The sequence below is a fragment of the Abramis brama genome, assembly GCF_963993115.1.
Source record: "Abramis brama genome assembly, chromosome: 3".
Taxonomy (NCBI): Eukaryota; Metazoa; Chordata; class Actinopteri; order Cypriniformes; family Leuciscidae; genus Abramis; species Abramis brama.
The window spans coordinates 50,634,710-50,756,605 of record NC_139965.1 but is presented as its reverse complement, the minus strand read 5'-3'; the positions used below and the strand labels follow the sequence as shown (position 1 = coordinate 50,756,605).

At 38.9% G+C, this 121,896-nt stretch overlaps 2 protein-coding genes across 3 annotated transcripts; both read left to right on the top strand.

Moving 5' to 3' along the window:
* The first annotated feature begins 8,735 nt into the window (after positions 1-8,735).
* On the top strand, positions 8,736-61,798 carry arhgef40 (Rho guanine nucleotide exchange factor (GEF) 40). Its single transcript, XM_084109263.1, is given in 28 exon segments — positions 8,736-8,880; positions 15,075-15,164; positions 15,648-15,755; positions 19,140-19,179; positions 19,182-19,424; positions 19,628-20,894; positions 21,068-21,294; positions 22,683-22,832; positions 22,902-23,016; positions 23,264-23,357; positions 23,455-23,541; positions 24,156-24,272; positions 25,148-25,246; positions 25,402-25,553; positions 25,675-25,813; positions 29,327-29,446; positions 29,592-29,783; positions 32,070-32,510; positions 33,971-34,335; positions 37,307-37,556; positions 39,581-39,670; positions 40,460-40,663; positions 50,379-50,558; positions 53,585-53,765; positions 59,296-59,406; positions 60,357-60,466; positions 60,559-60,621; positions 61,478-61,798. Coding segments are annotated over 27 exon segments (5,202 nt in total). The 5' UTR covers positions 8,736-8,877; the 3' UTR covers positions 60,586-60,621; positions 61,478-61,798.
* A 7,109-nt stretch (positions 61,799-68,907) lies between these two features.
* znf219 (zinc finger protein 219) lies at positions 68,908-82,538 on the top strand. Of its 2 annotated transcripts, none has more exons than XM_084109212.1 (5): positions 68,908-69,127; positions 75,132-75,222; positions 75,356-77,387; positions 77,625-77,768; positions 78,442-82,538. In XM_084109212.1, exons 3-5 carry the CDS (start codon positions 75,359-75,361, stop codon positions 79,554-79,556), a joined length of 3,288 nt encoding a protein of 1,095 aa, XP_083965338.1. In that variant the 5' UTR covers positions 68,908-69,127; positions 75,132-75,222; positions 75,356-75,358; the 3' UTR covers positions 79,557-82,538. The 2 variants fall into 2 exon arrangements, with proteins under 2 accessions (XP_083965338.1, XP_083965339.1); XM_084109213.1 differs by lacking the exon at positions 68,908-69,127 and adding an exon at positions 70,196-70,848.
* The last annotated feature ends 39,358 nt before the right edge of the window (positions 82,539-121,896 follow it).

Here is a 121,896-nt window from a genome sequence, read left to right as displayed (position 1 = left end):
GCACTTTTATCACTTGATTTAAAAAACACATATCAGTGACATGATGGGTTTTAACTTCATTCAGGAGATTTTGGGTAACTGCACAACTGACAGATGACTTTCAGCGCACCGCCAACGGTGTGTGTGTGTGTGTGTGTGTGTAACCATAGCGACAAAACGACCAACTTTCGGATCCTGCACTTTAGCCTATAATTTCGTTTTTAAAAATTGAATTATGTATTTAAAAGTTACAGAATGGATTCATTTGGAGACTCCGAAATCGGCAGAGATAGGCAGATATTTGCTTAGATGAATTTGTGTCTTTGATATCTGTGTGTGTGTGTGTGTGTGTGTGTTGTTAGATTACAGTATTGTATTTAAGATGGTGTTAGACTAAATAAAAGGTCTTTTAAATATCATCTGCATATCTCCGTTGTGTTGACTAAACATTAGGCCTAATCCAAGTTTATAATTGTGTATCTTTAATTTGATGTTACGATTTCATCTACACATTAAGTATAATTTCAATTGGTTACATATTTCTCATTCTTTAGACAGTTGTTGGAGGAGCAAGATGGTGTTGGAGGTGTTTGATGTTTTGTCAGATGAACCAGTCAGTACCAGTCATGTCAGTCCTCAACAGTACACAAAAGTTAAGGGAGTCTCAATCCTCTAATAGTGCAGTAACAGCCGTCATGCAATTGCTACACATAGTTGATCTCACCCAGTCTGCAAAAACATTTACAGTGAGCTCACAGTCACACACATGACATGGTCTGTCTCTGTATTGTTCTGCCTGTGTAGTTGAAGTAATACCATCTAATATGTATTGAATGTAAACTGCGGATGAACCCTAGTATGCTGCTGTTCTTGAATTCATACAAGTTATAGCTTAGCTTCAACACTAGTCTGTTTTTTTTTTTCCCCCCTCCGGTCTCGACTTGGTCTCGGTCTTGGTCTCGACTTGGTCTTGGTCTTGACTTGGTCTGTTTTGGTCTTGGTCTTGGTCTTGTCTTGGTCTCGATACCCTCTGGTCTTGGTAGTGTCTTGGTCTCGGTTTAGGCGGTCTTGACTACAAGTCTAGTAAACAGTGAGAGATCTTGTGGCAGGTGCGCTATAGTGGCTGGCACGACGCTTATTCTACGAAACGGGTGACATTTCCACTTTGCAATTTTCCAAATTTTCATTAAGAACAAACTTATTTTTTAAAAACTTACACCTTTAAAGATATGTTAATCCTCCAAAAAAATATATTTTTCCACCTCAGGCACAAAATCCTTAATAATATTATCCTTTTTATTCAGGCATGGGAGTCTTTCTTGTACCACCCCGTCACGGACAATATTTATGCCATTAGAGTAGTAAAACAAGAAATATATATTTAAAATCTAATGTTTTCCTAATAGTAAATTGTCTCTTTTTTGTAAAGCATCAACCGGAAGTCTGTAATTTAATCCATTATTTTTTTTCTTAGTTTTTTTATCTTGAAATATGAATTCGACATTTCAATGGCCTCATTGTTTGTACTGAAAAAACAAATTCACTTAAAAAATACAAATAAAGTTACATTTATTTGATTAGTCCACACAACAAGAACATCATTCAACATTAATTTATGCAAAATTGTATTTCCTTTCCCTAAAATTTTAACAAAAATGACCCCGTGACGGGGTGGTAACTGATGTCATGGAGTGGTTCACTGTGACAGGGTGGTATGGACAAAGTGTTTCACTATATGATCTGTTGATTTTAAACTTTATAAAACTGGGGGAGGGGAAACATTATAATTATATAACATAATAATGAGAGATTTAATGGAAAACTTTGGTCATGCTCTGAAAAACTGAAAAGAGCATCATATTAGTATTAGTAGACTGTCTGCTTAATAACTGCTAACAATTTATTGGTCTTTTACTTTTACAACTACTTGTCACTTTTACTAACCCGCACCCAGATCTAACAGTCTACTAACACTGTACTACAGTCTACTAATACTCAGCTGAGAGTTAGTTGACATGTAGTTGAAAAATTACTTTTTACTTTGTAAAGTAAAGTGTACAGGTGTACAGTAGTGAAGTATTTTTACTTTATCAGAGTGTTTTTCTTTGGAAAACTCTCACTCACTCACTCACTCACTCACTCACTATATCGCTTTCACTCACTATATCGCTTTCACTCACTCACTCACTCACTCACTCACTCACTCAACATGTCACTCACTCACTCACTCACTCACTCACTATTTTTCGAGTGTCTGTACTTTATCAGTGTTTTTCTTTGGGAAACTTTAACTTCACTACATTCCAAAGCATAATGTCGTACTTTTTACTGCACTACATTTCATAAATAAAAGTCTATGGTCCATTTTTTTTTTTTTTTTACCTTTGATACTTAAGTACATTTAGAAATGTAGTATTAACTTGCACTTGAGTAAAACTTTGAATTACTATTACTTAGGGCTGGGCAATATATCGCATGACATTCTTATGCGCATCTCGTCAGTAAAGCTGGTTCCTTGATTAGTAGTAAATTGCCATCACCTGCTTTCAGATGGAGCGGCATTTACTACACAGAGCCGTAGTTCACTGACAAGCTGAGCCATATCGCAGTAATTATCGTCACCCAGCCCTACTATTACTCCAATGTAATTATATATTAAATGAAATTCAATATAAAACGTAGTGCAGTAAAAAGTACGACATTATGCTTTGGAATGTTGTGAAGTAAAAGTTTCCCAAAGAAAAACACTGAAAAAGTACAGACACTTGAAAAATAGTGAGTGAGTGAGTGAAAGCGATATAGTGAGTGAGTGAAAGCGATATAGTGAGTGAGTGACATGTTGAGTGAGTGAGTGAGTGAGTGAGTGAAAGCGATATAGTGAGTGAGTGACATGGTGAGTGAGTGAGTGAGTGAAAGCGATATAGTGAGTGAGTGAAAGCGATATAGTGAGTGAGTGAGTGAGTAAGTGCAATATAGTGAATGAGTGAGTGAGTGAGTGAGTGAGTGACATGTTGAGTGAGTGAGTGAGTGAGTGAGTGAGTGAGTGAAAGCGATATAGTGAGTGAGTGACATGGTGGGTGAGTGAGAGACATGATGGGTGAGTGAGTGAAAGCGATATAGTGAGTGACATGTTGAGTGAGTGAGTGAAAGCAATATAGTGAGTGAGTGACGTGAGTGAGTGAGTGAGTGAAAGCGATATAGTGAGTGAGTGAGTGAGTGAAAGCGATATAGTGAGTGAGTGTGTGAGTGAGTGAGAGAAAGCGATATAGTGAGTGAGTGACATGGTGAGTGAGTGAGTGAAAGCGATATAGTGAGTGAGTGACATGTTGAGTGAGTGAGTGAAAGCGATATAGTGAGTGAGTGAGTGAGTGAAAGCGATATAGTGAGTGAGTGACATGGTGAGTGAGTGAAAGCGATATAGTGAGTGTGTGACATGGTGAGTGAGTGAGAGAAAGCGATATAGTGAGTGAGTGACATGGTGAGTGAGTGAGTGAGTGAAAGCGATATAGTGAGTGAGTGAGTGAGTGAAAGCGATATAGTGGGTGAGTGAGTGACATGGTGAGTGAGTGAGTGAGTGAGTGAGTGAGTGCGTGAGTGAGTGAAAGCGGTATAGTGAGTGAGTGACATGGTGAGTGAGTGAGTGAAAGCGATATAGTGAGTGAGTGACATGTTGAGTGAGTGAGTGAGTGAGTGAAAGCGATATAGTGAGTGAGTGACTGAAAGAGATGGTGAGTAATAGGTGTGTGAATGATATAGTGAGTGAGTGAATGGAAAAAAAACAGGATTAAGTTAACAGTAAAACAAAATTTTGATTAGCCTATCTTAGAATCCTTGATTTCACACATCCTCACATTCAAATGGAAAGCAGAACCACCCCATCACATCCCTTACCACCATGTCATAATAAAACATGTTACGGGGTGGTATGTGACGGGGTGGTAAATTTCATCCCAAAATGGCCACAGATCTTCCTTGTGGTCAAGTTCCTCACCTAGCATACATGCATTCAATCTGAAATACAATTTTCTTTGCATTAATAATGTAAAAAAAAAAAAAATCAGTTTTCCCTCTTTATTTTGCGTGACGGGGTGGTTGATTTGAGCTTGACGGAACCTGCCTAATATGAAAAAGGAACAAATAACAAATGTAAAAGAATGTCAGTACTTGCCTGCTTTTGTTCTTGGTGGCTACAAGGCTCAAATTATGTCACTTCCGCTTTGTGATGTCATTTAAATCAACAGTCCATGATTTATAGATAAAACAAGTTAGTGTGACGGGGTGGTAAGTCAAACTGAGGGACGCACACAAATCATATTTAAAAAAAAAAAAAAAAGGTTTATTTTGAATAAATATATATCTTATGTAAAAAGGGACACACATATAATCCTGAAAATAATAAATGTTTTATAAAAAACAACAACTTATTTGGTGATATTTTAGATGCAAATGTCATGTTGGTCAACACGGACATGTGAAATTGGCTATGTATGTACTAATGAAAAATGATTAAAAATAGTATGTTAATCTTTAAGAATAGTATTTTATCATATATCATGTTAACAAGAACACTTGAATTAATAACTTTAAGCTTTGGAAACACATTTTGGGAAATTTTTGTGCCTTATGCATCTCATCAAATGTTGCGGACCCAAATGGCACCCGTTTCGTAGAATGACTCAAGAGCCACGAGATGTGCTCCAATTCGGGCAAAAAGAGCGAATAAAATATAGGATAAGATGACAAAAAGGTAAATATGAGCAGGATTGCATGGTCTATGTGCTCGTGTATCAATCGGAGTGTCTGGTAGATGAAAACAGTGAGAGATCTTGTGGCAGGTGCGACTCTTAGGTGCCGAGACTGGTTATATCCGTGACTGGTGGAGTGGCAGGCGCAGTGACAGGCGCATATAACGGTGGCAGGTGCATATATCCATGACTGGTCGAGTGGCAGGCGCATATAACGGTGACTGGTCGAGTGGCAGGCTCGGTGACAGGCGCATATAACGGTGACTGGTCGAGTGGCAGGCGCATATAACGGTGACGGGTCGAGTGGCAGCTGCCCCTAGCGGTGACGGGTTGAGTGACAGGTCTAGTGGCAGCTCCCCCTGCCACGCAGAGCTTTTCACCTACTGTGAATGCGTGAGAGTTGGCAGCCCTGCATCAATAATGTAATGTTAGCTAGCAGGCTAGCGGAGGCAAAACTTTGCCCTTTGTTTACATCATAGCTAAAGCAACTACATAAAGCTTATAATTGGAACTGTTAATAGAAAACACAATGACAAATAATAAGACATACTTACATGTGATCCATAAACAACAAATTGTCCCAACAAAATGGGAATGGCTACGTATTTCAGGAGAAGCTTTTATGTGTATAGCCTGCATTGTACTCGGTCTGTCTGCTGTTCTCCATAAAATGTGGAAAACAGAAAACAGTTGAGGATATAGGCTAATGTTCAGGAACAGTGTTAAAAATAAATTTTAATCTCTCTAATTAATCGTCAGCCTTAGGACAAACTTTTTCCGGGGTGTAAAAAAACAGTGACAACAACTCTTCATATTCTCTAAAGTATATGGCCTCAACCCCTTTGTTGCGTGTTTCCGGGGGCAGGGTTTATGTAAATTTTAGGGTTTGTGATGTCAACAACCTGGGAAGAAGCTCATTGTTGTCCCTGCCAGCCATTTGTTGTAGTATTTAAAAAGCCATTTCTGTAAAAGAAAATATATCTCTTTGCATTGAACTTTGAGAGTCGTAACTTTACAGACTGTAGGGGAGAGTGGGGTGATTTGTGCCAGGGGGGAAGTAGTTCCACCCCTTGTTCTGGAAAACCATAGAATAATTTGGTCATGTGACCACATCATTTTGAAAAGCAATCAATTTTACTCATCCTCCAAAGAAGAGAGATACATGGCATGAGAGTTAAGCACATTTTAGTGCAAAAAACTGTTTTTTCCCTTTCAAAGTAAATTTTCTATGATTAAGGTTTTTTGATTGTAGTGTCTGGACAATTATAGACAAGTTTGAAAACATTTCACACATGTTTTAGTGCTTTAGTAGGCTACACAATGAGTCTATACAGTTAGCATGATGTTAGCTCTTAACTGCTGGATCATGCTAATTATTCAAACTTGTGGGTCTGGGGTGATTTGTGCCAAAGGGCATGGGGTAAGTTGTGCCAGATCCAGACCACCTAGAGACCTACATACTCACAGGGGATAATCTTGAGAAGTGAGGAGATGGGCATGCCTCATCAGTGTTTGACTTAGGCCTACCTGCTATTTGTTTAATTTAGCTAACACTGATTTCAGTTTTGAGTTTGCACTATGTTAATAAAGATAAGTTTTATTCAGTTTTTAAGTGGCCTAAGTCACAATAGGATGTTTAGAAATTAGCCTAGTAACTTTATTCTTATGTTACATAATTGACAGACAGCGTTCTGTCAACAGGCATATTGCCAAAGCCTTTTTTGCCTGAAATGATTCACAAATATCATATATTGTGTTGCTATGGTGCTCTAAATGGTTGCTAGGGCGTAGCTTGATAGCTTCACAATGATCCTGAGAGACTGATTGGTCGTCTGAGTAAAATGAGCCCGCCCCCTTGTCTCTGTGACACTGTGATCCAGAGTTGTGTTCAATACAAAATCCCTATGCAATTGACCATAGTAGGAAAAACGCATGCTATGGTATTCCAGGGTGACAATATCTAAATAAACCTTAAATTAGTCATTTTGTATTGAATTTGTCTTGCTTTCATATAGCATACGGTTCATAACAGTAAAATGTTCTGTTTTACTTCAGAAAGCACTGGCACAATTTACCCCAACATATTTCCCCAAAAGGCACAACTTACCCCGCACCAGGGGCAAGTTGTGCCATGAGACCACTTTTTTCCCAAAAGCTATATTTCTGAAACTATTTATTTCAGATCCAAAGTTATTATCCTCAGGGATGCACAACATCCTGAAATACATGTACATCCTTAAGTTGAAGGCATTACTGTCATGGCCTCACTTTAAAGTCACTTTGAGTAAAAACTGGCACAACTCACCCCACTCTCCCTATATCCTCCATCAGCAACATTACACACCAGGGGCGGTTTCTTCATTATGACGATAGGGCGACGCACCACCACCAAAGTGCGAAAGGGACTTTTCAATCACATTCACATTCAGCCCATGATTCAACCACAGAGTAACTAGCCGTCTCTGCCTCCAATCTGCGTCAAGTCACATTCTGTGGAGTACCGCCTCTTTTTGGGCGATTTCACTCTGGCTGAGAATCGCCCAGAGTGTTCCCATAGACTTCCATACAAAGATATTTTTTTCGAACTGCAGGCACTGCAATGCATTTTCTCTGGGTTCCGGGAGGGCTAGCACTAACATGCATTCGTTATCATACGCAACCTTAACTTGTGCAGCGATTGGTGGGGACAAATATACCTCTATTGATAATCTTTAAGCTGAAGTGACATCCAATAATTTCCTCAGTGCATAACTTACATTTCATGGACATATTCTCCATCTGTAAATGTTCGAAAGTAAAGCAAATATTTCCATTTTGCTGTCAGAAGTGGACGAGCCAGCAAGCTCTGTGAACGAGCGCCGCAGACAGAGCACAATAGAATATGAGCGCAATAATTCTGACAAAAATATACATTAACACTAAAATATAAATATATTTTGCTAAAATATTTGTTGTTGAATATTTGTTGTTGTTGGAACATGTGCTAGGCCTATAGAATTTCAAACCTATAGTGTATTTTTATGTTTTAAAAATAAAAGTTTTGTTTTTATTTCTTTTCTTTTTTGTTTAGTGAATTTAACGTCTTCTTTTAAAAGCATTATTTTGTTTTTAGATTGTAATGATACAATGTTAGAATGTAATGTGATTTGACTTTTTTGCACATAATAGAGGTTACATTCACTTTGTTTTCATGGCCTTCAATATGAACATTGTAGGAGAATATTGATCAGGATATGAAAAAAAATGTTTGTTTTTAAAAAAAAATTAAATTCAGATCTTTTTTAATTCAAATAGAAACAAGAATAAATACTGAGATTATACCATACATCGCCATTTAGCCCAAAAATACAGCTTTTTCTGGCTATAGCCTATTGCCCAACCCTATACCTTATGGCATGCTTTAAATGCTGAATTTTCCATTTTTAGCTCAGCAGTAATAATACATTATTATCACTGTTAAATGATTATTTAACAATTAGCCTACATTCAGTCCTGCATTAATAATTCAGTTTGTTTGTGCTTTTTTTGCACCAGCCGCCACTGTTACACACTAACTAAAGGTAAAAAAGTTAAATCAGAATCAAGAACCCCTTTAAGGTTAAGCATATTTCTCTTCTCTATAATGTAATTTTTACTGTTGACCACCAGATGGAGACATTTCTCATGTTTTTATTAAATAACGGTATGTGTTTGTGCCATACAGCATTGATCTAAATCAGTGAATTTACAAGGAGATTCCACCGTGTCAAAAATTCACAAAATTATTAGTGGTCGCAATTATCTGACACGATAAAATCTGGCAGTTTTAAAATAGGCTAATAAATAATCATAACTAAATGTACAAAATGCATATTGATCAACTACAAAACTCGAGTAAATCAGAATGGTCAGTGTTTCTTTATGCAGATGATGGCAGTGGAGGACAGTGGAAAGAATGACTGCGACTCACTGTAGCTCTTGTTCAGCAGATGGGAGGGACTGACATATGCCTCTCTCCCTCCCTCCACCATCAGACTCCCGCATTTCACAAAACTTCAGACTGAGAAACACCGAAGCGAAGGTTTAATTCGAGCAAAGGGATCGTTTGTCTGATGTGGATGTTCAGAAACAGAATTAAGAGAGATGTAGTCAGTCCGGACGGTCGCGTGAAGTGATGGTGAGTCCAGTTGTCTTTCAGGAATGTTTACATTTGACATTTATTAGCAATGTTTTTTATCCAAACCGAATATAAAATAATAAAAAAACACGATTAATCTTAAAGAGGCTGTTACAGAAATGGTGCGATAGCTGATACAAAGTTACAAAATCGACCTTAATGTGGACTTTTTAGAGGAACTTTTACTTCGGGTATGCTGGAATCGATGATTCGTCCATAATTTCGTTCAATATGCTATAACATCTTCATTCATAGCCGTATTTAAAAGGAATCGGTCTCTTTTTGTTTGAAACGACAGTAGGAATACAGAAATGTACCACATTGCTGGTCAAAACGCCTCTGCTACTACAGTTTAATGTATGGGGTGGTCAAAATAAAATGACAAAAAGGTTCTGAAAGCTTCTCACACTGAAGAGACCCCATATTATTGTAGCCTACTACGGTTTTACAGTGCCGATAATATTGCAGTTAGGCTAGGTGGAAAGAAACCACGGATACTATGGTAAATAAGAATACAGTAGGAAAAACTGAAGGTGGGAATTCCCCCTCATCTCTTCTGAACTTATGAGGAAAAAAAATGCAGGACACACCGATGTTTATCAAACTCGGGACTTCATGGTTTCTGGACTTTCTTTATGACCGTGTTTCATGTGAATAGGATAGAATAGAATAGAATATGAGTGAAGTAAAACTAATATAATAGAGTAATTTAAACGAAACTGTTGAATACTGGTTTAGTTAAACCAATAAAATAGAATTATTGAAAAAATGAATTAGAAAAGTAAAGTTCAATTAATTAGTAGAGTAAAGTTTAATGAATAGATTAGAGTATCTGAATATAATTGAATAAGTCTGACTTGAAGCAAATATATTATAAGTGCATAGATGAATAAGAGAATGTGGAACTAATAGAATAGAACAGCTGGATAAAATACAATTAATGAATGTAACCAAATTGCATAGTGAAATAAAACAACTTTTATAGTTCAAAACAACATTAGTTTCCATGACTTTCAAATAGTTCCATATGAATAGACAAGATTATTAGTGAAATAAAACATAAAGAGTAGTAAAAATAAAATAGTTAAATATAATAGAATTAAGGGAAGTTGAACTAATAGAATAGAGTAATTTGATAGCAGAATAGTTGAGAAAACTTATTAAGAGTAAAGTTCAACGAATGGAAGAAGTCTGTAGTGAAACAAAAATAATAGAATTGCTAAGCCAATTTACATTTCTTTCTTTTAGAAAAGCCGTTAAAATGTGAGTTTCAAATACGATTCATCAGGCTTTTGAGGATTGTTTATTTGTACGTCTCTCAATCGTCATTGCATTATATGAACAGAATTGCATACTTTTAAAAAAAAGGATAGGAAGGAATAAACAGAACAAACAGAATGGTATATTTTAAATATTGGTTTCCATGACTTTCACACAGTGTGACTGAATGGCTCTGTGAGCTCATTACACAGATAATACGTGATAATAGTGTTAATCAGCTGTAATGAGGTTATTGCGGTGTTCTGGACGTCCTGCATCAGTCCCAAACACCCACAGACGCTTGTTACTGTCCATCTGTTGGCATGTTTACAAAAACAAACTGAGGCAGATGAGGGCCGAATGCTGATGTGACTTCAGCTGCTGCCAGTGTTTGGTGTGTGTGGGACAGGGTGGAGCAGTCTGGCTGGGATATATAGAGACAGAGAGAGGGAGACTGTTTTACTTTGAGAGAAATGAAAAGACGTGATGGTGGTTTGGGTGAAGTTGCATTTTCCACATAAGACCTCAAATAGAGGCAGATGATTCATTTTCAGTTGGGAGAGGTGAGAGTACACGGAAAAATACATCAATACACACTTACAAACTCACACACTAATATAGCAGATGGTTTTATCCAAATTGATTTACAAATGAAGAACGTCACAAGCAATTCATAGTGCACAGTGTCTAAGTTTAAAATATATAAATATAAATAATATTAGTACACAAGCTACTGTAGGGTAGAAGTGAAATGCACAACAAATAGGAGGACACACATGCACACAAATTGTATCTTATGCTTAAGCCACCCTTATAATAAAATGTCATTGCATTAGATACTGTAACAAAACTTCAAACCAAAGTGTCCTTTACTTTAAAGACGGCACAGGCAAATCCTTTCACAAAAAGAGAGTTTGTTGGCAATGGCAATGGTAACACATTTCCATGTAGAAAAAATTGTGCCTCTTTGTGGTGATTAGTGGAACACGTTGATAGTTAAAGTGATGAACTACACTTGCAGGGACACCTGTATGAACTTGAGGACAACTGACTTTACACATCTTCTAAAAATAAGCAAAACACCAGCTGATTCAAAGACATTGAAGAAAAAATTATGAAAAAGCAAAGTCAGTGTCAAGAGGAGCTCTAGCATTGTTTGTTTGCAGTTGAACCCTTACTTTGTTTTTATTATGCAATGACATTCAGACATTTTAGTGTCCAAGGCAGGATTGAGTTTCAAAACTTGGGGCCACTGACTGTAGATACACGCATACACAATTTTTATTGGACAGGTCAGTTGTGCACCACAAACACAATGTAAAGGCCAGTAATGGTTGAAATATATTCAGCTCAAGTACGTGTATGCAGTTATTTCTTAATTTACACATTGTTTTCAGATGGTAATATTGCAACTGTAATATTGCATATTGCAACAAAAGTACTCATTGCATTGCAAATACTGTGACTTTAGTCATCACAGACTTGAACTATGATTTGTCATTTGCTAATTGGTTGCTCATTGGACAGAAATTGGTGCGGTGCAGGATGAGTCATCAATATTTTGGTCTGTTTTTGTCGGATAGACTTGATTTTAAATGCATATATCTGTGTGAGTATGGAAATAAACACATATGAGCACATACACACTACGTTGAAAAGTTTAGGGTCAGTCAGATTTTTTTATTAATTAAATTAATACTTTTATTCAGCGAGGACATCAAAATGATCAAAATTGACTGTAAAGACATTTATAATCTAACAAAAGATTTCTATTTCAAATAAATGCTTGTATTTCAAACTTTATCTGTTCATCAGATAATCCTGATAAACGCGTCACAACAAAAATATGAAGCAGCACAACTGTTTTCAATATTGATAATAATCAAACATGTTGAGCGGATTTCTAAAGGATCATGTGACATTGAAGACTGAAAACTCAACTTGTATATAACATTTGACAATATATTCACATAGAAAAAAGTTATTTTAAATTGTAACAGTATTTCACAATATTCCTCTTTTTACTGTATTTTTGATCAAATAAATGCAGCGTTGGTGAGCATTAGAGAGAAAAAAAAAAGAAAATTCGTACCAATCCGAAACTTTTGAATATTAGTGTATTTGAATGCAACTTTTTGCACAGATGTCTATATAATATAACACACGAACATGGCCTAAATTAGAACTTCTTTCTGTATGAGATACGACTGCTAGTCACGTTTAAGTTCCTAATGTCTTCAAATAGAAACCGGTTGCAGACATCACTTACTTCATGATTTAAGACGAAAGAAACTGTTGGATCAGATGTGTCTGTGGGTGAAGTTCCTCTTAGAAAGAGGAAAGAGTTCTTACTGAATATTTTTTTCTAGCTCTTTTCCTCCATTCACCCTCTCTTTTGTTCCCTCATTTGCCTGCATCTGGATTTTATCATTCTGTTCTTCAGCAGTGTCTGTCTTTCACTATCTCTCTCTTTCTGCATCTCTCGCTCTCGACTGACTCTTCCAGTAGGATGTGCTGAGAAAGAGAGGAAATTGAGTATAACAATGACACACACATGCACGCATGATTTCAGAATTTTGATAAAACAGATCGCAAACTTTTCAGTTGTATTAATACTTCATTAAACTCCTCACAATCAATGAGAGATTCACACAACAGTTTTCAGAAACACTTGAACTAAGGATGTTTAAACAACAGATTTTCCAATATTGACTTGTGGGTTTGTCTGAAAAATTAGTCTTAAGGATGTCCTGAATTATCAGACACATTTCTTAGGGGGTGTCGCCCCAGGATGTGTTTAAAAACAGCTAGCAGAGCTTAAATGATGGATTTTTAGACCAAACATGTTGTTGTTTGCGACAATTGTATGTGGACTGCATAGAAAAGTGGAAAGATTCTGACCTATCTAGCTAACCGAAAGAGAATACTATTGAATACTATTAAGATGATTAGCTAGATTTTGAACATTTATACTGCCTGACTTAAGTATGTGCATTCATTTGTTGTTATCCTCTTGTGACATGTTCACCTTCCCCCATTTTCATCCAAAAAAATCATAGTTTCCCCCCGTTTTGTCTTTAATTATGTTTCTCTTGCATTCTTTTTCATTTTACTTTCCTGCCATTTTCCTTCTCGGTTTGTTTTTCTTTCCTCACCCTCCCCACCACCCCTAACATGCTGGCCTTCCTGGCTGACTTTCCCTCTCTCTTTTCCCTCATCTTTTGTTTATTTCACTCACTGCTCACTGAGTGGGAGACTTTTGAGAGTGTTTGTGTGTTTGTGAAGACGCTTCGGCATAATTATTGTCAGATGATAGTTAGAAGTAGTTCCTTAGAGAAGGAGAGAGTGAAGAAATAAACGAGAGGAAAGTGTACAGGGTTGCTATGACGACAGAACAGTAGTAAAATAAACATCAGTGTTCATGTGCATGTACTTGTGTGCTTATTGGTCATCCTGTGTTTCTCAGGATGGCTTCGAGCTTGTGTCAGTGCGCCTCATTCATAAAACACAAGCAGAACACATTTCTATGTAAGAACGGAATTATGGACGGTTCAAACCAAATTTTTTCATGAATGAGACCCAAATCTTTTTCGTGCGTACAGGCCACACAAATTGTAACATAAAATGTCTGTTACCATCTCTGAAAACAACCACAAGTAAAAAATACTATAAAATAGAATAAAATATAAAACAGAGTATTTAAGACAAAATATAATATAATAATTATAATTATAATTATAAAACCTATGACATTCCAGGCAATCCCTATATCCAGAGATCGCTGCAGCAGAATAAAACGCAGATAGAGATGGTTGTCTAATGAAACATGAATACAATAAACACACAATTGGGACAGCATATGGTTTATCTGTGTTCTTGACATATTAAGTATTTTCATAAGAATAAAGTATATTTGTAATGCAATGCTAATCGACATAGCCTTTATCACTGTATAGACCCTACTATAAAATACTATAATTTATGCCTCATTCTGTGATATAAAGCCACGTCAGATCACAAAAAGAAGTTATTTCAAACACTTCACTCGACTGATGTTATGAAGTGCGTTTGGAGTAAAAGCATGCCTTTAAATGTTCTCTTTTGTTTTGTAAACGCTTCTCATTACAGTTTTGAAAAAAGGTTTTACGCATGTTGCTTTTTCAAATGCACGTTATAAGTGAATCAAACTCACAGCGCTTGAAAAGATGGAGCAGCATTTACTGCAAACTGATCGATCTGCTCTGACCTCAGTGGTGTGCTCCACCATGAAATTCTGCGCATATATTTATTTATTCATTTGTGATTTCTTAATCGCACTAAGCCAAATCGCAATTTCGGTTTAATTTTGGTTTAACTTTGGTTAATTGTGCAGCCGTAGATTAACCACACAACAAACTCTCACTTCACACAAGCAAAACTGTATAGCATGCGTGCTACTATGGTACATTTATTCACCAAACAGATCGATTTTTTCATAGCACATGCATTATATATGTCGCACTGTACAGCCCTGGCGTATGTGTCAGTGCTGGGGAAACTACTGTAGGTATGCCCAATTTCAAATACTTCTGCACTATTTTATGCTATTTTGTTGTACGAGTAGACTATAAGACCTTAATTCTTTCACCTGAGATGACGCTATCTTTATAAAGTTCTATACTTTATGGCAGAGTACATAGTGTAAGTTCACAGTTTACAGTTGGCCAGCCTATATTATTTGGGACACAAGACATAGGCCTACAGTTTCTGAATTCATTTCTCATGTTGAAAAAGGGTCATGATGACCATTTGGTCCACAGGAACTTTTAGATGCTCTCTGGAACACGAAACAGGAAGTTGTGTTTTTGAGGAGGAAGAGCAGAACAAGCAGTCGGTTGTGATGACTAACATGTGAATCGCTTCGTCAGCTTCTGTTTATATAATCTCTGTTTCAGGGTTCAGAGGCGGTTGAGGACTGTGTGCAGGGGGCGCTATCCTCTCTCTATCCTCCTTTTGAAAGCACAGCTCCTCCTCTCCTCTCTCAGGTAAAACCATCAATCTCTACTTTCTCACTTTATTGGGCTGTTGGTTTTCCTGAAGCTGACAAACAAAAATCCCCAATATCATATCTTTCATTGACAATTTCTGACTATTTATTTTCAAGCAATGTCGACCAAACTCAGCACTGTCCTTTCTTATGGTTTACCATGTAGTGAATACCCAAACTGGATATTTATTGATATCCATTCAACATCATTAACACCCTAGCAACTGCCTAGCAACTGCCTAGCAACCACATTTACCAGTGCAACCAAACCTAAAATTTTGCAAAGTTTGCAAACTACCCAAGACACGTAACCAAGTTCAAACTCTGAATTTGTTCTCATTGCTTAATTGTTAAAACTACATATAAGTCTTCATAAAGACAACATTCATTCTGTCTTGACATTTTTTTTTTTTTACTAGTTTTAGTTTCCAGTCATACAATTGTTCTAAAATGACTGCGTATGTTTGTTTGTGTCATGTAGGTGTTCTCCGTACTTGAGTCCACCTATCAGCATGACAGCTTGAGATATCTGCTGGATTTCTTCATTCCTGCCAAGCATCTTCTGCATAGATTACAACAGCATGCATGTGTAAGTGTTCTGCTAAGGCAAGCATCACTATTACTCATATTGATCATACTTAGAGAATATTAAACTTCAGTTTGTTAAGGAAAGGCGTGCTATTTTATTTTTTAAGGGATCAAACCAAGATGGATATTATATATATATCCTGGTGGATATTAAAAATCCCATAGACTTAGAGGGATATGTGTTCAAACTGCAGGTAAATGTGGCTGGTAAATGCAGGTAAATGTAAACCACATGGAATCAGATCTTTTCAATTCTGATTTGGGCCACTTCCATATGTGGTTCTAAATCCGAAACAGGTCAGATGGTTTGCAATGCAGTCTGAACAGTCTGAACAGTCAAATCGGAATTCATGTGACTTTTATGTCACTATAGAGCAACATTCGTCACATTTCTGCGCTCATGGGAATCACTTCAAAGATTTTACATGCCTGAAGAAATCAAGATATTTGCAAAAGGTAATCAGTGGAAGGATAGTGATGTTTCAGAACTTATAAGTATTACAGTGATAGCTCTATAGACAAGCAAAACATGAGGGCTTGTATCATAAATGTTTAAAAACTCGCATCCTCGTCTTTGTTTTTTATATTGCCTGCGGGTAAATTGGTAAATTCACATTCAAAACAACAATTTGAACAGCTATACAAAAAAATGTATCGGAACTGAGCACTCACAGTGTGAACGTAGCCTAAGATTGAATGAGGGACCTGAACCATATCAAGAAACCAGAATATCAGATGTGCTTTTTTTGGCTTGAGACAGTAAGCAAATTCCTACAAACCCCCCCACAAAACTCTAGCAAACACCCAGAACACCTTAGAAACCACTTCAAAAAATGTAAAAATCTACTGATCAATTGCAATACCACACTTACTAATATCACTTACGCACACATGATAATTATTTATATGCAAACAAACAGAAACAAGCTAAATGTTCACTATGAAACTCTCACACTTGCATAAATACAAGACACACATGCATTCTCAGCCGACTCTGTTTTCATTGTCGCTATGAGAAGCTGCCAGGGACAAGAGCCTCAGTCTGAGTCATGATGGTAATTCTTACCATATGTGTGTGTGAGAAAGAGAGAGACTAGAGCCTGAGAAAGGCTGGAGGAGTGTTTGGTTGAGAAATGGGGGAGGGATAAACAGACCGAACACTGGGGCACATTGAGAAAAAGGGTAGGAAGGGAATATCAGAGTGAGAAAATTGTGGGCTGTTCACTGAAAGAAAAAGGAATACAACTTCACAATCATTCTTTAGATGGGATGAAGATATGACTATATAATGACTGTACATGTCAGACAATAAAGCAGAGGGTGGGGTTTAATAGGAAAGGGAGGATGATATAGGAGGTGAGGGGCATGGATTCCTCAACATAATTTAATCATGATCCTGTGAGTGATCACGGATCAGGAGGGATTCATGTCATGGGATAATCGGCTCTATAGCCTGAAGAGAAAGCATTTGAATCTGTGTTTAGATTTTCAGTTGTGTGGTAATATATAACAGAATTTAATATTTAAAGATGCAGACAAAATTGAGGTAATGAGCAATGTTGCACTAGCCAAGAAGATCCATGTGCAGTTATCAGCAGCAGCCTCTTGGCAATTAAGGGTTAGATGCCCTAGATAGCAATGTCTATAATAACATTTCATTGGTCTAAAATCCTGCTCCACATGACTATACATTAAACATCAAGTGCCAGATTTACTAACAGCTTGCACCAGTGCAAACTCTCATTTGGCGTTAAAAAAACTACTTTCAGGATTTACTAAAGACACGCAGTGAAAAATTAGTGCTGAAAAGGCCAGGTCAAGTCAAGTCACCTTTATTTATATAGCGCTTTACAGTGATAACAGGAAAATAATGCTTTGTTTGTGTCTGCTGTACAGCAGATCTAGAAGAAAATAGCGTCATTGTCCAGCTTAAGTAAGTTCAGTGATGGTTCATTTTTGATGTAAAAAAGTTATTAATTTAGTTCATTTATATATATAGCCGCTCTGGAGAAACCAGTGATGTCATCGTCCAGCTCTGTTCAGATCTCATATAATGGTGTCAATGCAGGCAGATCAATAATACTGTTGAATATTAAGTGTCCCAAACTAAGCAAGAAAAATGCCAAAGGCGACATTGGCAAGGAACCAAAACTCCATTAGGTGACAGAATGGAGAAAAACAAACGAACACTGTATGATTATGATTCAGGCAGCATTACAGGTCAGAAGTCAGATTGGATCGAAACATTCAGAATATTCTAGGCACAGTTATTTTTGTGGCTGACCTGATTGCAAATGCTTTTGTAGGAGTTTCGCTTTCAGATGCAAAATTTATGGGAGGAGAGTATTTAAATGAATCACGCAAGGTGATTTACTAGGGTTTACGCTCGTCAATTTACTGGTATTTGCGCCATTATTTACCACCCAAAATAAGCATGTCTTAAAACAGACTCTAATTTGCGCTGCTCTAAGTTGATTGCGTTGGCCATTATGGAAATGATCCGGCTGTGTCTGTGTTCCTTAAAGGGATAGTTCGCCCAAAAATGAAAATTCTGTCATCATTTACTCACCCTCAAGTTGTTTCAAACCTGTATGAATTTCTTTTTTCTGCTGAACACAAAAGAAGATATTTTGAAATATGTCGGTAACCAAACAGTTGATGGACCCCATTGACTTCCATAGTAGGAAAAAAAAAATACTATGGAAGTCAATGGGGTCCATCAACTGTTTGGTTACCGACATTTTTCATCTTCTTTTGTGTTCAGCAGAAAAAAGAAATTCATACAGGTTTGAAACAACTTGAGGGTGAGTAAATGATGACAGAATTTTCATTTTTGGGCGAACTATCCCTTTAATGTGTGCGTCGTCAGTAGATCACTCGCAGAACTTTCCACTCCCATCTGCGTTTTTTTGGAATTGCGCTCTCATGCTAATTTGCCCTGTTTAGTAAATCTGGCCCCAAATATGTACTGATTGGCTGTGATTGTGTTGCATCATTTTGCTGGAAATAAGGTTGTTACGATGCTACAATATAAGTTGGCACTAGAATTTCACAATTCTTGATAACTATTTTGAAACCGCAACGAAAACTAATACTAACCTAACTAATTTAAATACAACTCTTGTAAGGTTATTGAAGACAAGTAATAGTCAGTAATGAAGTAAAATTCTGTGTGCACAGAAGATTGTCTCTCAGAATGCCTGTACCAAATTGAGACCTTTTTTGCATCTTATTGTGTTTGAATGGTTTAAAGATGTGTGAAAGGTGTGTGTTTTAAGGTTTTGTAAAAAACTGGATAAATTTCAGGCTTGGTTTTAATGCAACTGTTTTAGATCACTATGACATTAAACAGGCTTAGTAAGAAATATTTATCTCTTCCTTTCAGTCTCAGTATCTAGGCTGTCTCTTCTTGCACTCTGGTTGGCCCTATGTTTGGGAGAGAAGGTAGTAGTACAACTCTCTACTTTGGACTGGAGACTCCTGCGTAGTACTGACTTCTACCTACAGGTGGTCCCCTTCTCGACACGTTGTCCTCGCCTTGCTCTTAAGTGCCTTGCACCTGGTGGGCGGAATGTACAGGAGGTCTTAGTGCCGGAGTCACAGCACCCGCTGGTGTTTACTTCTGAGTGGCTACATTGCATCAACAAGGAGCGTGGCTGCAAGAGAGAAGGTAAGACAAAAATTAAAGAATAAGGAGACCAGTGGTTAGGGTAGATAGTGGTGAAATGGGAGACCAGTGGTAAAAAAAATGGTTAAGCACATATAAGAACATTTTAGTTTGTCTAAAAAATGTCTTAAGCTTTTGTTTCCCTATAAATGATACATAGGGCGGAGCCTCTTTCTCAGTTCTTCTCAAACTTTCTTGCCATGTAGGTGGAGGATGTTTGGACACCTGTCTGGTGAGTACATGTGACGGAGTGGTCCGTATTCCATGGGAAGAGGTGGTCTATCCTAAACTCCTGCACAATCCATCCGATCCTCTCCAAGACAATCCTGACCCAACTGACTTGTCATCAGGGGGTTTGGTCCTTGGTTGGGGCGGATCTTCAGAAGAGCATGATTCCTGGTCTTGGGATGAAGAGGATGACTTGCCTCCAGATGGGAATGAGGCAGAGATTGAGGCCACAGTAGAATGTCTGCGCAGAAGCAGTGATGACCACCTTGTAGGTGATGGTGCTGGAGATTATGTTGAGTTGCTAGAGCCCAGAGGAGGACCAGATGGTGGTGCTGATCCTAAACAGCGCTATCTGGAGATGCATGGTATATGTAAGACCAAAACATTACCCCTGTGTCGGAGGGGTAAAGCAATACGACTACGAAAGGGGAAGGGGAGATGGTATGGGAGGACTGAACCTGGTGCTAGGGCTGGAAGTCTGGTACGAAGGGATAGCAACAACAATGCTAAGGATGGTGTAGTTTCCTGCAGTGACTTGGCTACCTCACGGCCCTTGCCACGTGTCATTGATTTAGGTCGCCAAAGGAGGTCACATTCCCCTTCGTTTCAGGACTCTGATGAAGGTGCTAAAGACACAGTAGGTCTCGAATTCAGATCCCATTGTATGGACAATCCGGCCAAAGAGAGGAAGCCAGGGGTAGGAAAAGAGAGAGATGGGACTGGAGGTACACTGCCCTGGGTAGAGGGTCAGAGAAAAAGGGCTTCAAGCAGGCAACATTCCATAGATGCAAATGATGTGGCAAAGAACAACGCAGAGAGTCTTGGAGAAGGACAACAGGACCACAGTCAAAGATCACACTGTGGCTGTGATGATAACATATTGGACAGCACTTTAAACAGTAGACATGAGCTTGCAACAGTAACAAATCCCTCCGATGCTGCAGATAATGGCACTATCCCATTGGCTGTTTATGAGGAAACAGAAGGCATAAACAAGCAATCTGGACAATCTAGGACAAGTACAACATCCCTCCGAGATTCTTTCCTGAACAATGCATCTGATTTATCAGGTTGTACGCAAAGCAGAACCAAACATTCAGACAATACCAGTGATGAGAAAACAGATAAAATTCTGCCACCATCAGGTACTATGAGTACCATGGGAGAAAAGCGTGCTGGAAAGTCAGATAACTTTGTTTGTCCCAGAGGAAAAGAAGTAAAAACGGGTGGATTCAGAGCACCCAGGTATGGTCATGTAGACATTTATAGTCCCAAATATGAAATTCCATTAATGCTTCAAATATTTGTGTTTGCACCATTTTGCTGTGCTCAGCACTGCCTGTACAAGCGATACCATACCACTATAACCATACAGGATCTGTTGAATCACTAAAACACTTACATTTGCTTTCCTACAGGAGGAAAAGGAAAGCCAAAGGAGGCAAAGGGAAGGCCAAATCCAATGGCCGTGTCCAACATAAAGGCAAGGGTGACCAAGTCATCTCAAAGACCCAGAGCAAAACCATTCACCCAATCAGCCATTCTAGCCAATCAGAGGATGCTCCTCAGCTAGCCAAAGACTGCAAAGTCTGTGTACCAGCCACTGATGCAGAAACAGATGCAAAGTCAAAGGCCAAAGATAGAGGTATGTTCTGATCAGCACAGTTAATGCTTATCAGTGACCTCACACTGAGCAAGTAAATCATGGCTTACTCCAGTGGTTTCCAGACTGGGGGGCACAACCCCTAGGGGTTATTAAAACGGGGCTTGGCAAGGCTAAGGGAAAGTGTACAGTCAGCAGATTGTTATGCAAAAGAAACCTCTTCAGGGTGATACAAGACCCCACTGCATAATTATCCAACTTATTATGGAGCTACTTGCCACATAAGTAAATAATTAAACACAAAATATTAATTTGACAGTTTAAACAGTGTTATCGTTGTATAGCGTGCAATAACAGACCACTAGATGGCACGATTGAAGAATCAGAATTGAGTATTGCAGGGAGCCATGTAAAAATATAATGAATGATGCTTGGTTATAATTATGCACTAAGCATGGACAAGTTTGTGAAAGGACTGCTAGTGCCAGATAAATGTAAATCAGATGATGAATCTACTTCCTATTCACAAATACCAAACAACGTGTCTAGAACCCATTATAATCAGTTATGCTGTCTACTGGATGCGACTGACATGACACAACAAATCCCAGACAGTGAACTGATGTCCCGTTCTATTTCTGACATACTGCATTGCTCCTACACAAAGGACAAATGGAACTATGAGAAAATATGACGGGGCATATCTCGCCCTCGGATTCACCAGTACAATGGTGGGTAATGAAGAGACACCACAGTGTGTTGCGTGCCTCAAAATATTAACTTCTGACAATATGAAGTCGTACAAGTTAAGACACCACTTAGAGACTTCACATCACGGACACAAAGAGAAACCCGTTGATGTTGAGAAGCTGTAGTACTGTTTTAATTATGTTTTAAATAAATCCTTTAGAATTTTGCAATCAAGGTTATGTCTAAGAGTGTCTTTGTGTGGGTGCATCTATATTCATCAAATAATCCTGAAAAAAAGTTTCCTCAAAAACATGAAGCAGCAAAACTGTTTTCAACATTGATAATAATCAGAAATGTTTCTTAAAGCAGATAATCAGCATATTAGAATGATTTCTGAAGGATCATGTGACACCAAAGACTGGAGTAATGATGCTGAAAGTCCAGCTTTGCCACCACAGGAATAAATTATATGTGAAAACATATTCAAAAAATAAAATAAAAAATACATTATAATATTTCACAAGATTACAATATTAAGTTTAATGTATTTTTAATATATAACAGCAGCCTTGGTGAGCATAAGAGACTTTCAAAAACAACAAATTTTACATCATGAACACAAAGGGGGTGGAGGGGGCTTGAAAATATTTTTCTCTACAAAAAGGGGGCGTGGCAGAAAAAGTTTGGGAACCACTGGCTTACTCCATACTCAGTCTGTTTAAATTCAACATGTATTTCAGAAAGCCAGTCTTGCACATCCTTTCCTGACCATTCCCAAAAAGAGATGGGATTATCTGAATCTGCTGCTCACTTGGAGTCCAAATCTCCCCCTCCTCATCTTAGAGACTTAGATTTCAATCTTCTGCAGTCAGGAAAGCTAAAATTAACAGGTAAATGTTCTTGCTTAGTGGTTACAAAATATTTGATTTTCCCTTAACATTAAGTGATTTCTTATGTAGGTACTATGGATCGACTGGGACGAGCATTGGTTTTCACAGAAAGTCACCTACCAGAGGATGGCTGGAACACAGATGAAATGATCAAAGTGTTGTCCTGCTATTACACCATTACCAGGTCTGTTATTTAACCCATTTGACAGAGACCATCACAACTGTCATGACACCTACACACATATTACATGCATTGGTTTCTTTTGAAAAACATTCATATTGAGTGAGCTAAAGTTAGAGTTAGAGTTGGCCAGGGTTTTGGTAAGTCCCCAGTGCTTCACTGAATTTTAGACTGGAGGGCACTATCTCATGACCTTTTACTGTGCTTGGCTAATGTGCGTACTATGCTGTGCTTTTTTTTTAAATAACAGACCTATGGCCAAAGAGAAGGGTCTTACCCTGATAGTGGACAGCAGAAAGTCTGCCCCGTCTGAACTCTGTCTCTCTGCACTGAAGCTCTTCAAGGTGAGTCAGTGCACTGACTGTTTGTGATCCAGCTGGCACTTTATATTGATTCTAAATCTGTTTTTTCTGAGTGTTTGTGTCGGCTTGTGTTTAACAGGAACAGACAGCAACAGGCCTTGACTCGATTCTTATCTTAACAGAGGAACAAGAAGAATTGACCCAACTGGGTCTGGATGGAATAGAGGTTCATGTTTATACACTGAGTTAAATTTGTATCAATCAATTTGGGCTAACACAAAATAGGAAATTGTAGGGAAGGATCTTTCTAATCACTTTTTGTGATCAACAACTACATGTATGTGACAAACATAAGACAGATTGAGGAGCAAGGAGGAGCAGCTATTGGTAGCTAAAACCCCCTACAAGGAAGAAAATGAAGAAGGGCTAGTTATAAAAAAGTAATTTGTGATGTGGAACTGATTAACAGTCTCCCTTAGTTACTGTTGCAAATTCTGCTTAACTTTCCTATTAGTGCTTGTTTGGATTGTATCTGGATTATCATATCTGCCAAAAATATCTATTTGCTAAAAAGCTGTGTCATGGAAGGCTACATCCAAAATGTGAAATCCATCAGCACCTCAAACATAAGATTATATTATATTTGCGTCACAGATACCATCTCAGACATAGAAAGCAAAGATTTCGTAGTTAAAACAGTTGGCAGCACTTTTTTTATTCTTTCAGCTCCTCCACATCCCCAGGGAGTTCGTTCAGTTCCTGTGGGAAAAATTAATGTTCAGTCTAACGCTCAAGCATTTGACTAGATAATGAAACTCATTATCTATTTTACTCTCTCAGGTGCATTCAGTACGAGGTACGGGCATCCTTCAGCAGTTTGTGGACAAGCAGCAGTTGCCCAGAGAAATGGGTGGAGACTTTAACCACTCACATGATGACTGGCTCACTTTCAGACTGGTAAGAAATTACTTGGCAAGTCATCTTGTGTTGCCAGATATCTGGTATGGTTCACATTACATCTTATTCTGACTATCCAGCTAGTGGATGTCTAGTTTACTTGCTACTAAAAGTCTTAAATTAATGTATTTCAAGAATTTTGCGCCCGTTACCTGACAAACTTCGACAAATCCAGTGTTAGTTCTTCTCAAAAGTGCTTACTGTATCAACCTGGTGTCTTGTAAATACTACTTTGTTTCTAATGTTTATAAATACTAGTACGGACTGCTACACATGACTGATGGAAATTGCATAGAACGCCTTATAAACCTTTCAAGACCATCAGATCTGAAGTCATAGTTTATATAATGAATGTGATATACTTAATTTAAAAAAATACTACTGAACTACTAACCATAATCCTGCGGCAAGATTCACCACCGGAGAAGTTACATGGAAATAGGAATCACAGAAATCATTTAGTGACTTTTTCTGGCTAGGAGAAACTAGCTACAGTAGGTAACATTAGAGTTTAGCGTCAACCCTGGTCCAACACACAAATAAATGAATGGTAAAAATTCTCCCAGAGCAAATATGCAGAAAAAATAGAGACCGTAACTTATGCAGTTTTATGTAACCTGTCCATTAACATAAAAAAAAGAAGATTTTTTTAATGGATATCTTTGTGTGTGTGTGTGTGTGTGTGTGTGTGTGTGTGTGTGTGTGTGTGTGTGTGTGTAAACTTAGCACTTCGGATAAATATATTTTGAATCTTTAAGTTAAGTTATACTCTTAAAAAGCACCAATAAACGTAAATCTAAATGTTTTAATAATTACCACAAGCCTGACCCAACATCTGCAGTAGATTAACATGCTCTTCCTAATGCTCTACACAGAGTTTGGAGCAGTTGACTGAGTGCTGTGAGTGTGCCCTCACCCTGCTGGGAGACGCACTGCAGTCTATGGACACAGAACCACTACCTGACAGCATTAAGGTTAAGCAGCATTTGATGGCAATATGATTTGCTGTCTACTTAAAGTGTATTTCAATACTTATTTGTTTGTGTAATATTTGTTATGCAACAATTATGCAGACACAGACAGATTAGTTATTAGACTGTTTCTAATAACTATTTCTATTCACCTTTAGAATGTTCCCTGCAGCGCCGACAAACACAAACAGTTAATGACAAGTATTCTCACTGACCAGCGGCTGACAGAGCTGCAGCAGAGGGGTGGGGCTTGGCTGGCAGGTCTGGCCAATGGGACGTCAGGGTTGGCACAGAAATCACCAGACTGCAAGTATGTATAGAATAGAGAAAGAATAAATTAGTTTCACTTAAATTTAATCTGTAGTGGACATTTAAAGTTGTTTGTTTAAAATCTGGAATGTTGCTGACGTAATTCTGCGTTTTGCTTTTAGGGCTGCTTTAACAGTGACCTCTAACCTATATGACAGTGTGGATGATGCGCTTCACCGGCTGGTGCGTGTGTCCAATCAGAGGGGTCGTGACCTCGAAGCACTGGGGAGACTGGCTACACTTGTGGATAAACTGGACAAGGTACTGTATGTGTGAGGATAAAGAGAAGATTTGTCAACTGAATATTAATCGGGTAGTAGTTAGGAATAGGGCTGTGCCGGTAAACTTGACAACCGCACCACCGCGGTTGTAAAGCGCCACCGCGGTGGCTGAGTACCTACCGGCGGTGGTTCGCCAAAAAAAAAAAAATGTGTTTGTGAATGCTGTTTTACATTAATATTATGACACACAAAGCTTTGTTTACAAAAGAAAAAAATAGGTTTGCAATTAAATGTTATATTGCAGATTCGCAGCCATGGAAAAGTTTGAATTCATGACGAATGAGAGAGTTGTAGGCTACGTGAGCCCATAAATTTAAACTGTCGGCTTTGAATTCTGGTTTGCGATCTGGTCACCCGATTATCAGCAAATTTAACAATATTCCATTAGTTAGGCCTTTTCCATATAGAAAGCTTGAATTGTCTACTTTTAAACAAAACAATTCAAAACGAAAATAAACCGACTATGCTTATGTATTCCGTATGAAGTGTGCATCTCTCTCTATAGGCGCGCGTTCACTGCGAAGATGATGAATCAGCATCGTTAACTTCATCTTTGCAGCCCGACACTGACTCAAAAAAACCCCACTTTATTAATAAACAATTCAAATGTCTCCTTGCTATATTTGACACATTCATAATCATTACTTTTGCTGGTTCTTTGTGACAGCTGTTATGTGCGTTATTGGCAGCGTCACCCTCCGGTTACATGAACGCGTCACCGCATCAGCACCAGAACATGGAGATTTTATTTTAGAGAATAATAATCGCACAACATTAGATATTCTATAATTAAATAAACAAATTGAAAATTAAAACATCGGGACTCATCCCTGCATGTAATCTCTTGTTTCTTTTCCCATATCGTCTCTCGTGTCTCACCCATTTCCGAAGGGGATTATAAACGTTTCTTCCTTTGTTCGCTTTTAATTAGGTCTATTATTTTCGTATTCTTTACTCTGGTAAAGTAGCCTAGAAAAACGCTGTAGGACGTAGCCTACATTTTTACTTGTACGTCAAATTCTTTTTAAAGACAGTTTGTGCTTGTTATTAGACATATAATTACAGCGCGTCAAGTTTGTAAAGCGCGTTTCACACGCGCGGGTGATTTTAGTTTGTCTTTCTCTGGCAGCGCGCAAACATAGCCTAAACGCCTTGCCCTTGTGGAAGATAAAATTCGCTCTTCATACCTTTTACAACCAGTAGAAAACATGAAGATCGATGGTCTCTATCCTGCTCGTGTCCCACATCCCTCTCAAAGCAGAGCGGTAGGCTATATCACGCGTCTTTGTGTGGAAATATTAAACAAAAGTTTTTTTTTTTTTTAAAGATTCAACTTTATTATATTATGTAAGTTACCAGTATTTTACTGATATTTATTTCAATGCTTTACAGGCTTTAGTGTGTTGTTTATTTAATATTTATTATTATTATTATTATTTATTTTTTCAAAACAACCCCCCAACTATACCGCAACACCGCCGGTAGTTGGTCCATTTACTACCGCGGAGGTAAAAAACTGCCACCGTCACAGCCCTAGTTAGGAATTATTTTAGATAGACCATCAGACAGAAAGACATATATTACACCTGCTTCTATTTTTCAAGTAATCCCGAAGACCTTTAATAGCTTGTTAAAATGATGCAGTGAGATCCAGGCAGATGAGCAATGATTATGTCAGAGATCAAATTTGAATAAGGAATAACACATTTTATTAATTAAAATGTAAAAAAAAGTGAATTAAGTAAATAATACAATTTTAATAGCAAATAAGTTTCAAGATTACATAGAAAAATTAATCTAAGCATTAATATCCAAAGTATTGTCTCTAACAGATGAAGTTTGTGAAGATCAGAGAAAAGAAAAGCCCAAAAGAAGTTAGAAGAAGATATTTGCAGAATGCAAGGAGAGGAAGAAGAAGGAAAAGAAGAAGCCCAGAGTCTTCTGAAACTAAACATTTTATATGCTATGACTACATAACAGGAAGGGAAAGTACCTACTGAAGTTCTTTCTTTGTACTTATCTTGCAACCATTTAATGATGCAGGTCTTATTAGGTCCACCATGGTCCTTGTAAGGCACACGGAATAACGTAATAAGCAATTGTGGTTTTAACACCTTTAAGACCTTTAAGGGAATATTGCAGATCTTGCATTATCTCATGTCTGCAGAGATGGAAACAGACATATTTTGATACCAAGGTACATCACATAATCAATTTTGATGGAAAACATACCCGGTCAAAAGGATGAACCCCTCAATCTTACAGCACAGAAGAGACACAAAAGACTTACATTTGAGAATAATCAAACATATCAGAGTACATGGTAGAATATATGTAAATGGTTAAAGAAACCAATAACATGTAAAAGAATAATCATGTAACATAAGGAATATAATGATTAATGATGATTAGATGAATACATAGCTACCAATGGCTAGAATTCATGAAGAAAAGATACTTAATAAAAAAATAAAATTGAATAAATTCAAATATAAAAGATTTTGCATACACCATAAACTGTGAGTTTGATGAGTATTGTAACTCAACTCTCAAGGTCCAGAGTTGAATTATTATGCAGTGTAGACATTTGCTGATTATAATGGGAACGTTCGAGAGAGTCCAGAACAATGAATTCACGCTGATCTGTGGAAACAAACAGTCACGTGAAACTGTGGAAACTTGCAGCTTTGTTGATTATAATGGGAGCTTTCCAGTTTTGACACATCGTGTCACTCACTTGCTTTGAATAACTGTTTTGTTTTTTTAAAGCTTTTAGGAGAACCATGCTGACCATTTAGGTAGTGTGTTTTGAATGACTAATGCAATACCTTGTATAACAGCAATGAAGTCATTCAGAAACGGCTTGTTTTGGATGTGTTCATAAAGAAAATTATAAGATTATAAGAAAAGAATAAATTATAGGAAGGAAAAGTTGACATGAAAATGAAAAGCACCATAAAAGTTTCATGCACTATATTTTTTATGCACAGTCTGAACATGGCAGTTGTTGTTTTTTGACTGAAAACATCCTCTCACCCTCTTGAATGAGCTTTTATTTATACATTCAGTTATAATTTTTGCTTTAAAGTTTTTGTAATTTATATATTTTTTCATTTAGATACAATTTATTTTTTAGATGTATTAATTTTAGTACTTCTACTTCAACTTTTTTTATTTCAGTTAGTTGCCAAGGCTATTTTTTAAATAGTTTTAGTTAACAATAACAACACTGCAACCAGTAAATTTCTCATTTTGTGTTTAATGGAACAATGAAAGTAATGCAGCAAGAGGGTATGAGGACATTAGGGTAAATAATAAGTAAATAATGACAGAAATTTAATTTTTTTGTGAACTATTCCTTTCTTAATGGAAAAAAAACCAACAATTACAAGTTTTCTCATAATTTTGCAGTCCTAATATATGTATTTCATTACAAATGATATTGACTCCTTGTTTCTTTCTCTCTCTCTCTGTGTGTGTGTGTTTGCTCCAGTGTGAGAGAGACATAGAGCACATACAGGAGCAGCTAGAGGACTATAAACACCCTCCTCTGTCTCTCAGCAGACTGTCACTCAAACAGCACAAGTTTAAGAGCTTCAGAGACACTGCTATGGTCAGTGTGTTTGACAACTACAACTGAAATATATCATCTGAGATGCTTCTCATTTTCACACATTTGTTATTTGATCTAGCCTATTCCGCTCATGTGCAGCTTAAAAAAAACGATCAGCTAGGTTTGCATTTGTGTGTGTTTATAGGAGCTTCACAGTGAGACTCTGGTGTTGCTGGCAGAGGTGGAGAGCTGGTCTGAGCTGGATTGGTCTGGTCTCAGAACCGTGCTGGACAAACTCCCTCCAATAAGGGAAAGAGTGCGAGACATGTCTCACCTTCTGTCAGACTGCTGGACACAGCTGGACAACACACAACGACTGCTGTCTACACTTACTGAGGTAAAGCACAAACTAATACACACACGCAGGGATCTCATATTAATCTAAACAGGAAACAGTATTAAACTATTAACTGTTGTAAACTTGGAATTAAGCCTTTCCCCCGTTATTATTTGATTCACGGAACCGGACACCAGTTATCTTGCTTTATTCGTCAGCATAGGAGAGAAACTTGAGAAGATGTTGTATTCGTGCCAGGTCTATGTGTTCCCGATGTTTCTCTGCCATAGTACAGTAAGATTGAGCTTATATACACCACTGAGCAACCTTCAACTTCCTTGTAAGGTAGAAAAACACGTTGCTTTTGTTTAAAAATGGAACGTATACCTCATGCTTACACATGGTACAATCCACTTTCCATATTAAGAAACTATCATTTGCATCAGTTGAAAAACATTCCTTTCCTTGTAAAGAACATGCCAACTGTACACATTTAATGTATCATCATCATCATTGGAACATCTCTGCTCAGTGAACGTTGCATTGCACACATACCTCTTAGCAAAATATATAACTCTCCCAGCTCCCCTCCTTGTGTCTAAAATATGATCCTCAAACACGTCAATGTCAATAGTCTAACTCATGCATTTTAAACTTCATGAGATAATACAACTGATTATGAATACTAATAAAGAATAATAATACAGATACATAATATTAAATAATGAAATTATATTAATAGATGAAATTTTAGTCTTCACTATTTGCCAATGGGGTAAGGGAAATAAACTCACTATTGGCAATGAAAAAAAATGAATGCATGTTCCAGCTCTTCTTATATGCAATTCATCTACTCAACTTTAATCTTTAACCAAAATGTCATAACTGGCTCTTTTTTGCTATGCAATTCCACATAATTTTTTTTTTTAAACTGCAGTTGAACCAATTAATTAAGTAATTTAGACGCTTGAAATTTCTGCTTCATGCTAACTTAAATTCAAGTCTTATAACATTTATCTCACAGTAAATTATGTTAGTTAAATAGTAAAAATACTGATTAAAGGTGTGCGGTCACATTTATCATTGCTCTATGAAATTACGTGGGCAAAATCCAGGTATTTCAATAGGAATCTGCGCAATGGACAATGGACCTTTTTTGGCCGCAAAATATCACCTAAATTTCGTTAGTGTGACTGCATCTTAAGAAAATGATTGTTATTATAGCATTTACTTAGGTGCTCTCAATACATAGTTCCCACATGACGTCACAACATACGGGCATTTGCCGATCCCGGCGCCATTTCTGTGGGCAGAACATTAGACGAAGAAGCTGAAACAAGTTAATTTCGTGATAAAAAGTGAAAATGGTCATCTCCTGCTGGGTCAATGGATGTTCAAATCGTGCCGGAGGTTCAGTTAAATTTGGATTTTACAGTATACCCGTCATTAGACTTCATGAATGTGACAAGACGAAGCTTTTGTCAGAACAACGATGGAGGTTATGGCTGGCGAGGATAAACAGGAAAGAAACTCCCTCAAAACACGCAAGAATTTGTTGTGTTTTATTGCGAGTGTACACAAATATAAGTTAACACTTTGCAGTTTGAATGATGTCCTGTATGTACAAAATGACGAGGTATTAAAAACATACAAAAACAACATTGTTTCCACTGTTCGATCGCGCCCGCGACTCTCTCACTCACACACAGACTGACGCACACACACACATTCCAGCCTTGCAATCTCAGATTATGTCCCTAAAGAACCCGCGTATAAAGTAGTTCCGCATTAACTGTTACATTAATTTGCACGCGAGTTTTATTTATTTTCATACCGTGTATATTCATATTCATGCACATATTTCCAGGCTCGGAATTGCTTACATGTGTTAAAACTCCTAGCCAATACCAGATAATGGTAACGTACACATGGATAATACAGTATCTGAGCCAAAGCTGCAAAATCAGTGCTCAGTTTAGCGCATACGGATCCACACCATTTCTGACTGAAATTTTCGCATTGTACCTCTCTCTGTCTTGTGTTAATAGAGTGTCTTTATAATCTCTGTCACTTTGTCTCTTCATGATTTTCGTAACATTATAAATAGGAAGAAATCTTCGAAATTTGCTTGTAAAACTTTGTAAACACAGCAGCTTATGCCCTCAAAGATGGCGTCTCCGGGGAGGTCACGTGACATTAATTGGCCTGTGGGAACTATGTATTGTTTGGATCCCACTGTATACCATTACTGCAATATATAATTCATTTTTGGCTTCCTACATTCCGTTCCTACATACACACACTTTTGCCAGTAATCATGACTACATCTCCATTCCTCCCCTGCAGGCATCTCAGTGGTGTGATGTGGTGTCGTCCTCCTCTCCTTCCTCTTCCTCGTCCTCTCCTCTCTCCTCTCTTCCTCCTATCCCTCCATCACGTTTCCAGGACGCTCGTGCTCTTGCACTGGAACTGGGTGGAGGGGCTTTGTTGGACCTCTGGTCTCAGACTCTGGAGCGCTATCAAAAAACACTGGCTCAGTTTAAGAGCCGGATCCTGCAGGCGGAAAGAGGTTCGTCTACAGCCCAGGGTCAGGAACAGGACTCCGGGGGACGAGGGAGGACTCCTGCCCCCAGCACCTCCAGCTTGGGGGATTTAGAGGGCGAAATCGAGCCGGACTGGTGCCCTGGAGGAGAGGGGGGCATGCAGTCCTGGGGTTCACTGGCGTCTCTCTTCCGGCCACAAAACTGCTCAACACTCAAGATTGGAGAGGAGAAGAAGAAAGATGGGGTGAATCCAGGAGGGGGAAAGTTTCTGCAAAATCTGCTGCACCCAGCCAAAAAAAATGTTAGTGTTTTAGAATGACAGAGTTGCAGTCGTGTTCAACATCCAAAATAAACGTTTTTGCTACTCTTGTCAATGAAAGGTGAACTGAGAAAACCATCCAGAAAAACACCAAGCAACACCCTAACAGCTATCTAGAAACTCCCTAGCAACCACCAACCACTTAACAACACCCTATCAACTACATAGCAACACCCTGGGAACCATCCATAATGCTCTAACAACCTCCAGCAACACTATATCAACCACCAGGACCCCTAACAACTGCATACCAACACCCTAGCAACTGGATACCAATGCCCTGGGATTCACCCAGAACACCCTAGCAACCATCAGAAATACCCTAGCAGCTGCATAGCAACTCACTAGAAAATCACTAGCAAACTGCACAGCAACACTTTAGCTGCCGTATATAAACACCCTAGCAACTATCAAGCAGCTCCATAGTAACCACCAAGAATACACTAGAAACTGCCTAGCAACACCCTAGAAACTGCAAAGCAATGGCCTAGTACCTATTTAGCAACTCTGTGGAACCATCCAGAGCACCCTAACACCCACCTAGCAGCACCCTAGAAACCATCCAGAACACCCTAGCAATTGGGAACACCTTGCATAGGAACACCTTAACAATCACATACCAATGGACTAGGAAAACACTCTAGAAACTGCTCAGAAACACCATAGAAGCTGCATAGCAATGTCCTAGCACCCTGATAGCAACACCCTAGGAATCAAGAACACCTTTACAAAAAAATAGCAACAACCTAGCCACTACCCAAAACAATCTGCATACCAACACCTTGTTAGCAATAACTTTCCCTTGGAAACTCCCACAGCACCCTAGCAACCATCTAGAAACTGCTTAGCAACACCCTATAAACTGCATAGCAACTCCCTTGCAACCACATAACTAAACCTGGGAACCATTCAGAAAACCATAACAACCATATAGCACCACCCTAGCAACCACATAGAAACATTCTGGGAACCATTTAGAACACAGTAAAAATCATATAGCAATACTCTTGCAAACACATAGAACCCCCTAACAACTTCATAGCAATACCCTAGCAACTGTACACCAATGCTCTGGGATCCCCCCATAACACCATAAAACCATTTAGAACACCCAAAAAATCTCACAGCAACTTCCTAGGTACAGCTAAGAAGAACACACTATAAACTGCTTAGCAACACCCTTGCAACTGCATAGCAACCCCATATAACATCAAGACATCTAGTTAGGACATGCACAGATTTAAACCATGTGTTATGTTGCAAGTCAAAAAAATTTGCCAGTTTTTACTTGCATTTTATTTTTGGCTGGTGCCAATTTTTTTGTGTTTTTAGGTAAATTAGATTTTATGTTAAAACAAATTATTACATGCAATTGTCCTGTGTAGCCCACAGATGCACCACTCCCTCCCAAACCCCCTCGCAAGCGCCATCCCAGTTTTGACCTTCAGGCTCTGCTGGCCCCGCGCCGTTCAGCCGCCATGTCTAAACCTGCTGAGTCCACATCGGGTCAGTCTTCTCCGCTATCCTGGCTGGGCCGTCGGGCTGTGACAGATCCCATCCTTACGGCGGGAGTGACAGCAGCGGTTCCAGGATGGAGGGATCCTACTGGTGGAGGAGGAGTGCTCATAAGAGGAGTGGAGGTCAGCAGTAAAGAAGTGGCGGATCATACTGGCTTCACACGCCAACATGTGCTCCTCAGCCGCACTGAAAGAGAGACAGGGGTGGAGAGAGCAGGAGCAACCGCACAAAGGTGTGTTCGTGGCAGGTTTCTCTTCAGAAATGTTTTCCCAAGCAACCACATAACAATGCCCTTGGATCTACACAGAGCAATCTAGCAGCTATTTAAAATTCCCAAGCAATCTCCCCTAGGAACCATCTAGAAATACCCTGGGAACCTCCCAGAGCACCCTAGCAGCCACCAAGTACACCTTGCAAACTGCATAGTAATGCACTAGCAAATGCATGCCAGCACTCTAGTAACTCCCTAGCAACCACTAAGAACACTCTAGAACCTGCCTAGCTTCACACTGGCAACTGTATTGCAATGCATTAGCAACCCCAAATACAGCGGTGGTCAGAATTAATGGCACCCCCTGGTAAATATGATAAAAAATGGCTGTAAAAAATAAATCTGCATTGCTTTTGATCTTTCATTCAAAAAAATCGCAAAAATCTAACCTTTCATTGAAGTAAAAGAATTGAAAGTGGGGGGTAAATCACATTATAAAATAAATGGTTTTCTCCAAAAGACGCTGGCCATAATTATTGGCTCCCTGTTATTAAATACTTTTTGCAACCTCCTTTTGCCAAGATAACAGATCTGAGTTTATTTCTATAATGCCTGATGAGTTTGGAGAATAACTGACAAGAGATCAGAGACCATTCCTCCATACAGAATCTCTTCAGATCCTTCAGATTCACAAGTTCATGTTGGTGCTTCTTCTGTTCAGTTCACCCCACTCATTTTCTATAGGGTTCAGTTTAGGGGACGGTCATGGCAGAAGCTTCATTTTGTGCTCAGTTACCAATTTTTGTGTTGATTTTGATGTTTGTTTTGGACCATTGTCCTGATGGATCCAACCACGGCCCATTATAAGATTTCTTGCAGAGGCAGTCAGGTTTTGATTTTTTTATCTGTTGGTATTTGCTAGAATCCATAATACCATGTATCTGAACAAGATATCCAGGACCTCCAGCAAAAAAATAGGCCCACAACATATAAGATCCAGCAGTATATTTAACTGTAGGCATGGGGTACTTTTTATCCCTGTTTACACCAAACACATCTGGTGGGTTTGCTGTTTTTTTGTTTCATCTGACCTAAGAATGCGGTCCCTGATGTAGGGGTTGTTTGATACAATTTTAGGCTTTCTGACCCCCAAGACTCAAGTAATCTCTGCAATTCTCCATCTGTGATCCTTGGAGAGTCTTTGGCCACTCAAACTTTCCTCCTCACCGTGCATTAAGACAATATAGACACACGTCCTCTTCCTGGCAGATTCGTAACATCTTTAGTTGATTGGAACTTCTTAATTATTGCCCTGATGGTCAAAATGGGGATTTTCAATTCTTTATCTATATTCTTACAGCCACTTTCTATTTTGTGATGCTCAACAATCTTTTGATGCACATCAGAACTATATTCTTGGGTTTTACTCATTGTTATGGATGATTAAGGGAGTTTGGCCTTTGTGTTTCCTCATATTTAAACTCCTGTGAAACAAGAAGTCATAGCTAGACAATTTCATGTTCCTAGTCACCCTGGTGTGCTAAATAAAGGTAAATATTAATGGGAATATACTTCAGAGATATTTTACTCGTAAAAAATTCTAGGGGTGCCAATAATTGTGGCCAACATGTTTTGGAGAAAAACATTTATTTCATAATGTGATTTCCTCCCCACTTTAAATTCTTTTACTTCAATGAAAGGTTAGATTTTTGCAAAAAAATTTAATGAAAGATCAAAAGGATAAACAATGCAGATTTATTTTTTACAGCCAATTTTGATCATATTTACCAGGGGTGCCATTAATTTTGACCACCACTTTATGAGTTTCTCTTCAAAGTTCACCTGACCAAACTACTTAAGGATTTTCCTTAAGGAGCTAAATAACATAATTCCAGGGCTGTCAGTTTAATGCCTTCACTTTGTGTTATTATTTTGTGTTATTGCCCCTAAGGCCACAGACCTCACCAGACATCATGGTAACGTCCTAAATAATGTACCCTCCTATTGCGTTTGATTTTTCAGACTGATTGAAACACTGTTTAAACTAGTTATTTCTTTTTGAATTTTTGTGACTTTGTCATTTAGGGTCATGAATGTGCATGCAAATTCTTGACACATAGATGTGTTTTGGAAAGGCTATATAAATCTTGGTTACATGGAGTCAAAATAACCCCCAATAAACCAAAAAAACTTTATTGTAACTCGTCAAACACTAAAATATGAAATACATGAGAACTTATGAATTTTAAAGTTTACTTGAAATTGTGACTTGTCTTCTGAATCATCCTTAGAAAATTTGCTGTTTCTTTATCTATTTGAGTTTCACAGAAAAAAATAAAATAATTGGAAAGGATACTTTTGGTGTGAGAAACCCATTTTACCCTCACAAAGACATAAAACAAAAGAACCAGACATAAAAAGGCAGAGGCAAATTACACCAAGTACAATATAGAAATAGATGGAAATTATAAAGTTTCCTCATTTTTTTTTCCATCTCTGACAAGCTGCAATCGAGGTTTTTCTTTTTTACATTGATCTTTATTGTAAATGTTAAGATATGAATATGAGTAGGGGTGGATTTGTATGCATAGATTGTATATGTACATATGGGAATATTATTGTTTTAATTGTTTTATATTTTTATGTATATTATGTTGTGTTGGTGTCCTTGTGTGTGGTGTATAGTGAAGCCAAAGACAAATTTCCACTTGTGGACAATAAAGGAACTAAACTAAACTAAACTAAAACTAAACATTTAATAGTGTAAATTTTTGGCAAACTGCATGGAAACTAATTGTCAATTTGACTGCAACACAAAGGGAGTACCCATATTTTTAAAACAACAGGGGGATAAGATCAATGACAAATAAGGCATTCCAAGATCAGTTTTCATAATAGATTTTCAAGAAGAAATTTCTTTTAAACCATTTTTGTGGGTAAGCTATTCTTTTAATGACATCTTTTCCTCACTTTTTATCTCTCTCTATCACAGCAAGCTCTATTTACAGTGGTGTCGGCTGGTCAGCACAGAGAGACAGTATGTCGCCGTTCTTAAAGGTGTGGAGGAAAACTACTTGCCCCTTCTAGAGTCTTCAGATGTCCCATCTACACTGAGAGGGAAGACAGAGTCACTCTTCAGTAACTGGAAGAGCCTCTCTGCCTTCCATTCGCAGTTACTCCTCCCAGCCATGGAGGGCGCTCTCTCCCAGACACTACAGCAGACTGATTGTTTTAGTAAATATGTGAGTAACAACTTATATTAGTGTGTACACTGTACAGCGTCTGTATCCAAAATCACATACTTTCCTACTATATAGTTGGGGAAAAACAAAATGTGACAAGAGTAGTATGTATTAAATTAGTAAGTAGTATTAAATTAACCGGATGACTTACTACTTGCGGCAGGATTCTGAATTGTGCATACGATAGACACTTTACTATCCCATGAGGGCACGGGAGAGGATTTGTAATTGACAGAAAACTGACGCAACTGCTGGTAGGTCACATATGATAGTGACAACAGGGTGAATGTAGTATGTCCGGATTACATACTACATCATACTACACACATTCATACTATGTAGAACGTATAGAAAGTTTTTTCCCAAATCAGTTAAGCGCAAACCCCACCCACAGCTGATTCTAAAGATTTCATTGGTCATATTAATCAGTGCAAACTGTGTACTGTGTAATCACTAAACCACTATCCCTAGCCTACACCCTCACCTTAATCTTAGTATAGCATTGGTAGCACATCCTGATACATAGCATTACATTTTTTTTAAGAATTGCATAATTTGGCAAAACAATCAAGTAATACAAAGATGACATGGAACAATGAATTGAGGGACTAAAGGCCCGCTGAAGTGCCTTGGAACGCGCAGCTTTTTATGATGCATTGACGTAATTTGAAGTTGACGTAAAATGAAGCTAAGGCGGGACATATTGAATGGCTCCTCCCCCTTTACAAATAGCCAATAGCATTTAGTTTACCTCACAGACTGCAAGTCGTACTTGACAGCACCATGGAAGCGAATCCGAGCGCTGATGATAAGTTGAATTCAATAATAGAGGTGTGAATAAATTCTAGCCATTTCATTCTTAACCAACGTACAGTTGGAAAACGGAATAATACTTGAGCGTTTTTAGCAACCGGACACACATCTCCAACCCATATTGCTCTGTGACGTGTCAATGGTCGCTTTGGTCAGATGGTATTTATAGCATAGGGTGGGAGTCGGGACGCATTATATTCTGTGATGAGAAGTTGAAGTCTGCAATGATGTCATAAAAATCTGTGATCCATTTTAGCGGAAGTGAGAGACTGTACGTTTTGAATGCTTATATCTCCTAAATGGGAATTTTGTCATTGTTTTGGAACACACCAGCTTATTCATAAAAACTAAAAGCTAAAAAACGTACATTTTGATTTCAGGGGGCCTTTAAATACAGATGGAGTGTTAATGAACTGAACAGAAACAGGTGCGCAATTAATTCGGAACTATGGAAGGGAACACAGGCAGGCAAACAGGAAAACCAAAACACCATGGCAATAAAACAGAACTAAACAGGACATTACAAATAGGCAATGGGGTCCAAACTTTTAAGTAAAAAACAACAACATAAAGGTAGTGTAAAAATAATACAATTAACTCCAGTGGTTTAATTCAAGTGTTCTGAGGCAAGATGATCACTTTATCACAGTATTTATTTCCTTCACATGTCTGATTTTTCATCTCATCACTGACACTTTTGTTTTATTAGTAACTAAATACACTATCTTTAGTTAACCTTATTAGTCAAATTTGTTGTTGTAAATAATGACACAACTGAGGAACAGTCATTATTTGTGCAATAATTGATATACACATAAATAAATGCTAATGATGTATGATTATTATGAAATACTGGATTTTCATATTTTAAAATTATAACGGCTATATTAAGAAGGCTAAAGAAAATCAATCTGTACATAAAAAGGCATTTAAAAGGTAGCAAAAATAAATGAAGGAATGGGAAGTTATTTGAAAAACTAAATAGTGAAGGGGGAAAAGCAAGTTTAATGTGGCCTCCATATAACAAGAAGTTTAATTTAAAAGTGAAAAAAAGAAAAACAGACCCTGGGCAATAGAAGTTGAAGAAACACCCCAATACAAGATTAACTGTCCTCTGAGATAGTCACAAGAATGTTATGAATAATGAAATGTTGGTATGTATTCATATGAAGACTTAGACTCTCATGCTGGACACTCTTTCTGCTCCACAGAAGGATCAGTTCTTTCTATATTCCCACTACATCCGTATGAGACCTGAGCCGGATGCTCTGCTCATCAGTCAGGCTGCTGACTTCTTCAGGGTGAGAAACCAACAACGATATAACATACTTTAATTGATTAATATGCCAAGACATGCAGCAGAAGTTTAGTTATGTCCAAATGGCACGTTCCACCAATATAATATAAAATAGGGCCTGAATGTTTTCTACAATAACTTCTTTTTGTGCTATGTTTTTTTTTTCCTACAAAAACATGATATTTGTGCCTCTTGTGCTTTAAAAAAGTAATGGGATGCCAGTTTATGCCCTGCCCTTGTGAAACAGAAGTACACTTTATCATATGTACTTATCTCTTTATAAAAAAAGAGTACTTATGGGAAAACTTACTTTAAAAGAATATATACTTAAGTGTGAACTGAATGTAATGTTTTCAGGCACTTAAATGCATGCTAATTGCAATTAAATGAAACCTTTTTATAGTTCAATTTATATTAAATGCAGTTAGCTGAACTTTAGAGTGCTTTTTGACCCACTTAAGTAGGACTTAAGCACATGTAATTTCATAATTACTTCTATTATATTATATTATATTATATATTAAGCATACTGCTTATTATATATTAAGCATACTGACCTATCCATACTTGGCTCAACATACTGTAGAATAGTTCATGTTGCACTACTGTCTTTGCCCACAGAGTGGCAAAAGTGTTTTTGATGTCTGTGCCATAAAAATAAAACATTGTTAAATTAATCAGCCGGATCTCTCTCTCTCTCTCTCTCTCTCTCTCTCTCTCTCTCTCTCTCTCTCTCTCTCTCTCTCTCTCTCTCTCTCTCTCTCTCTCTCTCTCTCTCTCTCTCTCTCTCCAGTCAAAGCTGTCTTCCTCTCTTGTTCCTGCTCCTCCATTTCCTCAGTGTCTCTCCACTCCCATTCAGAGACTGGAGCAGTACTGCCAGACACTAGAGGAACTGGGCGGTCTTAATCCCACTTCAGACTCCGCCCTCTCCATCCTAAAACACGCCCAGCGGCACGGAGCAGATCTGCGAGCCAGTGATCTCATCACGGGGTGTCTAGTAAGAGAATAACACATTCATTCATGTCTGAGTCCACAGTATGTCTTTGTGAAGTCACAGTGAGCATTTCCACTGCAGTGCTGCCTCCTGGTGGTCAAAAGAGAGCAGCTTGATGCAGTTTAAAGCACAACAGATCACAACAACAACATAATAATATTATACATGCTAACATATTAACATTTTAAAGTACCCCTATTATGCTATTTTAAAGGTTCCTAATTTTGTTTTGGAGGTCTCCTACAACAGGTTTACATGCATCAAAGATCAAGAAACACTTTAATTTTCTCATAATATACATTGCACATCACCACATTTTTCAATGATTCTCAAACGACTCATCGGATGAATCAGTCTCTCTAAATCCCCCCTTTCTGAGAGCCTACTCTGCCCTGATTGGCCAGATGGCCCAGTCTGTTACGATTGGTTTACCAAGTCCACAGCGATTGTACACACTGTAAAGACAGTAACGATGACGTCGATTTTCAACCCGAACCTCCATTATGAGATGTTTCAACTGTAATTCCTCACCATCAGCATCAGCATTAACAAGTGAATGTCCATCAACAAACTGGTGTGTATATTTCTAATTTATTGCGGTGTACATGCTGGAACTTTATTAACTATTAATAACGGTATATACGTTAGCCGAACACTAACGTGAATGACTGATGTAACATTTAAGTTTGCAAAGAGAATCTTGCTCCATCCTTTATCTTTATTCAAAATAGTAAGAACGAAATACATGCATTAATAGACACAGTTTTAGGTAATAGTGGCCCACAGCTGCTTAGCAGAACTATTTCAGAAAGACAGTAATAACATGAGTTCCCTTATCAGTCGGTCACTCTCGACGTACGCCGTGACCGACGGATAGGAATCTCGCTAGAGAGGCCAATCTACTTCGAGTGAAACTAAACGAGCCAATGCACATTGGCATGCAATCATTTGCATCAGCTGCTCATCCACGCAGCGTGGGTATATAATGAGCAGCAGGTGCGATTGCACTTCAGTCTTTTGCTTCGGAGCCAAGCACTTCAATGCTTTCTACAACTCTTCAGAAGAAGATTGTGAAACCTGAGCAAGCTTTCTTTTTCGGACCTCTCCACACTGGTGCGGGTGACACAGCACAGCAGCGCGAGTAGTCTTTTTTCTCTCTCTTTCTTTCTTTTTTGTTTTTGTTGTTCTGAGCAAACAAAAGCTGTTCTAACAGCTGGTAAGGTGCGCTTGAGAGCGCTCAAAGGCCGTTTTCACGGCTGGTAAGACCAGCGAGACAAGACCAAGAGACAAGTGCACATTCCTGTCTGTGTTCGCAGTGACTGCTCCCCTGCGTGCTTCAGCACAAGAGAGAGCAGTCCCTAAAAGAGCTTACACAGATAGAACGCGTCTTTATAAAGATGTCATTCTATCTGTGTGTTTCTGGATGCGGTCGTTAGCTGGGATCACAATGGTCACGATCGCTGCCTCGTGTGTCTGGGCCTCGAACACTGACACTGACACGCGCTGGGCCATCCTTGAGGTGTGTACCAGTCGTTTCCACCCTCAAAGTACATGTTGCCGCTATTTCAGCATATCATGACCACATAGATGGCAAATCAGCTGGAAAGCACAACCTGGTCATCGGGTTCCTTAGTGGGGGCGAGACGGTTAAACCCTCCTCGTCCCCCCTCCATACCCTCTTGGGACCTTTCCCTGGTTCTTCAAGCACTTCAGGATGCTCCCTTTGAGCCTTTGCAGTCAGCAGACTTAAAGCTTCTCTCCTTGAAGACTTTGCTGCTGATTGCACTGGCCTCTTTCATGAGGGTAGGGGACCTGCAAGCAATTTTGGTCGACGAATCGTGCCTAGAGTTTGGGCGGGGTGACAACCATGTTGTACTGAGACCCCAGCCTGGCTATGTGCCCAAGGTTCCTACCACTCCCTTCAGAGACCAGGTACCCTGCGTCTGTACGTAGACAGAACTCAAAGTCTCAGGACCTCGGACCAGCTCTTTTTCTGTTACGGATGACAGCAGAAGGGAAAGGCTGTCTCCAAGCAGAGGATGGCCCACTGGATAGTGGATGCCATCGCCTTGGCTTACCAAGCACAAGGCGTGCCCTGCCTGCTCAGGTTGCATGCTCACTCCACGAGAGGCGTTGCATCCTCCTGGGCACTGGCACGTGGCTCCTTGCTTACAGATATCTGTAGAGCTGCGGGCTGGGCGACACCTAACACGTTCGCTAGATTTTATAGCCTACGTGTAGAGCCGGTCTCCTCCCGTGTTCTCACCCTAAACAGGTAGAAGCACTGAGAGGCCCGTCTCTGTCGGCTTGCTGCACCCTACTATGCTCCTTATTTCTCCAGAGTGAAAAACCTGTGAGTCCTCCAACACCCTCGGCCCAGACATGGCGGAGCGTCCGGTACCAGGCCTTTATCCGTTGAATCCTTGAGAACCGGGTTTAGGCTGGGTTCTATATGTGTGACCCTACGGGGATCCCATATATGTGTATCCTTCCACGGCTGCTCCTAATCGAAGCCTGTGTCTTTCCCTTGGGCTAAGTCACCCAATATTCATATGCAGTACAACCTTCGGGCTAGTCCATATGTATTTTTCCACATAATTCCTTCGAAGAATGTGGCTTCCGCAGCGTTCCCCTTCCCATAGAAAGGGCACGCTTTCCCAGTGTTATCCAATAATCTCACTGTATGGGTTATCACTGAACAACAGTGACAGAGACACTCTGTGTAAGCCCTCTCCTATCGTCCTTCCAGGCAAGAAGGGGTAGAGGCTTACACCGCTGTGGTAGAGATTCCTATCCATCGGTCACGACATACGTCGAGAGTGACCGACTGATAAGGGAACGTCTTGGTTACATATGGTAACCTTCATTCCCTGAAGGAGGGAACGGAGACGTACGTCCCGTCGCCACATCTGCTGCTGCCCGCCGGGGTGGCCAGCATATCAGACTTGGCTCCTCAGCAAAAAACTGAAGTGCAATCGCACCTTCTGCTCATTATATACCCGCGCTGTGTGGCTGAACAGCTGATGCAAATGATTGCACGCCAATGTGCATTGGCTCGTTTAGTTTCACTCGAAGTAGATTGGCCTCTCTAGCGAGATTCCTATCCGTCGGTCACGACGTACGTCTCTGTTCCCTCCTTCAGGGAACGAGGGTTACCATATGTAACCGAGACGTTAGCCGGAAACTTATAAAATATAAAACACAAAACTACATATTTTGAACACCCGGTAGAAAATATATACATCAATAATTATTCATACTTACAGGTTGTGATTCTAAGGAGCAAGATGTTCCAAATATACTGAGTACTGACCAATCTTTCAAGAGAAAGCATTTTGTGAATCCCTTGTTGAACTTTGAGATTTGTGAAGCAGTTGTCAGTAAAATTCCGTGTTTGAGAGCAGGTCAAGTTGTTCGCGGGTGGACAATGTACAACATAGTACATTGCATTGCATTATGCAAATGTTTTGTGTAGTGATGTAGAACCGTAGCGCAGTGGGACTCGACAGACGACTTGTTTAACCCTCTGGGGTCTAAGGGGTTTTTGGGGTCCTTGAGATGTTCTGACATGCCCTGACATTTGTGCTTTTTTCAGTTGCTTATAAACATTAATGGCAAAGGTGTAATTACACTCTATTTAGCATAAACAGGGCTACCATAATATGTGAGCAACGTGCATGTACATGTTTGTATTTTTGAGAGAATAATGTTTATGCATGGTTATTGAAAAAACTAAAAACTAAAGTTTCTGAAATAAGGCCACAAAACACATACTAAATATGTGTCAATAAGACTTTTGACTAATGGATGTCGTTGCCTAGAGTTTTTTCTTCAAAATGATGTGAAAATCATCCTGCCTAATCATTCACATAACACAATACATTGATTTAAATCTTGTAAAACACTTTTTGTTTGGAAAGGCAATATGCGCAAAGGGCGTCAACGATTCAACACCATCATGCATATTTAGTGGTTCACACCTGAGGAGACAATGGGGCCCACATACTTAATGAGCCATTCATTCAGGTGTGTCACCTATAGCCACAAGAAAGAATGCAAGAGCATTGGTTCACAGTTGGAAGCATCTCAATTTTATTTTATTTTTCCACAAATTGTGCTTGCAAATTGTATAATATCCAAGGAAAACATGTCTAGTAATTGTGCAGTTAATTCTCATACTGTATTTTCAGTTTTGGAATATGTATCCTCTCCCCAAATTTGTCAATAATAAAACACAATAAAAATTATTTAAAGAAAAGGCTTATATTTACCTTTTAACATTTGTTTACATCTACCTTGTAAATATATATATTTTTTTTATTAAAAAGGTTACAATTACAACAACAATTCAAGTGTAATCTTTCTTTGTAAAAACTAAAGTATACATTTTATCATACATATTTCAAAGTTAAGGATTCATTACTTTGAATATAGCCTACATTGACAAAACATACTATATTTAACATATTAGCAAAAAGCTTATTTGAGGTGGCAGATATTTTACAGTAAAAATATATAATCTATCCAAAACTAGTCAATGAAATGTTGTCTTTCATATGTCTGTAACATAGGTCTTTCGTTTTTATTATAAGGAATATAAATGTTAATTTGCAGTTTAATACGTTGCTTATACAAATACATTTTATTTCAACATATTTCAGTCGATTTTTACTCATCTCAGTATAGCAATACAGTTTGCTAAAAGCAGATCATTCATTCACACACAGAAACGCGATTCAAATTTAAACTGTCTTTTTGCGAGCTGTGGTAAACAGCGCGCATCTCTGCCGTTCATTCATTCACACTCAGGAACGCGATTCACTTGAGAATGAAAAAAACTTACTACAGTATTCCTCAGCTCAGCTGCATCTGCTCCTCGAAATACCAGCACTTCTGAGGTACATTTTCCATTATTATTATTATTCCTCACAGCGCTGCGAGACAGTGTAAACAAGTACAATGATCTGTATAAGCTTGATGTGTTTTCTCGAGCTGATATGGGGGCGTTCACAGTTTGCACGGATCGCCTCAGTCATTTGTGTTTGAATAGCGCGCGCTCTCCGTGGGCGGGGTCACATTAAAAATAATTAGCTGAGATGAGAACGACTGACATCTCTCTCTTTTCATAAAGATTACATAAACAGAGAATATTTGTTTTTTATAAAAATTACTTCATTTAAAAGAAGAGAATTCAAGCTTCATGCCTGTGTGTCTGTATGTCTGTTTGACTGAGTATTCGCTGAGTTATGGTTCATTTTCGGGCGCGTTTCAGAATGGACTTCACTGACAGAGAGGAGGCAGAACTCGCATCATGTTTATTTTTCTTTATTTGGCGAAAAGCACAACACTTTGTTTTTATTGTGAGTATACACAAAAATAATACACACTTAACAGGATCGATTGATGTATAACACAAGCATATAAGATAAAAATTAATATATATATTTTTTTCACTGATAAGGAAAAAAAACGAGCCTATTGCGCCGGCGCGATAGCCGACCTCAGGGGGTTAAGTGGTTCAGAGTTGATTTTGGGAGACAATAACTTTATTTATCGTGCACTTTCGACCGCAATTTTTTTTAAATGGCTTACTTAATAATAATTGAATGACTGATTCGTGGTCAGTAGACGAGGTGCAGACGTTCCTCTCATTGGTAGCTGAGGCATGTTTCCAGTGAGAGCTGGATGGGGCGACCAGGAATGAAAAAGTTTTTCAGCATCTATAACGATCAGTCTATAATCCTACACACTTTGATGCAATACTAAACTGCAGTGGAAAAGCAAATTGCGCCAAGCCGTGCCGTGCTGAGCCGAGTCATACCATGCAGTGGAAAAGCGAAGCGAGCCGTGCCGTGCCGTACCGTACCAAGCCGTACCATGCAGTGGAAAAGCGCCAATAGTTAATGTTTACATTCACAAACAGCTATATTACACACTGCAATAAAGGTAATATTCGAAAAACCATAATGGGGCACTTTAACATCAGAACTGCTGGTCTGAAATTATGAAATTAAGCTTATTACTTTTACAGTATCTTCAACACTTAAACAATCACCACAGCAATGTTGATTTGGACCTCACTGACTGTCATTGTATAGACAAAATCAATTGGAACATTCTTCAAAATGTCTTATTCAAAATATAGTGCTTTTCTATAAATATATATATATATATATATACACTCACCTAAAGGATTATTAGGAACACCTGTTCAATTTCTCATTAATGCAATTATCTAATCAACCAATCACATGGCAGTTGCTTCAATGCATTTAGGGGTGTGGTCCTGGTCAAGACAATCTCCTGAACTCCAAACTGAATGTCAGAATGGGAAAGAAAGGTGATTTAAGCAATTTTGAGCGTGGCATGGTTGTTGGTGCCAGACGGGCCGGTCTGAGTATTTCACAATCTGCTCAGTTACTGGGATTTTCACGCACAACCATTTCTAGGGTTTACAAAGAATGGTGTGAAAAGGGAAAAACATCCAGTATGCGGCAGTCCTGTGGGCGAAAATGCCTTGTTGATGCTAGAGGTCAGAGGAGAATGGGCCGACTGATTCAAGCTGATAGAAGAGCAACTTTGACTGAAATAACCACTCGTTACAACCGAGGTATGCAGCAAAGCATTTGTGAAGCCACAACACGTACAACCTTGAGGCGGATGGGCTACAACAGCAGAAGACCCCACCGGGTACCACTCATCTCCACTACAAATAGGAAAAAGAGGCTACAATTTGCACGAGCTCACCAAAACTGGACAGTTGAAGACTGGAAAAATGTTGCCTGGTCTGATGAGTCTCAATTTCTGTTGAGACATTCAGATGGTAGAGTCAGAATTTGGCGTAAACAGAATGGCTACTTCCAGCAGGATAATGCACCATGTCACAAAGCTCGAATCATTTCAAATTGGTTTCTTGAACATGACAATGAGTTCACTGTACTAAAATGGCCCCCACAGTCACCAGATCTCAACCCAATAGAGCATCTTTGGGATGTGGTGGAACGGGAGCTTCGTGCCCTGGATGTGCATCCCACAAATCTCCATCAACTGCAAGATGCTATCCTATCAATATGGGCCAACATTTCTAAAGAATGCTTTCAGCACCTTGTTGAATCAATGCCACGTAGAATTAAGGCAGTTCTGAAGGTGAAAGGGGGTCAAACACAGTATTAGTATGGTGTTCCTAATAATCCTTTAGGTGAGTGTATATATACTGTATGTGTGTGTATGTATATATATATATATATATATATATATATATATATATATATATATATATAAAAGCTTCAAGATATTAATAAAAACTATGATAACACTGTTCCATGTAGCTCAAATTGCTGCCAACAACACCAAGATAACATATTTTTGATTTCCAACACATATTCTGGCAATAATTTATACCTTGAAAGCACTGAAAATCTGCCAAATGCACACATAACAGTGTGATGAATAACATCTGCTTTAATAATGTGCAACATGTACATATCTGTTAACATCTCAAAAATGTGGTTTCATGACCCTTTTCATGAACTCTGTCCCCGCCATTGACAGAAATTACCGTCATTTATGAGACTATGCTTCCCCGCCATTGACAGAAATTTCCGGCTTTCCATGTTTTCATTGTTATATAGTAGGGGCACTATTAGGTATCTTCTGAAAGAGTACAGAATCTCCTGATCAAAATTCATGTGACACTGAAGACTGAAGTAATGGCTGCTGAAAATTCAGCTTTGCGTCACAGGAATAAATTACATTTTAAAATATATTACAGCAGAACCCAGTTAATTTAAATTGTAATAATATTTCACAGTATTACTGTTTTTACTGTATTTTTTAATCAATGCAGCCTTGGTGAGATTAAGTCTTGGTGAGACTTTCAAAAACCTTAAAAAACCTTAATGTGCCCAATCTTTTAGTGTATATGAAGAGTTTGGTTCCAAAACGCAAATCATTAATCCATTTTGATTAATTTGAGTAAAAATGTGTTTTCTTTACCAAGAAAGTGGCCAGATGAAAACCACTATTTTCTGTTTCAAACTTTCACATAGCACTTTTAGGTTATAATAACATAAAAAAAATCAAATCCAAATTTGGATTTTCAAAGATTTATTATAAAAATGTATTTATTTTTCCCCAAAATGCAATAAATCCATGACAATTTATTTTATTTATTTTTTAAATTCAATTAATCCATTGAATCAATGTAAAATTAATTTTTCATTTTGAAACTGTTGAAAATACACAACAAAGTAAGTTTATTAGTATAATAATATTAGTATAATATTTTTAGTCATTTTTACAGACAAAAACACATACTTTGTCATATTAAGAACACTGTAGAGAAGATTCACATACTATAGTCTCAATTTTATATCACTTTTAGGCCTCAAATATTTTTTAAAATATTTTATTCAACCCATAGCCCTGTTGAGCAAGGTCACCACAAGTTATTGATAGGTAAAGGAATAGCTATCAGTAGCTCACAGTGACCTTGCTCTGCAGGGCTATGGGTTGAGTAATGCCAGAGTTATGCTTCAGGTTTTAAACAATGAATAAAAATCACTGAATTTGTTGTCTTGTGCATACTATAAATCCCTTGCATTAATATAATATCTGTGTAAAACTGTTCAAAATAGAACTGTAAAGAAGATTGAAAACTGATTTGCACGACACCTCTTGTATTAGACTACAGAAAATGACATTCATATTTAAGACATCTTTGTTGTATTGAATTGATTGTCTTGTGCATACTACAAATCCATTGCACTAATATAACAATATTCTTTGTAAAAACATTCAACAACTTATCATTCATTAAGAAATCAGTGAATGGTCACTCTCAAAAGGCTGACACAGTGGGCAGCTACTCTTCATGACTGTCACAGTCAACATCGTTCGTCTGTGACTGAGAGAGTGCATTATCATAGAAGACACATCTCGGCGGCACTCACACCAATTTCAGAGAGCAAGATCAGCACATCCTTCCTTTTTGCTTCTTTCACTGTGCTTTCATTGGGAAGTTGACTTGGCTTGAAGTTTGCCCATTTTTTTCCTCTCTTGCGTCGTGTGAGAACAAGCAACAGCCGGCATTTTTCCTCCTCTCGAGTGCCTCATCTTCTTAATCTCCTCACGTAAATGATTCGATTTCGATGCCTTACGTTTCTTATCCACCACAGAAACAAATCACATGTTCATCAATGCCGTCAAAATTATTTATTTTTTTGTTGTTGTTGTTGATCGAAAAGTACAAAGTAGATAAGAAAAAAAAAAGAATAAGAGAAGGGAGACTGGCGTTTGTCACGATTTGGAAAGAAAGGGAGAAAACATGACAGAATAACACGGCGGATATCGCATTTTACGTAAAAGTAAAAATTGACTTTTCAATACCGACCAGATACAATACTGATTTTTGCAGGAACTCATTTTTTTTTTTAAATGACGTTTATCGCGTTTTGGAACCAAACTCTCCATATATAACTTCAGTATTGATGCATCCTCCATAGCATTCATATCATATCAAATCACACAACAACAAGAAGATGATGCTCTGCTGTGCTTATAAATCATACCAAGTGATATTTTTTGAAAATGTAAAAATGAAGCAAGTTTTCTGTGATGTTTATGGTTAGGGGATAGAATATACAGTTTGTAGAGTATAAAAATCATTACATCTATGGAATGTCCCCATAAAACAAAACCCAACGCGTGTGTGTTTCAGATACCCGTGGCGGAGCGTGGAGAGCTGGTGCGTCAGGGTGAGCTGTGTGTGTGCGGTGGAGGCAGACGGAAAAAGACGGGAATCAGAAACGTCTTCCTCTATCAGAACTACGTCATCTTCACCAAACACAAAACACCCAACCCGGGATGCAGTGTGTACAGTTTCAAACACAGCATTAAGGTACACACACACAGGCTGTGGGGGGGATACTAATGTACTGCACAGTATAGTGCCTGCAATTTTCTAAAAAATGACAACAGTATGAGGCGATAAATTTCACACGACCTCATTGTACTTAAAGAGAGTACACTTTCATTACTATATTTCTTAACCCACTTTCTAAAATGCAATTTGTTATAATGTACTTTTACAGTAAAACTTTTAATTTGACATTTTAAATCATGTTTTTATAATATTTTATTTTGCTTTAAAGAAGTACACTTAATCTGATATGTTGACTAACATACTACGGCATATGTTAAGTATTGATTATATTTTTAACTGTAGTGTGTTCTTTGATATTACATTTAAAATTATATTTTAAATATACTAAATTGCAACTTCATTATTACAAATGTGTAATTACTAATATGTTAGAATAGAATACAGAAGTTTCAATAGAAATTACATTAAAATACATTTTAGTTCAACATAAATGCTTGTCAGTGCATTCAGCAGTAAACAAACCATTTTTATAATTATGAAATTACACAGAAAGATGTACTTAAGTCCTACTTAAGTGGGTCAAAAGGCAATCTAGAGTTCAGCTAATTGCATTTAACATGCAAAAACATTACATTAATTTAACACTTAAAGGGTTAGTTCACCCAAAAATGAAAATTAGCCCATGATTTACTCACCCTGAAGCCATCCTTCGTGTATATCACATTCTTCTTTCAGACAAATACAATCAGAGTTATATTAAAAAATGTCCTGGTTCTTCCAAGCTTTACAATAGGAGTGAATGGCTGGAGAAAATGTGAAGCCCAAGTGCATCCATCCATGATAAATATACTCCACACGGCTCCGGTGGGTTAATAAAGGCCTTTTTAAGCGAAGCCATGGGTTTTTGTAAGAAAAATACCCATATTTATAATTTAAAATCTAAAATAACTAGCTTCTGCCAGACGACTGTACGCACACTACGCAAGTCGACTTGCGCCAAAAGAGTGCCGCATGTATGTATGTAACCCGTGGCGCATGTATGACGTAGGATGTTGGAGTATCATAAGCTTAGACACCTCTCGCGGTTTAAGCAAATAGGGCTGTGCAACAAAGTGAAGCTCCTCTTCTATTATATAGAAATCCTTTGACATTTCTCTTCAAAATAGCTAATTCGCGACCAGTGTTTTGTTTTGCTCTTTCCTCTGAGCTACCACGTTCGTCATTTGGCTCTGCGTTGTGTCAGGGATTAGTCTTCCACCGTAAATCGATGCGTACGGCCGTCTGTTGGAAGCTAGTGATTATAGTTTGTAAAGTTTTAAAGGAACCGTATGTAAGAAATGTATTTCAATTAATCATAAAATGGCCCTGATATGTCACTAGACATTAAGAAATCATGTTCATTTCAAATACTTATATCACTGACAACAGTAGTCCAGCCAGGATATTGTCATTTAAAAGTGAAGTTGCAGCCCTCAACTGATGTTGATGTTGTCATGTTGTGTTTTGGCCTGATGCTCCACCCTCCACCTATCTACCAATCACAAAGTCAGAAGTGTTTCGGCATCCGGGTTGCCAGCTCTGCTCTAGTTGAAAGCTCCTTGTAGAAGCCTACGTTCCTGTTGGATCCTGTAGCCTATCTGGCAACCTCGAGTCAGGGGGGAGGGGGAGGGGATACACTGCTCTACAGTAATTTGAAAGTGATTGCACTACCAGTTTTGGCCACAATCTTACATACGGTTCCTTTAAATATGGGTATTTTCCTTACACAAACGATTGGCTTCACTTCAGAAGGCCTTTATTAACCTCCTGGAGCCATATGGATTACTTTTATAATGGATGGATGAACTTTTTTGGTCTTCAAATTTTCTCCAGCCATTTATTATAAAGCTTGGATGAGACAGGACATTTTTTTATATAACTCCTAGTGATGGGTCGGTCATGAACGATTTGTTCATTTTGAACGAATCTTTAATATGACTCGGGACTACCGAGTTGTCTCAGAGAGTGATTTGTTCATTTTGTCTTGACCGCGCTTGCGCAACATGATGCGTTCTGTACTGGAAACAGAAATGATTAGTTCATCTCTCGAGTCTTCAGGTTCAGGTCCAAGTCTTTCGTTCTTCCCGTCAGTCCCATGGGCTATGCTGCCAGTACCGGAAAGAGATGATTAGTTCACTTCTTGAGTCTTCAGGTCTGATTCTTCTGAGTCTTTTGTTCTTTTGTCATGTGATGAACGAATGACTCGAACCTGAAGACTCAAAAGATGAATTAATCAATTCTGTATCCAGTATCGACTGCATAGCTCAGCCTATATGTGGCTGTCACGTGATGAACGAATGACTCGAACCCGAAGTCGATAGACTCGAAATGTGAACTAATCAATTCTGTATCCGGTACTACAGACTGCATAGCTCAGTTTATGAGGATGTCACAGAATGAACGAACGTTCTTAGATCGGGAGGTGAGGTAAACTAACAGACTGCCTGAAGACCAAGATAAATTAATTAATTGTTTTTGTTTCTCATAATTTGGCCTTTTCCTTGCATTGCAATTTTTTTTCTTATATTCTAAATGTGATCAACATTTGATGTGTTTGGGGAATTTGGCTAACATATAACATTTTAAATACATTCTGCTGAAATGAACGAAATTACTCGAAAAAAGATGCATTCATTTTGATGAACGAGATTCAAATATCCGAGTCAGTAAAATTATCCGAACTTCCCACTACTAATAACTCCGATTGTATTCGTCTGAAAGAAGAATGTCATATACACCTTGGATGGCTTCATGGTGAGTAAATCATGGGCTAATTTTCATTTTTGGGTGAACTATCCCTTTAAGGATATTCTTTTAAAGTATATTAGCATATTGGCATCTTTTTTAGTGTGTACAAATATTCCTAATGTTGGTAGTCTGATCAGTAAAACTCACTTCTTATTTACTTCTTATACTTATATTAATGACCTGATATTTCTTCAGGTCATTGCACATACACACACATTTGATCTTAGAACGTCACACTAACTGTGTTTCCTCAGACGGGTGAGATGGGCCTCACTCAGAGCGTCGGGGATGACGGACTGAGGTTTGAAGTGTGGGTGAGACAGGTGTCTCGCACCAGGGACTGTCTCACTCTCCAGGCTGCCAGCGTGCAGGAAAGAGGAACCTGGACCCACGATATCGCACAGCTGCTCTGGACTCATGCCATCCATAACACAGGTCAGGAACTAACCTTTGACCTCTCACCTTTACATCACCAGTCTCCTCTCATCTCTGATGTCTTTTACGTATTACTCTGTTTACTCTGATCATTTTCTTTTGATGCAGTATTGAATAAAATATTATTATATTTATGGTTGACATTTCGCAACATTCCCCTTTTGAAAAAGAGTACACTTTAGCATACATTTAAAAAGATTACTTATTACAGAAATAATATACTTTCAAAGAATATACTTACAGCGGGGGAAATAAGTATTGAACACGTCATCATTTTTCTCAGTAAATATATTTCCAAAGGTGCTATTGACATGAAATTTTCACCAGATGTTGGTAACAACCCAAGTAAGCCATACATACAAAGAAACAAACAAAAATAAGTTCAGAAATTAAGTTATGTGTAATAATGTGAAATGACACAGGGAAAAAGTATTGAACACATGAAGAAAGGGAGGCGCAAAAAGGCATGGAAAGCCAAGACAACTGCTGAAAACTTACAGTAATTAAAAAGCAATCCAGCCCCCTGTCAGTGGAAATTAATAACAGCTGGTTCAGTCCCAAATGATGGCCTACAAAAAGATCTCATTGCCAAGGTGTCACACAAGACACATCTCATGATGGGTAAAAGATTTCTGATAGAGGAGTGAAAAGAATAATCAGAAGAGTTGTCCAAGAGCCAAGGATCACTTGTGGAGAGCTTCAAAAAGACCTGCAGATAGCAGATACTGTTGTCTCAAAGAAAACAGTAAGTAATGCACTCCACCGCCATGGCCTGTATGCACGCTCACCACGCAAGACTCCATTACTGAAAAAAAAGCATGTTGAAGCTCATTTAAAGTTTGCTGCACAACATTTAGAAAAGCCAGTGAAATACTGGGAGAATATAGTGTGGTCACATGAGAGCAAAATTGAACTGTTTGGATGCCATAATACACACCATATTTGGAGGAGAAATGGCAGTGCACATTACCCTAAAAACACCATACAACTTGGTGTTGGCTCTTGGACAACTCTTCTGATTATTCTTTTCACTCCTCTATCAGAAATCTTGCGAGGAGCACTGGTCGAGGCAAATTTATGGTGAAATTATTGTCTTTCCACTTCCGTATTATGGCCCCAAAAGTGCTCACTGGACCATTCAGAAGCTTAGAATGGCGCCTATAACCAATGCCATCATTATGTTTTGCAACAGTTAGGTTGTGAAGGTCTTGAGACAGCTCTTCGCTTTTACCCATCATGAGATGTGTCTTGTGTGACACCTTGGCAATGAGACCTTTTTGTAGGCCATCATTTGGGACTGAACCAGCTGTTATTAATTTCCACTGACAGGGGGCTGGATTGCTTTTTAATTACTGTAAGTTTTCAGCAGTTGTCTTGGCTTTCCATGCCTTTTTGCGCCTCCCTTTCTTCATGTAATACTTTTTCCCTGTGTCATTTCACATTATTACACATAACTTAATTTCTGAAATTATTTTTCTTTGTTTCTTTGTATGTATGGCTTACTTGGGTTGTTACCAACATCTGGTCAAAAATTTCATGTCAATAGCACCTTTGGAAATATATTTACTGAGAAAAATGATGACGTGTTCAATACTTATTTCCCCCGCTGTAAGTGTCAACTGAACGTAATGTTTTGAGACATGCAATTAAATTAAATGTTTTATATATAGTTGTATAGTTTAAATTTATATTAAATACAATTAGCTGAACTTTAGAGTGTTGTTTGACCCACTTAAGTAGGACTTAAGTACATCTTTATATTTCATTTCATAATTATGATATTTAAATATGGTTAAATACTGTCTATTGTACTGACAAGCACTTATGGTAAACTAAAATATACTTTAATGTCATTTGTATTGAAACTTGTATGGCAAATATTTTAATATTTATTCATGTATCTTCATCATGCATTTGTAATGATGTTGTAATTTTGTACATTTAAAATATAAACTTTAAATGTAATATTGAATATTATAATCAATACTTGTCTGTAGTCTGTTAGTCAACACATCAAAAAAGTGAACTACTTTAAAATACTTCTTTAATAAATTTTATTAAATCATAATGATTTAAAATGTTCGAAATTAACTTTAGTTTGAAATAATTACAAAGTGTACTTTTTAAAAGTGCTGTTCATCTTCGTGTCTCTTCAGAAAATTTAGACTAAACCACTCAATTCATATGGATTAGTTTTACGATCTCTTTATTAACTTTTGAAGCGTCAAAGTGGTAGTTGCCTAGCTATCAGTGGAAGGACAAATCTCTCAGATTTCATTAAAAATATCTTCCATTTGTGTTCCGAAGATATACGAAAGTCTTATGAGTTTGGAACAACATTAGGGTGAGTAAATGATGACAGATTTTTATTTTTATTTTTGGGTGAACTAACCCTTTAACTAACGTTAACAAAACATAATTAGTTATTATACGGCTCTGTGGAATACTTGATTCTGAATGGTCAATCGCACCATCCTGTGGTGTGTTATTCCCTGATAACAGCTGATTAAAAACTGATAACAAGTTAGTTATCAATTTTGTTTTGCATTTGGTGAGCTAATAAAATATTTACACTCAAATAAATATTTTGTGTACAGTTATTTAATTATGGCATCCGGTATGGCGGACTCGCTCTCTTGTTTCATACAAACGCTGCTGCTGCCATTTTGCAACGATTGTTTTGTAAACTGTAATGGATTACAAGATAACAAAAAGGTACGATTTTAAAACAGTTTCATCTCACATCAGTAACTGAGTTATATAGTTTGAACTTGCCGATTGTTAGCAACTGCTTTCTTCGCGGAAGCTTTGCGTTTAAAGAGCTAATAAAATATTTCAGCTCAAGTCAATGTTCAGTGTCTAATTATTTACTTATGTGGCAAGTAGCCATTTAATAAGCAGGATAATGTACATCCAACCGTTTGTTATCGCAGAATAAACCCCTTCAGTGTGATGCAATGATCACCTGATCACCCTGTCAGGGTTTATTCCGCGATAACAACCAGCTGGATGCATTAACTAACGTTAACTTAATGGGACCTTATTGTAAAGTGTAACCTATTGTTCTTTATAGATCTTTTGCACTGTAATCTGTTTAAAACATTTGTTTACTTTAAAAAAAAAAAAGTGTATTGTGTATTTGTGTAACATTTTTTATTAAATTAAAATAATAACATTTATTATTCTTTTTGTTAAACCTGCAACACTGTTTTGAACTTGAATTAATTTGAACTTAATTCAATACCTTGATAATAGCTTCAGTAATTATCGTTAAATGAAAATTTGATACGTCATGTAAGCCCGTCTAAATCGGTCGAATGGCAGTTTCCGATAGAACGGATGAAGGTCTACTGTCTTTCCGCGTGGCAAAGTAATTTAGTTCCTATTAAACTTTTGTCTGACTCCATTTTATCATAACCTCAAATTTAGGTTAGAATGCCAATTGGTTATTTGTCATTTATATAATAGTTTAGCAGCACATTTGATTATTCTTTTCAACTCTTTACTTATATTTTACCCGTTCATATTAGGAATCTGCGTCGCTTTGAGGTCCTCACGCCTTCTGTTTAACGTGGGTCTCACGATCACAAAGTCAGTTTTCGGTCACTAAACAGAGGTAATTGGCTATATACCTGAGATGGTCGCATTCACGCTTACACAATCAAAGATACTTTTGTACAGCCCCCGTGGTTTTTGTATACACTTGAATTTAAAATAACTTCAGGCAGTGGTATGGCCACTACTACAAATATAAGTCGACCAACATTACTTTTCTTATAATAGCTTTGGATTGGCCATGCCGTGGTTTCCCACGTACACTTATCTAAAGTAACATTAAATTAAAACAGAGGTAAGACACACCCAAATTTAGGTTGGTCAAGCAGAATTTTGCTGTCCTTAACGGAAATTCACTTCTTGTCTTTACAAGACCATGTACACTTGAATTAGTGCCAAATATTAGTCGTGACTAATCTGACGCAGATTTTGCGGTAACATACAAATCGGTTAATCTACTTGGGAAAACAATTTCAGAGTAAGTCAGAATAAAATCAAATGTTTACAATTTTATTATGTCAGGTAAATGTATCATGCCAATTTCATAATCAGTTCAAAGATAGTAAATGCAAAACATCAAATGCTCTGGAATAAAGAGAAAAGATGTGTCTTGCCCACACTCTGCATCACGGGCTAATTTGAGCTACAAATCGCCCCGAGCCCCTTTGCTGCATTTCTTTAAGTACTCAGACCGAGACAGAAACTTATTTAACATGGAAACATATGCTAACAATGGGAATTTACATTCAGAGTTTACACCTTTTGGGAGCAGGATGCCATTTGCCTGGAAGACACACCCTCCTCTGTGTGCAAGTCATCTCAACTCTTTATTACCTTTTGGTTTACTTTTTTTGGGAATGAGACATTTCAAATGATACCAAACATGTATAATACTGTATGATAATTATTCACATTAAACCATATAGGTTTTGGGTGAATATCTGGTGATCTCAGCGTGAGTGAGACAACATGGGGGAGGTGATTGACTTGGGGGTGCTAGTTACTCAAGAGAGAGTCAGATGTTAATTTCGAGAAAGGTCCTTTGTCTTCTCGGGGAGTGGTCGTTCCTCAACCAGACTGCCCGGCATTTTCTAATTTCTCAGTTCTTACAGTTTACTTGCTTACTCAGAGATGACGATCGAGACAAAATTAAATCACCTCACTAGCCTGGTGTTTGTCAAAAAACAAAGTTATTAAAAAGTTATTTATAAAAGTTATTCTGGCAAAAAAAATTCTCTGCAGTGGTGAGAGAAAAACACTGACATTTGCGATTCAGACTGGACCACTACCTCCTGTGAAGTCTAAAATTACCAAACGTCACCATGTAAAATGTCAGAATAGGTCTTATGATGCTTGCAGGTGATGTCTTAGTAGGCAGCGTACTAGGATTTTGAACAGTTTTTGATTTATTTTTACTTTAGCTTTAGATTTTACCGTCAAAAATCCATTAGTTAAATACCACAAAGTTCTGCTTAATTAACTAAGTGCCCATTTTCCCTAATTAATGAGCTCTTAAAAACGAATACTTTGCAGTTATTGACCTAGTTATTTATGTATAATTAAGACAACATTAAAAGACAGTTTAATTAGATGTCTTCTGTCCGTGTATGTTTTTTTTTATTTTCTTTTTTCTGCAGGATCTTGTCTAGGGGCAGTTTTTGGAAAAGACCAATTTGTGATTAATGATTAATTAATTATGGGAATTGGAGCCATGTCAGTCATTAAGGCATTGATTTGCATTTGCACTTTTGTCTTTTCTTTATGCAAATGAGACTTAAATTATACTTTACTCCACATTGTATTCTGTTTTGTTCGTTAACCATTATGTTTAATGGTGTTTTATATACTTTGGACTCTTAAAAAATATACTGAAGTCACACAGACATAATTTATTGTAAAGAATGCCACATCCATTTTCATGCTCATATCTGACAAAAAGGTGTGTGTGTGTGTGTGTGTGTGTGTGTGTGTGTAGAGTTGTGTCTGAAGGAGTCTCTGTGTATGGGAGTTTCCAGTAAGCTGCTACTGGATGTGACAGGAGCTCAAGTTTCAGAACTGGACTCCAGCTTCAGCCTGAACGACAGAGGTACAAACACACACACACACACACACACACACATCTAAATGCATAGACTTGTATACAGCTAGTCATACATACAATAACCTAACCCTAAAAGAAACCTTTTAGCATTTTCACAATAAAAAAAAAATATATATATATATATATACTTTATTTTTATACCTTTTTTGACAAATGAAGACTTCCCCAAAATAAGGTTTTGTCAGGATCAGCTACAAATTTGTCCCCAAAATATGGTTAGGTAGGCCCAAACACACGCACACATTTATTGGCTGCATCCAAAATCACATACTTCCCTACAATATAGTAGGCGAAAAACAGTATGTGACAAAAGAAGTATGTCTGAATTCACACTACTCATAAAAGATTTGGCAAAAAATCCGGATGAAATGTGCATACTGAAGTGTGCATACGATGGACATTTTACAATCCCATGAGGCCACGGGAGAGGATTTGTGAATGACAGTGGAGCGACGTAACTCATGCTGGTAGGTCACATGATAATGACAACATGGTGAATGTACATACCAACATAAGAACATTCATACTACACACATTCATAATATATAGAACATGCTTTTTAGCGGTCGTGAAGTAATTACTTATTCAAAATAAGTACCTACTCGAGAGTATGTGATTTTGGACGTGGCCATCCTCATGTTCCTTCACTTCATGCAATACTCCTTGTTTTCCAACAGATGTCACTTTATCTCTCATCACATTAAAACAGTATTTTTAAAACTACGCTTAAAACGTGGCTTAAGACAAGTCAATTATGTGATCACTGATCTGGACTTTTTATATGGAATACATATGTGATGTAAGTTGTTTTTGTACCACTAATATAAATGGTTCTAAAAAGGCTCTAATTTTTTGTGAACACAATTATGAGCTCAGAGCCACTACTAGACTATTTTTGAACAAGTTTTTATTATTTTTCTCATTCTCTCTTTCAGTTCAGAGCAGTTGTTCAGATTCATCTTCTGTGGGCAGCATGAAAGGGGGCGACTCACCCGCCTCTGCAAGAGATTCAAAGAGAAACAGCGAGCAAACAGGACACACTCAGGTGAGTCACACACATTCACATACACATACACACACGTGCAGTGAGTAAAGATGATGATGATGATGATGATGATATGTAATTGTGTTTTATAGAGCACTTCACCCTCCACCTCTGTGTGAATCATATCAACTCACAATGGAAGTCTTAAAATTCATGTAAGTATTTTAAATGTGTTATTTTGTGTGTGTTGTTTTCTTCTACTAAATATTTTTTTACACATTATATGTTGCTTGTTTATGTATTTATTCAGAATATGTGGATATGAATGTGGGGGAAAAAATGCTTTTTAGAAGCAGAGTGTGCAGTTGCAGCATTTACCAGCAGGGGCTCATTCAACAAAACATTAATATACTATTAAATGCACATTTAACCCTACAATTACTGTATCATATTTGATATGCAAATATTCTAAAGCCTCTAAATGATGAGCATGATCAACTTGGCTGAAAACTACATCTACTGCATACCATCTGCTGTCTGATTTAAAAAAAAAATTTGAAAGTAAAAGGCCTTTTAGTATAATTGTTAAAATGCCCACCTTCAGGTCATGGTTCACGTGTCTTTTTACTGTGAAATTTGTAATGATTTTTATAAAGTAAACGTAAGAATAACTTCTATACTGTTAGTAATATTTCCAAATGAACTCTTACTGCATTATTTGTTCATCAGTGCATTACATTGCATTATATGTTGTAAAACTGCAGAGCTTTGATTATAAAACTAATCATTTTAAAAACATCTTACTAAGATATATTATTGGAAGATATTAAGTTGCAACTAATATTTATATGCATTTTTATGCAAGTAGTCTACTGTTATACGGATCTCATTGATTTACATTACAAGCATATATTTGCTGAGTTTGAGCCTTTCAATAAAATTGAGGTGTTTTTTTTTTTTCATATGGAATATGATCTCCATATTCTCACTATATGAGCCTGATGTATCAGTTATGATACACACATCCAGTATGTATGCATAATAGCATATTTTTTTTTGTCTGCTCCCCAGACAAAATGGGTGCTGTTTCTTTCATCAACACATATTTACGACTGGGACAACTGGGCACAAACTGGATCATGAGACGCACACAGCCATGTGAACACAGTATTGCAGAAGACTGGAGGTCATGTGTCAGCAGCCGTCTCGCTTCTTATCATTTCAGTTACTTTTAATTGACTTTCAGTCTCAGGCCCATCACACACATTAGCAACTAAAAAAGATGACATTCAAGTCAACATGAAATCAAATTGTACATTCTCAATACACTTTACTGGTGTGCACGATTCATCTGTGTACATTTATATCAAAATAAAAAAAATGTTTATCTTCATAATCTTTTATCTAAATGTAATAACTTTCCATTCTGACTGAAAATAATATAAAGATAGGGCAATAATTGAGAAACGTGGAAATGTTCTGGAAAGTGAACTTGACCTTTCATGTTGACTTTAAGGTGGATATCTGTGTTTAAGTGCACTTGAATGATGAAAAGATTGAAATGTACGACAAAACGATGCAAGATTTAGCTGTGTTATTCACCAAATTCTACAGAAGTCACATGGAGCTTCATACATCATTGTAAAAGTTTTGTTTTGTAATCTGTGATGTAAATGTGGATCAAATCTGAACCAAACACACGTATTTTGCAAGATTTCCCAAACGTAAACTCTCGAAATATTGCTGTCGAAAGATTCTGCCAATGCAGCAAGTTGCACTTTGTGATATCAAATCAAAATAGACTGTTGGCTGAGGACACATCTGGTATTTCGGCCCATCTCCATCTCAGAGTATTGAAGAAAGAGGGAGTGTTTTATTCTCCGTTCTCTGAGTTTAGTTAAGTACCAGCTGTCTTTTATTGCCATGGCCAATCCAAGAGCCAAATCCAGACCTGCATTTCAAAAGAGAGCTGCTATGGATGATGCGTTTTGCTTTATGAGTTATGTAATTATTTAACTCCGCCCTCAGCTTTTCCATTAGTAAGATTCTGCACAGTCTTAAGCAGTATTAGATGCTGGAACGCTAATCTACTCAAAGGTTCAACCGCGTAAAAACTGACTCTGACTCGAGCAACTGTAATCCACTTTTAAATTTATGAAGTCTGACTCTGGAAAATTATCCTTTATAAGCTCTATTTGTACTTCAAGTCATCTGTCTTGTTGCATATTTTAGATGGTGGAAACTGTTAGCTTCTGAGCATTTATTTTACAGATAAAACAACAGCTGGAGTTTTTGTTTGCCTTGTGCTAAAGAGTTTTTATTCCAAGTTGTTTATTGAGCCAATACACCTGTATGAAAGCAAATTCCCAAATAGGTTCTTTTTAAATGAAAAAGTTCAATCGACTGCTTTTGTGGCATAATGTTCGATTACCACAAAAATATATTTTGACTCAAGAATCAAACTTCTGGTTTGGCTCTTACAAGTGAATGGGACCAATATTTAAAAGCACAAGTTGTAATTTTATTGAAGTACCTAAATTAATGTTTCTATTAAAACATGTATTATTTGAGATGTAAATTTGTTTAAATCATAATTTTTTACAGGTATTTTAGGGCTACTAACATTGCAACAAAATTGTAAAATTTGATGTAACTTTTGCTGCGTTCACGCCATGTCATAATTACCGTAGTTGCGAGATGACAACATGTAAAGTACTATTCTGAAAGATTTTTTTCACGCTAAAATCAGGTTAACACGCATATTGTTTATCATTTGACTATAATATTGAAACTGCGATTATTTTAACATTTACATTTACAAATTGGCCCCATTTACTTCCATTGTACTGTAAGTCCCTTGTGAGAAATAAGGGAAATAAATATATATATATATATATAAAACTACTGTACTTTAAAGTACATTTTTAACCATTGGCTTGGTTTCACAGACAGGGTTTAGATTAAGTCAGGATTAGGCCTTAGTTAAATTAGGACATTTAAGTAGCTTTTATAAATAAATACTGTAAAATCATTGCTGATGTGCATCTTGAGACAAAACAATGGCACTGACATATTTTAAGATATATCAGTGCAAGTTGTTTTCAGTTAAGACTGCTCAAACATGCATTTTAGTCTTTCATTATATTAACACTTAAGTATATTCTTTTAAAAATATGTTAGAGTACTTTTTCACAAGGTAGTCCAAGAGAGTCGAGTTGAAATACCAACATTATGCCACAAATGCTGTCAATTAAGCTTAACTTGAATATAAATGTAATAGTAGCTGAAAGATTAAATGGAGAAGAAATTGAGACTGAAGTCTCCTTATTATCCTCCTGAGAAAAAGAAAAAAAAAAGTTTCAGAAGACATCTCAATATCGTCTCAGACTGTGCCGAGACAAAAGTCTGCAGTCAAAGAACTGAAGGAATTTTAGGAGAATCATCTTAGACAATGTTGATTCTGAAATAAAAACAAAACTGAGAATTTTGGAAGAGCAACCTCTGAGCAATAAAAATTTGCTATGCTAGTAAAAATAAATTATTTGATCATTTAGGCAGTTCAGAGGACGAATCCAATTTCTGAGAAAGACAGATTGCTTGGAGAAGAGTGAAGGACTGAAATGCGACCGATCCCAAACCTGTGCAACTGTGGGAGGAATGTACTGTATCCACAGCACTAAACCCACATTCAGGCCAAAAATACTCTCCGCAGCGGGGCGTGTGTGCGATCCAACTCTCCCAAAACCATAAATACCTTGGCGTGATTCATAGTTTTGATTGTAAACAGGAACGTGTGCCAGAGAAACAATCTGTCTTTATAAGCCTCTCATGAACTCATCATGTATTAATGTTTACATTTTTGAATGCTTTAAGTTGCATGCTCCTTTTTGACTTTGTAACTGTTCAATTGTCTTTGTGGGATTATTAAATGAACACAACCAAATTGTTCCCTTTTTTTCCCCCCGCAGCCATTTTAGAGCCTGATGACATTTGGTGCATATGAGAGCATTATGCGGGATACGCACTTGACAACATTACTGACACGCTGAAAATGGCAGCCACTCAGTGACCAGCAGAAGGGATCACATTTTTGAAAGGGGAAAAAAAGAGATGAAAAGAGCGCGCAGAGAGAAAGAGAGAGAGAGGCCAAAGACAGTAGATGGTATGATGGGAAATGAAGGAGGGACAGACGAAGAGGCACAGAGAGGGGAGAGATGGAGAACAAGAGCGAAAGAATGAGGCAGACGAGTGAGTGAGCGGGGGGCGCAGCAGACGCAGCGAGTGTGAGAAAGGTATGGCTGAGGGCAGAGAAGTTTTTGTCTTGATAGAAATGTGAAGAGAGCGAGAGAATGGGTTTAAATGGGGAGGGGGGGGTGGAAAAGAAGAAAGTGAGAGAGAAAGAGAGAGAGAGAGAGAGAGGGGGGGGGACGAGGCAGAGAGACTCGGGCGAACAAAGAGAACGTGGAGAGAATGAGTTGGGTGAAACATCAAAGGGATTTTTCGGCCGTGTTACCGGGACAACAGACATTTGCATGCGATTAGCTTTTTACATCATATTAAGGAGGGATGGGGCGAGTGAGGGGAAGCACACATCATAAAGAGAGAGAGAGAGAGAGCAATGCCGGTCACTCACACTGACTTATGTGCTGACAAGCAGCCATTTGTCTTGAAGATCACGCATGTGGCGAGGATGATTTTACAACACGTTATACGAGGTAGATGTGCTATCTGAAAACATGCCTTCATTGCAATTAACAGCAATAATAGGCTCATTTGTCAAGGAGCAGTGGGAAATGATCATGACCCTAAAAGAGCTGTTGTGATCACAGACGCAGGTTCGAATCTGGCCCGCGCCATGCTCCTTTCTTTACTTTTCTGCACTGCCAGATAATTAGCATTTTTATACCTTTAAAGCAAATAACAATTTTACATTTTAGGAGTAGCCTACATATAAGAATTTGGGGCTGGTAAGACTTGTATGTGTTCTAAAGAAAGCTCGTTTCTGCCACAGAATAAAAAAACAATTAAAAAGGGCAATTGCAACTTTTTATCTCACAATTCTGAAAAAAATTAAGACATTTAAAAACAAAACAAAAAACAAAAAAATCAGAAGAACAAGATATATACTCAGAATTGCGAGATATTAATTTCCAATTCTAAGATGAAAGTCAGAGTTGTGAGATATGAACTTGCAGTTGTGAGGAAGAAAAAAAGTCAGAATTGTGAGATAAAAAGTCACAGTTACCTTCTTTTTTATTTAATGGAAGAAAAAAAACTGATTGTGAGATGTAAACTCAGAATTCCAAGAAAAAAAGTCAGAATTGCTAAATGTAAAAGTTTAAAAAGTCAGAATTGTTAGATAAAAAGGCAATTTTTTTTTATTTTTATTATTATTATTCGGTGGCAAAAAGCTTACGCTCAGCAAAGCTGCATTTATTTAATAATAAAATACAATAATATTGTGAAATATTAGTACAACTAAAATAACTGTTTTCCATATATATTTGAGATACAATTGTATTATGAGAGTTTACAATTAAGAGTTACATTTTGAAATACTAAGTCATAATTGAGAAAAGGTTAAAATCATGGCACAGTTGAAATTATGAAATAAAGTTATAATTATGACAGTCAAAATTATGTGATAAAAGTTATAATTTACATAAATAATATGACATAATATAATGTAATAATATATAATCTGACATAAGGTCAGAATTATGAAATAAAAAGTAAAAGTTATGACACTGTCATAATAATGAGATAAAAATCTAAATTATAAAATATTCTAAATGAGATAATATCCATAATTATGACATATAAGGTTGGAATTATGAAATAAAAAGTCAAAGTTATGAGACTGTCATAATAATGAGAAATGACATAAGAAGTGACGATTATGACTTTTTTTGTCATCTCATTAATTATTTTATTATTTTATCGATTTTATCTTTTCAATTTTATCAATTAAAATTGTTATCATAATTATTAACTTTTAATGTCATAATTATGATTTTATATGAGCATTTATTTCCTTATGTGGTGGAAATGGGCTTCCATAGAAACACTTTTTTTTGCCATATATGATGCCAGGGTAACTGGGTTAAATATAGTGTTATAAATGTACATTACATTTATGGCATTATGTGGAAACGCATAATCACAGTCTGTGAAAAGGGTCAATTCTCGTTGTCATTTCTTTTGAATGTTTTACTGTATATGCTACACTAGTCTTAATCTTTACTTTTTTCAGATACTGATATGCGATCAACTGCAAGTAATTCAAATGTTATGAAATTGATTACATTTTTATCGATTAACACATACATTTTTTGTATTACACATATTATCAGCAGAACAATTTAAGTTAAAATTTTAAACGGAATTGAAAAAAATCTTTTTTTTTAATTTGTTCCCTTTTTTGCATTAATGACAGCTGACATGAACTCCTAGAGTTTGTGCAAATCCTGATGATCATGTTCCTCAGTGTGAGTTGACGTTCCCAAGAGCATCTTGAGCTTCACATACCAGCAGAACCTTAAATACTTTTATTCACTTTAGCAATGTTGCCCTTTTTTAAACATCCAATTTCCCCCCCAAGTTCAGACTTTTGGATATATAGTGTATATACTATATATATAGTAGAATTTTAGTCTACAGTGATGAAATAAATCTTCTTTTTTTTTACTCCACAGTCCAGCAGATCGACCCAAAGACACTTGGAGATTTTGGGCTTCTATAATGGTTACATATACATTCATGAGAGCAGCAGACATGCACCTGCCAACCTCCCCCCGTCTGTCTCTCTGTTTCTCTCTGGCCTGTAATGCCTCACTGCCCTCAGTACTGCTGCTGCATTGTGCTGCCAGGCGTCGTCATGGCCGTCGCCACGGTGCTATTGTCATGGCGATATTACAGTATCAATACCCTGACACTGCGACAAAGAGACAGCAGCCAATGCCACATCACTCCACCCCTTTAACCCCTCTACTCTCATTCTCTCTCTCTCCCTCTCTCTCTATCCTCACCCAATCGATCCCTCTATCTCTGACTAAATATGTACGTATTGATTCTCCATCGGTCCCCTGCTCTCTTCTTCCATCCCTCTTTCTTTCTTCCTTTCTTTCCTTCTCTCTAAAATCTATCAGATTTCATCTCCCCCTCAGACCACCTCATGTGTCTCTCTTTTCCTCTTCATCTGTCATTTCATTGCCCTTCTTTCACTCCTTCCTGTTCTCCATGGCACCCCCCCCCCCCCACCTCTGCATGTTTTTTTCTTCCTTTCTATTTTTTTTTTTTGTCTCCGTCTCACTCACTCTCTGCATATTAATTGGTGCATATGAGCTGCGGCGTACAAGACAATCAAAGCGTTGGGGGCGGGTGATGATGTGACTGTATCAGACACAATATACAATACACAAATACACACATTCACTCACTTACTGACGAGACACAGATACACTCGCATGTGCTGACAGTCGGAGGTGTTCGTGAGTTAATACCAAGTCCCCTCTCCAAAACCATCCTCACCGTACAAACCCCACAAAACAAGGCCTCCGATCCAGACAAAAACACCTGCAGGCATCCAATAGCAGAAATGATACTGAATCTCACATACAAAGGTTTTCTTCCTTCTGAGGCCTAAAATAGGCCTAAAACAAAAAATAACAGTAGGCCAGACAGTTATTTATTTGTTTGTTAATCGTAGGTCAAAATAATAAACAAATATTGACATTATATATATATATATAGAGAGAGAGAGAGAGAGAGAGATAGGTAGATAGATAGAGAGAGAGAGAGATGTATTATTAATATTATTGATGTTGTTATTTCTTGTTTAACAGAAAATGCTCCGAATGCATTAGTAACCTATTTATTTATGGAGGCTATTTATTTATTTATTGCAAATGAAAAATGGGGGTGAATCTGATATACAAAGGTTTTCAAGGCCTTGAAAATAACAGTAGGTGGTTATTTATTTGTTTGCTTATATCAGGTCAATAGAGGATAAACACACACACACACACACACACACACACACATATTATATATAGGCTATGTGTGTGTGTGTGTGTGTGTGTGTGTGTGTGTGTGTATGTGTGTGTGTAGCTATTGTATTGTTTTACGTTAACAGTCAGTAGAAGTGGAATAGTAGATGGTGACCCGCGCGCGCGCACCTGCGCAGCTCCCACGTGGAGCCTGAGTTTATCTTCCAGCGCGCGACACAATCACAATTGTCTGGCAACACAACTACAGTAGCACTTTCTGATGGACAACAATTTTGGGACGAAACGGTCATACTCTTCATACCTCTAAAATACGTTTGCGCGTAAATCTGAGCACTACAAGCAGACGCGAGAAACTTGTACGTGATTTGTAAGCGCGCAGTGTATCAGTCTATCCCACAAATCTATAGATCGTTTTAAAATGGTGCCTGCGAGATTATAATTACATTTGCAACCTACAGCCTCCGCCTCTCTCTCATTCACTCACTCACGACTGCACAATAAATGGATCTTTGAGAAGAGAGAGAGGGAGAGAGACGTGTGAGGAAAGAGGGAGGAGGAGAAGATAGAAAGGGCAGAAGGGAGGGGGGTATCGGCGTATGCTTGTATACAACTACCCCCGATTTCCATTTTTTTCCCTAACTCGTAATGTATTTAATTCAAGTGAAACGTAATCATGACGTGTGTTGTCATTAATCTCCTCGCCGCCTCTCCCGTAAGTACATTCAGCCTTACTTTCATCACAATATATCTGATTCATTTCAAATAATTGACCTAATCTGCTCTTTTTGAACGGTTTTACTGATACACATTGGTCGCGGGTATGAATGTGTTTGTTTGTATACAGTTTTAGACGTAGAGAGAGCGAATGTTGTCGCCTTCACAAACAACAAATATCCGACGACGACTTTTTTGGGGGGCTGATCCGGGTAATGCAAATCCATTGATACGGAATAGTCGTCGCGTTTACATCTCGGGTTTCTTCCACATATACAGCAGGACATAATTGATTGGCGTCTCGTGTGCCTCTGTTAGGACACATGTGTTCTCGCACATACACACTTCCTCACTTTTGTCTCGTGCCGTGTATGTTACCGGTGTGTGTGTATGTGAGCGCGCGCGCGCGTGCGTGTCCTGAAAGAGATGCGAGACCCGGGCATGAAAATGCAACTTTCGTTTTTAAGGCCCTTGAATATTTTCAAAGCCTTTCTCAAGTGAAGGAAAAGTGCCCTAAACTAAGATGTAGGCTATATGTTTAACTTTTCTCATTGGAAAAAGCAGCTCTCCGCTACTGCAAAATGTAGCAACTCCTTAAGTTTTGTAGGCTACTTTATGAGAAGCTTTAGTTAGTTCCTTCTGCTCCAGTTCCCACGTAAAAAAGTCGCGTAGGATTTATGACTCGATATGATCCATCGGCCGGACGCTCGGGAGAAACTGTTTTTGTAGCCTACATATAGCAATAGTAAGTGCTTTCTAACTTTGAGACCTTTTACGTGCATGTTAATACAATAACTCGTTGGAGAATTGCACGCTCTGCATGTCCTAACGTTACCTCACAGATGCGCGCTCGTAATCGCTATTTAAACTGTAGCGCAAAACCTGCAGCTGCAGCCAAAGGTGCTAGTTTTACTAACGGCCCTAAAAACGTAAAGTTTCACATGTCCCTCGATCGTGTTTTGTCACGATAGCGGCGAGATTGTCAGCGGATTTCAAGATGAAACCCCATGATGGCACTTTTCAGCTGCACCCTGATCGCTTGTCCTTTCCCCTCCCTTTATCTTTTGTTGAAAGAAAATCAGGAAGAAAATGGAGTGCACAACATCACGTCCTAAAAAGCTACATTTCTGCCTCAGTTTGGGAAAACGATGCTGTTGCTTCTGTAAATCGCGATTTTACGCTCAGGATTAATCATGCGCGAATGTCAGTGTTCGCGAGAGGACGTGTCGTGTGCGCATTTGTTTGTGAGCATTTATTTATTTCATTAATGTGGCTTTTTAATTGAGATGGCCGCGAGAGAGGAGGAAGGCGACTGAAAATGGATGCGCGTTACTGACGCACATCACGCGAGTACATTCCTCTCCACGGACGGGTCATCTGATGTCCTGCAAATACATCCCGCAAAGAAACTTTAAATAGCTTAATGAAAAGATGAACATTTCAAAGGCACCATTCTTTTACATTATTTCATTCTGTCACAGATGTGGGGCACTGGCATAAAGGCTATTATAATCTCTGCCCCTGTACATGCTCGCATGAGGGGTGACGGAATGAGACCAGCCCCCCTGAACTGACGTGACAGTTTGACGGATAAGAGGGTAGAGCAGCACAGAAATGTGGCTGAACTGGGGCTGGTGGAAGTGAAGGGCCCTGTAAACAACTTTTACAACCAGATCTGCTCCAGCTCATCTTGATGACCTGCACAAACAGCAGACCTGGGTGAGCTGTTGCAGTAACTTTGATAATTGATAATTAATAAACAGATTTTTGGCTTTTTGATGGCAAATGGCACCTCAATGCGCAGACTTGATATAATTGGTGATAACATCCATACTTTGAACTTGGAACATGGATTTACTCAAGCTGTCATTTTAAATAAGAAAAACATCCAGTTCTGGTAAAGAGCTCATATTACCTGATCTGTCCATTAAAAAGTGCTTTCACTTAACACAATATATTTAGGTTGATTTAGTCATATTACAATGTCAGAAAAAAAAAAAAATGCAAAATTGTACCTTTAGAGGTACATCAGATTGTCACTGGGCCAGTAAGGACTACTTTGTACCTTATCAACCGCTAAAAGGTGCATTTTATATATAGTAATATACTACAAATTCAGAAGGCTCATTCCGTCAAATAGACCAGCGTTGTCTGCCCTATTTGAGTTCCTCTCTGTGCTCAAATGCCTGAAGGTAGACTTTATACCTCAGCACACTGCCTTTGTGCACTTGTTGCACACAGCTGACACCTTACAGCTCATTTCATTGGTGGAGGTTAGAGGTTGGCTGTTCATTCTAAAACAAAAGCAAGCTGATTACTGATTGAAAATTATTCATTCTTTAGATCACCCAAGGGATGATTACACCTGAATCAAAGCTTATACTGCTGATGTGTGTACTGACCGATTTACACCTGTTATTATCATCCGTCTCAGGTGATCCGATAGATTGCCATTGATTACGTGACATCACATATACATCAGGCTCTTATTTATTGTATACAAAATGCAAAAAATCTAAAAGAAGTTGGCACACTGTTACTCCCAAATATAGGCTACATTTTAGATCTAATCAAAAAAAAAAAAAAAAAAAGTGCCAATATGTTGTAGATTCATTTGGCAGATGCATTTCTCTAAACTGAATTGTCTGTGTTCTTGCCTGTGATGATGCCAGACATGTTCTTGTCATTCTGGGAATCTAATACAAATATTTTTGGGTTTTCTAATGTTTTAATCACTGCTGTCCAGGTGCTTTAGTGTTTACACTACAAATGTAATGTCGTCACATATATTTTTAACTAGTTCATTAACAACCCAGCAAGCAATAGCCGTCATTTTACTGTCTAGGTTAACTATAGACCCAATGTAGTCCGACTATGAGTAACACACTTCTAGCCAAAATAACCTTGAATTTGGTTACATGTAATTTTTGCCAAAATAATTTGTGAGATGTATGATATGCCATTATGTAAGCAAAGTAAACCGTAATTACAAGGTGTTTGGTTTAATTTCTTCACTCATTTTATTTATTTGTTATCTAATTGATGACTAGTCTATTCTAGGGCTATAGTTTAGATGTCTATTAAATTTTCACTAAACTTGAGCTTGAAATTGAACTTGACCGGTTGAACTGCAGAGTTTGGTGTAGCCTTCAGATTTGACAGTAGGAAAGAATTAATTGATGATTTGTTTTATGAAGCACCTCACTGTAAAGTAATATCAAGGCTGATATCCATCTTGTGCTCAGCGAAGGGTATAATGGTCAAAATTGTGATGTCTTTAACTTACTTATCCTCTCTTTAGCATCTTTGAACTGAACCTTCAAGCTCTCTACATGGCTTTTAAAGAGAAACAAAATATAATGAAACAAGGAGAACAGGTGAAGGTTGTGGATGACCTAGCGGAATGTTGGAAGTTGAAGGGAAAGGGAATTTTGCATATGCTGAAGTCACTTAAAGAAAAACGCTGTGCGGAGCAGCCGCGTCACTGAGAGAGATAAAGTTCAGCCCAAGGTTAGAAACAGGAAATTCATTTTGTCTGTAGGGATTTGTTGTATGACTGCAACAACCCAAAACCATATACACACTGACCTTAGAAATCCCACTCAGAGATACAAGAAAGGTAAAATGAAGTTCATGCCTCAAAGTTTGCGCACACACACACACACACACACGCACACACACACACACACACACACACACACACACACACGTTCATCACATACTGAGCAATCAGTTCTCACTCTTAGTCTCTCACAATTTGTCTCTCTCTTTCTCTCTCTCTGGTCACATATCAAATAACAGGCTGCGATAAAGCCATTCATGTTATATTTTCAAGGCCACAAGTCTAAAGTCTTTCAGAAGTATGAATGATCTCTTCTTAGCCTTTAGATGCATTACATGGCTACACTGTTGGAGGCCCAGTGTGTCCTCACACCAAAGGCAGGAGACGTTATTTCAGGTGCTCAAGGCTACGGAATACGAACCACAGCGAGACAAATAGGTTTTATCAAAGTGCCTCAAGTGCTTGTTCAGACATTCTAAAAGGTTTTTCAGAATGTGTTATGTAAACGTGTTATCATTCTTGGAAATGCGACCATATTGTTTTGGTACTTATACATTTGTATTGGTACTTATGTAGCAAAACGTTCAGTAAAACCAATTAGCAATGCTGGAAGAATCAGTTGACCTCAATCAAATCTTACAGATAAACAAATTGTTGAATTTTTTCGACATCAGTCATTTTTTAACAGGATGCATTTGCTACTTCCAGTGCTAACTTTCAACATTTCTAAATGCAAAAGTCTAATAAAAAACATGCATTAAAACTATTTTATTTGCAGCTACATTACATACAGTTATTGCACATGACTATGGTCTATTTATCTTCTAATTTTTTTTATAAGATATTGATTCCATTACATACAAAGCAAGTAGTTATATAGCCTATATTTGTCTGCATGTGCCCCAGGAAGGAACAAAAATGTGTGTGCATTTGTGTGTGCTTGTATAGGGAGTGTAGCATGTGGCCGTTCAGACAAAGGTGTTTAGCATGCATGAATCATCTAGTGACTAGGTGCCATATTGAGTGTGTGTATGTGTGTGTGTGCATGCATTATTTGCACATGCTGCTTTATCGCTCTCCTGCCTTCTCTCCCCTCCCCCCTCTGTCTAGCACCTTATCACTCTCTCCATCTATCCAAATTTAGAGAAGCTTTATTGGCGTGGCAGGGTTGGTCAGACACGAACGTGTCTGTCAAGGCGGAACAGTGAATTGCCATGACGATATTCATATGATAATAATGCCAGCAGACCAAACAGACCGCAAGATCCTCCATTGCAGAGCAGAACACTCTGTCCCCTTTCTCGACAGATTTACTCATCAAATATGCTCATTCAAAACGTATTTGTGTTCTTCATTTATGTTTTTTCTTCTCTAACACCCACCCCCCATTTTTCTCTTTCTTGCCTGTCTGTCTCTCTCCTCTCTTTTCTCTTCGCCATGTTGGCAGGCCCCAATCTACCAGCTGATATCAGCATTCCCTGGCACAGTGCCAACTGGCACCGCTGCAGAGAGACAGAGAGAGAGAATGAGAGAATGATAGAAAGAAAGAAAATCAGTGAAGAATAGAGGGAGGAGGGAATGGGGGTGAAGAGAGAAAAAAATGCAAGGGGTGGAATCAAAATCTATGGAAGTGAAAAGATAGAAGAAAGGAAAAAGAAGCACAATAATGGTGAAAGAAAGAAAGAAAGAAAGAAAGAAAGAAAGAAAGAAAGAAAGAAAGAAAGAAAGAAAGAAAGAACGAAAGGTTTGATATAGTGTGATATCCTTGTGAGTCACGGCTGAGCTAAAATGTCAACTGGTTCTGTAAGCCACAGTTTCATCCAAGTCTTGTGTCACAGATACACACGCTTTCACACTCACACACAGACACACATTAATACACAAACAAACACTTGACTGTGTACATGAATCCAAACTCAGACACAGACATACAGTTCAGTCTGTTCACAGAGGTAAATACTGAAAAAAACACACCCACACGAATGCAAGCATAGTGATACATATCCAGGCATACAGACGCCCTCACAGATGTTTAGCAGATTGTCATGCTTTAATCATCAATGAAATTAATTTTCTCTAATTTATGAAAGAAGCAGGTGGTTTTTTTTTATTGTGTCTGGGCCTGTCCACTCCAGACTTTTGTAATGCATGCATGTGTGCCTTTATAAGATTGTTCACTTTGATCAGTGCATTGTGTGTTAGTGTGTGTGTGTGTGTTCGTATGAGTAGCATAGGGACTGTATTTTAAGGTGTGTGTATGTATTTTTTGTTTTGATTTAAGCAGCTACTATAAGTGTATGTGCAGGAAGGGTGTGTGGGGAAGTCCAAACATCTCGCGCCCATCCTGTTTGGGACAGTCCATGTCCCGCTCTGCCCTTAGACCCGTACACAGGAACAAATGTGTATAAACTCATTTTTTATTCTGTGTTGAACTTGACAGGGGACTGTTGGAGGTGGTCAGGCAAATTGCCACCATCGGAAAACACCCTCTTTAATTCAAGGAAGTGAAGCATGGCATAGACACATTTACGGTAAGTCATCTATCTATCTATCTATCTATCTATCTATCTATCTATCTATCTATCTATCTATCTATCTATCTGTCTGTCTGTCTGTCTGTCTGTCTGTCTGTCTAATTGCTATTGTCCATCCTTTCTCTCTCAGAGTATGGATTCCCCACCAGAGTGTATGCTGGCACTTTCCTGTGAGGCCCCACTGTCTCCACCCTCCATGCCATCCCTGGATCACAGTCCCCAATTCCTACCCCAGAGTCCTCTATCTACACCTTCTAGCCCTCAAACTGAACTCTATGTCCCAGTCTCACCCTGTCCCCTTCCTGAAGCCTGCTTCCAAGATGATGAGGAGGAGGAGGATGAGGAGTTATCAACACCCCCATCACCCACCCCAGCTGTGGCACTGTTTCCTGGTGAATTGGAACTCGGAATTGGTCCCTCATTAGAGAGCAGTCCACCAGCCACACCATTAGCACCTTTCCCTGGTTTTGGGGCTCTGGAGCAGGCAATCTCCTCTGGTCAAAGTACCACCTACAATGATGAGTTGGATCTTCAGCTTTTCAACAATGAGGGCATGGCTGTTCCTGGAGGGACCAGCTCTGGCCCTGGCCTAAGGTTCCCCTGCCATGTGTGTGGAAAGAGGTTCCGCTTCCAGAGTATTTTGTCTCTGCACGCTCGAGCACACAGTTTGGACAGGGAGCGTCGGGCTTCAGCTCCTTACCAAACCACACATGTCAAACTGCAGCAGAATCACGTGAGTGACAGTGCAATCCAGAATTCATTATCTGGGTCATCACAAAAAAGTAGGAATGAAGACATGGTTCCAGAGGAACCTCTTCAAACTGCTAGCAGCCCTCAGTTCCTCTTTGAAGGAACCACAGCCCTGACTCCACCTTTAACAGAGGAAGCACCCATCTCAACCTCCTTCTCTCCACTTGGTCAGGCCCACTTGGAAGACAATTCCCCCTCCACAGCTGCTCCTGCCTTCCGGTGTCATGCTTGTAAGGGTAAGTTCCGAACAGCTTCAGAGCTGGCACGTCATGTGCGGATCCTCCACAACCCCTACAAATGTACAATGTGTCCCTTCTCAGCCAGCCAGGAGGAAAGACTGGCTGCCCATCTGCAGGAGACCCACCCACCTGAAGATCCTCCCACTGAAATGGTTTTCCCTTCTCACCCTATAACAGCACCAATAGAAACTCCTCCCCCCCAAATGTCTGTTGTTCCAGCTTTCCGATGTGAGACATGCGGACAGCGTTTTACACAGTCCTGGTTTTTGAAGGGGCACATGCGGAAGCACAAGGACTCATTGGATCATAAGTGCCAGGTCTGCGGCCGTGGCTTCAAGGAACCCTGGTTTCTCAAGAACCATATGAAGGTGCATCTTAACAAGCTAGGCCTCAAGGCTGGATTGAGCAATCTGGGTCCAGCTGGAACTGATCAATCCAAAGGTCCTGCAAGCACACAAGTGCTGGGGGCTCTGTATTCTAACTTGCTCCTTGCTCGAAGTATGGCCAGTGGTGGTGCTTCAGGAAATCGCACAGAGAGGTCAGATGCCAGTGCAGGCTCAAGCAAATCCTCTATATTGGGCTATCTGGGATTACCCAAAGACAACAGCAATGGAAGTTGCATGGAGCGCCTTCAGGCAGTGGCACAGGTTGCAGAAATGGGTAACGGAGGAGGCGGGCGGGGAAGTGAGTCAGCAGACGGAACAGACCAGGCAGCCATGTGGCAGCTGGTTGCTCGCAGTCTGGTGGCAGCACAGCACAACCAACAGCAGCAGAGATCCCATTCACACCATCAGTTTCCTTCCTCACGAGGCACAGTCGCTGGGGAAGCCAAGCAGATGAGGGCCTACCTGGGTGGGTTGGATTCTAGAGAGGAACTGGAGGGATCTAGTTCACCGTGGGAGTGTCCAGATTGCGGCAAGATGTTCAGAAGCCTTCAGCAGGTGGTTGCTCACGCCCGTGTCCATGTCCAGAAACCACAGAAAGGCCAAAGTGCCCGAGGGGGCATGTCCAGGGAAGAGGACATTATAAACAGAGTCAGTGGAGCTCAAGCAACAGGCGGAGTAGAAGGAGGGCAAAGAGCAAGTGACAATGAAGTTAGGCAGGAGAGAAAGCAACTCCCATCAGGAGTCGTGTCAGCTGGGAGCTTCCATTCTGTCATATCACATCTCTCTGGTAAGGATCAGCCAGCATAATCAAAAACAGCTGACTTTATCATGACAATATTTCTTATCGGTTACAATCCTTCATAGGCTATGATTGAACTTTAATTAATAAAAAAGATTTCACTGCTATTAGTTTTGTAAAATTTCCTCCGTGTGTTTTAGGCAGGATAATTTTCAGGAACAGTTTAGACTCAGATTATATTTCGAAACAGTTTGATTTATTCATTATACATTATCTTATCTCAAGGTCAGAACGGTGTGAGGGGATCATCCTCTTCCACTTCATCTCCAAGGGAGCGTGTTCGGGGAACAGGGATGAAGGATTGTCCCTACTGTGGTAAAGCCTTCCGGTCTTCCCATCACCTTAAAGTGCACCTCCGTGTACACACAGGTAAGGCCATCATGTTTACTAGATCTGTGACTCCCAGGGGAATACCCCAGGGGGTTACTTAAGCGTGTTCCAGGGGTCTTTGACTTATATTTTGTTAAACCTATAAAACAAAAGTGATGACATAAAATATTAGATTAAATATGAATCTACAGTAATATTATTTATATAGTGATCCTACTATATAACAGTGATAATCAAAAGCTACATTATCACAATTAATCTTGGTTTTTAGATTGGTATATTGTAAGGATGACACTTGGAGCTTGTAACACTTGACATTTGTAACTTTCCTGGTTTAGTTTGATTGAAACCATTTGCTGTCTATCGGGTTCTTCACAAAATGTAATCTACCAAAAAAAAAAAAAAAAAAGAAAGAATGAAAGAAAGAAATTTTAAAAAGAAGACAAATGTAGTGTTCACATGGTTGATGAGAGATGAAATGTCCTAATTTAACTAATGCACTGGGGAATTCACCTGATGTTACATATGGTGATAAGCACTGCCATCTATCTCTCACTGTGTGTAAATGCATATAGTTGTTTCACACAACGCAATTTATTACCTAACTGCTATGGCCTCCCTAATCAAGCATTGTTATTCTTAGCCAAATTTCTGTTCTTAAAAATGTTAGTTTTCAGTCTACTTAACAAGAGTAATTTACTTCTTGTTTTAGGTGAGAGACCATACAAATGCCCCCATTGTGATTATGCTGGCACCCAGTCTGGCTCTCTCAAATACCACCTTCAACGTCATCATCGTGAGCAAAGGAACGCTATGGCAACCTCACCAAACTCCCCATCACCTAGCCTTCCCTCTCTGACTGGATCTCCTCGTGAAGGGGCAAAAAAGCGCAGACTCCCCTCCACATCCCAGTCTTCTTTTGGGAGGGAGCCTTCTTTAAGGCACAGTCAGTCATGGGGTGAAGGCCCATCAGAGCAGAAGGAGGGCTCTTCTGCATCCATTCATCAAAGAGAGGGAGACCTGGAGAGTCACTATCGCAGTCTGTCAGGGATGATGGGTACACTCTTCCCCGGTGGTCTAGAAACAAATTGGATTGGGGAGGTACCACCTCCGAAAATGCCAAAAGTGTCTCGACGGAAACCCCTTACTACAAGCCGCATGATGTCAATAAATGGCTATCAGGGCGGCACAACATCCCAGGAAGGAGGCTTCGAACCACTGGACCTCTCCCGTCGCCCTTTACAAGATGAAGGGGGAGTGAGTAGTTCTGGAGGTGAACCATCAGGTGGCTCTAAAGGAGGGAATGATATCCTCAATCAATGTGTGTTCTGTCCCTTCCGAACCTCTTCTGTTGAGCTGATGGCCATGCACCTTCAGGTTAATCACACCAGCAAGTCTCGTCGCAAGAGAGGCGTCCCTTTTAGTTCCACCAATCATTCTCCAAGACTAACTTTGGCCAGGCCAGACCGTGATCCCCTGGCTCTGTGGAAGTTCCTTGGTGTAGAGGATGGAGTAGCATCTCCTGAGGACTGGGTCTCATCAAAGTCAAGAGCTGAGAATGGAGTCAGCCCAGACAACAAGGAAACAGAGGACAGCTTTGAACTTGCCCCTGGACCTGCGGGGAGATTTGGTGCCACAGAGAAGAAACGTAAAATGAGAGAGGACCTGGATGAGGCAGACGAGGAGGTTGATGAGGAGGATAATGAGCTGGAAGCAAATGGCAGCTTTGTAAATGTACCCGAGAATCAGAGCAGAAGGGCTCAGTCTGTTTCATCAGACCTCATGGCTGAGTATCTACCCAAGGAGGAAAGTGTCTTGGGGAAATAACATCTAAAGAGAGCCCTGGAAAAAAGATAGGGGCAGGGGAGAAATATTTGGGAAATAGTTGTCTAGGGTCCCTCGTATCCTTCAAACCAAGGGCAGACCAGTCACTATGCTAACATACTGGACATTATGTAATCTGTTAACAGATAACCCGCAAAAGTATTTAAATCAAGCATTATTATACCCTCTTAGCCTCCCTTGGTTAGTGATCAATTACCTCTACACACACAAAGACTCTCAATCACACAGAGATATCCAGTATTGTATGCTAGTCTAAGCCTGCCTGACTCGGGGCCTTCTTGAACACTGTTCTCTTGTTCCTGTCTTCTTGTCAGTGAACGCAATTGCCAAGTTGCATTTCATTTACAATTTTCTTGCTCCTGTGAATCTTGCTCTCATCTCAACAAGGACTTGGAATGTCAATCTGTGGAGCTGAAAAAGCAAAAAAAAAAGAAAAAAAGAAACACTTCTTAATCACTACAATATACAGTATTAATGCTGAGAGAGATGCTAACCGAATACTGAACGGACATGCTACTTCCACATGAACTTAATCTGACAGCATGTCTTTAGTAAACCAAAGGAGTGAGCACACTTCTTACCATGCACCTGCCAGACTCTGAACAGAATGCTGTGATAACTGAATGGTACTTGTGAATCACCTCTAACAGAACAGGACAGAGTAAAGATTATATTACCAGATATCCACACTGCCAGTCTGCTCTGACGGGTCGTCTTCAGATATTATATGAAACAGAGATTCTGCCTCTTCTATATGCTATTTCTCTCAGTGCCTGTTCATGTAAAAGGTTTTTAGCAGATTCAGCAACACAGGAATATAGTTACATTGAATATATACAGTATATATGCGTAGTTGTGCTAGAGCATAGAGTTCTGTGACAATATGGTGGCAGTTTGTGTGACTATGTCTGCTGTGAATGAAACCATGAAAGAACCCAGAGCACCCCATGTGGGAACAGCTGGCCGTTTGACAAGGGCCCTATGGAAGTGTTTACATTACAGATACCACCAGGATTTCTGGGTGAAATCCAGACCACCGTTACTATGGAAAGTTTAAATTTCAGGGTTTGAAATGGAAATCAATCTAGTAAATGGAGACTCAGCAATATATCCTTCATATTCCTGTAATGTCTCTGATTCAAACCATCCAGCAAAGGGTGGAAAGTGGGTCTCTACTAAAACATTCAGTATGCCGTTTTTTTTTTTTTTTTTTTAGCCGTGAGTAGACTTTTTTTTTTAATTCAAAAAAAAAAAAAAAAAAAAACTAACAAATTCAGACATCCCAGTAGAACATATGTAGCTTTTGTAAAGATAAGAGATCAAAAAGAGGAAAAAAAAATATGTTGTTTTCTTTTTAAGAAGTGTTAATGGAAACGGATATGGAGAATAGTAATAAGTATTATAATAATTATGAAAGACTGCTTCAGAATGTCTTTAGAGCACTGTGCAAAGTTTTTTTCCCCCAGATTCGTTTTAGTTTTGCCTTTAAATGCAGATCAAACTTTTGTTCTTTTTTCCCCAAACCATTTTTTTTTCATAATGCTGCAGATTCAATTCATATCCCCTTAAATAATGCGTTTATATATCCACCAATCAACAAATCAATCATTCGAAAACACAATCATTGTAAAAGCTTGCCTGATGATCTTGAAACTTCAGCAATTGAAAATATATTTATAAGTTGATGGTGAGATCATGTCCAAGACATGTCCCAGTATCAGCATTGTCAGTCTGACTGATCTGCTTGCCAAATTTGATTTAATGTAATTGTGTTGCATTTTTGATGTGGAATTAGCACATCATACAAACGATGCTCTACTTTCCTCATCCAACTCTGTGAAATCAGGTCATCTCTCATTGTTATCATTAGACACTAAGTAGGAGGTACTTTTGTCCAGTGATTGACAGAGGCTGGCCTTAAAACGTCATTATTGTGTCCTTGTTTTGTGTGTAGAGTATCTTATGCGTTCGGTAGCCCCTGATGTGGTTTTCCTTTGAGATAACAGTCAAGCCACTGTGCCTTCTGTCCTGAGCACTTCCTCAAGTATTTTGTAAGCTCACCAAAAGCACTTAGCCCCTACTGTTTCACTTTGTATTCTTTGGTAAACTGTGTTCTGTACTTCTACATATCTGATCCTCTGTTTTGTTGAGATGTCAGATGTGGGGGTCATTTCCATTTCAATGAGTGTCATTCTGTCATTCATGCGTGCTGTTGCATCTCCTGCTTTCCTCCTTTCCCATTAACGTATGCACCACTGAAAGCTTACGTACTATCTAGCTCCGAGGCCTTTCAAGAAGTTACTTTAATTTCTATGGTGTTACTTTGATGCCGATGAGAAGAAATCAAGCTCTTCATAATTATTATTATTATCATTGTTCTTTTTTGTTTTATGGAAGAAAAAACTAAGGAAACAAACAAAAAACATGAACAAAATGTGTCTCTTGAATGTTGTACAGATAAAAATAGAGATGTTGTGTTTCTAACAAGAGATCAAACCGTCAAACCTGCTCTCCATCGCTCCCTGCGCAGCCAGCGATGATGTGGCTCTTTTAGGATAGCCTAAATGTGTATAGGGATCAGGGCAATAGTTTTGTTTTGTGTGTTTATGTGTGTGTGACCATGTGCATTAATGTCTTAAAAATTAATATTTTGTGAGATATACTGACACTGTGAAATAAGCATAAAAGTATTCCCAAACAGTGATGTGCTGCTCAAAAATTCACTAAATTCAACATGCACTTTTGTTTGTTGTTCCACCAGAAGTGTGTGAATTCATAAATATCATCCAGTGAAATAGGAGAAGTGGAGAGAAGGTCTGGGTTTGATCCTTTTTTTAGTAGCCGACTGCTGTTGGTGGCAGAGGAAGCTGATCTAACATAGTAGTGACTAATATGAAATTGTGGATTGAGAAGAAAAAAAAAAACAGTAGAGAAGAATCAATAAAATACAAAAAAAACAAAACATGTTTTGCTTGCCATATATGTTGTGTTTCCCATTACAATTCCTGCTATTTGTAATAATTTTGGTGCATTTTAATAAAGCATGTACTTGGGGATAAATGGTCACCACATTGATATAAAAATAAAATTAAACCCTCATACCTTAACTTTACATGCAGAGTCACATTAAGGTTGACTTTGTGAGTAGCACAACTTACCGCACAAATTGCACCCCTCACCATTGACTTTGATTAAAATCATTTAGGTACTTGGATATCATAGAAATAATACTGTACTGAACTGTGCACTGAATTAAATTCTCATTTACTGTATATACATTACCTAAATTAAATCCAAAGTGGAAGAATGCAATCTGATGGTATTTTTAAGTCCTGTAATGATTGAAAGGACCAAAAAAGGGTGGGGAGATTGGGGAGGGGTGAATCGTCTGGCCAAGGAGGGCACCTCAGCTGATGAGGGCAGTGGCTCTAGGCACCGGGCCACCCCCTGTACACATCCCTCATCATTGGCATTAGAGCCAGAACAAATACATATTGCTCTTCCAATGTTTTTATCATTAAGATGGCATACGCACAACTGCCAAAGTCACAGTGCTTACCAGACAAGGTTTTTATGGTTTAACAAGATCTTCTGCATAGTTAATTCGCTAACAGAAGTGTTACTCCCATAATGTACTCTACACAAACACAGATTCCATCCTCGCAGCTCGGACTACCTTGGATAAAGTACCTTAAATTATAATTTTTTTCTCCACTCTCTCCTCTAAGGACCTGCAGAAATGATGGAAATACTGATAGAAATCCTCTTTAGTAAGTTTACCAAACTCTTGAGGTGTATGTCATTCAAAGACTTGTGACTTGACAACAAAACCGCACTAAATGCAGTACTGATACTAGCCGTTCAAGTACAAAATAACTGCTGTTGTCATCTCAAACACATCAATTGTGCAAGAAAATAAAATGACATTGACAATTTTGCATTTGGAACTGTTTATCTTTTAGGGTCAATCTTTGCCTTCCTTTTTGGCATGGGATCAAGATGTTCTTTCAGGCTATTGTCTACTGTTCTACTGGCTAAAGCAATAGGACATAATTTATTATCTGCACTGGTCTCTTTTGAGCTACTACACACAGCAGTTTTTAGTATTAACAGTAGCTGTTGGAATGAAGTTGGAGACTGATTGACTTCCTGGATTTCTGGTAACGATCTTTAACACTGAGACCTGCTCAACCTCTCACCATTATAGGAGCAGTAAACCTGAGCAAGGAGTTTTTCACTTTACGAGAAAGTGAAAATGAAAGATTGAGTCTAACTTGGTGGGGTTTGGTAATCACCATCTCATCAGAACTGAAAACACCAAAACAGTAATGTGTGATGGTTTCACCCAGATGATTATGAAATAGTTCAAACAGGTTCAAATAAAGAAATATTTATTAATAAAACAAACTCAAGTCATCCACAAGTAGAAAGGCTTCGTAACAGCATGTATGTCACAAACACATTAACAATACCAGACCACAAACTAAATGAAATGAGGGACTTAAATACACAGGGTGAATGAACTCAATGATGAACAGGTGACAACTTCAAAAACCGTTGTAACGAAGAGCAGGAAACTGGAACAAAGGAAAACAGGGGCTGTACCTTGATGGTATCTAAACAAACTCAGGGTAACAGAATTAGTTTTGAGTTGACAAAACCAAACTAATCCAATCAGGCTTTGTTAGTACCATGACACTGATCATCAACTTTCTCTGTCAACTCAGGCTTTGATCCTGGGTTTCTGAGTTTAGGTGTGACATCAGTATTTTACTGCCAATCATGCTTTGGAATAGTGAAACTTCAATTCACTTCTCGCAAGAGATTATTACGAGATTGAAAAATATTAAGAATTTAAACAAATTTACACAGCAAGAAGAAAAGATCTGTCTTTGAAAAAGGACTAAAATAAAAAAATCTTGCTAATGTATATCAGTGCAAGTAAAAGTTAGTTTATACAGTTGATATAGGCATAGAGAGAAATTAACATTTAAGCTCACATGCAGTAATTTTTATAACTTTATCTATTGATTCTAATGTTTATTTATTTTACCTTTATGTATGAAAATGTATTTAATCTAAGTGCTTAATAATAATTGATAAACTAAAATTGTACATGTGTAATGGATTAAGGGTAGGCTATAATAATGAAATAAATAATATCTAAATCATACAAAACTACACTGTTAAAAAAATCTGTAGAAATTACAGTATTACTTGCAGCTGCTTGCCAGTAACTTACTGTAGATTTAAATTGATGTTATTTACTGGCAACAGTTTGTTCAAAGTTAAATGAAAATTAAACATTAACAAGTCTTGACCTGTCCTGGAGCAGGTTAGCCGTGGAGCGTAAGCTATGGCGATTAACACTCTGCTAAAAGCCAAACCACTTTCATGGTGGCTAAAACCCAGAGTTGGCCCAAACTAAACTGAAACATACCTGGCTAGCCACCTAAACCAGCTTCGTGGTATAGGCCCCAGGTAACTGAGAGAAACAAACTAAGTCCATGAAAACGAAAACAGTCTGGTGATGGATTTAGGAAGGATTATAAAAAAATATGTTGATTGTTTTATTAATTTAGCTTTTTGTTATTATGTATCTTGGGTACATAATTGTACAAAATGTTTTATATCTTAGGTGTGTTTGTGCTATTACTGCTGTATTAGCACTGATCACTTCTGCCAGACCACAATTCATGTGTTTCTTCTCACACAATAAGTCACAATATCTGGCTTGAATGAAAGCTATATTGGAAGCTGTGTCTGTCTTTTGGGGCAATGCTCATATTCAGTAACCTTACTGCATTTGTGGTGATTGCGTGCGCTAGTGATAACGTTTCAATATCTGCTTTAAGGAGATGCTGTAGTTAGCAGCTGCAGTAACAGTAGTTTGCCGGCAGGGGGCAGTTGGACCAGCTGCATTTATTTTACCTGCTGCCATAATTTATCATGTGGAATTTGGCAAAACACATTTAAATTTCACTTGTGTCATTACAGTATTTTCTGCTTTTGGGTCTGTGTTTTTATTGCATAATCAAACTTCTGGTCAGTAGAACTGACCTTGCAGGCAACTAATGAGATAAATGTACTAATTATTGTATTGGAAATGCTATCCTTCACGTAGCAAGCACTCTCATTATCATATTTGGTAGTTTTATTGAGAGCTCATATTGGTATAGCAGTTTTATTGAGAGCACAGAACCCAGGGATAGAGGCTAAAGGGGTGCTGATATTTGCCTGGACAGGTACAGGAGTAGCTCTGACAATAGTGTTGGCTGTACGGATGGTACATGGAAAAACCATGATGCTCAAAATACTTGCTTCGTTGATGTTGATATCTCTAGGCTTGTGCACTCTTTTAAAAATCACCATGCACCTGTCATGAACTTCATTTTATTATTATTATTATTGACTTAATATTAAATAGTATTATTTAACTAACTTATTAACAAAACAATCTCAGAGGTTAATGTACTTCAAGTAAATATGTTAGGTCAAAGAGGTTTAGCTGTCAAAAAAGTTGGGAAATCCCTGCATTGCTTGTAAATATGAAATGAAAATAATTTTTTGCTAAGACACATTTCTACAGACATTTTCTCACAACATTAAACACAAAACCAAATCTTCAAACTAAATTCACAAAACCACTGAGTCTTCTGGCAAAATCAAACAATCGCTTCAAAACCATTTCATCTGTTCTCAAAATCAAACAAAGCTTTCAGGTCATACACATATCAGTCATCATATAAACACTACAGAGCATTCATTAGACACTACATAAAAAAATGGAGAACACAGCATCCAGAGCATGAAGTTACAGAAGAAAATGTACAGAAAGCAAATTTTGCAGTAACGTAAAAAAAGTAGCAATCATAACTTCAGTTTATTGTATACTGCATGCACTGCAGGTATAGTATTGTACTGAATATTGTATAGTTTTGCATTTCTGTATATTCAGCACTTGCATACTACAAAAATGCAGTAGTCAAACCTCAACAGCCCAAAAGATCAAAGAAAACTCTAAAAGAAAAGCACATACACTCAAAAAGAGTAGTGCAACTGCAAAATCAAGGTCAATGAGAGATTTATTCTGCCTCAGTCTTCATGCTGGCTCCGGCCTAAGGATTTCATCCACATCACAGGGAATGATGTCCCCTGCCAAGCAAAGGGAAAAACCCTCTTGTGTGCAGGATCCAGACAACACTCTCCACACCTTGCTCTTTCTTGTCCTCATCCTCTTCCTCCTTGTCCACCACCTCTTACACAGCACTCTGACTCTCAGATTTTTTACTTCCTTTGTTCATATCAACATTCAGTGCACTAATGTGAACTAACTGATATTTTGTAAAGTTGGTTCCCTTTCAAGGGAACTCCCGTTGCGTCGAGAATGACGCTATGGGGAACGCTTTGCGTGATGACGTCTTGAAGCACATGTAAAATCAGTCCAATGGTGTGGCGGAACGTCAGAGGCGGGTGACGTCACGTACCAGGAAACTATAAAAGCCGGCCCGAAACAGAAAACGAAAGCTTTCTGAGTCTTCAGTCGCGCTCTGTGTTGAAATCTGTCCTTGTTATTTGGTGTTGTCTGTCTATATATATATATATATTTATTCAGATATGGCGAGCAAACAGCAGTATCGAGTGTGTGTCCATCCCTGCCCGCGTTATTTAACGGGAGGTGACACACACACTCTTTGTGTTGTTTGTTTGGGAGAGGAGCATGCCCAGTCAGCACTCGAGGGTGGTGACTGTGTGCATTGCTGTGCGCTTCCATTGCGGACGCTCCGATCCCGGTTGGCTCGGTTCAATCCCGACCACGTTCCCCAGGGCTCGGGTCCCGCCGCGGCTGAGGCTCGGCGGCGATCTCAGACCTGGGGTTCGCAAATGGATCTGTCAGTGGATGTTGAGACGGGCTCTGCCTTATCTCAGCCTCTTACTGACAGATCCAGTGCCTCTCATCAGGGTGTGGAAGCACCCGCTGCGGTTTCTTCCCCCCTGATAGAGGCACCAATACTGCAACTATCCAGCTCTGAGGAGTTGGATGTTGTGAGTATTGAAGCTGAGTCTGAGGATTCGCCACCTCAGTCTCATGCATTCGAAGAACTGCTCGATGTAGTTACAAGAGCAGTTGACAGACTTTCTCTTGAGTGGCCAGAGGATAGGCAGGACGTTCGTTCGAAAAGCAAGCTCGACGAACGCTTCCTGCCATCTCGTACACAGCCTCAGCGTAGGAGTCTTCCGTTTTTCCCCGATCTCCACACCGAGGTGTCGAGATCGTGGGGAAAACCTATGTCATACAGAGTATATACACCTCAAACATCACATTACTCTTCCATCTACAAATATAAAGAGTATGGTTATGGGGAGATGCCGAAGGTGGAAGAGACGCTTGCGAGCTATCTCTCTCCAGCAACGGCATCTTCCCTGAAGGCTCCTACACTTCCCACCAAACCAGTTAAATTCACTTCCTCCCTGATTCATAAATCGTATGCAGCCGCTGGTCAAGCTGCAGCGTGTCTGCATACGATGTCCCTTATGCAAGCATATCAGGCAGAATTACTGGGTGATTTAGAGGAGGGCGGGGGTATTGGTCCCGACACAGTAGCCGAACTGCGTAGAGCCACAGATTTGTCTCTCAGGGCCACCAAGGAGACCGCTAAATCAATCGGGCGGTCTATGGCAGCCCTGGTGGCCACTGAGAGGCATCTGTGGCTCAATCTGAGTGACATCAAAGATAGAGAAAAACATGTTCTTTTAGATGCTCCGGTTTCTACTGTTGGGCTATTTGGAGATGCAGTGAACAGTGCGGTAGCTAAATCGCAAGAAGCTTCAAAACAGGCTGCTGCACTCCAGAAACTTCTCCCCCGCCGCTCATTCATTGAGGCTGCTGAGCGGGAGCAGCCTCACTCCTCTAAAAAGAGCGCTGATCATCGTGCCACTCAAAAGCAGAGTGTGTCCTCCCGTGCTCCCCCACAAAAATCTCGGGGACACGGAGGGCGCGCTCAAACCCAGCAGTCTTCGAGGGGTAGAGCGGATCTGCGGACCGTTATTACTGCCAAGAAGGCTGCTGGGAAGAAATCCTGACGTCCGAGGGCTCAGGACAAATGAGGGTAGTCCCCCCCGAAGCAGAGCGGTTAACACCTCTTTTTACGGTGCCCGTCTCTCTTCGGTACCCTCAGGGGACCGTTCTGCTAACCCTGCCGCCTCCGGTGTTACAGGGCGCAGCGGTCTCCGGCGAGCACATATCTCAAGGTCCACCCGGAAATGTAGTGGCCTCGGGATGCCCGCCCCCTCCGAGGAGGGTGTTAGAGCAGTCTGTTCGATCGTTCCCTGCCGGTGCGCCGTTACAGGGCGACGAATTGACTGCTCAACAACAACAAAATCCAGAAACCAGTCTCGAGAGGCTGGTACCTCTAGTAGAATCTTTGACAGCGTGGAAGCTACTGTCAAATGTTTCTCGTTGGGTCCTGCAGACCGTGGAAAAAGGGTATCAGATACAATTCAAAAAACGCCCACCTCGGTTTATGGGGGTCTTGCCCACAGTGGTGGGCCCCGAGCAGGTTCTGGTCATGGAACAGGAAGTGAACACTCTGTTAGAGAAAGGGGCCATAGAATATGTACCTCCCTCCGACAGGGAAACCGGGTTTTACAGCCGGTACTTCATAGTTCCAAAGAAGGACGGGGGATTGCGTCCCATTTTAGATCTTCGAGTTCTAAACGAGTCAGTCATGCAGCTCAAGTTCAAAATGTTAACATTGAGACAGATCGTGCCACAGATCATGTCCGAGGACTGGTTTGTCACGATAGACCTCAAGGACGCATATTTCCATATTTCCATCCGTCCGTGTCATTGGAAGTTCCTGAGGTTTGCTTTCGGGGGCAAAGCATACCAATATCGTGTTCTTCCATTCGGCCTAGCTTTATCACCCCGCACTTTCACCAAATGCATGGATGCAGCTCTGGCGCCGCTGCGCCTCCAGGGTATTCGCATCATGAACTACATCGACGATTGGTTGATTTTAGCTCAGTCGCATCAGTTGGCGGTTCAACATCGAGATGTTGTTCTCGCCCACATGAAAGAGCTGGGGTTACGGCTGAACGCCAAGAAGAGTGTGCTTTCTCCTCTCCTGAGGACCACTTTTTTAGGCGTGGTTTGGGACTCAGTGTCGATGCAGGCGCGCCTGTCACCGCCACGTATAGAGTCCATCCTTGCAGCTGTGAAAAGTGTAAAGCTAGGCCAGCTACTCACTGTCAAACAGTTCCAGAGATTGTTGGGTCTCATGGCAGCAGCTTCCAACGTGATACCTTTTGGACTGCTGCACATGAGGCCCCTGCAGTGGTGGCTCAGGACCAGGGGGTTTTCCCCGAGGGGCAACCCATTTCGCACAATCAGGGTCACGCGGCGATGCTTACGTGCCCTGGTTATGTGGAAGAAACCTTGGTTCCTGTCCCAGGGCCCAGTGTTGGGAGCTCCTTGTCGTCGCAAACTGCTAACGACGGATGCTTCCCTCACGGGTTGGGGAGCGATCCTGGAGGGTCGCTCATCTCAAGGTCTGTGGGAAGACCATCATCGTTCCTGGCATATCAATCGCCTAGAGATGTTAGCTGTCTTCCGGGCTCTGAGGAGCTTTATCACAGATCTCAGGGGACACCATGTGTTAGTACACACGGACAACACGTCGGTAGTCGCCTATATCAACCACCAAGGGGGTTTGCGCTCGCGCCCGTTATCCAACTTGGCACGCCATATCCTCTTGTGGTCCCAGGGGAAGTTACTGTCACTCAGGGCAGCTTACATCCCCGGGGTCCAGAATATAGGAGCAGACACTCTGTCGAGGCAGGGGCCGAGGCCCGGGGAATGGAGGCTCCACCCCGAGGTGGTGGAGCTGATATGGAGGGAGTTCGGCCAAGCACAAGTGGATCTGTTTGCGTCTCGAGAGACGTCTCACTGTCCACTTTGGTTCTCCCTCACGCATCCAGCTCCTCTGGGACTGGATGCTATGGTGCAGACGTGGCCGAGGCTACGTCTGTACGCTTTTCCCCCAGTTGCTCTGCTCCCGGGAGTTCTGGAGAGAGTTCGCAGGGACCGGGTTTGCCTGCTTCTTATAGCCCCGCGCTGGCCGGGCAGAGTATGGTTTCCCGATCTTGTGTCGCTCCTCGACGGGCCTCCTCTGGAGCTACCCGTCAGGAGGGACCTTCTGTCCCAGGCGGAGGGCTCGATATTTCACCCCCGCCCAGAACTGTGGAACCTGTGGGCTTGGCCTCTGAGGGGGCCCAGCTCATAGAGTCAGGTCTCTCAACTGAGGTTGTGGAGACCATTCTACAGTCCAGAGCTCCCTCCACGAGGAAACTTTATGCCCTGAAGTGGAGAGTCTTCACTTCTTGGTGTAGTGACCGTCGGTTGGATCCAGTCAACTGCCCAATTGGTACAGTTCTGGAGTTCCTGCAGGACCGGTTCACTGCAGGTCTGACCCCGTCCACCTTAAAGGTTTATGTGGCGGCCATAGGTGCTTACCACATTCCTTTGGGTGGAATGTCTGTGGGGAAAGACCCTTTGGTATCTCGTTTCCTTCGTGGCACTTGGAGGCTGAGGCCTGCAGTTCGCTCTAGGGTGCCACCATGGGACTTGTCCATTGCACTTCAAGGCCTGTCCCTGGCCCCCTTTGAGCCCATTGAGGAGGTTCCTGAGAAGTTTCTAACTTTGAAAGCTCTTTTTCTTCTGGCTATCTCTTCTCTCAAGAGAATTGGGGATCTTCAAGCATTGTCGGTTGCTCCGTCATGCTTAGAGTTTGCTCCGGGTAGGGTGAAAGCTTTTCTACATCCGAGACCGGGTTATATCCCCAAGGTCCCCACTAATGTGGTCAGACCTATTGTCCTGCAGGCCTTCTGTCCTCCTCCCTTTCAAAATGCTGACCAGGAGGCTAATAATTTGCTTTGCCCTGTGCGGGCGTTAGACGCGTATGTCCACAGAGCTGCCCTGTGGCGTAAAAGTGATCAATTATTTGTGTGCTTTGGGTCCCCTAACAAAGGAGGTCCAGTGTCTAAGCAAAGGATGAGCAAGTGGGTGGTCGAGGCTATCTCACTTGCTTATGAGGCGGCTGGGCAGCCTTCTCCTTTGGCTGTCCGGTCGCACTCGACGAGGAGTATGGCGGCCTCTAAGGCCCTTATTTCAGGAGTTTCTTTACAGGACGTCTGTGATGCGGCAGGCTGGTCCTCACCGCACACTTTCGTCAGGTTTTACTCTCTGGATCTAGACTCTGCTCCAGGGTCTCATGTTTTGTCTTCCTAGTGCTGCTCTCTAGATTACACACAGGACAGACATTCGTAGCTATGGAGGCGTTGGTATAGACGTTCCCCATAGCGTCATTCTCGACGCAACGGGAGTTCCCTTGAAAGGGAACGCCTCGGTTACGACTGTAACCTCGGTTCCCTGAAGAGGCAACGAGCGTTGCGTCGCCTTGCCATATCTCCTTCATGCCTGTCAGCTCGACTTCAGACTTTTACGAAGCTTTCGTTTTCTGTTTCGGGCCGGCTTTTATAGTTTCCTGGTACGTGACGTCACCCGCCTCTGACGTTCCGCCACACCATTGGACTGATTTTACATGTGCTTCAAGACGTCATCACGCAAAGCGTTCCCCATAGCGTCATTCTCGACGCAACGCTCGTTCCCTCTTCAGGGAACCGAGGTTACAGTCGTAACCGAGGCGTTTGATCACATCAAGTGTGAACAAAAAAATTGTGCAAAACTGTAATGTGATTGAAAGACAAAAGCCTTCCAAAGGAATACAAAGCAATTATTATAGTGTTTTCAAATAATAATTGCATTTGTCAGAAGTTGATTAGCCTTGCAGTGTTGCAATGTTGAGAAAACACTTTTTAAAAGCAAAATTATTTTTGTAAATTCAGTAGGGGTGCAACAAAATATCGTATCACAATCTATCGCAATACAAAAAGGCAACGATATGTTTCGTGGATAGTGACAATATTTATTGTGTATAGTTCACCCCAAACTATAGTTTTAGTGTCAGTACTACATTAAACTACTATATGTAAGCAATAAGGTACGAGAGGCTGTGCTGTATTGTGAATAAGTAACGGCTGAAGGGCGTTGTTAGCCACGACGCGAAGCGGAGAAAATTGAAATTTTCTTCTAGAATGATCATTTTTATAAAGCTTGTATATTTAGGTTAAGTAATTTCACTTAAATGACAATTACAGTTTTTCTCGATTGCTTAAACACATTTCTTGAAACTATGCCTCGTATTCTCAAAACTGTAAACACAAATCCATAACGTCTCACCCAATTCCCCAAACATCCTATTTTCAGGTCAAAATGAAGCTCTAGACTCAAAACCATTCACTCTTGCTGAAAAACCAAACTTTGCCCTCAGACAGGACACACAAGCCCTCAAAATCACACACACTACAACATAGTCTTAAACACTGCTGCAATAAATTCAAAACAACATTTCCAAAACTTGTAAGTTATGTTGCTTGTGGTTCCCCCCTCACAAACCTTTTCACATAATGAACACAAAAGACACAACCAGTGGATACATTGGCAGATGTTTATTCATTCATGTACACAGTACAATGAAAAAAAAAAAAAAAAACTCTTTTTTTCCCTTTTTTTCTCCTCTAATTTTTTATTTATTTTTATATTTACTTACAGTAAGATGTGTGTGACCATCATATGACAGTAAAAGAGCACACACAAACCTTATTCTAATATGGAATTGTATTGGAATGGTAAAGAGTGTTGTTACATGACAGGAGGGCCTCCACTCAAGGAGACAATATGATGAACACGTCTAAGAATGTTTCATGTATGGTTGAAATACCATCATTTGCCTAGAAAGATAACATTCTGGAGTCAGGACTATAAAGGAGAAAGGATGCCCTCCCTTCACTGTCACACTCTGCAGCCACTCTGTGTGACTGTACGACTGCTGGCCTTTTCTTGCAAGAAAATACACCTAATCAAAGACTATTGGAAATGTTTGTTTTTATTCAGTGATAGAATTTTGTTTGCCACCACACCTCCATGAAGGTTCTCGAGGCGACGGTAAAGCGACTCAAATTTGGCCTTACTCGTAGCCCAGCCTCCCTCATAGTCATACCATTGATAAAGACATGGGCAACTAGAGTGGCTTGAATTTCATCTGAGACTGCTTGTCTTCTTGCCCTTCCTCTTCCTCCTCCTCCTCCTCCTCTTCCTCCTCCTCCTTCTCCTCCTCCTCCTCCTTATCCCTCCTCGATCTCTTCCTTCATGTCTTTCTGGATCCATTGTTCCAAAACTCAATAAACTGATTTGGGCCCTTTTATCTATCTATTGGAGGATCTGATTGATGTGTGTTCAATTTTGACTCTTATGGCGCTTTTCCACTACACAGTACCAGCTCGGCTCGACTCGACTCGACTCGACTCGACTCGGCTCTGTTTGGTTTTCCACTGTGTAAAAGTTGTACCTGTACCTGCTTCCAGGTACTTTTTTTCATACCACCTCCAGCGAGGTTCTAAGCGGGCTGAGGTGAGCTGAGGCGATACTAAAATGTGACGTGAAAACACGACAGACTGCTGATTGGTCAGAGAGAATCGTCACTATTCACTGCGTCATCATTGCACGCGCCAGACGGAGTATCCTGAATAAAAAAACAGCAAAAACAAAAATAAAAACATCCAAAAACAGCATACACTCGATTTCCTCCATTGTCCTGTGTGTGTGGGTAGCGGGTGTGTCTCGCGCGTCTCACGTAAAAGATTAAGTCACGGCAGTTTCCTGCGGCGTCGCTATGACGACCAGGTACTATTGTGGAGGTACTATCTGCAATGGAAAACGGAGCGAAAAGCGAGCCGAGTCGAGTCGAGTCGAGTCGAGTTGAGCTGGTACTGGTAATGGAAAAGCGCCATTTAGTGTTTCCACCTGGGTAATAGTGTGCTAACTGAGCTGAAGCTGTGCTGACTTGAGTGAACAATATTGAATGCTAGTGCTTTCTAAATGACAACATGGTCTAGGCAATGAGAAAGGAAGGGATTTGTGTGTAGAGTTTTGCAGTGACAGTTCAACAAATCTGACTCATGTGTCAAAACAGGGAATAGTGTTTATAGTTTAGTGAAATGGGTGTGCTTTTTGATAAATGGCATTATGGTTTTGAAATTTTAGTTCAAAAGCCTGGTTATAGTGTTTAAGCAATGGAGAAAAACTGTAATAGGTAATTTGCATTGCCATTTAAGTGAAATTATTGAACTTAAATATACGAGCTTGATAAAAATGATCATTCTAGAAGAAAATTTCAGATGGCACTTAGAGGCTTTTGCATCTGAACTCTTCATATATATATAATGTTAAATATAATGTATAATAATGAAATGGGGGAATATTTGTGGGTCCTGATAATGCCAAATGTATTATGTTACCAGTAAAAACTGGCCTACATTATTTTAAATATATCTAGTGAGTGACAGAGTGCAAGCATATTCGTCTAAAATAATTCTATATTTTCAGCTTCAGAATCATGAATAATTTTATTCTGGTGTCACCATTGTCCTGTGCATTGGGTTACCAGCACCAAGTCCAAGCCTATTCATTTACACCCACAATGTAATGTAAAATTTAGCATTTTAATCAACAGTACATTTTTTGTTAATCTTTTATCATATGTCTTGGAGTATCACAATAATATCGTATTGTGAGTTCAGTATTGCGATATGTATCGAATCGTGACATGAGGGTATCGCCTACACCCCTAAAATCCAGTGATCAAATGCTGTGTGGGTCTCAGTTTTTAGTGATAGGCACATGACTAGTGTCTGGTCTGTGCAATTCCACAAACCTGTAAGTAGGATTTTTTTTTTTTTGAAAGGAACATTTTAAAGAAAAAAGAAGTATGCCTAGTTAGGAGAATCAATGATTTATGAATAATTAATCCATAAGGTGGCACCACATCTTCAAAAGTGGTGGGGCAAAATTGTATGATTTTGGGGTGTATAGAGGGGATTTATATTATGTGATTCCTAACACTTTACAACAAGGTTGGGCGTGTTACCATTTGCTCATGTAACCCATATTACATTTTAAATTAGGTATCATGAATTAATGATCTTTTAAAGCATTAATTGTTGTTTTTTATATTGATATACTATACATCATTAGAAATGTTCATTTTGACCTCTATTTTAACTAGGCATTCACCGATACCTCTTTTTCCAGAAGTAGGCCAATACTGCTACTTTTAAATCTTTGGTATAATTGCGTGTGTAGAACTGAACACGCCAATCTACTGCGCATATGTGGAACACGTCCGCCGAGCGGACCCCAGCATACACTTTCAGTAGTATAAATACAAGTAGTCCGTGTCCGTGCTGTCCACAGCTGTGTACGCATCTGAACTGGAGTTAATGCTGCGAACTGCCTAGCTGCAAGGGCAACATGCAGGAAGTGTAAAAAGTTTGTATATTATGCTAAACTGTGTCGATCAGTTCAATCAAATACGTGCGAGGTCCGTGAAATTGGATTACTATACTGTACTAGTTATGGGAAGTATGGATCATTTTACAGACTCAGATCTTTGAATCTCGTGAATCAAAATGAACAAATCTTTTTTCAAGTCAATTTGTTAATTTCAGCAGAATATAATTAAAAATGTTACATGTTAATAGCCAAACCACATCTGCTTACACAACGTTAATCACATTTCGAATAAGAAAACTCTATAATGCAGCCAAGGCCAAATTATGACAAACAGAAATGATTAATAAATTGCTTAGCTGGATCTTCAGGCTTACTGTATGCAGTTGGTTTATTCACCTCACCTCCCGATCCGAATCGTTCGTTCTTTTGTCTTCAGCTATGCAGTCTGTACAGGAAACAGAAATGATTAGTTCACCTATCGAGCCTTCAGGTCTGAGTCGTTCGTTCATCCCGTGACAGCCCCATAGGCTAAAGAGCAGTCTTTACAGGAAACAGAAATTATTTGTTCACTTCCCGAGTCTTCGAGTCTAAGTCATCCCAAGTCGTACCGGCTCAGTATCTTACAACAAATACAACATTATTTTATTATTATTGACTGTATGTTGTAATATATTTAGGTATCTTTTCTTTATCAAAGTGATTTTCCCCATCATATGGATAAAGTTTTTCTCTTTATTAAATCTCTTTTTTACCACATTCAATGTTATGGAACAATTTGTTTGCAAGGAAGGTTGGGTATTATTGCATCCAATATGGCTGTCACGTAACAAATTAACAAACGACTTAGACCCGAAGACTAGACCCTGAACTAATAATTTCTGTTTCTGGAACTGACTGCATAGCCTTAGCCTATGGGGCTGTCATGGGATGAACGAACAACTCGGACCCAAAGACTCGGTAGGTGAACTAATCATTTCTGTTTCCGGTACCGACTGCATAGCTTTAGCGTATGGGGCTGACACAGGATGAACGAACGACTCGGACCCGAAGATTTGGGAGGTGAACTAATAATTTCTGACTCGGTACCAACTGCATAGCCTTAGCGTATGGGGCTGTCACAGGATGAATGAACGACTCGGACCCAAAGACTCGGGAGGTGAACTAATCATTTCTGTTTTCGGTACCGACTGCATAGCCTTAGCGTATAGGGCTGTCACGGCATGAATGAACGACTCAGACTTGAAGACTTGGGAAGTGAACTAATCATTTCTGTTTCCTGTCAACACAAAATAAACAAATCACTCTCTGAGACAACTTGTTGTTCTCAGGTCATATTAAAGATTCGTTCAAAATAAACAAAACGTTCATGATCTATCCATCATTACACTGTGAATGGAATATTCAGCTTGTACTCCCAGCACACTTACAAGCACAGTGACTGTATCTACTTCTGACTCACAGGCTTGTGTGGTTGACACTGAGTCTTCCGTATAATCCTGTCCTACAGCACTTATGTATGCCATTTCAAATACGGTATGTTATGCTGTCGCAACACACAGCCAGGAAGGTGTCCTATTCAAAAGCCTTAATTCTGGTGGTTGGGTGTTTATCAGCAAACATTTCCCTATATTACCATTCTACTGTGTTCTTCATCGTGGACAAAGGGACACCACCACTCATGAGGAGGGACCTAATGTCTGCACTGCATGTGAGGATTGAAAACAATCAAGTCCTGCCTCCTAATGCCCTTCCTGTGCGTGCTTCACCTGTGCCAGTCTTTCAGTGCACTGTTGCTGAGTCAACTGAGCTTGGATGTGCTAAAAACTTTATACATTGCATAAAGCTGGATTGAAAGGGCACGCCTGTGAGCCAAAAACTTTGCCGTCTGCCACTCCCTGTTCGTAGTGCTGTGTCAGAGGAATTAAATCGCTTGCAAGCAGATGGGGTGATCGAACACATTGATGCCTCTGCATGGGTTTCACCATTTGTTGTTACGCAGAACAAGTAAGGTAATATTAGGATGTGGGTTGACCTCAGAAAGCCAATTAAAGCAGTGATTGTGAACTCTTTTCCATTGCCACATATGGATTAACTACTCTCTGCTCTAACTACTCTCTTTCTCTACCAGTGACCTGACTAATGCTTACAAACAAGTGCTGCTGCTGGAGGACAGTTGTGACCTCACAGCCTTTATTACTCACGTTAGACTGTTCAGTTTTTGTTGTGCTCTTTAAAGATTGGCTTCAGCACCTGCGGCATTTCAGAAGATGATGACCATCATCCTGACTGGAGTGCCAGGTATTAAAAATGACCTGGACAACATTATCATCCATGCACGTGACATGTCTATGCATGACAAAGCACATCATGCGGTCTTACAAGGACTACAAGCTGCTGGCTTGCAGGTCAATAAAGAGAAGTGTCGCTTCTGGCAACCCAGCCTGCTGTTCTTAGGTCATACTGTTTCAGCGGAGAGTCTTCTTCCTGATGAATCACGTGTACAGGTGATACTCAATGCCCCTGCCCCTTCTGATGGATCTACTTTGCACTCCTTACGTGGACTTATGTCGTGGTACAGTACGTTTATTCCTGGTTTTGCCACTGCTGTAGCTCCAGTGTGTGAATGCCTACAAGATCCAAATGGATTCAGCTGGTTAAAAGAGGCTGAACAAAGTTTGACCGAAGTTAAACGACTTCTAGCAAACAACCCTGCTTTGGTATTATTTGACCCCACACTACACATGACTGTCTCCACAGATGCTTCTGACTATGGTCTGGGAGCCATACTTTCTCAGGTCTGCCCGGATGGCACTCTACATAGATCATCAGGCACTGAGAACCCTGCTTACCACTAATGGCGCTTTTCCACTGCATAGTACGGTACGGCTCGGTACGACTACGGTTCGGTTCGGCTCACTTTGTGGCACTTTTCCACTGCATGGTACGGCTCGGTACGGCTCGCTTTAAATGGTACACCTCTGTTGAGGTTCCAAGCATAACTTACCGATACTAAAAAGTGACATGAAAACACTACAGATCACTGATTGGTCAGACAGAATCATCAGCGTCATTGGATTTGCAACACGGGACACCAAACCTGCTAGATTTAAATAGTCAGCAACAGCCACCGCAGTATTATTTGTTCGCACAATTTTTGTTAAACGACTTGCTTGAAAAACTAAACTTGAAAAAAAAAAATTGGTCTGAAGACTGGCCAGCTCCTAATAAAGACTGGTCAGTAGACGAGGTACAGACGTTCCTCTCGTTGGTAGCCGAGGAGCGGATCCAGCGAGATCTGGATATTGCGACCAGGAATGAATAGTTTTTCAGCAACGATCAGTCTATAATCCCACCCACTTTGAAGCAGTACTAAACTGCAGTGGAAAAGCAAACCGAGCCGTGCCGAGCCGAGCCGTGCCGTGCCGTGCCATACCATGCAGTGGAAAAGCGCCATAAGGGTGTCGGCCGTGCTGGACTTCTTGTAGCAAGGTGGTCTGCATGTCTTATGTCATTACGGATTCTGTTGTTTCGTTTCTGTTATCAGTCTTCAGCCACCACGGAAATCCACTGAGTATTGTTACTGATAACGGTGTTCATTTTACAGTATGTCTGCAGCTTTTGCTGCTTTTCTGGAAGGAAGGGATATTAATCACCACCATTCCTCTCTCTATCACCTGGCAGCTAATGGTGCTGTAGAGAGGTTCAAACGTGTGCTCAAACACACTGTAAAAAATGGCCATCCAGAAATATTAGCCATGGAAACCTGTGGTAAATGACTTCTTGCAGGTGTACCGTGCCACTACACGTGCTGCAACTGGTACTTCACCCTTTCAGCTCCTCTATGGCAGGGAAATGCACCCAAGGCTGTCTATTTTGCCATCTGCTCCGGTGCACCCACCAACTGACATGAACAAACACTAAATGAAAAAGTACACTGATGCTAAGCAAGGTAATACTCTTTGGATTGTGTTGTGGACTACTAATTTGAAAAGGAAACTAAACTGTTGTGTAAGACGTAATGTCTGGAGAACGTAAGTAAAAGATTAAACGAGACTTATTCCATCCATTTGCTACTCCTGTCCCGTGTGCTTCATCACTTAATAACTCCTGACAGATACCACACACTTTTCAGCTTTTTAAAATACATTTCTTTCTTTCTTTCTTTTTGTTTTTGTTTTTGTTTGTAATTTTTGTGTTTGAATATGTTTGATTTAATCTGTAATAATCAATTACAATAACAATCTCATTTGCTGTAAATTATGGTTTCCCACATTTGTACATTAGCTTACTCTTCATTCTTTATTTTTGGAGGTCTTTTGAACTAGTCACACATTTTTTGAGACTTCATCTAGAGAAATCTGTGGAGACTTAGAGATGTGTCTGACTGACCACATTTCCTGGTTCAACAAGATTCTCTACATACTCCATACACTCAAAGGACAAGATGGTATCCTTCACTCCAATGCAGTGTAAATAAAAAATGACTGTTAGTGCTGCATGAAGCATTTACAGTTGCTTTATAGGCCTTCTCAATTAAAGCTGTCATACATAGAGAGATCAGACAGGGGCGCTATAAACCCATGTTACTTCATAAGCGAATCTTGGATGTCACAGTGGCAGCTGAAAACCAGTAGGATAGTTTAAGATTCAAATAAGTAATAATAAAAAAACAAGAATAAAATGATAATTTTGTCTGAATCCTAATTAAAAACACGTTGAATCCAATTTATTAATATGAAGAGCTAGAATAATGACTATGACTATTAAAACTATTTAAAATATAAGAATATTCACCAGCATTTAATGTTGTTTAGGCTAGTGCGGAGAAGTAGACTTATATGATGTCTCCCACCATTTAGGTATGTAATCAGTTTTGTAAAGATGACATATGATTACTTGGACTGTAATGGATTTCCTGCAGTCTATTAAAAGTTGAAAGTTGATAATTGATTTTCAACCCTACACCTTTTCTTTGATAACAACAACAACAACAACAACAACAATAACAATAATAATAATAGGCCTATAGCCTAAATACAATAAAATAAAACTATTAAAAGACGCACTTTTAAATGTAGGCTACTTGACGAGCTGAGTTGATGCATTCGCTCCAAAATGCTTTTTGGACTAAGTGTTTCGTTGAATAGGTCTATACACCACACAATGTCCTCGCAGTTCAGTGCGTTTGAGTGGGCGAGTGGGGAAGCGCGAGAGGAGGGGTGAGGAAAGGAGGGGGTCTAGTCTACACGCACACACACACACGCGTACAACCGCACTGCTCTTCCCTGCTCGCGCCGCGTCGCTGGGAGCCCGCTGGATTTCTTTCCACACATCACTCCGTCTCGCATTTCGCCGTGTTTCATAATCGCACCCAAGAACAAGAGAAGAAGAGCGGGAAAAGGTGACTGTGGACCTCCAAAGACTAACAAAAAGAAAAGGAAACTCAACATCAGCTTTTCAAGATGAGCGAGGTGAGTGAATGAATCACGGGGGTTTGTCATTGCAGTAAATGCATCAGTGACTGCAGGTAAGTCTCCTGTAGAGCTCTTTATCGCCTGTCTCGTTTAGGTGTTATGCCTTCGGGGGAAATAGCTAGTTCGACAAGTACTTGCGACGAAATGCACAATTTAACTAAAATCAAGTATCCTATGTTTTATTTGAAAAGTCGTCTTTAACACATAACATAGCAGTGCTTTTATTTTTTTATATTTTTTTTGCACTTTCCATCCGTTTGAGCCTCCCCACCCCCATCCACCGCATCTCTGAAGCTGCACTAAACGCATCTGATCCGAGGCGCCAAAATCACCTCAGTGGAAAGTGTGCTATTCTTCCGCTTTTGGCCGTTTTTTTTTGGGGGGGGGGGGGGGGGGGTTAAGATAGGCCTAGGCTACTCTAACATATCTAGAAAATGTCTTAAGCCAGATGTTATCTTACGCACTATTCAGGAAAAAGTTGGTAGAAATTCAAAACAAATCTGTGAATACATTTTATACATGAAATTTCATTTTGTGACATGAGTGGTACGATTATTTGGAATATTAAATTGTTTCCCCTTAGCAACAGGCGAACTATCTCAGAATATGGCACGCATTTCCCGCTAGTTTATCAGTTGAATGATTGTGGTGGTGTGAATGTCCACATTAATCAAAAACAACTCTCAGATTACGAAATATTCAAGGATCCTTAAAAAGATAAATTTGATCAGTCCACAGTAGACCTAGGCTACTGGTAGAAATATTGAAAAACTGTCACTTAGTCATAGGCCTATTCATTATTTTTTAACGTGTCCTGTTTTTTTCCTTCCCAAATATCTACATTGGAAAAATGTTTTGCCAGGTAACCTAACATTTAAATGAGCTGTTTTTTAATCATAATTTCAGTAGCCTATATTTCACTTTTTTTTAACACATTTTAAACACTTTTTACAGTTGATCTAAACTGAGATCTAGTGTCTCAAAAACTCATGACTAAAACAAAACATTATTATGATTATATAAGATTATTTGAACTCTATTCTAGCAATAATAAACTTTTAATTACAATAATATTGTAATATGATGAAATATTTTATAAAGCTAGTAGAATGTGATTTATAGACTGTTCATGTGAGCATTTCTCATGATGAAGAAATGGAAAATAGTTGATTGTAGAGATTACTCTTTCCTTCTCATACTCCAGATTTGTGTTGTAGGAGCTGGTCATATTTAAGTAGCCTATGACATTCTAACACCAGCTCAGAGCTATTTATGATGGTCAGGTCAGGTGACATTGCTTAGTTGTATATGACCCAAAATGCTTTTGTCATCACATGAACAGATTCTCATGTGTGATAGATGTTGTAAGACAATCCATGTTTTGTAAAATGAGCAGAGTGGAAAAGTAGAAGAGAATAACTTATATATGACAGTTGGAACAAATCACTCCCACTGGGCAGATTTGTGGATCTACAGTTCATATATATATATATATATATATATATATATATATATACACACACACACACACACACACACACACACACATCTGAATTGCACTTTCTAGTTAACCGTAGAGGTGGGTTTCATCTTATGTTACACTGTGAAATGGTATACTACATTATATATACAGGCGAACTATCTCAGAATATGGCACGCATTTCCCGCTAGTTTATCAGTTGAATGATTGTGGTGGTGTGAATGTCCACATTAATCAAAAACAACTCTCAGATTACGAATTTTACAAATTAAGTACACATAGTTTCAAAGCAGCTTTATAGAAAATCATGATGTTAATGTTTATAATATCTTAATATCTTATAGTCTTATTTAGCAGAGAGCCAATCTATAATAGTTTACATTTTGCTATGATACAAGCAATCAAGCAATTAAGATTCGCTATAGTACTGTATATATCGCCCTACAAATGGACACTGTGTATATGCGAATAAAGTTGGGCATACTTATAGATCCCATTTTATATGAAGCTCTGTGATAATATTATGTTTTGTGACAAAATAAAAAATGTTGAGATGTATTGATATAGATATAGAAATAGAGTTATGAGAAGATACTGTATGTGTGCAAAATAAAGTTTACTGAATGTTTAGCTGTGTGATAATACAGTTTACATGTTGCGACAATAAAAACAATCACACATTTGAGATTTGCTATATATTGCTTTATGTGAGTATACTGTATGTACAGAAGTGAAGTAGATTGTTATATCCAACTTTTAATATATCACTAGCCAATAATAAAGTTTACATTTTTTTATGATATAATAGTCAAACAGTTTAGATTTGCTATATAAAACTCTAAACATAATTAGACTGGTTAAATCATTCAAAACCGCTGTACTGAATTTTACATTGATGTGATTGTGTTTGTTTGTGAACCAACTTTCTTTTGCACTGCGAGGAAGTTATTTGACTTTTTTGCGGCATGTCCTGCTCCTCTCATATGCAAATAGCGCAAAGCCCACCACCATGAACAGCAACCTCTTAAAAATAAAGGTTCTTGATTGACATATATGGTTCCATGAAGAACATTTAACACTCATAGAATATTTCTATTCCACAAAAGGTTCTTTATAGTGATTTTTTTCCCCCTTTAGATTGTTAAAATGTGAGAAAAAATTGGTTATTTTAAGAACTGTTCTATGGAGCCCCTAAAGGGACCTTGGCAAAAATAAAAATATACAGACTTTCACATGCTCACGAGAAACTTATCTCGTGCTCACGATAGTTTCTCGATAGTTTCTCGTGCGCACGCGACAGTTTCTCGTGAACACGAGATACATTTCTCGTGAGCACGTGAAAGTCTGTACATTTTTATTTTTGCAAAGGTCCCTTTAGGGGCTCCGTACTGTTCACTGAAGAGTTTTTTATGGAACCAAAAATGGTTCTTCTATGGCATAGCTGCAATAACACCACTTTTGAAACCTTTATTTTTAAGGGTGTACAGCACAAACTCTACTGGTTACACGGTATAAACGGCCCACCACACTACCCAACCTTAATAGAGACAATCAGAGAGAGAGTGAGCGAATGCGACATGCGGTGCTGAAATGTAAAGGGTCTGGAGAAACAGCCACACACATAGCCGCTGCTGGAAACACTCCAGCTGCATTTGCATCAATGGCAACTTCAACTTCTGCAGGCTTTCCTGATCTCTCTCTCTCTCTCTCTCTCTCTCTCTCTCTCTCTCTCTCTCTCTTCCTCCCCACTCAACCTACAGCAGCTCCCTGGGGCGGCACTTAAATGCTGCAATCTGTCTCTGTCTCACAGCCGTCTCTCTCTCTCTCTCTCTCTCTCTCTCTCTCTCTCTCTCTCGCAGGCACACTTTCTCTCCCATTCCCACCCTCCCTCCATCATTTCACCTGCTCTCCAACTGCAGTTCTTACAGAATGAAACAAGACAGATCTTTATTGCCGAATCAGCCGAGAGATGCAGAAAAAGAACGAAGGGTATGATGTGAAGAGAGTGTCGGTGAATGGACGCGAGGCAGGGAGTGAAGGTGTTAATTGCGTGGGCTGCTTTTCCGTTTCTGTCTTTCTTTCACGCTGTCTGTGACCTTGCTTTTCCCTCCTCCATCCCCTGAGCTTTCTCCCTCCCTCTTCATTTAATTCATCTCGTCTTTCAGCCACATTTCACCCCAAACACAGATGTCTGTTTCCTCTCTTCCTGCCTTGTGCAGTGCAGCCGCTCCATAAACGTCTCTTCCGCTGTCTTGCTTTTAAATGGGAAGGAAAAAGTGCAGAATAAACTCCCGTCGCTCTGGGCCGAGGAATGGGAGAAGATAGAGGAGGTGAATAAAAACAAACGCATTAGAGGGGGTTTACTGCTCCACTGCAAATCTCCATCCTATGGTGAACGGCTGCAGCCACATGATGTTACAGCAACGTTATGGCAATGTTGTTGAGACATTGATTATGATTGGCAACTGCAACACTGACTCACTCTCATTTCTATGTCCTTTTCTCCATACATTCTGTTCCTGTTGTGTTTTTTCTCTACAGAATTGAATGATTTGAGAGCTTGACTGAGTGACAACTACAAAGTGTTTCCTTGAGAAATGTCTTGTTTTTTTTTTTTAGCCTTGTTGATATTCACACATATAACATACATCTCAATGTTTCTTTTTTTAAATCAGAGAAACCTACCCAGACAGCAACATAGAGATCCGGCCCACATCTGGCACGTGTGGAATCCACATGTACTGTACCAGGTGTGGCCCAGATCTGGGCCGACACTATGTTGCTGTCTGGGTAGGTAAAAGTTTTAAGTACTTGGAGTTACCACAGTTATAGTTGACAGGATTGGTTCATGTAAACAATTTATTAATGAATATACCATAATTTATCACACTATCATTCTTATATTCATTGTTCATCATTTTCATTTAAGTGAAAGTAAAGTAAGTACATATCAAATGATCTGTAACAAAGCAATAGTGACACATGGCAAAAACATAGTTACTCACACTTTTGTGATGTGTCATTACTGTCAGATCTAATATAGTCGGCCCTGCATCATCATTTGTTTTCAGTTTTTCTGAAAATCCTACGTCGAACTGTGTCTTGTTTAAAAACTAATCTGCAGTAAAAAGAAGCGAACAAATGAACAGTGTATCACTGCCGTGATCCGGAACTTTATTAAAAATAAAGTTCATCCATGCGCTTTAATGTTATGATCATGGTAATGCAAAAACTTTTTCCACAATTTGGCATTGCTAAACCTGCAAATCCTCAGAGGCATCTCTATTGTTTTGTTGGTCAAGTAATCCTATGGCGGCAAATCAATGCCTAAAAGAACCGAGTGCACTACTGATGCTGGTACGCGCGATAAATGACTTCCGCGAGAGGATAACAGATCTACACACGAGGAAACGGGAACTCGCGAGCTCATTCAAACCCTGCGATCATTCCCCACGCTCTTGCGCTTGATCTTCTCTCGCCTGCTGCTTTTGCTCGCGAAGATCATGCGCAAGAGCGTAGGGAATGATCATGCATGCGTACGAGGGCTTGTATTGCGTGAAGAGGAGATGTCATGCGCGCATGCAGAGTTTGAATGAGCTCGGACCCGGGGGGGTCCGAAAGCCAGTCAGTATCTGGTGTGACCACCATTTGCCTCACGCAGTGCAACACATCTCCTTCGCATAGAGTTGACCAGGTTGTTGATTGTGGCCTGTGGAATGTTGGTCCACTCCTCTTCAATGGCTGTGCGAAGTTACTGGATATTGGCAGGACCTGGAACACGCTGTCGTATACGCTGATCCAGAGCATCCCAAACATGCTCTGTGGGTGACATGTCTGGTGAGTATACTGGCCATGCAAGAACTGGGATGATTTCAGCTTCCAGGAATTGTGTACAGTTCAACATGGGGCCGTGCATTATCATGCTGCAACACGAGGTGATGGTCGTGGATGAATGGCACAACAATGGGCCTCATGATCTCGTCATGGTGTCTCTGTGCATCCAAAATGCCATCAATAAAATGCACCTGTGTTCATTGTCCATAACATACGCCTGCCCATACCATAACCCCACCACCACCATGGGCCACTCGATCCACAACATTGACATCAGCAAACCGTTCACCCACACGACGCCGTACACACTGTCTGCCATCTGCCCTGTACAGTGAAAACCGGGATTCATCCGTGAAGAGAACACCTCTCCAAAGTGCCAGACGGCATCGAATGTGAGCATTTGCCCACTCAAGTCGGTTACGACGACGAACTGCAGTCAGGTCGAGACCCCGATGAGGACGACGAGCATGCAAATGAGCTTCCCTGAGACGGTTTCTGACAGTTTGTGCAGAAATTCTTTGGTTATGCAAACCGGTTGTTGCAGCAGTTGTCCGGGTGGCTGGTCTCAGACGATCTTGGAGGTGAAGATGCTGGATGTGGAGGTCCTGGGCTGGTGTGGTTACACGTGGTCTTCGGTTGTGAGGCTGGTTGGATGTACTGCCAAATTCTCTGAAACGCCTTTGGAGATGGCTTATGGTAGAGAAATGAACATTCAATTCACGGGCAACAGCTCTGGTGGGCAGTCAACATGCCAATTGCTCCCTCAAAACTTGTGACATCTGTGGCATTGTGCTGTGTGATAAAACTGCACATTTTAGAATGGCCTTTTATTGTGGCCAGCCTGAAGCCCCCATTTCCACTGCACACGACATTCGCATACGATTGTTGCATTTCGCCCCCTAGTGTCAGTCACACAGAACTTTGAAATTGGTCGTACCGTTACCCTCAGCAATTAACAATGGTAAAATTAATGCATTTAATGAATGTAATGCATGCATGAATATATCCACACAAAACAAATGACCCTCAATACATCTAAAATAAAAACATAGATTTTATAGAGCTAATCAATATAAATATTGATTTAATAATTATAAAATATTTGTTTCTGCCATAATTAATAATAACTGCCATTTTGCAGAAATAGCATTTACAGAATGACGTTAAAATATTGGTAAATCTTCGCGCTCATAGTTTTGATTAGAATACATCACATGACCAGTAGCATACAGTCTAGTCGCAGAAGTTCAGATATTTCAACATATCCGAAGCTCAAATCAGATCCGAAATTTCCACATAAGTGGAAAGGCGGCTTAAGGCACACCTGTGCAATAATCATGCTGTCTAATCAGCATCTTGATATGTCACACCTGTGAGGTGAATGGATTATCTTGGCAAAGGAGAAGTGCTCACTAACACATATTTAGACAGATTTGTGAACAATATTTGAGAGAAATAGGCCTTTTGTGTACATAGAAAAAGTCTTAGATCTTTGAGTTCAGCTCATGAAAAATACCAAGCCGAATACCAAGCCCGGAGCCCTCTCCTCGGACAGCACGCCAAATATGCATACCATTTATTCTATCCGACTTATTTGTAAGTGTGAACTCGTGAAACAGACAATGAAGAGTAAGATCAGTAGCCTAGAAATCTAGACGCACCCTAGCGGCAGCAAAATGTATTTCACAGCCAGGGGGGTCTAGCAACTCTCAATGCACCTTCTAGCTGCAAAAACCTAAATTGGGTCAGGCCAATCACGTCGTGTATAGAGCAGGCGGGGGCGGGCTTAACATATGACGACAGAGTTGCGACAGTTACCTGGCTGCCACTTGAAAACAAAGAATGACGGCTGCTGATGGAGAACAACGGTCTTTCGAATTGGCTTTGGCCGCGACTCTGGAGGACTTGGAGTTAAGTTTTTCTTTGAGAAAAGAGCATAGAACGGCACTTAAGTCATTCTTAAAAAAAGGAAGATGTGTTCGTCGTTTTGCCGGCCAGATATGGCAAAAGTTGAATCTATCAACTAAGCTCCGCTGTTGGGAAAACGATCTGGTTGGTTGAAGCGCTGTCCTATTGCGTGCAGAGGGAATTTGAAAGACAGCCGTTTATCCCGCCCCTCGGATTAAATCGCGTCTATGGTGAGTTTCCAGACCTAACATCTTGATGTAGGTCTGGCTTGCCAGGCTATAAGATCAGGTGAAAAGACTTAAATAACACACCCAGAGAATACAGACAACCAAAGCATTAACACGAATAGCAGTAGTGTCTGAGCACATTACTTATCACGGTTGAAAACCAAAAGAGCACCTCTTCATCTTAAAATGTTGTGTTATTGCGCTTCTCCATGCAAGAATGCTGTCCAGATGAAGCCTTGATTCCTGCTCTAGCTGTGTTATAACATTCGTACAGTGTTTGCGTGCATCTTGACACTGTTAACCTCTAGACAGCACTGGGAGATCCAGAGAGAGCACGTTTGAATTTGCTGTAGTATTAATATGAATGTAGTATATAATTTAACAGCGGGAATTTAATATACAATTCAACTGATGCATTCACAGGTTTCTTGTATATTGCCTCATCCAATCAGATTTATAATGTATTTCTTTTCTGTTTTTAATTCAAGTGTTTCAGAATGTAAAGCTGTTTTTGGACTGTCAAGCTTGTTATTCATTTGTTGTGATCATTTATATTTTGATATGCAGTTCCAAATAATAAAATAAATTGGATGGAGCACCTGTTATTTGTAAACAAGCTATTTTAATTTACTGGAATATACACAAATGGGCATTACTCCATGGAACACATACTATGAATCATGTAAATATGACAAATAGAGACTGAAATGTAGGTGACACTGATATGACTGATATGAATTCAGATTATAAAATTAGGTCATGTTGTATATCTTTATGTGCGTGTTTCTGGATATATGCCATATAGTTTAGCATTGAAGTAATTGTACTAAATGATCTTGATTTCTTAAGACAAGATCCAAACACGCACATTCATTACCACAATACAAATACATATGATGAGAGTTAAGTCCTCTTAGAAATCAGTATTCTTTAATAATGTATTATAATAAGATATAATGCTATTCTTTATCAAAAGTAGGGCTGTCACAATCTCTCGATTAAATATGAGTTCTCGATAAAAATAAAAAAAATCCTCTATTGCAATTTACTTGTGTCAATTAACCGGCAAGATACTGGAAGAGGCGCATTCCACAGACGAGAATCCATGAACCGCATTATTAGCATGTTTATATAGGCTGCACAATATATTTAAACCATTTAAAATGTACATATACTGCTATTGTGAAATCTCGAAGGCTGTGATTAAATTAAATAAATATATGTGCTGCGGGTTTCAGAGTGAAGCGCAGCGCTTTGAATATTTACATGCATGCACAGTTTCTTTCAGCATCTCAGAGCGGCTCTGTTCGTAGTAAACGCTGCTCCACACAAACTCAGTCTCTGCATGTGCTGGTTTTTGGGTTTTCAATAATGTACATTTGAGAACGCATAAGTTCACACATACATGAGACGTTAAACCGAGGTCCGGACTCTCTGTGGTCACAAAAAATCCCAAATTTGCCCAGTGGCCTCTGTCCATCATGGCCTCCTAATCATCCCCATATATATATATATATATATATATATATATATATACACACTAATTGGCTTCATCACTCTGTCTCCTCTCCACCAATAAGCTGGTGTGTGGTGTGTGGTGGGCGATCTGGCGCAATATGGCCCCCTTCTATGTAAAGCGCTTTGAGTGCTGAGAAAAGCACTATATAAATGTAATGAATTAGTTTTATACATGTAAATAATTAATTTGATCATTCATTTACTTGTTTATTTACTTGTTTATTTAATAATTTACTTAATTTATTACAGGAAATGTCGCGCACAAAACGTGAATTATTGTCCAACATTTTCTGAGTAATTGGTGATAAAGAAAAATCACAAGGCGAGCCAGTGGATATCACAAAAGCAATGTGCAAACTTTGCGTTAGAGTTATGCCGGTGATGAAGTCTCAAACATCAGTCAATTCACTACAGAAAGCAAATTTGCAAATTAGCCCCACCTCCACTCAATCACAACATCTCAGAATACCTGATCCACTTGGTCAACTTTACTGTAGTAAATGCTGCACAACGGCAATTAGAAATACTGGTTTACGTCACCAATATATGTTTGAACCAGAAACCGATTTAGAAGGCTTGTATTACAAGTCGATGTATCAGAATGGTAATGTGTTTTATGTATCACTCTCTACAACGTTGGACACTTAACTATAATTAATATGTATGATATGATAAAAACATATTTGTGACGTAGAGAACAACTGCGATTTCAATCATCTTTTTTTTCACTGCAGTTTTAAGGAGAAAATACTCAGCAATGGTATTGACTTATGAATTTGCACATGGTTTGTCGGTGTTTGAAGTAGGCCTAAAGTTGCTCTTCATTTTCATTGATGACTGATTCTTTCAGTGTTCTGGCATAATATAGACTGTTAATAATTTTTATTATAATTCATTGTATAATAGACCAAAATGTTTTTAAAACACTTTCTATCATTTGTAAGCTAATCTATCTAGTATTTCATTATTCTCACATCACGTCAGTCATGCGGTGATGCTTTGTGGGGCAAATTAATTGTTATATTAATTTAATAATAAAAGTAGCCAAATAATAATAATTTAATATATTAATCCTCTTGATATTGCCGATAGATTATGCTTTTGACGATATCTCTGGCCATTGTCTATCGCCGCTATGCAGCACGGGGGGTTATCGTGGGCTGCGCCTATTAGGCCTACTCATGTGCTGATTGGGTATTATCTGAACGTGTTCCTCCCTAACTTTTTTAATAAAGCATCATAAAGTTTTGTTTCATAGCAAATTGTTGAACTGTAATAATTTACACGCATGGAGCAGCTCGGTTAACAAACTCCATCTCTGCATATGCTGCGAGATTGGGTTGCTGTGAGTTTGGATTGACATTATGATCGAGTCATGGCATCGGCTGGATGCACTGCAAATTTTATGTATATACTTCTTCAAGAGTTGGCAAACAACTCCAACACAATCTGATTTGAAAAAACAGCATTTTACTGTCAAGACATTAAAAGTTGAAAAACAAACCAGTAAGAAATGTACACCTCAACATCAGCAACTCAAGATGTTTGAGTCACATGCATTTGATTTTATGACTAGAAACATTGCATAGCTGCAATTTTAACTTTACAACTGCAGTTATATGCATATGCAATATGAAAAGTAGCAGTTATCATGCCATTAACTGTAGCACATATCATTTTGCAGTAGAGCTGTTATACAGAGCCCTATATACTACACTAAACTAGTTGCACTGTAGTCAACTGCATATCCTGGGGAAGGCAACTGGCTGTACTGCATTTACACTACAGCAGACTAAAATTTAAAATCCATGTACGCACTGCAGTACAGTTTGTGATTGTGCAGTAAAGCATCATTGTGCGACACAAAACTGCACCTTTTACTGCATAAATTGCAATAATACTGCAATCATATTGCAATTAATTTTGTAAGAGGATGTTTAGCATAATGTTCACACTGCTATTTTTTATACATTGAAGTAATACAGCGACCAGGAACATAAACTTGGATTTATTTTCCAAATCTTCTCAAGCATACAATAACTTTATGTTTTAACCAGATTGAAATACAGATTAAAGGCATTTACAGATTTAAGGAGAAGTCAATATTGAGTGCTGTTGGTTATGGATAGCCAGAAAACTACTAATTTAGCTGAATTATGCAACAAAACTACATTATTTCCCATTATTCTCTGTAACAGCGTGGAAATGTAAGTCAAGTCAAATTTATTTGTATAGCGCTTTTCACAATACACAGTGTTTCAAAGCAGCATTACAGAAAGACATGTTAATGTTTATATCTTTATCTTCATGCCTTTTAGTAGTTGGCAAATTAGAGCTGGAAAATACACAGAAAAGAAGGTCCTTGAAAAGCTGTCTTTGTAAGGAAGTGAAGAATAAAAATAAAATATTAAAGTTTGAGTTCATTTTATTCCGTCCTACACACACGTTGTAATTATGTTTCATAACTTATAAGTACGAGCTTCTTAGCAGCATAAAACTGCCAGTGAAGCACAACTTTGTGGGACTGTATGTGCACGCATCCACTGAATCATTAATGGTGTTTTTTGTCTTTTTAAAAGTTTGACATCCTCTGGTCTCTGCATGTTACAGTATATGAAAAAGAGCAGCTTCAGTCACATGGGTTTAAAATTACATAACGGTGAATAAATTATGACAGTGTTTTCAATTTAGGGTGAACATCCTCCACGGATGGTTTGCAATCAAATTATTGATTGTATGTAAAAATATTTTGCAGGACCTACAGCATTATTGAGCAAAGGGCAACACTTACGAGTGTTCGCTGTTGTGATCTCAATCAACCGTGTGTAGCCCAAAGCAGACAGTATATCGCCGGCGTGTGTCTAACTCTCTCTCTCTCTCTCTCTCTCTCTCTCTTTCTCTCTCTCTCTCTCTCTCTCTCTCTCTCTCTTTCTCTCTCTCTCTCTCTCTTCCCTCCAGCGTGGACACACAGGGGAGGCCAACAGCAGCCAAACATCCTCCACAGACAACAAAGGTCTGTCTGCTGCTCCACGCATCTCTTCATACAGCCACTCTCACAATGAAACACTGGGACAGTGTATCTCACATAATCTCACTGTGCATTCCAACTGTAATTTAGACACTATTTACTTTGCAACTATCAAGTGATGCATTATTTGTGGGGTTCAGAAAGCAAGCCACCTAGCATCCATCCACAAACACCCCAGCATCACAGCAGCAAGTTTTGCATGGGCACATTAGAAAAAGTACAAATCTATTGTCATTTGTGTCCTTTTTGAAAAGTGTACTTAATTGTATTGAATGTGCACTTGTAGTGTAAAAATTATATAAAAAACACATTTACACTTTCATGACTTTCTTAACACACTTAAAAAAGTACATTTAAATATTGTTTTAATATAGTTTTTTGTCATACTTTAAATAAGTACACTTATTTTGACGTGTTGGCTATCATATTAAAATATGTCAAGTGCTTTTATTTTAATTTTAACTGTAGTATGTTGTTCGATATTAATATATTTTAAATGTACCTAAATTGTAACTTCATCATTACAAATGTGTGATTACAAATATATTTGAATACATGATATACAAGTTTCAATAGAAATATTTAGATTATTAGAATATTTAATTTACCACAAATCATTACAGTGCATTCGGAAGTATGCTTATTTCAAAAGACAATAGAGGTAATTTTGAAATTGCATATAAAGATGCACTTAAGTCCTACTTAAGTGAGTCAAAATGCACCCTAAAATTCAGCTAATTACATTTAATATGAATTTAAACTACATTTCCATTTTACTGCAATTAACATGGAATTAAGTGCCTTAAAATATTACATTCAGTTTGTACTTAAAGGGATAGTTCACCCAAAAATTAAAATTCTATCATTACTCACCCTTAAGTCGTTCCAAACCCGTAAGACTTTCGTTCATCTTCAGAACACAAATGAAGATCTTTTTAAAGAAATCTGAGAGCTTTCTGTACTCTACCTTTCTGTACAACTACTTTCAGTGTTTCCCCTACCATTATATAAGGGGGGCGCCCCGCCCTCCTAACGGCTCCCCCCGCCCCCCTTGAAGGTCAAGTAAATTTGATTTGAATTTATTTATAGTGCCAGATTACAATTTGTTATTTTATTAAAAAAACTAAATAGCCCTTAAGTAATATGTTATTTATCTTATTTCCACGATGGCATGTCTTTTCTGTCTGTGTTTGCGCGTTTACAATTAGCTATTCCAATGAGTGCGCAAGCGCGCACACTCACACACAAACAAACACTTGCGTCAAATACAGATGAGCACTAGCGGACAGAGAGCGCGCGGCGGGAAATATGTCGCTGAACTGAAGATGGCAACACTCACTCTACTGCGAGTAGCAGCCGGAGTAGCTCTCCTGCTCCGCCCGTTTCACACATATTTCGTTTGCAGTGTGTATGCGGTGAGTATTTTTTTTCCATAGCCTACCCATGTTTACAAAGCTTTTACACTGCACGCGGATGCAGTCCGTCGATGATCGATTTCTTTCAGTTGCGCTGCGTATACAGCATATCGTTTCCGCACCGAGTCTATTTTTGCCGTTTATATACTGTCTATGATTTTTTCCTGTGCTGCAAACGCTGAATTAAAGTGACAGCGCATGTTTCGTGGGCAAAATGAACACAGATTGACCTGAAAATGTAGTCATTTCACCATAAGTGCGATTAATTAAATAAAATGTAGTAAATTTATTTAATTAAATACTACTTTTTTCACTTTAAGACCGGGGTTAAGCAAGGAAAACAATTTACCTCAACAAGGCGACATAATGACATTCCTGGAGGTGGAAAAACAAGTTCTTTGTGACATGCAAGATTTATTGTATTAAAATTTAAATGCAAAAGATGTTAATATAAGTACATGGTTACGTATTTTACCACTTGCTTGAGCAACTTAATATATAATTATATAGAAGTAATGCATTGAATAATACATTGTTTAAATTGTTTAAACGTGAATGTGCGTTCACAGCAGTGCTGCGTCTGACATGATTGTTCTCTCCAATAAATGCATCATAGAAATAAAAACTTCTCACAAAAAAGCCCATTTAAAATTAGTTTGTCATATAAATGTATTAACACATTAACGAACAATGAATGAGCAATATATTTGTTAGTATTTCTAAATCTTTTTTTAGTTGTTAGTTAAAAAAATAAAACTATTAAGCTCTGGTCCATTAATATGAACAAATACTTATATACATTTAACAAAGGTTATTTTCAAAAGTCAGTTTTAAAAAGATTAAAATATGTTTATTTTATTTTTTTAAACAGATATCTTATGTTAACATTTTTAGCGCAATTTTCCCCCGGAAATTGCGCTTATCAACTCATGATTTCTGTTCTGTGCGTCTGTGCGCACCAATCTTGCACTTCTATCTACTCCTCAATCAGACCACCTAGAGACTTCGGGTTTTCGGCATTATGTTAAGAAAGGTCTAATCTCGGGAACGCACCAAAAAAAAAAAAAAAAAAAAAAAACCTGTAAACCCCCCCCCCCCCCCCCCCCCAAACCTGTAAACCTAGGGGAAACACTGACTTTGATGCCTCAAAAAGTTCATAAGAGTAGTTGTAAAACTAATCCAAATTAATTGGGTTTAGTACACATTTTCTGAAGAGACACGATAGCTTTATATGATGAACAGATTGAATTTAGGCTTTTATTCACATATAAACATTCATCAACTCACACATCAGTTATGTTAAAGGTAGGGGTGTAAATTGGACAGTTCATCACAATACAGCAGGGATATCGATTCTCTCAGCCAGTGATACGATATTTGCCAATACCTCAAAACATTTAACGATTACGATTCAATTCGATTCACGGCTATATCGATTGATTTATCGATATTTAGATATTATGTGCCAAGTTTACACAACCAGTTACGTTTATTAACTTACAAATGAAACCAAAATATATAACATGAATGTTTAACTAAACTCTTTGAAAATTGCAACACCCTCTCCCAATTGGGACATTTACAACAGAAGAGTTAATTTGCAAAAACAGATAACTCTTCTTGTTCATTTTCATAAATCATGTTTTTTTTTGTTGTTTTTTTGTGCATTCCAAGTAATATCAATCAAACTGCATCTGGGTTGTTTTGATTAAGTAATAACAACTCTAAAAAATACAGGTTGCTTACAAAATTAAAGTTCATTGAAAGTATGTTTTTTATATAATAAAAATTTGTTTTTGTAGCAAAAGCAGATAACTCCAACAATGTTTTTTTTTTTTTTTTTGCAAAAGCAGATAACTCCACATTTCATGTTTCAGAGTTAAACAAAACTGTGATAAATAATAGAACACTCAGTTAATCTTTGTAACGTTAATATACTCAAATGACATAGACGCTTGACAAATTTTGTTGTTGTGATTAGACACAATACAGGGAGCTTTTCCCTCACCACTGTAACGTGCTGCTTTAACAAGTTTCCGTGAAAAAGTTTCAGCTTTTATTTTCATTTTTTTCTTTTTTGAAGATATCACAGGTTCATCAAGTTTGTTGAAATTATCCATCCTCGATTACTTTTAGTCAGCTTTTACGAAACTCCTCTCAGCTTTGTCAACTGACCTGAATACTGCAAGCTGATTCACTAATCATAATAATTCGCCCCGTTCACACCTGACGCGTTTTTTTGCAGTGAGAGGCGTCTTTTTTCATTTGGTTTCCTATGGCAGTGAGCGTTATGCGTGTTGTTTATGCGCCTGCTGCGCCTCGCGTTTTTGCAGTTGAAAAAAAAAAGCAACTCAGAGCGAAAAAAGCGTCCGGCGTCATCGCGTTTTTTTCCACTGTCCAGTCGAATGAATGGAGAGGCGGGTGAAAGTAACAGTTGCTTGAACACCCGGAGAGTGCGATGATGGAGGATAAACTGGTGCTCTCGCGGGTTACCAGGAGCTTAACGAACCGTAACTACCACAATGTTAACAGAAAGTAAATAAAAGTTAATAAAAGGCTGATTTGAGTTTACTTGACAGCTGTTTCAGTGGTTGCCTAGCAACATAAAAAACGCACCGCATTGCTCGTTCTGTGTGATGGGGCAGTGCTGTGTGCCTTGCGTTTTCGAACCTGAAAAACGCGTTAGGTGTGATCGGGGCCTAAAACTGACTTTTCGGGTTGTGTTCACAAATAACAAGGGTGCTGGCTACTTGTCGGTTTCTGCTGTAAAACACGAACTCGCGATGCCAGTGTTTACAGTGGACAATACCGGCTTTTGTTACAAAACGTGTTTAGGGTTCTGTCAATCTTGTCAGGTGTCTAGTTCAGCTGAGAAAAGTTACGTGAAGACGTGGAGAGTGTCAAAATAAAGGTACCATATATCGATATTTTATGTGTGGCATCAATGCATCGATCCATATCGATGTATTAACAATACCTGTAAACGGTAGCATCCAGCAGGCTCGTTTGAGCTTCTGTTTATGTTTGCTGATCAATGTTTTAATGTGAATAAAAGCCCAAAATCTGTTCACCATAAAAATCAATCAAATCTCTTTAGAAAAATTTGACTAAAACGCTCAATTCATATGGATTAGTTTTACGATCTCTTTATGAACTTTTTTAAGCATCAAAGTGGTAGTTGCGTAGCTCTATACAGAAAACTCTCAGATTTCATCAAAACAATCTCCATTTGTGTTCTGAAGTTGAACAAAAGTCCTATGGGTTTTGAATGACATGAGGGTAATTAATTACAGCATTTTCTTTTTTAGGTGAAATATCCCTTTATTCTTTTAAAGACTATTATTTCCTTAACACTTTACAATAAAGTTCCAATTAATAGTTTAAATGAATGCATTAACCGACAATCAGTAATACTTTTGTTGCAGCTCAGGCGATCCTTAGAAATATTTTGGTTTGCAGTAACAGCAAAAAAAGAAAAAAAGAAAAAAAAAGGTTGGTAGGTTCAAGATTCAATGTAAAAAAAAAAAAAAAAAAATGTGGTCATGGTGAAGGTAGGTATGAATTTAGACAAATTTGCATATCGTGACGTCACTGACAGTTTTTCCAGAACTTCGTGCCAAGGTAAAGCGGTGTAGAGAGAAAAAAGAGAGAGATTTTGAGAAAAAAAATTTTTTTTGTTAAATAACATTTGAAAAACCTGTAAACTGAACACCAAAAAACAATATTAACTATTGAGCGGTGGTGATGCGTTCATGTAACATGTAAGGGTGGCGCTGCCAATAACAAACCTAAAAGCTGTCACAAAGAACTGGCAAAAGTAATGATTATGAATATGTCAAATATAGCAAGGAGACATTTCAATTGTTTATTAATAAACAAGTGTTTTCTGTGTCAGTTTCGGCTGCAAAGATGAAGTTGACGATGCTGACTCGCGATCTTCGCAGTAGGCCTAGTGAACGCGCCAGAGAAATGCATTTCATACGGAGTAGGCTATATAAGCAGAGAGCAGTCTGTTTTCTTTTGTTTTGAATTGTTTTGTTTAAAAGTACACATTTCAAGCTTTCTATAGATATTTTTTTCTGGTCTGTGAGGCAAGTAGCTTATACGCTGAGTTTCGGTTCTTATGAGATGACCTCAAGTTCACGCGCCGGCGCCTCCGTGTCCTGATTATATTGCCTGGCCTGCTATATTTACTTCTTCTACATTTATTAAATCCAGGCAATTGGTTGATGAAACATTGATTAAACTTAAGATACAATTAATACAAAACGAAATTCACTTTAAAGAAAGGCTTTCTACAAAAACAAAGTCAAAATCATGTCTGCCCACTCCATTTGTCTCCCGATATATTGCGCATCTTATGATCTTACTCATGCTTTTCACTTTTCATATAATCAACATATATATATATATATATATATATATATATATATATATATATATATATATATATATATATGAAACTAAATCGTTTTCTTTAATGACTAGGCTACAACACATAGGCCTATTAGCAGTAGGCCTACAGAGAAATTTAATGTCGGAGCGGGATTTAAGCGAACGCCGTCTTACCTGTGAGCATGTGGGGGAGAGGTACGATTTTCGAACAATCATTGAATATTATTTTGCTTGATATGCTAATCCTTAATATTTGATGTTTTAAATGCCTGTCTGAGGTCTCACGTCCGTAACGGAGAACTGTCATGTCAAGTCAAGTCAAGTCAAGTCATCTTCATTTTATAGCGCTTTTAACAATGTAGATTACGTCCGTAACATTGTTTTTTCCTCATAAATGCGAACACGAAAAATAAAATAAAATGAATATTTTATGTTCTGTGGAGAGCCAACCCTTCTTCATCCGGTGGGTAGTAATACATAATCCGCAAAATTTGCATAGTGTAATTCACAGAATTACTAAAAAATATTTTGCCACCTAAAAGTTAAAGATTTTTTGTGTCACGTCCCTCATTTCCCTCATATTAAATATAAAACGCATGTGTAGACTGATATTTTTTCTAATGTCTGGACTCCTTTATTAAGGGAGAATGGATATATAAACAGACATTTCAATATATTGGTATTAAATGCATTTTCTGACAATTTATATTTAAAGTTTTGACTGCAAATGTCACGTCCATAATGCTGGAATTGCCCAATAGTAATTTAAAGATGTGGTAGCATTGGATCTGGACGGGAAGGATAATTCTGGGAGTTGGAAGGGGTTAGTCGCTATTCTGCCTTCTCACACCGCAACACAGGTTCGTGGATCTGAGTGTCGCGATTTCGGTTTCATATTGCATATCGTTACTGCACTAATAATCATAGATGACGTCAAGGGTTTTTATTTAAAAGAAAGAACGTAGCCTACGTTTGTATGTAGGCCTATTATTCCAGTACCTGGCCTGTAGACCCGTTCGCAATTTGGTGTTGGGGGAATTTCTTACTTGAACTGAGTTAGTGGGTCCCTAGACATGAAAAATCACAGAGGTGCGTGTCCACGATAGTGCCACGAATTACGTAATGGTCAAATCAAATATGGCCGCCATCGGATGATGATGAAAATCCAACTTCTTTGTTTCTAAATGTATATACACATGTAATACCTCCATTTATATTTATTATGGTATGTGGGATTAATTTCTGATATTGTTACGACCATATTGGGTGATTTTTGACCTTGAAAGGTCATGGTCAATGTAATTTTCCTATTCTGAAGGCCATAACTTGGCCTTTATTAGGAATAAAAACCAGATGCAACAAGTCTAATTCTACTAAATCTGACATTTAACATTCATTGCTAATATTGTTTTTAACATTAAGGATCATCTTGTCATTGAAATGTCAATGTCAACATAATTTTTCAATAATTCGATAAAGATTTTTTTCTTTATAGTTACTTTTTATTGTATTTTTTTCCACAATTTTTTTTTTAATTATAACAAGACATGAAGAGAAGAAACGTAACAATTATAAACATCCCCTTTGAACTTTTATTTTAATTGGGTGTTAGTACAATGATATAAAATAAAACAATTGGGTGCAAATAAGACTATGTAGCAATAAAAGTGATACAAATGACATCATGCCAAATTAACTAAAAGTGCACCATATAGTTAGCCTAGAAATCTAGACGCACCCTAGCAGCAGCAAAATTTATTTTGCAGCCAGGGTAGTCTAGCAACTCTCCGTTGACTTTCGAGCTGGAAAAAACAAACTCTAGTCAGGCCAATGAAATCGTGTATAGAGTCAGTGGTCGGGCTTAACATAATGACGACAGAGTTGTGACGGTTCCGTGTGAATTCCCTGCTACCGGAAAACAAAGAATGGCTGCTGCTGCTGCTGGCGAACAGCGGTCTTTTGAATCGGCTTAGGCCGTGACTCTGGAGGACTTGGAGTTAAAGGGATACTTCAGGATTTAGCATTAAGCTTTGATCAGTAGAAAACCCGTAGTGTTTTCGAATTACCGTGCTTTCCACCCTCATATCCCCCTGAGACGAGAAATTTATGCATTTTTTGTTTGGAAAAAATCCTCCGATGATGCAAAAATCGTCATTTTACGTCATCGGAGGATTTTTTGTCCAGATTCTAAAGACTACAGCCAGTATTAGGGGCTGTTCTGCATGTTTTTAACCCGCCCATAGAGGGTGGGATCTCACTCACAGAATGTACACATAGTGTCAGCCGTCTTTCTTTGGAAGCTAAGCTAGCAGGCTCTTGTTCTGTGGAGAAAGCTGAGTAGTAGGAGAAAGCTGAGTAGTAGGGGTTACCATCCTCTTTTTTCCGGACATGTCCGGCCATCAAGATCGTCCAAAATGTCCGGCATTCAGCTTTTGCTTTCTGCAGTCGCCATTCATTGTTTACATGCACACCTTTTGTTTCAATCTAACTGAATTCATTCTGATTGGTGAATCTGAATGTAAAGTTTACATGAACGCTAAACAAGTGATCGGTTGATGTGCTTTTTAACATTGCTAAGAAAATTCCTGCTCCTGCGTCGCTCATCAGTAATCACACCACCGGCCTCGTGCCG

Excerpts from the sequence above, each read along its gene's own strand:
- znf219 (XM_084109212.1), top strand. The coding sequence starts at position 75,359 with ATGGATTCCCCACCAGAGTGTATGCTGGCACTTTCCTGTGAGGCCCCA. Across the intron at positions 77,388-77,624 it reads TGTCATATCACATCTCTCTG|GTCAGAACGGTGTGAGGGGA; the intron begins GTAAGGATCAGC and ends TCTTATCTCAAG. Across the intron at positions 77,769-78,441 it reads GCACCTCCGTGTACACACAG|GTGAGAGACCATACAAATGC; the intron begins GTAAGGCCATCA and ends TTCTTGTTTTAG.